This window comes from Cyprinodon tularosa, unplaced genomic scaffold, assembly GCF_016077235.1.
Source record: "Cyprinodon tularosa strain WSP-4 unplaced genomic scaffold, ASM1607723v1 ctg42, whole genome shotgun sequence".
In the NCBI taxonomy this organism is placed as follows: Eukaryota; Metazoa; Chordata; class Actinopteri; order Cyprinodontiformes; family Cyprinodontidae; genus Cyprinodon; species Cyprinodon tularosa.
In genome coordinates, this window is record NW_024039141.1 from 1,500,891 (window position 1) to 1,645,069 (window position 144,179).

General features: G+C 38.8%; 4 protein-coding genes and 1 long non-coding RNA gene across 6 annotated transcripts in view; 1 reads left to right on the forward strand and 4 right to left on the reverse strand.

Moving 5' to 3' along the window:
* Positions 1-9,432: 9,432 nt before the first annotated feature.
* Positions 9,433-17,967, forward strand: fgf16 (fibroblast growth factor 16). The gene is made up of 3 exons (XM_038299058.1): positions 9,433-10,544; positions 14,241-14,344; positions 16,661-17,967. The coding sequence occupies exons 1-3, from the start codon at positions 10,241-10,243 to the stop codon at positions 16,904-16,906; spliced, it is 654 nt and encodes a 217-aa protein (XP_038154986.1). The 5' UTR covers positions 9,433-10,240; the 3' UTR covers positions 16,907-17,967.
* Positions 17,968-20,526: 2,559 nt separating this feature from the next.
* atrx (ATRX chromatin remodeler) lies at positions 20,527-76,326 on the reverse strand. Of its 2 annotated transcripts, none has more exons than XM_038299152.1 (34): positions 76,131-76,326; positions 73,712-73,773; positions 73,582-73,631; positions 73,390-73,499; positions 73,228-73,308; positions 72,994-73,103; positions 72,830-72,897; positions 68,544-70,714; positions 67,420-67,486; positions 66,571-66,704; positions 66,319-66,489; positions 66,126-66,243; positions 65,930-66,032; positions 65,291-65,473; positions 63,643-63,784; positions 63,446-63,555; positions 62,376-62,522; positions 62,107-62,284; positions 58,706-58,843; positions 58,448-58,623; positions 58,248-58,365; positions 55,604-55,734; positions 55,369-55,463; positions 53,083-53,222; positions 52,479-52,635; positions 52,295-52,395; positions 51,616-51,724; positions 51,361-51,538; positions 49,104-49,295; positions 36,505-36,654; positions 31,223-31,339; positions 30,689-30,784; positions 30,080-30,208; positions 20,527-22,157 (listed from the first exon to the last, which is right to left on the reverse strand). In XM_038299152.1, exons 2-34 carry the CDS (start codon positions 73,730-73,732, stop codon positions 21,936-21,938), a joined length of 6,213 nt encoding a protein of 2,070 aa, XP_038155080.1. In that variant the 5' UTR covers positions 73,733-73,773; positions 76,131-76,326; the 3' UTR covers positions 20,527-21,935. The 2 variants fall into 2 exon arrangements, with proteins under 2 accessions (XP_038155080.1, XP_038155081.1); XM_038299153.1 differs by having other exon boundaries at positions 21,936-22,157; positions 66,126-66,240.
* Positions 76,327-96,180: 19,854 nt separating this feature from the next.
* Positions 96,181-99,103, reverse strand: LOC119792517. The gene is made up of 2 exons (XR_005281995.1): positions 97,935-99,103; positions 96,181-97,899 (listed from the first exon to the last, which is right to left on the reverse strand). It is a non-coding gene; the product is annotated as an uncharacterized LOC119792517 (long non-coding RNA).
* Positions 99,104-100,439: 1,336 nt separating this feature from the next.
* Positions 100,440-130,452, reverse strand: kif3a (kinesin family member 3A). Its single transcript, XM_038299155.1, has 17 exons — positions 130,296-130,452; positions 127,881-128,154; positions 127,556-127,700; positions 122,285-122,369; positions 122,007-122,112; positions 120,066-120,205; positions 119,766-119,963; positions 119,128-119,302; positions 118,934-119,032; positions 110,404-110,560; positions 110,127-110,307; positions 108,115-108,225; positions 106,842-106,967; positions 105,793-105,846; positions 105,628-105,696; positions 105,394-105,524; positions 100,440-100,771 (listed from the first exon to the last, which is right to left on the reverse strand). The coding sequence occupies exons 1-17, from the start codon at positions 130,299-130,301 to the stop codon at positions 100,723-100,725; spliced, it is 2,106 nt and encodes a 701-aa protein (XP_038155083.1). The 5' UTR covers positions 130,302-130,452; the 3' UTR covers positions 100,440-100,722.
* Positions 130,453-133,110: 2,658 nt separating this feature from the next.
* sh3rf2 (SH3 domain containing ring finger 2) overlaps positions 133,111-144,179 on the reverse strand; it is a 30,174-nt gene continuing 19,105 nt past the window's right edge. The window contains exons 6-11 of the mRNA XM_038299199.1: positions 137,145-137,266; positions 136,837-137,007; positions 134,616-134,890; positions 134,236-134,534; positions 133,849-134,144; positions 133,111-133,714 (exon numbers count right to left, since the gene is read on the reverse strand). Coding sequence (XP_038155127.1) covers positions 133,534-133,714; positions 133,849-134,144; positions 134,236-134,534; positions 134,616-134,890; positions 136,837-137,007; positions 137,145-137,266 — 1,344 coding nt within the window. The 3' untranslated portion in view covers positions 133,111-133,533. The remainder of the gene's footprint in view (positions 133,715-133,848; positions 134,145-134,235; positions 134,535-134,615; positions 134,891-136,836; positions 137,008-137,144; positions 137,267-144,179) is intronic.

The following is a 144,179-nucleotide window of genomic DNA, read 5'->3' on the forward strand; positions in this document are numbered from 1 at the left end:
CATGTCTCCATCTGTTAATAAACGTTTCCAATATGTCGAAAAGAATATTTTGGCCCTCTTACTCCTCGATCAGGATGTGATGAACGCCGTGCACCTGTCTCTGCCTCCAGCCTAGGTTCTGGCAATAAAGCCCCAATAACATCAAAGTCAGAGATGCTAAATTGGCTTGGATGACTTTCCCCTACTTTTGTTTTTATTTGAAGCATTAAAATGCAAATCCCAGCTATGGATCCATGGGTGCTTTTGGTTTCTTATGGGATTTTTTTGATGTCAGATCATTTTAAGAAATTTAACATGTTGCTTTTTCAGAACAACTGCTTAATGTCGAGACATTTTGGTTGCTTAGGTGCAGGCCTAAGCAACCAACGCTACAAAACATTTTAGACAATAAATTATATCACGGAACATATCAAAGAAGGTGTCACTTAAGTCAACAACCAATATGGGAAAAAGAATAAAGAAAAGCACAAACAAAAGACGTCAGATGCTGAGACGGCCTTGATTACAGGAACAGAGAAAAGAACTGCATCCTTGAAGCCAGGAGAGTCAGAGCTGGACCTGGATCTGCTTTTATATCGTGACTGAACGGAATGTGGAGAGGGGAGAGAAAAAAAATGACAACCTGCATCACCCCATTTTGAACTCCCCACTTTAATTAACTAATGTATCTCCATTTGTCATGGCGTGACATTGCATGATTCTGAGGCAATCTGAGATATTGGCTGAAGCTCTTTGAGGGGAAAACACATCAGCACCCTCTACTGACGAGTCAGCCAGCTTCAGGGCCCCAGTGGACAGTGAATTCATTTCCTTTCATTTGCATGAAGGTTGCTTGTCTAATTATCTTCCTATGATGCTGCCGCCATAAAGCTGCATCCTAATAAGGACCAGATATAAAGCAGGTTGAGAAGACTGTGTTCTGGATCATAAAACACCTTGGCTGTTTTTGTTGGGATTCTGAAAATAAAATGTTCAAACAAATACTTACGGTAATAGATGGCAGCTACACCTGGTTTTCTAACTATCTGTAGCAAGCAGAAGTTTGTTGTACAACATCTGGACAAAACAACAACAGTTCATAAAATCTTATTATTTAGAATGACTTTCTGCAAACAGATAAGTACTTTCTTTTGGGACGTACACACACAATATATATATATATATATATATATATATATATATATATATATATATATATATATATATATATATATATATATATATATATATATATATATATATATATATATATATATATATATATATATATATATATATATATATATATATATATATATATATATATATACCCTTTAAAAGGGCGGGGGGTTATGAGTAGACAGAACAGACACACGAAACCACTGATCTGGGAATACTTTCTATGTGAGAGAAAAGTCAAACGTTTATGGCAGTAGTAACTTCTTTATTCTCTCATATAGGAGAGAAACACAGTTGAGTAAATAGCGTCTGAGTCAGTTTTCAGGTCTAGAATATAAAAGAAAGTCACAGTCAAGTCTCAGCCAATGGCTATCAGAGAGACAGGAGCAAATTTATCATTTTCCGAAGTAGAACATGAAATCGTTGGCAGCAACATCCCAGCTGATGCCTCCCTCCAGGACATATTTTCCCAAATGAACAGAACTCTAGGCCAGATTTAGCTACCTTAAAAAAGAAAGCAATAGAAAGGGAACATTAGGTGACACGATTATTATTCGAAAAATTGGAGAGTGGTAGTAGAAAGGGTCAGAGTGGGAAAATGTTGCCATCAGGCCCTCCAGCAACCTAGCACTATAGTAGCATAAAGCTCTTGTAACCCAATCCACCCCTACAATACCCTGTATCAAAAATAATGGCTTTTATCCTAATTTTCAAAGTAAACACATTTCCTGTCTCTACAACTTGGACTTGGGTTCGTTCCACAGGAGAGGATCATAAAAGCTTAAACATCTCCCTCCTTATCTACTTTAAGAAATTCTAGGACCCAACAATTAACCTGTTGTCTGGGAGCAAAGTGATCTGTTAGGAAACATAAAGAAAACTTTTATCCCTGATGTATCAAGGAGTTGGATTATTCCGGTCTTTATATGGGAATGCACTAATGTGTAATTTAAACCATTTGCATGAAATCCAGTTGTTCTGCAAGAACCCGAAAGATTTGCCAGAGAACATTGGTGAACAAAGGGAAGACCAAAGAGCCGATAGGTCAGGAAGAAAGTGGTTGGAATTTCAATATACAAATAAGTTTTACTTTTCTAAATTCTGGTATGCGGAATAAAAGAGGAATAAAAGTCCATCCAACCTCCATCTCTGGGTACACAGAAACACACAGGACAAACAATCATGCACACACTCTCACACCTAAGGACAACTGAGGGTTACCTTTTATACTAACACCCTAATAAATAAACTTCATGCAGAAAGACATCAGGGTGGGATTATAACCATGGACCTTCTTACGGTTAAGCAATACTGCTACCTGAGCAGCTACTGAATTTAATTTAAATTGTCCATAGTCGATCATTACCACCAATCCCTTCTATTCAGAGAAATCTTTACGTCTTTCTGCCGATGTTAGTAAGCATGCAATTATAAACTCTTATTCCTGGAACCATGCTAATTAGAAATCTTTTTTCTTCACATCTGCTTGAACACTACATCTGACAATAAATCAAATTAGCAGGCCTAAAACATTTGGGAAATATTTGTCTCTTCTGAGAAAGAAAGCAGCTAAATATAAAAGCATGGGGTAAAAGTTTGCGTCACCCCTGAGACATTCTCAGATACGGGAAGCCTGGCCTTTTTCTTCTGTGAGTAACCAAACCTGAACCAGTATGTCACTGTCTACCAGGCTAAACAAATTACTGCCTTTGATTGATCAAAGTTTATATAAGAGCAGGTATTTGATTTCAAAAGGCAAGGTTTGGGGTGGGCTAAAGGCACAGGCAGAGCGAGCACAGAGGGGTGGAGGGAAGAGTAGAAAGACTGAGCAGCTGGATTGCCATGTAAATAGCTGTGCAGATAGGTAGACTTGGGCTCTATGCCAGAGCCTCTACAAAGGGCTCCTAACATCTGTTTGAGGGTAGATTCCTGCTCTGTGTTGTAGTAAGAAAAATAGTCCCGCTCAGTGGGACAGTTCCCTCATCAGAAAGGATCATGATCATGCATATACACTTGGCAACCTCAGACTGCAGCACTGCAGCTCTGAGAAAGCAGCAGTCGGCCGGCGGACAGGTGGAGCGTCGTTTGACTGCTCATTCAGTGAGATTCATATCCCAGCGTCACCGCCTGCACAGCCTTACAGATGTGCATTCGCCACTTGGAATGTGGCTTCCATAAAAGCAGAAGCCTTTGAAAAACCAAAAAATAAAAAAGATTCACCATGAGTGGGAAGTTCAAACTAGGAAATATGGCTTGTAGTGCTCCAGCTGAAGTCAGCTGTCTGATGAGAGGAGCAAAACCACAAGTTTAGTGTACGGATAATTAACTGCTAAACCAGAATCTGGGAGACAGAGTTCAAATATTCCTGCAAAATTTTTTTTTTGTTCCCTTTGAGTTAAAAAAAGAGAACATCTATGTTGGTGTCATGACAAGAACCCCCCTCCCCCCCAATTCCAGGGACACATGCAAGCAATTTGTACAACAAATGTTGGTTTTAGACGCTGTTCCTTGCTTACAAGTGGCTTCACTAAACCTGGAGGGCTCCATTTGCTGGTGCTTGAAAGCAAAGCAAACAAATTAATTAACACTATCTTCACATGGGACGGCCAAGTAAAGCAGGCGCTGAAATGTTACACCATTACCTAAATTCGCATGCATCTGTCTGGGTCTGCCCTCCCTTCCTCCCTCCCAGCCCCTGCCCCTACGCACACGGTGCCCTTGAACAAGGCCGGAGAACCACCTGTGTGAAAGTAGAGACCCTCTCTGTTATGTCTCTGCCTGGGAATGAAATAACATGGAATCCAGCTCTGCAAATAACTCACAGCGAAGATCATTTTCCACATGCTGCTTGACAAAAGGTAAAATAAGACCAGATGATATCTTCCCGTGCTCTCTCTGTGCTCTGCAGCTAACTGTCTTTATGCAAAGTGGCGCAGTTCTGCTAGCAGGCAGACACAGAGGGGGTTTCTGACCCCTGTAGTAGCCTTGTTAACCCGGTGGTACCCCGTGACACTGAGTCAGCCCTTTCTTTACCTCCAGTCTTGCTATGATTGAGATCAGGAAGGGTTTGGGTATGTGATCCCTGATTAGAACATAAGAGGAGAGGAATTAGGAAAATCAGAAGTTTTTCTTCTACACTGGACATTCATTACAGATGTATGGCAGACACCAATGTTCTGTTGCCATGACAGCAGATTGAAATATTTCACTTTTTCAGACCCAATCAGACAAAAAAGAAAGCACCAAAAAAGTAGAGATCTTTGCAGAAGTTGGGAAGAATAAAACTTTCTCACTTAGTGTCATTATTCTGGAATATAGATATAATGTATTTTGACATATAAAATAAATGTATCCCACATCCATTAACCTTTTATTGTTTACGTTTCCTGAAATTCTAAACAAACATAGACAGACTAACGTTTTTTATCATGATTTTATAGAATATATTAATACAAAGTGGTTACAAAGGAGATCCTAAATGTGCTGTCTGCAGTTTTTATTTACCCTTCTTTACCGTGATACACCTAAATGAAATCGACCGCAGCTGATTGTCCTCATAAATGGCCTAACGAGTAAATGGAGTCCTTTGTGTGATATCAACTTAATATAAATGCATCTGTTCTGTGAAAGCATTAGAGGTTTTTAGAAAAACAGTTTGTAAACAGAAAAAAAAAAAAAAATATTTTGGGAGGAAATAGATATATGGCACACATTTGCAATTGTAAAACATGGTAATAGAAGCATCATGCTGTGGGAATATTTCCCGAATCCGTAGATGGGGAAACTAATGACATTAAAGAGGTATTTTTCACGATATCACAGATCAACACCAACTTGTGCAAAAGTGTCAAAAGTAGAAGGAAAAAGATACACGGCATGTTTACCTTCTAAATCTATTCTAATTTTTTAAAGTGAAAATATGAAAAATGTATGGGTATTTCTTTTAACCTCCCCAGATTCAAAATTACCTCCAAACCTAATCACATTTTGTATGGAGAATGTCTGAGAACATCCACTTTCAACTTTGGCCAGATTCTGAGTTTGGAAGTGTTTTGCACCATCTAATAGGTTCTCTTCCAAAATTGCCATCTACTAGCTTCTACTTAGCTTCATCCTTTAGGAAAGTTTATTTTGCTAAAAGAAAAAATCAACACACCACAGCATAATGCTGCCCCTGCCGTGTCTCAAATGGGGTGGCGTGTTTGCGTTCCACTAAGGTAGAAATCAACAAAGGTGTTTGCTCTCTCCCATACAACGTAGATTTGGAGATTACATAATAAATATGTATCTCAAGTGAGTGTTTAGCCTATATCCTGCTTCTTCACCTTCAGAGGGAATCTCTGTATCAGCCTATAACCTAAAAGCTGGTTGCGATGTGATAAAATGTGAAACCGATGAAGAGGTGCGCACCCTTTTCAAGACCCCGGCTGGAAGGTATTTTCCCGACCTTTTGAGAGGTTTCTTTCCCCTCCATAACAAACTCCTCCTCCTCGCATCATAATTGAATCAACTCAGCCTGTCTTGGCTCAGGTTCTCTAGACAGACCTTGGCTCCACTCTCTGAGGAGGACACATGTGAAGCTTGTCTAATCCAAACAAACAGGTGAGGCTCCTATTAGTCCCCAGTTCCCAATGCAAGTGTAACTTCATTTTCAGTGTGAACTCACTCCCAGTGACTCATGGGAGAGCGACTTCAAAGCTGTGCTTTAAGGTTATTATCTCCGTCTCTGAATCCTCTGCAGGTTCTCAGCATATGGGAATGTTTTAACTCTCAGTTCCTTTTTATTTGCAGCTATATTTCTGCCATGTCATCTATTAAATATGACTGACCAGTAACAGATGTATCTATAACAGTTACCGTGATAAAGAAATCAAAATTCGGAGTGCCAGCATTACATGGGTTTAGAGTTTAGCCTGAAGCTGACGGACAGAGAGTAAAAATCAGTAGGAAGAAGAGCTTCCTTTCCCCCCTCATTTCTGTTTCACTTGCTCCTTCTTTCTCCTCTTCTCTGCTTTCTTTAAACCTCCCAACCTACTGCTGAGACGAATCCTCCTTTCATCCTCCTGGGCCACGAGGGCCCTGGTGTCTTTTCGCACAAAGCCTGACCATCGGTGACTCCTCGTCAACCCCTTGCCCAATTCATCAAGCGGAGGCCCACAGGGCATTCATCACCCCCACCACCTTTCATATAACGCACCAGCTGAAAGCCACCGTCACTCCTCTGACTTCAATGCAGCCGTGACACACCCTTAAGATTTATAGTGGCATAATTAGTAGCAGTGAAAAAGGCCTGCGTGCTTTGGAGGGTCCATCACTGTGTATTCCACTCTGAGCCAGTAACATCTGCTTGAGAATAGACTGCAGCACCTCCACAAAAGTTGATAAATTAGCCCGAAACAAGAAGTCAGAAAATTCATCTAAATCCTTACTCTGACATCAAAACAATCAAACACACTTAAGCTTGCTATTTGTCAGCCTTCTGTGGCGGCCAGGCACTGTCATAAATCCACGTTTCGCTGCAGGGAAGCTGCTGCAGCCTGCGACAGGCAGCTCCAAGGTGAGAACTCCCCCTCGGGGGGGCGGTGGGTTCTGTAAGCAGCTCGAAGGAGGTCTGAAATAACATGCTGATAGTTAAATGGTGTTGTGGATGTGATCACACACCCTCCTCCCATCAGGACCCGCTGTCACTGATATCTAAGGAGCGGCGAACTAATTAAAACACTCCTGGAGTTTGTTGTCGTTCGGATCATCACAGAAATAAAGGCCTCAACAAAACAGCTGTGTTTTTCTTTTCCTTTCCTTTTTTTTTTTCTCTACAACCTCAAGTCGGGACCTGTTGTTCCATTGTGCACAGAAGAGGTGCAAAAATCCCCAATCAGTCATAAATTATGATTATTATATCAGTTCTGTTTTGGGTATCTTGGTGCTTCCTTTCATGTGCCTGATGGCACAGATCAAACATTTTTAATCAGACATTAACCTGAGACCCTCACATCTTCTAAAAGCCTGCAAAAACACTGGAAACGTAGAAGCTTTAAGTGTTTTTTTCTAAGATGATCTAAAATATGTGCTCTAATGTCATTCATTTTGTCATGCGAGCAATATAACATATTTTGGGGGGATTTTATGTGACAGATGAAAGATGAACTTAGCGTCGTACATAATTGTGAAGTTGAAGGAATGTTTTTGCTTTTGAGCCAGCTTTCCTCTGATGCACCTAAATCAGTGCAGCCAAGTGGAACAGAGTCCACCTGTTTGTTATTTAATCTCAGCATGATTACAGCTGTTCTGTTAAGCCCTCAGAGGTTTGAACATTAGTGAACAACAGCATCCTGATGACCAAGGAACACAGCAGACAGGTCAGGGAGAGAGTTTTGGTGAAATTTAAATCACTTTTGAAATAAAACCTCAAGAGTTGAATAGCTCACAGAAAAAAATCTGAAATCGTCTGAAAATGGAAAAAGCACGGCTGAATATCAAATGTAGAGAACACGTTAGAGAAGCAGCTCAGGGGTCTGTATGTAAACCCTAGAAGAATTTCAGAGCTGCAAGAATCTGTTGAAAAGATAACTGTGCTTTTCATAAAACTGACTTCTACAGAAGGAAAAAGAGAAGAAATAGAAAAGTCCCAGTAGCATTTACCCACAGGCCAGGGTAGAGATGACCTGATCCCATATTGATATTGATCCAGTATCAGCCATTAGTAAATATTCAGTCTTTATCTAAAATATCTGATATAAGCACCCTTTACATAACCAAGTGGTTAAGAAGAGATGGATTGCTTGTTCTTATACTAATTGTTGACTATTTTTTTCTCTGTGTATCGTCACTTGATCAAGCCTTTTCTAATAACCCACACTACAAAATGAGTAAGAAAAGTATGAATGGTTTGTGTATATATATATTTTTGAGTCAATGTTGTTATGGTATTAGTTGAAAAACTTGTAACAGGACATCCCTAAGCCAGGTAAGAGTCATGCAAAGGTGGAAAACGGTGGTCTTAACTAATAACATCAAAGGTTGAACATTTGCTAGAGTTGTCACTCTTAGTAACTGAACTTTATTGATCTCACAATGGAGAAATTTACCTCTGCATTTAACCCATTCTCTTGGGGAGCAGTGGGCTTCCATTATAGGGTGCACAGGGCAGTGGCGGTCCAACCAAATGTACCAGGGGCCCAGTAGGGGGCCTTGGTGTTTTCAGACTGAAATAAAAAACAGGTCAAGGTATTAAAATATATTAAGATAGCTGCATTATATGACATTTCTATTCAATCAGGTTTAATTAAGATTCTATGTCTTATTGAGTCAATATGCATTCATAATTTAGGATTTTTACATATTTTTGACTTAATTTAAGTTAAAATTACCGTTTTTATAAAATCTGAATTAGAACTCAAGAAAAGCTGATAAATTCAGCTGTAAAAATACAAGTTTTTTTAGTTTTTTTACATTTAGCAGATGAAAACTGGGATCCTGTCTCAATACAACTGAAGCTATCACCTTATTGTTTTTAAATAATTAGTAGGGCAGAATTTGTAGAGAAAAAAACGAAATAGATCCAAAATACCTATTGGTAACCATGTCTGTTCCAGCGCATGTCATCAATTCCTTTGAATATTATGTATAGCAGGGGCCAGGATATGATCTAGAGGGGCACTAGCCCCCGTTTGGCCTCTGTCTAGAACTGCCCATGGCCCTAGGGAGCAGTGTGGGTTTAAGGCTTTTACTCAGAGACCCAGAGGGGCAGTTTGGGGGAGTGGGGCTCGAACTCAGAACCTCAAGATTCCAAGCTCTATGCCCTAACCACTAGGCCCTCACTCCCATGTTTGTTACACAGCTGTAGACATGGTGGTGGCAGTATGAGGCTGAGGGCATTCATCTTTATTAGAGAATGAACAGCTGGTCAATAGAGATGAAACGCTCTAGAAGGGCCTGAGAAAAACTGCAAAAACCTTTTTTTATTTTAGAGTTCGCATACACCTAAATCACATGGCTAAAATATACATGACCATTTCTGATTTCCAAATTAGAAAAAGCTCTAAGAATACTTTAACAGGGAGCTCTAAATTTGATAGTTCACAGCTTAAAAAACGATTAAAAGTCATGGGAGATATCTCTTCAAAGACTAAAAATACAGCTCTTCATCACAGTCTGGATTGCATCCCTCCCTCCTTGCAGATGTCAGCGGTTTAAGCTGTTGGTTTTCTGGAGTTTACTGCGAACTTTGTGCGGAGGGTAAGAAAGCACCTGCTTCCAGTGAAGAGGTGGGGAAAACAGTCCGAGGAAAAGCTCCAACTTATACTGCTTGGGTCCTCAAACGTGCATGCAGGAGGTTGGATTAGTATGAGCGCGTGCAGGGGGCTCTTTGAGAGCCCTTTAGTGTAAATGTTACTTTTGCATGTTTACTTTCTTTTTTTTTTTCAGGATTCTGACCCAAAAGCCCAAATAGAAAAAAAAATACCCTGAGTGGTTAAAGAGGGGCTACTGAAGTTAGTGCTTATATATAAAGCCAGTCGTTCTATGTGTGTTTTAACCATGATAGTCTTCACATCTGCGTCGCACTTTAATGGACCACAGCGTGTTACCACATTTTTCTGCCACTGGAAGGGCGTTTCGGTTTTAACAGACAGCGGAAAACCACAAAGAGGGAAGACAATACATTCTGGAGACCTTTCTGCACATGGATTAAATTAACTGGAACATGAAAAAAAAAAAAACTTTATACCTGAAAGATCTTTGATCTAATTTGCATCATCAATCGCAAATGTTGGCCTGAAAGTTAGGATTAAGTAAAGCAAACTGATGCGCGTAAGAAGGGATGCCAGCCAGGCGTGGCTTGAATCTCAGTGTCCAATGTGAGAATGCGTGGGGAGTATGTATATATTAGAGTCTTTCCATTTGATAAACACAGATATTAAACCCATGATTATAGCAAAGGACTATCAATAAACTGAGAGGACTTCCCTGAGTTTGGAGGAGCGCGGCGCGCAGGGGACGCTCTTTTTTTTTCCTGGGTGCATGGACCGGACTTGTGTGTAAAACTTTTCTCCCTCCGCATCTCGCTGCTCATACATCTCAAATGCCTTCGCTTAATGTGACAGCTGTGCAAACGATGGCAGAGGTCGGGAGTTTGCTGGGGACGCTCGACTTGGATTTACAGACCTTCCCTGCGCTGGTAAGCGCACCCGTGCCGGAGACTCCGGTGGGGCTGAGCGAGCGGCTGGGGCAGATTGAGGGCAGGCTGCAGCAGGGGTCGCCCACAGATTTTGGCCACCTTAAGGGGATCCTAAGGCGGCGGCAGCTCTACTGCAGGACAGGCTTTCAGCTGGAGATATTCCCCAACGGCACAGTGCATGGGACAAGGCAGGACCACAGCAGATTTGGTGAGTTTCTTCAGGTCTTAGAATGAATGTAAAGGGGATGCGACTTATTTGAGTCAGGAAGATTTATTTTTCCCTGTTAATATCCAATTTTAAAAAGTGTTGTTTTTTTTAATGCTAATTATCTACTCAGTCACTATAATTTCTGGCATCTTGTATATTTATTGATTTTCATACATATAAAGGGAAAAGAGGCTCAAAACCTTCTAAAGTTTTGGAAAATATGAGGATCTAATAGTTTTATTTCTTAAAGAAAAAAAAAGCATATCTTCAAATCAGAGAAAGGTTCTTTGCTGCGGCGCATCATCCCCGGTGAACTCGCTCGTGCGCACTGTCCCTTCCGCGCGCAGCTAAGAAAGAGCCGCGCGGCTTTGTCCAAGAAAAAGAAGGAAAACATTGTGCGCGCCTGGTGCAGGTGTTTCAAAACACTGCAAACACGCGAGCGCGTGCGCGTGCACCTCACCTCGGGCAACTAGCTCTAAGACGTGCGCGCGCCTGTCCCCTCCTTCTGATAAATTGAGCCTGTTAATAGGCAGACTATCTCCACATGTTTGGAGCCACAGCTGTTGTTTTCTCGCGAGGCCACAGCTCGGGGGTCACCTGTGAAATGAGGGGCGCTTAAAGGGGCTGGGGTCACAGGGAAGAGGCGCGCACATGTCCCGGCGCCGCATGTGTCACAGGTGCGGGCCGCGCGGCTCGCTCGCCGCGGGACAGAATAACTCCAAATTAAACCGTGACCACCGCGGAATTCAAGCTACGGTTTAATGTTCATGCTTGAGCCAAAAAACAAGTCGGTGTTTTACAGGGGATGGGTGGTCCGCGTGCTTGTCTCTGTCTGGCTTCACTTAAAGTTAAAGAAAAAAAAAGGGAATGAAAATGCAAGGTCGTCCTCAGAGCGCCAAGCTAGAGGAGGCTTTGATTAGAGGGATATGAAACACACTCTCTTAAAGAAAAAAAGAATAAAAAATAAAATAGAGGGATGATCTCTGTCATCTTTTGGCATCTGATGAGGTCGAGGACATGGAGGCCAGGTGGCTGGATGAGCCTGCATCTGCCAAGCATAGCAGCCAGCTGGATCCTCTCTGACTAACGCATCACAACAACCAGTGGCTTTTAATTTTACCACTTGTTTTCCTGCCTTTGAAGTAGACTTCACTCTACCCATCCTCAAGCTTCATTTAAGTGGAAATCCATCAGACTAAAGAAGATCTCATGTCATTACGATGCACCAAAAAGATGCAGTTAAAGGAGAGGTGGTGCAAAGGCATAGAAATCAGTCAGAATGTCCTAAGCTATATAATATGTACAATAATACTGACTTTAAATATGATACAGAACTCTTATTTATTTAATTATTCTGCTTCTGATCTAGCATCATTGAACTTTAAGTCCAGAAACTACTTCTTGCCCCCCTAAGAAATGGCCCCTTATAGTCTCCAAATGTTGAAAAGGAAAGAAAAGAAGCAATTGGTTTGTGATTAAATATTTAAATGTGAAATCTATTCTTATCTTATGTAACTTCCACATCTTAGCTGGTAATGTTCTTTAACAATGTCATCTCTTAGTTTTAAAAAGCAAACTTAATTGACTAGTTTTAGCATTAGTGTAAACCAGCTAAGGCACATTGGTGCCAAAATCGTAACATTTGTCATTTTTGTTTTTTTCCTAAATCTATTCCAACAACTTTGCAGCAACACATGCCCTCTGATAGTCACAGATAAAATGCATCATTCATTGTCAGTGACTGAGTTGGGGTTGAAAACACATCTTGCAAGTTTGGCTTTAAAGATATTGTGGAGAATTTTTAAAAAGACCTGCCCTCTCCACTTAAAACAAAAATGCACGTGCAAGAGCGTGCACAATCCCATTTCCTCTCGTGCATGCCCTGTTTAAAATGTGCTGTTCTCCTAGCTCATACAAGCTTACTTTTTCACGTACAACAGGGATTATATAGTGGACTGACAATTAGGAGGACCAATTATTTAGATGATCCACCCGGAAATAAAACATCGTCCTCTATACCTTTAAGAAATGGCCACTTAGTAAGTCTCCAATGTTAAAAAGGAAAGCAGTTGGTTTGTGATTAAATCATTAAATGTAAAATCTATTCTAATATCTTATATAACTTCCACACCTTAGCTGATAATGTTAATTAATATTGTCATCTCTTTGTTTTAAAAAAGCAATCTTAATAGGCTAGTTTCAGTTTAGAATTTGCACTATTATAAACCAGCTAAGGCACAATGTAACAAAGACAGTAACAATGTCTGTCTTTTTTTATGTATTCCAACAACATAGCAGCAAAACAGACTCTGATAATCACAGATAAAATTCATCATTCATCGTCAGTGACAGACTCAGGGTTGAAAACCCATCTTGCACAATTGACTTAAAGCATCAGCATTGTCGCTAAACCAGCTAATAGGAACACATTTACCCAAATAATGAGAGACTTTTTGGAAATTTTGGCTTATAAACCTTTATTTCTAACAATCAAAGCTAATATTTGTCATTCGCTAGTAACAGCTACGTTAAGATTAAGAGCTAACCTTGCTAGCAACTATGACTTTAGCATTGTCCCTTAACCAGCTAAAACATAAATAACCAACGTTGGGGTCGTGACCTTGATCAACAAGCATGGGGTGTTAAGAATCACCTCAGAAACTGAACTAAATGATTAACATGTAGTTGAAGTGCTAAAAGAACCTACAGCATCACTAAAATTAGACAAAACAACTATTTTGGTTGTTCATGCTGTTTGTAATAATCATTACATCCGTCGCTATTTGATTCTGTAGAAATGTTTGTTTACCAAACCAATGATTGGGATCATACTTTGGCTCTGATACCAATTTGAAGGCCAGAAGCTGAAAGGTTTGGTCATCTCTAAACCGGAGGTCTTCAACAGGGGGTCTGTGACCCCTAGGGAGTTACTGCATGGGGGCTGCGAAAGTTTTGGTTGATTAGACTTTTTTTTAGTATTCCCCCTGCAATTTTTTCCACTAATTGAAATGTCTTTAAATAAACATCAACATGAATTCACCACACTGCAGTAAACAGATTAATGGAGGCAGAAGATGTCTTTCAGTCATCAATGCACACATTCAGCGACACAGGAGCTCTTTTAAGCTGGGCACCGTTTCCTTCACAACACCTGTCCCATCAACCAGGAATCATAATCAGAATTACTTTAATAATCCCAGGGAGAAATTACTTTAATTACATTACTCTATCTGTAATAGAGTGACTATAGGAGCAGTTTGATATATCACAATTTCATACAATATATAATTAGGGGGTCCCCGTTCCATCTCGCCATGAGTTTGGGGTCCTTGGCCTGGAAAACATTGAAGACCCCTGATCTGAACAGAAACATAAAATGTTTCTTAACTTATACTAAGAAGGTTGACATATTAATTTAAAACACACAGTTCAAACATACCAGTAATACGGTTGTGGCGAACTTAACCAACACATTGAGCTGAATTCATACGAAAATGTTGCCATAGGATTAGTTCATATTTACAATAAACTATTAACCAAACTAATGAGCTCAATTAATATTTAAATAATTCCAATCAGACCATCAGCTTAGTGTGCAGAACAGAAACAACTTGTAGAAGTTTGGGCCGCCTCCTGAATTATTACAGTGAGTCTGTGGGCTTCTGTTGATTTATTGGTGTGTGTTTTTGACCGCAGGTATCCTGGAATTCATCAGCCTGGCAGTGGGGCTGGTCAGCATCAGAGGGGTGGATGCTGGACTCTACCTGGGCATGAATGAGAAAGGAGAGCTCTATGGATCGGTGAGTTCCTTTCACTCCTCCACTAACGGATAAAAAACAGGGGCTCAGTTTATACAAACCAAATCGCTGTCTGGTTTCCTCAACCTTTTCTATGTCCGAATTTTGTATTCCCATTTATTGGTATCTTAAGGGCAATTTTAAAGCATAAATACTTGATTTGAATAATATTAATTTGGTTTCTATGATTTTTTTGGTTTTAAATCAGAATCATCAAAAAATAAAAAACATAGTAAACTGGATTATTTAAGCTAGTATATTTTTCCATATTCATTTCGTTTTTCAACCTTATCCATTAGACTTTCAAGGCTGTCTATGAACCGCATGGTTTTATAATACACCATGTTCTTGTCGTTGCTTTAAAGACTAATAGTTTTTTTAATGGAAACATAGCTTTTTTTATTATTTCACTCCCATGCAGCTGATGGTAAAACCACAGCAAGACAAAACAAGCATGTGTTTCTCCTCATGCTTGTTCTTTATCTGCAGGGGTTCAAGGAAGAAACAGCTTTACGATACAGACCCAGTGTCTTCCTTTGGTGTTGTTTTTTTTTTATATGCCAAAGTTTCACATAGAGACAGAAAGGTCTGCACTCAGTCTAATTTTGTCCAAACTTCCACCTCCCTGTTCTGTGCACTTCCTCCTTCATCACACATACCTGTAGACAGAGAGATAGGGAAAGGGAGGAGATAAAAGCAATGGAAGGGGAAGTATGTCAGCGTTATCCTGTATCAGGTGTCCCGGGGCCATACCTGGGGGCCTGCTTTGGGGCTGCCCTGGCTCTCAGCTTTTTAAGAGGCTACTTTTAAGCAGGCCATTATGCTGGAAGTGCAGATATTGTTACTGCAGGTTATTGTAGTCTGGCATCCAGGGAGGTTGGGGAGGTGGGGGTTGACCCTGAGAGTAGTGGGTGGATGATGGTTTGGAGGAGTAATTGCACACCTGACTGAGTCACCTGACTGACAGAAGGGGAGATTTAGACATGTCTGTCTGAAAAACAGAGGCCAGGAAGTGGAGGTGGAATTTTTTTTTCTTTAGAGGGGGGGGTGAACAGGTAGAGGGATGCTTCCGCCCTCACATGCACCAGACCTTGGCGAGCTTTTTGATCCAATGAGATGTTTGTGTGTGTGTGTCAGGCTGGAGCTGGCCCAGTCATGTGCCCTTTAGGCTGTGTTTACAGACAACAGCCTTCCTGCAAAGAGCAGCCAAGCACAGCCTGAGAGCCAATCATCGAGACTGCTTCTAAAGTCCTGTAGAAGTGCGGAGTTGTAAAAAGCAAGAAGGGCAGCATAGAGAAACTGGCTGCCCTGATGTCTGTCATGTTCCTCAGCCTGCTCACCTGCTAAACCTGCAGCCATGCTCTTGTTGCTCTGTCGGTGAACACTAAAACAATCCGGAAAAATGATTCGCCATCCCCAGAGAGAGCTCTGCAGGCCTGAGGAGTGACGAGTAAAGTGAAAAGCTGCATGTAATGACTTCCTCTCTTTAGTCATAACGAGGTCAAACGAATACTTGTTAAAGGCATTACAACCAACTGCATGTAAATGGGATTTTCTGAGTTTCTGCTACAAAGAATGATGCATATTAAAAAGAAAAATCTGTAAAGCGCACCAAATTTTTTTTCTCCAACATTTTTTTTCTGAGCTTTGCTCTTTCCCCAAGTCTGGAAATTAAAGGAAGATGGCTCCACTTCCGATTGTTCCAAAAATAATGCAGATCAAAGAAAAGGCTCAGGGAGACTTTGGAGGAGGTGCACAGATCCACAGCGTTAGTGGGCATATCTGTCAACAGGACGGCGCTTAGCTAACATCTAGCTTTTATAGAAGAAGGAGTTAATTAGATTCAATGTGTGACATTTGGTATTCAGTACCATGGGATCACAATCTTTCTAGTAAAAGATGGTGGTGGCAGCATCATGCTGTGGGAAGGCTTTTTTTCAGCAGAGACAGGGATACTTGGTGAAGCTAATTAAAAGGGAAATGAGACGCAGAGAGGATATTTTGCTTTCCTACAGAACAATGTAACATTCAGGCAGGGCTAATATTTAACTAATTTAATGAAAGCAAATTCATGGTCCAGTTAAAACATAAACGCAATTTAAAAACTTTGGCATAACTTCAAAATTAATGTTCACAGATGTTCTCCTTATAACATTTTTGGAAAATGCCACTAAAAACCATAAATCTGTTTCATTTACTTATCAATTTCATATAAAATCTCAATAAAATACATCAAAGCAGGAAGAAGTAACTATTTTAACTATAGATGGTCATTTTTGTCCGTCCTAATGAGCTAACCTCTTGTTTCGTGTCCTGCAGAGCAAGCTTACAGCAGAATGCGTGTTCAGGGAGCAGTTTGAGGAGAACTGGTACAACACGTATGCTTCCACGCTCTACAAGCACACAGACACGGGACGCTTCTACTATGTGGCGTTAAACAAGGACGGCTCGCCCAGGGAGGGCGGCAGGACTAAGAAACACCAGAAACTCACCCACTTCTTGCCTCGGCCGGTGGAGATCGAGAAGATCCCTCAGGCGTACAGAGACGTGTTCCAGTACAGGTGACCAGCGCTCCCACTGGGAGAACTGGTTACAACTGGAGTCCCAGAGACAAACAAGGACGAAGAGGAGGAAGATTAGAGAAGGGGGGAAGGTGTCGTGGACATTCTGGATGGTGTGCAGAACTGTTTACCCCTGAGCTCACATCGAGGTCATGTGACCAGGACATAAACGATAAACTCGGTCCTGGGTGCCTCTCATCCGCCTCGGCTTTGGACTTCAGCTAAATGCTTCCTCTGTGGAGGACTGAGCAGTTTGGGGTCAACCAGAAAGGTCAAAAAAGATGCAAGGGGTTGATTTTTGTGTAGAGACTTAAATGACATTCTTCAGCACACAGAGAGGGGGGATCCTTGTGTGCATTTTAAAGCACAAACCTGAAAAACTAAACCTGGAGGCTAAGAGACCTCCAGGAAGTTCCATTCAGGAGTGCTGCAGATATTTCTGATATCATACAAGAAGGGTTAGGCTTGCTTAGTTTGGTATATTCAGGTACTTTAAAATCTGTACGCAGATAAAAAACTATTACTAGTCGAATGTCAAAGATGGAAAATGAGGGTAACATCTCTGCCATGACTGTAGGACTGATGAAGCACTTACCTAAACATCCAAAGCCCCAGCTGAGGGTCTGGTCTCAACCTAAACATCTCATTTAAATGAGTAAATTTGGGGCGTAAGCACTTCACCAACTGCGGTTTAAAGGAGCAACAGATACATTTGGTTCAGAGCTGGCGACTTGTAATGTTCAGAGTGCCTTGAACATTATTAAAGAAAAAGAAATGCAAGCATCTGAGGTGTACATATGGGTGTTCCTATTTATGAGAGGTACAATATATTTATTTTCTACATATAAAGTATAAATCTATATATTTATTTATTGCAGAGTTTATTTTGTAATGAACGTGAAGACAAATGGACTGCTACTGAAATGAGGCAAACGGAAACAAAAAGATTGGAGAACTGCAACATGACAATAAAATTGTCCTGCTTTGGAGAACTTATTGTGAGAGGCCGTTCTTGCTTGGATTAAAGTGTGATGTACCAATTAAAACCAGATGTATAATATATGACTTAGTGTTTGTTTCATATTTTCAGACAGTTATCTCAAGGTTCCTATGCATTTTATTTTGGGTCAAGAATATTATTTTAATGCATTAAATCTCATGTAGGCACTAGTTTACACATTTAAAATATGACACTAATTTAGAAACCAAACAAAGAACAATAATATATGCAAAATGCTCTTTTTTTATTAATATAATTTAATTTATTAAAGAGAAAAAAAGTTACCGTCTTCCTTAACCCTTTAAAGCCTGATCCAATAAAAAATAAAAAAAACAGAAAATCCCTTATTTTTGGTTTGAAGTCCTTATTTGGCCTTTTAACAAAATATGTAAAAAGAATATTATTAATTGATATTAATAATTTATTACTATGCGATAAGTCAAGATTATTTTTTGTGTAGTCTTCTACTGGCTGTTATCAGGTATATCTGATTGTGTACAATAGGATTTTGAGCAAAGTTTTTACCATTAAATTATGCAAAGGTGTCAGACGCAAAACATTTCAGAAACTGTATGTATCAAATATGATACATTTGGCATTACAGGGTCAAGAGATTGATGAGAAAACGTCATTGATCTCTCCTAAGGCATACAGGTGACAAAGACATGTGGACATCATCTAAAGAACGGGAGGCTTCTGCCATCTCAGTCAAGGTCAGTTTATTCAATAAAAAAAAAAAAGAGACTGGGCAGATTTATCAGATCTATTGCAGACTTCCATCTCGCCTTTATAAATAAATCAGAATTAGAAAGAAGCATTTTGTGCTTCCTTTAAGTGCCATTTTTTTCAAATGCAGCACGGAAGCGAAAGAAAAGAAATCTGTGAGGGGAAAATTAAATTTAACAAGTAAAAGATGAATGGTTTCCAGGATGGTAAGTCTGTATTTGTTAAAGATTTTCAGTTGGAGCTAAAGAACAGCTGACATTATGGTAGCCATGTCCAAAAGTAGGAGGAAACATCTGGGACAAAAGGTATTTTTGCCCCAAACTCTTTCCAGGACTCATATTTCTACTTGAAGAGAATGCTAAAGATTTTCCCATACTTACCCAGGCAATGGAAATACAGAAATCAAAGTTTGCACCTTTCGGGGGGGGGGGTTCAATACTGTGGTAGAAGCCTTGTTATCTGGTGCTATAAATGGCATCTGGTTGTGATGTTCCTTTGAGCTTTCTCTCACTGCAATGTAACAAGTCATACCAGATTAAAAACATGCCTATTCCTGCTAAAAGACATCAAACTAAATGTCAGTAAAGGAACATGCACTCGATTGTTTCCCAGGGGGGGAAAACTGTTTCAATTTCGTGCTAGTTTGCCCTCATAAACCCCTCAATAGTAAGACTCATATTATGAAGCGATACACACAGGCTTCCTGTCTCCTCAAGCTTTGGCAGAGATACATCCAGCGTACAAAATCAGATTGCAACTGGATCCCAGCTTCTAATTGGCTTTACACATCAGCATGGATTAGCCCCGGTGATTGGCTGTTCACAGCAGGGGCCTCTCAGATGCTGCAGATTTACTTTTTTTTTAAATTCCAAACGGACAGAAGCAGCTGCCCTCTGTGCCGCGGACCTGAGCTGGTGGTGGTGATCTCGGGCCGAGATAGGATGGGATCAACATTTCAACATCTGCAATAGTTGTAATGTTTCCCTTTACTGGCAGATATGAGTACACTGCAAGAGCAAGCTCTCCCAGGGGGGGGAGGGAATGGAAAAGTCAAAGACATTCAGGGGGAAAACCCTGGCAGACCGAGAAATGAAAACAATACCGGGCGAAAGGGAAAAATACATGAAAGATGGACAGGAGGAGAGAGCTGGACACATTAGAGGACAGTGCGTCAGGATGTAGGGCGTGTTTGATGCAAGAGCTTTCAAATTACACTCCTAACATTTATTTCTGCAGAACCATTTGTTTTTAAGCTTACTTTATCTCATTACTACAGGGTTTATACATGAATGAGTAACTCTTATTTAATGCTTTTCAATGCTCTGCAAAATCCTTCGTCATATCTTCACCGTGGACAGGCTGCAGCCATGTCCCGAGTTCTTTTTGCACCACTTTGGTTCAAATTTGCATTTTTCCCCCCATTCTCTAGCCTTTTCTCCACCTCAAGCTTCTGTTCTGAAGCTATTTTAATGCCACAATTATATTTAATGAATTTTAATGCCAATTAAGGCCTTAATTAAAATAATTTAATGACTTAATACAGGGTTTCCGAGGGTCATTAAAAATCATTGTACATTTCAGCTAAAAAGCTTCACAAAGATTCAAGCTTCTAATGCTGAACTAACGCTGGACTAGAGGAAGGAAACTGGCTTTTAAAAATAAATCTGTTATCAGTTTAATGTAAAATATTGTAACTGAAAGACAAAGAATTTAATTAAATATCTGGAGGAATAATTTCACTATTTCATTCACTTTTTATTTTTTACACCATTCCATGTTTATTTTCGATACTTATTTAAACCTGGAAAGTGATATGAGCAAGTTCCGGACTTTAAAAGGTTATGAAGGAAACCTAGAGATACAAGAATCAGTAATTAGTCAAAAACAGTTATCTGATAAATTTTCTCACTTTTCTTTTTTTAATTGTAAAGAAATGAAACACAGGAAGAACAGAAATGATGATGGAGGAACTGAAACTGCAACCCAGACAGTCCTCCAGGAGATATGCAGACAGCTGCCCCTGTATATAAGCAAGACTCCCACACATTTCTCCTTGTTTTGGTCACTTTATTAAATGTTATATTAAATACTTATGAAGATTATAGCAGTCAATGAATGGCAAATTATATTTGTATCTGCTAAAGTGAGAACATTCTTCAATAAGGGGCAAAGCAACTTCATTTATAAAAACGCAGCTTGTGCAAACATAGAAATCAACAGGGTTGGTGACAAAAGTCCACCATCAACTTTGCTGAACGGCGACACCGATTTGAGCTCATAGAAGAAAGAACGTGTCAAAGCAGAATACAAGTCGTCTTGGAACAGGGGCAGACTCACAAAGCACTGGACCAAAACCAGAAGAACTCCAGTCGATCGCTCCTCCTCCGTCTATACAGACATTGATATTTAAAAACGTCAAACACGGGTTTGGAGCGATGGACCGAGCTGGAAAGGTTGTGCTTCGTGAGACGCCGGGGGAAATCAACGCAGGTGAAAACAGGAAAAAAAAAACGACCCCCAACAATGAATGAGCAGGAACACGCAGTGCTATGCTAGGCAACACGTAACAATAAGAATGATGTTACAAAAAAAGTCATCGGAGCCGGCAGGCAGTTCTGGATGACAAGCTTTTCTTTTTTTCCTATTTTTATTTTTTTTTTCCAGCAACGACTAATGTAAACACATAAAAGCGGAATAGAAAATATTCACAACAAAATGTCAAATTTTTACAGAGATTCTTTTAGGAAACCATATAAGGCCATATTCTTCCTATTTTGTTGCCTTTTTAAGCATCTTCTACCTCCTGAAATAAGCAGGACTTTGCAGCTGTTCTAGTTTGTTAGGTAATTGGTGAGGAACAATTAACAATATCAGAGCTCGTTTTGTTTTGTAGTTCTGCAATCAATGGTTCTGGTCCCACTTGGATGTTGGTAGGCATTCAAAACTGTATAAAAACTGAGTTTAAATAACACGGAAACCCTTTTTGAAGGGGAAAACAATACAATGCTGAACAGCATTGAGGGGGTAAAACAGGTTTGTTAAATACATAAAAAAGTGATTCTACCGAACTTGAATAACATAAATGCGGTATTTACATCTCTCTTCCCCCCGCTCAAACTTTTAAACAAACCTTAAACACAGTCATGTATACATTATATTTACTGTCTCTCAGTGAATCACAACACTATTCGATCCGAGGCCCCCGGCAGACAGCTTTCAGTGGTCTCACAGTAAGTTTGTCACAGACAGTGGGGGTGGGCGGGGCCAGATAGCCGACTCGTGGGATCAGGGAGGGCCCTGATCTGACCTACATGCCCTGTGAGGGGCCCGGGTTCTTGCCGTCGCTCTGATTGCCGCCCATGCCGTGGAGGCGCTGGTAAAGCCCCAGCAGGTTCATCTGGTTCATCCCGCCTGCCATCATGCCGTTCTGCAGGGCCAGCTGGTTCAGGTAGGTGGCCTGGTTGGCCATGGCCAGTTGTTGCTCCTGCACCTTTCTGTTGGTGATCAGCTTCTGTACGTACATCATCAGCTGGGGAAACAGACAGAACACCCAGTTTCAATTTACAGATATAAGAAGATGAGAGAAGCCCAAATGCGGTTCATAGTATTCTGGTTGCAACATGCGACGAGTCACGGACTTTTAACTCTTGAGTCATATTTTTTTTTTTATGTTGGATTTTGTGTAGCATGTCTATACAAAATTTTTCATAATATAAATGTGAGAAGTTCAGCATACATTTCTATTCAGAATCAATTTGCTTAGTTAAGGACTCATTATGCTTGATGAATGTACAATCCACGTGGAAAATGAGCCGTTAACCACAATTACCCCATTTCCACTACCCTTGAAAAACCGGTCCAAGCTCAGTAACTGAGATAACTTATCGTGTTTAAATTTAAAGCAAACAGAACTGAACCGAGCTAGACACAACCGGACCGCACTAACTGCAGACCAGTTCCAGGGGTGGGCTCGGCTCGGTTCTCTGATAACAAGAGCACATGAGCAGAACGCGTCATCTCCGTCTGGCTGCACATCCTGATTCACACTCCATTCCAGTAGTTGGCGGTAATACCCCTCCAGAAACAGAAGAAGAAGAACGACTTCTTCTTCAACTATAAACAACAATCAAAATCTTCTCCACGCAACATTTTAAATAATGTCATTTAAACAATTACACCGAAGTACAGCAATAATAATCAAGCATAACTTTCTGAATGTGACGCGCGCCGCCATTTTGATTTGCTTGATTCCCTCCTTCTTGTGCTTTATTTCCTCCTTTAATACTGACAGTAATACCGCAGATCGTCACTAGGAGGCGAGGAGTCGAGGAACCGAGATAGCGTGATGTGTAAACGGTCATCAGAACCGAGCTCGGCCTGGTTAACTGATCAGAGCTCGGACCGGTCTCGGCATGGATCGGTTTTTCAAGGGTAGTGTAAATGGGGTAAATGTCTGCAGCATTTATGCTTTGTGCTCTTTGTGGAAAACTCCTGGAAACAAATGACTGTTACTGGACGACATAATTTGGTTGGTGATATTTATGAGCTAAATCACAGTATCTCTAGATGTTTACTTGTGCAAACCTCTCGCCAGCAGGTGCTGCTGCTCGCTTGCCAGGTTTTACGCAGATCTGTTGGCGTAGATACATTTTCCTAGGTGCGTAAATTCTGTCCATGTGGAGGAGCTTGGAAGCTCAAAATTATGCAACTTCATGACGCAGACCTCGCAGATGCGTCAAGCATAAATCAAGCCTCACTGCAAGTCTTCATCAGCTTGAGACCCCCAGAGAAAGATTCAGGATTCTGTCTTGCAGCAAGCTGAACCGCTTTTACACCTTTATTTTCTTATTCTTTGTTCAGATCAACTCACCAGCTTCCCAATGCCGATTCCCTATATCAAAGGATAATACTGCCACTACCATGTCTCATAGTAAAGATGGTGTTCAGAGTGATGTGCTGTTAGTTTTGCACCACAAAGACCAAAATGTTCAGCTTTTAGTGTCATCTGATTGAAGCCCCTTCTTACACCTGTCTGCTTTGAGCTGTCCAAGCCGTAAACTTGACATCTTGTGGCTTTTTTCTTGCCATTCTTAACTACAACTCTTGTTTTTGTTAAGCCAGCCAATAAGATTTGCCCTGCTGGACATTTTCTTCCACGTCATTGTTTAATGAATTTAAGTGTCCTTCAAACTCTTAACAACTCAGGGTGAAGACCAGGAAACAAAGTCTGACTAAAGAACGCTTACCCTTATTGAGATACGGTATTTGCATAAAGCCAAAATCAAAAATATCAGAAAATCTAGAGGATGAAAATCATCTCATAAAATGAACATGACTCCAGCAAACCACATTTGTTTACATTTTTTGCTTCATTTAACACAACAGCTTTCTCATCAAAGACTTTGTTTGTTAATAATTGATCTAATTTAAACAGCTTTACAGAAACCTGGCTGCAGCAAGAGGTCTATTAGCATAAATGAGTCAAATCCTTTTAGCGATTTCAATTTTCACATTGCCCAACATTCTGTAGCAGGAGTAGCTACAAACTTTCAGTCCAATTTGTCTATTCTTCTAAAGCCAATTAATAATTAAAATTCTTTGAAACATTTAACTCTTGTGCAAATTATTTTTTTAGATGAAGTCCCAACAAAATGATCTAAGGAAGTATTCCCTCTGATATCCAACCCAACTTTAGATAACATTAACATACCACTAGTACAGGGACATGAGTGGCATAATTTTAGGGTGTTATTAAACTTTTGCTTGACAAAACCTTCAAATTAACTAAAATTCTTTGGAAAAGAAGCTTAAGTGTTACCTGTGGAGGACCATAAGCATCAGTGCTTAGGCCGATTCTCTTCACTATATATATTCTATATATATATATTCTTTCAATTAGTAAACTTATCAGACAGCATGGGTTTCATTAACGCAATTTTGCTGATAAACATAACCCATTACATAGATTACAGACTTACCTGAAGGACAAAACCAAATTTGCTGTTCTTAAACTTCATCTAGATGCCTTTTGGTTAGCCTCCGTTAATAATGTAAAATATGTTTTATTTTTTAGCATGACCGGTCAGTTAAATTTCATGTTAAACAGTTTTCTAAAATGTGAAGTTACATTATAAAACTCATCCATAAATCGGATAGTTCAAGGCAGGATTTTTGTAATTCTTTACTATTAGGAAGTCCACAAACTACACGAAAAGCCTTCAGTTGCAGGTTAAATAAAAGTAAAAGATCATATTTCCCCCTTTTTTTTTAGCTTCTCTTCATTGGCTTCCGTTCAAATCTAGAATACAATTTAAAATTCTACCTCTCAAGTATATAGCTCTAAACTAGGATGCATCTTAAATAAGATACCTGCTTGTTTCTTATGTTCCCAACAAATCACTTCACTCTCAATCTGCAGGTTACTAGTGGTTCCAAGAATTTCTAAAAGTCCAATATGAGGCAGATCTTTTGGTTATCAGGCTCACCAGTTTTAATTGGTCTACTTTAAGGACCAGGTATTAAAACTATTTTTTTAATTAATTAATTTTTTAATAAAGCTTATCGTTAAGAGTGCCTCAGGGTACTCAGTTATTTCTACTTTATAATTATGCTACTATAGGCTTAGGCTGCTGGATGAAATAGGGAACACTTTTCCTCACTGTGCGTAATTCCACTTCTATTCACCAATTCTGAATTATTAGTTTGACTTATAACTTTGTTCTGTTTTTTCTCGTCATATATTAATTTAGCCTTGCGCTTGCTTTAGCTGTAACACCGTCTTCGAGGGAAGAATCAGCTGGGCCTCTGTTGTCAACAACTCCATTCACAGTAAATAGAGCTGGGCCTGTTTTTCAGTGTTACGTCCTGTGTCTCTCCTAAAGACGGCAAATTTGGTGAGCTTTGTGACTTACAGAATGTGCTCTCTTTCATTCCTATGACTTAAAACAGGGTCAGAGGTAATCTGTTTAACTGTTTCTAGACAGAGCAGTGCCTGAAATTCACTTGCAATTTGGGGGAAATACCCCTTCATATGCTTGAGTCAGAGGATTTATTAATTTTGGGGGGATTATTAGTTATTGACTACAGGCCTTTTTTGTGCTAATCTTACCTCAGATTAATATGCTGCTTTCATTTCCATCTTTTGTCTTTCTAGCTGTTGCATCAGCTGCTTTCTCTTGCCCTTTCCAATGTTTGATTGCTTTTTCTTATTTAACTGTTGGGGTAAAGAAAGAAAATATTTTTTAGGATGGAAAATGTTCCAAGGAAGAATCTTCTAAGGTTACCTACGCAGCTTAATATATTACCATAGATCAATGCATACATATGCATTTCGTTTTCTGCTACAAGGCAGAATTTCATGTTTATGCTGCACTTGCGCATCTTGGATAGCGATCCCTATTTGGAATATTTTAAGGTTAAAGACATTAAATATGATAACCACTGGTTTGCTAGCCCAAAATTAAAACGTATTAAATTAAAATGTATTGCGTTAGGGACGTAAAAAGCATCTGGTTTACATGCAAAGTCAGCAACTGATTGTTATTGATTCACTAAAACTTTTTTTGCGAACTATGGAAAAAAAAAGTTTATAAATACCTAGGGCTGGGCGATAAGTCAATAACGATATACACTATATTGCCAAAAGTATTTGCTCACCTGCCTTGACTCACATATGAGCTTAAGTGACATCCCGTTCCTAATCCATAGGGTTCAATATGACGTCGGTCCACCCTTTGCAGCTAGAACAGCTTCAACTCTTCTGGGAAGGCTGTCCACAAGGTTTAGGAGTGTGTTTATGGGAATTTTTGACCATTCTTCCAGAAGCGCATTTGTGAGGTTGCACACTGATGTTGGACGAGAAGGCCTGGCTCTCAGTCTCCGCTCTAATTCATCCCAAAGGTGTTCTATCGGGTTGAGGTCAGGACTCTGTGCAGGCCAGTCAAGTTCATCCACACCAGACTCTGTCATCCATGTCTTTATGGACCTTGCTTTGTGCACTGGTGCACAGTCATGTTGGAAGAGGAAGGGGCCAGCTCCAAACTGTTCCCACAAAGTTGGGAGCATGGAATTGTCCAAAATGTCTTGGGATGCTGAAGCATTCAGAGTTCCTTTCACTGGAACTAAGGGGCCAAGCCCAGCTCCTGAAAAACAACCCCACACCATAATCCCCCCTCCAACAAACTTTACACTTGGCACAATGCAGTCAGACAAGTACCGTTCTCCTGGCAACCGCCAAACCCAGACCCGTCCATCAGATTGCCAGATGGAGAAGCGCGATTCGTCACTCCAGAGAACGCGTCTCCACTGCTCTAGAGTCCAGTGGCGGCGTGCTTTACACCACCGCATCCGACGCTTTGCATTGCACTTGGTGATGTATGGCTTGGATGCAGCTGCTCGACCATGGAAACCCATTCCATGAAGCTCTCTGCGCACTGTTCTTGAGCTAATCTGAAGGCCACATGAAGTTTGGAGGTCTGTAGTGATTGACTCTGCAGAAAGTTGGCGACCTCTTCGCACTATGCGCGTCAGCATCCGCTGACCCCGCTCCGTCAGTTTACGTGGCCTACCACTTCGTGGCTGAGTTGCTGTCGTTCCCAAACACTTCCATTTTCTTATAATACAGCTGACAGTTGACTGTGGAATATTTAGGAGCGAGGAAATTTCACGACTGGATTTGTTGCACAGGTGGCATCCTATCACAGTTCCACGCTGGAATTCACTGAGCTCCTGAGAGCGACCCATTCTTTCACAAATGTTTGTAAAAACAGTCTGCATGCCTAGGTGCTTGAATTTATACACCTGTGGCCATGGAAGTGATTGGAACACCTGATTCCAATAATTTGGATGGGTGAGCAAATACTTTTGGCAATATAGTGTATATCGATCGATAGACGTGTGGCGCAATAGAAAAAAAGAGGGTCGATAAAAGTTCGATAAAAAAGAAACGCTGTTTTCCTTCCTTCTCATTGTAGCCTAGCATGTAGGTTTATGCTAGTCACTGCTTCCTCCCAACCAATCACAAGCGCGGACCCAGGCATGCCGTCACCAAGCACCGCCCTCTCAAACCACAACACAGAGCACATGAAGATGTCGCAGCAAGGAGAGTCGGAGGAAATTGTTTCAAAGAAGGGTTTTTGTAGTTCGGCAGTCTGGCAGTATTTCGGTCATGGCAAGTCGGATAAAAAACAAACCACAGTCATCTGTAAAATGTGTAGAGAACCAGTGAAAACGAAGTCTGATAACACAACCAACTTTTTTTTTTTTTTTTATCATGTCAGCCGCTCACACCCACAGAATTATGAGCTGTGCAGGCCCCGGCGCGGCTCTCCTCCGAGGAATCTTCGGGAATTTCGGGAAAATATATATATATTTTCAGTTCTGGGCAGTTTCCCACGTAGTTCTAACAATTGAGATAAAAATGCTGAGGGACCAGAAACTTCAAAGTAATAACTCAGGTTAAAGCAGGAAACGGGGGGAGGCGGCGGCGGTGGGGGGGCATTTATTTATTTGTTATATTTATTTTGGTCACTTTTCTGGTCACTTTAGTTTATGCTTTGTCAGTATTTAATAACATAACTCAGGTCTCTTAAGTTATTTTTCTTTAAAACAATTCTGTTATGGTTAAAAAAGTTGGTTAAATAAAGATTTAATTTGAAGTCTGTGTTTGTGTTTTTTTATTAAAATTAAATCTTTTAGCAATATTGTAAAAAGTCCAGGCAGAGCTGCACATAAAATATGGTTTCAAATCTTTTCAATAATTATCGATATCGATCAATATGCATTTTTTTTTTATCGATAAGCTTTTTTTCTATATCGCCCAGCCCTATAAATACCCAAATTAACTAGAAATGTTAAAACCTGCCGATGAAAAATATTCAATTGTATATTCTGGTACTTGCAGTTTTTACCACAAACCTTAAAAACTCTTAATATCACTTCCAGCTGCTATCAATGGCAGTGGGAAATCCCCCACAGGCTGGCTGCAGCAGGGAGCTTCCAGCGCTGCCTCCTGGAGGTATGATGGAGGTCTGGTGCATTGAACAAGAACTGCATATTTTAGTAGGATCATAATCCTGATAAACTGACTTCACAGAAGATGTTTAGAGGGGGACTTTCTCGCTTGATAATGTGTTAAAACAATTTTTCCTGCTCGTCAAGTAAATAAAGCCAAGCTGCTCTCTAGCTTGAAGCTACAGAACAGAGCGGATAAACAACCAGAGCGCCGGCCATACAGCGTATGCGCGTTTTTGATGCCCACAATGCCTTTGGTGTAAACGTAGCATAAGAGAAGAAGAAAAAAAAAGAAAAAAAGAGAAGAGCGTGCCCAAGTGAGTAGTGGAGATGTTCTTTGTTCAAATCTGAAAACGTCCATATTAGTAGCTGCACATCGCCATGATTTATTTTTAAAGAGGGAATTTACCACATTATAAAAACGGGGATGGATCAGATAATACGCTATTCCCGCTATCCTGCAGTGAATCTCAGGTCCTACAGATCCAACTATGGAGCTAGGCTTCCATGACCTTCTCTGACAAAGTATTTATGGCGTACTGCCTCTGTGTTCCATCTGTGTGTTTGATTCAGTTTTCTCTGACCCCCAAGTCTGTCATCAAAGATGGCCGCTTACACTGAGCCTGGTTATGCAGGAGTTTTACTCTCCACTGTGGCAGCCTGCTTTTTGAGAGAAACTGCTGATAAATTCAATGACATATTGCAAGCAAATGTCTGCTGGTGCTACGTGCTCATCTAGGAGGATCAAATTCTACAAAGTTAATAACTCAATGCAATCAGCATAGTTTCTTTAGATAGAAAACCTTTATTCACTCTGTGTGATATGGTCTAATTGTTTCTCTAAAGTGCGTTGAAATGATGGGTTATGAATTGCCGATAAATTAATAAACCGAACTGGATCTCCTCCAGTTACCATGAGCCTTTTGGCTGCTCAGTTTAAGAGCTCGGCCGGAATGGTTGGTTTTCCATCGAAAAAAAACGTTTCCGTTTTCAGATAACAGGTTTAACTGCACGCCCTAAGAGGTTAAAACTTACTTTACAACCCAACTCTGTTTTAAACATTTTCAAAGCTTTCTTCCCAATTTCCCTCCTGCGTTCCTTGGTCTTTACGATGCCATTTGTTCTCTAATGTTCTCTTAAACCAGCAGATGGATTTGTTCAAAGATTAAATCACAAAACCAAATAAAATACTCTAAAGTTTGTGCTTGTAACCTGACAAATGTGGATGTGTTCTTAGGATGTGAATCCTGGGCTACCCAATAATTATCAAACTTGACCTTAAAGACATGCATCTCCAACGTTCCTTTTTGCTTAAAAATCTACTTTTGACAGAACTTTGTTTTATGAACACTATAACCAGTGTTGCTATTCTAAAGCTCTCTCAACTGTGGGCCTTAGCTCCACCTGCTACAAAACAGTATCTATATCAGTGTTTCTTACCGTTTGCTGCCTGGTGAGGACGTCTCTATAAATGGCTTCCCTGCGCTTCAGCTCAATCTCCACATTAGCTTGGTGTCTCAGAGTTAAAGCCTGGACCTCGTTCTCTGTGAGAGTTGGATTTTCCTTCCACTGCAGAGAGAATGTTTACCCACAATGAGAAACTGTTTCTTTTAATTAATAATCATGTAATTCTTTGAGTAAAAGTTCAAAAAATATCCACTGGACTTGGTTTCCAAGATTTGAAGACGTTTCGCTTCCCCTCCAGGAAGCTTTCTCAATTCAAATGTCTGGATCCGCAGTGAGTTTGAGTCTTATACAGACAAAGCCTTGTATCGCTTGGAAACATGCAAATGCTAACCGATGAAGGGGTCGTTTGGTTCCATTGTTAGCCTGTAATTAAAGGGGGGGGATTGACAAAGCTTCCTGGAGAGGTGGCGAAACGTCTTCAAATCTTGGAAACCAAGTCCAGTTGATATTTTTTGAACTTTTACGGAATGACTATGACCTGGATGACTGAGAATCTTCATCAGCATTCCTGTAATTCGAGAATAAGCCTGACGGGGCGGTGACTGATTACTAAACTAGAACTGAGCAGCTTCTCAAACTTACTATTCTGGCAATGATGTCTTCCATTGTCTCACGAGCTAGGGCTTTTAAAGCATTTGTTGCTTCAATGACCTTCTGGCGCCCCTGGCTTATGAGATCCTGAACAAAACAAAGAAGAGAAATTAAACATTCAATTAGCAACAGGCAAGTTTATGCACATTTTCAGAATCAAAAATTGTACGCAGGTTTCATGCAGTGACAAATTAACAATAAATGTTCCCCACCAGTAGGAATCATTATTCACCACCTACAAACTTGTATTGGTTTTGTGGAAACCTTTCAAACAGCTTTAACCAAAAGAGCTTAGCATTATACTAATCAACTGGGAATAAACCCACCAAGCTGCCTCTTGCAGTGAGTATCCACCCACTCTCAGTGGATGTATATTAATAGCTGCCATCCCAGACGAGCATCGTTATGAACTGGTCGGCTGCTGCTAGACTGGTGTCACAATTAGGAGCGGGGAGGATGAGGAATGTGGGACGCCGTGTCGTTGGGGTGGGGGGTAGAGGGAGGCATATGGGCCTCATTACTTACCTCCAGCTGCTGGTTGGACATTGTGGCCAAAGCTGCCATATTGAAGGAGAAGTAGTTGGAGGTGCCCATATCTGGCTGAGCATAGGACATGGGGTAGTTGGTCCTGGTAGACAGACCCTGGGAGAAACGGAGAGAGGAGAAAAACAGACGGGGGGATGAATGAGGGAGGCAGGTGTTATAAATAATAGATCTGTAACAAGTATGGTGGTTCCTGTGGTTCTGACATTTTCATCTGTGCTGAATAAAGTTTTCTGATTTGCTAAGTTGATGTATTTACAAGTATTAATTTGTAGGCCAGACAAATATTACAAAGATCTGAAAACAAACCTGAGTGGACTAACAAAGGTATTTATTTTAGAAAAGAGAACATTTTACACTTCTTTCCCTCCCTGACAATAGTATCAGCCAGCTTTATACTGTATTAAGCCGGGGATACACTGTACGATTTTTTCGATCGTTGCACGTAGCTACAGTTCACACTGCGCAATGAAACTGCAGGGTTTTGATGGGTTGATGATGGGTTTTCTGTAACAATCCAGGAGATTTTTCATTTTTTACAAAGAGACTGTAATGGCTGCAGCAGCTTTGGTCTGTACGCGTCATGCCACCTGCCTGTGGTCATATATTTGCAGGGAGCTGCAGAGAGAGCAGCTGACATACAAGCAAATGTAGAACATTTGGGCAGAGTGCTTATCTGCACATGATAAAGTGGGACTAGAGAAATATATTACCCAAGCCCCCAAAACTACTTGTTGAAGACTTTAGCTGTATGCATAGAGTCTGATCAGGGTTTTAATAAAAGCAAGCTACGCATAGCAGCTTTTTTTTTTTTTTTAACAAAGCTAAATTGAGTTAGAGCAGCTTTTAATTAGCTGCAAACAAGAAAAACCCTCTGGTCAGTTCTTTTTATCCTAAATAGGACTTGTCACACACTGGCTTCAAAAGTATATACTGGCTAATAGCTTCTTCTGCTTTCCGCTGGGTTATTATACGTATGTTTTGCTTTTGCATAATTTGGTAATCAACTTAAGCATTTTGTGTTTTTACCATAAGGAGACCACATGACTGCAGGTACGATATGGAACTAATGAAGCTAAGCAGGTCAGCATTTTCCCCAGCAGAAGTTAAAGATCGATATGAAAAAGAGCAGAGAAATATCTGACGCAAAGCTTCATAAGACATGAGTACTTAACGTTGAGGCTTACTGAGGCAGGAGCTAAAGCTGCAAAGACAGTTGGGGTGTGATTAGGTACTTCCAGCAGATGGTGACGGCATATAACATATCTGCTGATCGCACTCTGTGCAAAAAAATCCTTCAGGCTGAAAAAGGACTAAGTAAACACCATGAGGATGTACGCATGGCTTGTATTGTTTTATTTAAACATTAATATATGTTTTTTGTGCTTATCGTCAATGACGAGACCAATTTAAAGATGACATATAATAATCCAAATGTGTCATTGATAAAATCCGATTTTGTGCTTTTCTTTTAAAACTTCTCTAAATTCCATCAGAAAAGAAACAAAGGTTATAGCGGAGAATTTTGAACACTCATTTTGTGAGAGGAACAACTTTCCCAGTATCAGTTGGCTTCTGCTGTATTAAATGTGTGTGTGCGGGTGTGTGTGTAATGACCTGAAGTAAACAGTCTTGTCTCAGTAAAGGCCAGCAGAATGCCGATGTTTGTATGTAATTGAGTCTCAGCTGCAGATGGTTTTCCCTTGCCCTGTAATCTGGCCATCCGGTATGTTGTAGGGTGCATGTGTGTGTTTGAGTGTCTCTGTGTGTGAGAGTGGGGCCAACAGGGGCCTCTGGACCTGGTCAAAGACAGGTGTGCAAATCTAAACAGTACAAACCCTCCAAACAACCACAATCTGCACATACGCATTCTTCACTTTTAGCAAAGAAGCCATTCTGGAGATTGGGCTGAATCCTCAGATATGCATCAACTTTCACTTTTATTCATTAAAGAATTTATCTGGATTAGACTTTGAAATTTAAGTTTAAATCATATTTGACCTAAACCATCCTAAATGTTGGATTTCTTGCAGGAACAAAGGGTTTGCAGCTTTAATTTCTATTTCAATGCAAGATCACATTTTTGGGTTTCCCCTCTTGTTCAGACTGTAAATCTGATATTATGCATGTGGCTTTTCCTCTACAGCACCAGCTGAACGCTACACTAAGACATTAACAGAGGTTGGGTTTCTTTACAGTTGTTGCTCTTCTAAAATGAAAACCATTAAAGAAACGGTCCTGTGGTGAACAGCCTGTTGTGGATCTATAGCGACAATTTCTCAATCCCTCCAACACATTTTTTTCATGATAGACATTTAATATAATTAACACCTGGCATAGTTTTATAATCTGTATACTTTACAGATTACTCTTTCAAGAGCTATTGTTCTTTTTTCCTTTTATGGCATCTGGATTAGCCCAGGTTGACTTCATTTTGAGAATTTTAGCCTAAATAGACGACAAATCTGGACTGAATAACCCTACACTAAAAGATTTGTTAAGTATTGATTGGGAGCATGCAGGTTTCTTTAAATTTCAGTAAGTAAAACTAAAAACATAAACTAAAACTTAAAAGCTGCAAATTAAATAGAACAAATATCTGAAATGTAACTTATAAATTAAATCTAGCAACAATCAATAACCTACACAAGGTAGAATACATTTATAAAAATACCCCAGAATGCTAGTCCAAGGGTTTTACTCCATTGTCACCCAAATTTATTAAATTAATTTTGGAAACGTTCTGATTTTATCTACCTAAAGAGGCATTCACAAAGTTTCTACAAAAAAAAGATAAGTTAAGAAAATTCTTAAGAGGCATAACTGAACAAACCAAGTATGAATAATATCAATACATACATTTCAGATTATTAAATATAATTGAAACCTGATGTGTGAAAACTAGATCTGTGATTTAATGAAATCCCAGGTAAGAGGTAATTCAAATAAAATGTATTTGTAACATACCGTAATTTTCGGACTATAAGCCGCGACTTTCCCCCCCATTTTTCGACCTTGCGGCTTATATAACAATGCGGCTTATCTATGGACTTTTACAGCTAACGGCCATAACTAAATCTATGGATTTTACCATCCACCATGTTGACTTCACATTTGCTTCAACACACAGTACGGTAGCCGCGCGAGCAGGAATGCGAAGGTCCTCCGGAAGCAGACTTCTACCACGAGCGGTACGAGACAGAACGACAGCGAGAAAGACTGACATTGCAAGCGCAAGACAGTTTGTGTTAAACATAAAAAACCTGCTGCTTATAGTCCGGTGCGGCTTGTATATGTACAAATCATGCAATTTGGCTTCTGCGACATATATTGAGGTGCGGCTAATAGTCCGAAAATTACAGTATTTTAAAAAGAAGAAATAGCTTAATATCTTAACCTTTTCCTCATGTAGTATTTTCTTATTTCCAGATTTTCCCAGAAAAGGAAAATAATTAAAGCAAAAGTCATATTTTTCCAGGTTCTGTAGGAACTCTGTGTTGATCTTCATATAAATTGTTGGTGTTTAATGAACTGAGTTTAACATTAGTATTTTTCCGACAGTCGACTAAAAAACAGAACTGTGGAGGGAAAAGACACTTAAAGGAATAGTACACCCAAAACATGATTAGCCTTCATTTTCTACTCACCTCCATGCTGAACAACACTCTGGAGTACTTTTTTGATATCTCAAATGCATCTGGAGATCTGGGAAGCTTCTTGCTATCTGCTGACATTCAAATAATGGAGGTCTATGGTGCCCGAGGCAGAAAGGTCCATAAAAGTCCACAAAAAACGTGTCAATATTCCTCCATACTGCTCGTCCAATGTATTCCAAGTGTCCTGAGTGGGTAGCATCCAGAATTTACTCGAAACGAAGTCATTTAGAATGTTTTTAGAGCATAAACAGTAGTGTATAGGATTTCCTGAAAGAGCGCGCCTGCGAGTTCACGACGCTACGGAAACCGCGGCAGACCAAACCAGCGCATTCAGCTTGGCAAAGAACTCATGCTCTCCCTCAACACTGAAGTCCTCAGACATTTTTCTTTAGTTTTTTTCTTTCTTTGCACAGGTAAACAGCACATTTCTTCTTCTACGCTTGCATTATCGGCAGAGCAGACGCTGAATGCGCACTTTCATCTGGTTTGGTCTGCCGGCTTCCGTAGCGTCGTGAACGCGCTGGCGCGCTCTTTCAGGAAATCCTATACACTACTGTTTATGCTCTAAAAACATTCTAAATGACTTCGTTTCGAGTAAATTCTGGATGCTACCCACTCAGGACACTTGGAATACATTGGACGAGCAGTATGGAGAAATATTGACACGTTTTTTGTGGACTTTTATGGACCTTTCTGTCTCGGGCACCATAGACCTCCATTATTTGAATGTCAGCAGACAGCAAGAAGCCTCCCAGATCTCCAGATGCATTTGAGATATCAAAAAAGTACTCCAGAGTGTTGTTCAGCATGGGGGTGAGTAGAAAATGAAGGCTAATCATGTTTTGGGTGTAGTATTCCTTTAAAGACATAAAGGAGAGAAGAGTGTTGGAAAAACGATCATTAGGGTAAATTAGATTCTAGGATTACAACAAGGAGAGGGAAGACACTTCCATATAAATGATATTAAATGCCCCACAAGAAACAGGAGGAGTAATGTGACAGGAGTATGTGAGAGAGAAGGCTCCAACTTTTTAAACCTTCATCCTAACTTTGACTAGAAATAAGGCTGCTGAGCTGAACTACTTACTGTAGGTGATGATGGGTCAAAGGTCCAACGTTCGCTAAAGAAAAGCCCGTAATCTGCTGTTTTTTTTACTTTAAAGTCATTTTTTTAAAAGTTAAGATGGGTCTAAGGTATGTGTGCTGCTTCAAAATGACAGCTTTATTTCCAGAATTCTGAATGTTTAAAATAAAATTATAAAGGTAAAATTGAAAAAGTCTCTTCTGAGGAAAGAGGGAGTAAAAGGTTGACTGATGAAAAGGAAAAAGGAAGATGGATAGATGGATGGAAGACGGGTAGATGGGTGAACACAGCAATGAAAAGGAAGAGCAGAATGAAGACAAACTGGATGGATCGATGGGACTAAAAAAAGTTTTTTTCCTCTGACAAAAGCAAAAAAAAAGACAAAAACATAATTCTACATATAATTTTCCTGTACTTATCTAGACCAGGAAACCATCTACACCAAATCTCATTCCCGACCGTCCCACTCAGAACCCAATAAATACATGTGCAGATGTTTCGGTAATCAATTCCTCCTTTCTCACCTTCTTCTCTGCTTCATACTCGGCCCACGCCGCCTTGCGATCCTCCTCACTCAGGGCTTCCTCCTCCTTGTGGTCCAGCAGAGAGTCATGCTCATGATAGCACACTATCTGATCCTTGTTGTTCTGTAGCATCTCGGCCAGGATGGGATCCTAGATAGGAAGACGAAGCAGGATGAGATACAGTCATGTCTGATGTGGGACAATCCATATGAGTTCAACATAAGGAAAACTGTTCAGTCTATTCCAGGCATAAATGAAGCTAAAGTATTCTGAAACTCTGGTTTCCATGCCTGCATTGTTTTTGAAAACAATAGCAGAGGGAAATTAAGTCAACATGGTTTTAATTAAGCTCTCTGCAGCAATTTCACTTTTCCTTCTCTCAACCGAGCTTCACTTTGAACTGGAACTTTTTGTCAATGTCAGGTTGGCCCATTCACCTCCTCACGGACCATTCAGAGGGCTTCAGCGCCCTGTCACAGCCCTCCTTTGTCTTACTTTAAACAGTGCGTGTGGGAATTTGGTATAAAGAAAAAAAAAAAGAAAACAGAATAACATGAATGCTATTGGCATCAAGTAAAACTAAAACATCAACCCATGAAATTAAGCAGTGATTGCAAACCTGTGGTGAATAAATTTAAAATAAACATCAGGCTAGACGCAGTGAAATCGGACCCACAAATGAGGAGGTGGGTGTGGGGGGTCGGCATGAAAACTTCACAAGAGCCATCTTTTAGGGGGTTCGTGCAGAGCTTCTCACCCACACACGCTGTAACTCCTCCTAGACTTAGATCTTGTACCCACTGGTGCTCCTCAGCGACATGTGTTTAGGTTTCTTGGCCATCACTCTCAATCAGGACAAAACCGGGCCACCCTTAAACAACCAAACATTTGGGAACAGCACACAGCGAGCTATTCCACTGCAGCTTTACCTTCTAATTAGGAGATAAAAGCACAGAGGGGTCTGATGGCCCGATTAGGATGAAAAGGCACCATTTGTTTTTAACCAAAGAAAGGGGAGCAAAAGGTCAAATTAAATGCAAAGTCAATGCCACCAGCAGTTCTAAAGTTGGAACATGGACAGATTCCTGAAAGGGCCTGAAAAGCCCTCTGGACCCCATTATACTCCAACCTACAACATGCAGCACAAAAGTATTCAAACCCCCTGAGCTGGTCCAAACTCTACCTTACTAAAACCAATTATTCTAATGCTTTTTATAGGGAATTTTGATCAAACCAATACAAAAGAGGAGCCAATAGAAAACAGGAGAAAATACTAACAGTAAACAAATAAAATAATCATTGAACTAAAATAAAAAGTGTGATATAAACATCTATGCAGACTCCTTTAGTCAATAGATGGAGAAACCAACATGGGTGTTATGGCAGCACCATGACTTTAGCGGCAGATCTTCACCAGCTTTGTTTATCTAGACTAGGGGTGGAACGGTTCACAAAATTCACGGTTCGGTTCGGTTCGCGGTTTCGTGGTCACGGTTTTCGGTTTGGTTCGGTATATGTTGATCGCTAGCCTGACATGTTGGTCATTTTGCTGTTAGCATAAACAAAACGTGTTGCACAATGCTTGCACACTGTTGCACTTTTATCCACAACTTTCTTTCCGCTGTCATCGTAGGTCACTCTAAATGCAAAGTGGTCCCATACAGCAGACCTATAAAGTGCTGCTGGCGCGTCTTCCAACTCCTGTTCTTTCCCACCCGCCATACCCACACAATTCTCCACAACAACTGATTTTTTTTCTGCTACACCCAGCTACGCTGCTTCGCTTCTTCTTCTTGTTTACTACTGGTGGTTGGCTTTGGTCTCAGTACCGCCACCTTCTGCTCTGGAGTGTAATCGCTTCGCCTATGAGAAAAAAGAGCTGCGCATGAACCGAACGCAACACACGCAAATCGAACCGAGTGGTTCGGACGGTTTTCAAAAACCGTTCCATCCCTAATCTAGACTGGAAGTTAATCCTTCAGAAAGTATTTAATCAGAATGGATGGAGAAGTTCTGGACATTAATGTCTGAGTTGTTTGATATTTGGGGTCTATTTAGACGTAATCGTGCTTCTGTCTGAGCCACTCCATTGTAGTTCAAACGCCCCGGTCTCCAGTCTTTTTGCATCCACCAATACATCTTATTCTAGCTTTTTTTGAATATTTAAATCTGTTAGAAAGAGTTTTTAAAAAAGCATACCAACTATATAATGATATAACCTTAATTTTTGTCTTTTGTAGATTTTTGGTTTTCTGCCAAGCAGACCGTTAGCATGTAAATGATCTAGTCTATGGACATCTGACTGTAGCCACGTCTTCCATATGTTTGCTATTCAATGCATGTCTTAAGTCAGATTTATGTGCAAACTATTGGTTGAACCAGGAATTCTAACTCAGGAATTCAAACTCTGCCAATACTTTCTAAATGTTACATCCTCCCCGAGACGTGCGTTAGATTTAATCGTAGGGGTAACCGAGTGAAGGGGTTGATTCACAAAACCTTTAAGACTGTTATTTGATGGAGAGACCTTCTGAAATGCAACATTTTGACCAAAAGGACACTGAAATCAGACAGGGATGATTAAGTAGATACGTAAAACAAACAACAGGCTATTTAATTTGCCAGCTCTGATCTTAACTCTGCAATATGTTCAGCAAGTAGAAAGCTTTTCATGCAAAAGGTTTAAAAGAGAAGATTTTCTGACAGTTAATGGGTCATTGAAGCTGCAGGTCGAATGACGGTACAGATGCTCCCAGCTGGTAAAAGGGGAGTGCATTCTGGGATGGCTAAGTAATCCCCACCAGCGATGGCTCTGGGGTGGTCCGGTCCATCTACTATCCTGAAGCGCGTCGTGAGCCAGCACTAAAGATGTAGGTAGCCGGACCTGCGCTATTGTCATCCTCATTACGAGCACAGTGAAGCCTATCACTTAGCTATAGGGGGAGGGGGGGACAGTGGATGGGCAGACACATTAAGAGAGAGGGTGCCAAAGCATCAAATTTAAGTCGAATTTGAATTTCTCCAGATTAAAGAGTTGTAATAAAAGATCGCCTCTGCTATCAGATAGAAACTGGCTCCGTTGGAGTTCATGGATTCAATTTTCTTCAATAATTTGATTACTTTTTTTTTGTAAATTTAAATTTAGCGTTTGTGACCAATACACAAAGTTGTACACTCACCGGCCACTTTATTAGGTACCCCATGCTAGTAACGGGTTGGACCCCCTTTTGCCTTCAGAACTGCCTCAATTATTCGTGGCATAGATTCAACAAGGTGCTGGAAGCATTCCTCAGGGAGTTTGGTCCATATTGACATGATGGCATCACACAGTTGCTGCAGATTTGTCGGCTGCATATCCATGATGCAAATCTCCCGTTCCACCACATCCCAAAGATACTCTATTGGATATAGATCTGGTGACTGTGGAGGCCATTTGAGTACAGTGAACTCATTGTCATGTTCAAGAAACCAGTCTGAGATGATTCCAGCTTTATGACATGGCGCATTATCCTGCTGAAAGTAGCCATCAGTAGTTGGGTACATTGTGGTCATAAAGGGATGGACATGGTCAGCAACAATACTCAGGTAGGCTGTGGCGTTGCAACGATGCTCAATTGGTACCAAGGGGCCCAAAGAGTGCCAAGAAAATATTCCCCACACCATGACACCACCACCACCAGCCTGAACCGTTGATACAAGGCAGGATGGATCCATGCTTTCATGTTGTAGACGCCAAATTCTGACCCTACCATCCGAATGTCACAGCAGAAATCGAGACTCATCAGACCAGGCAACGTTTTTCCAATCTTCTATTGTCCAATTTCGATGAGCTTGTGCAAATTGTAGCCTCAGTTTCCTGTTCTTAGCTGAAAGGAGTGGCACCCGGTGTGGTCTTCTGCTGCTGTAGCCCATCTGCCTCAAAGTTCGACGTACTGTGCGTTCAGAGATGCTCTTCTGCCCACCTTGGTTGTAACGGGTGGTTATTTGAGTCACTGTTGCCCTTCTATCAGCTCGAACCAGTCTGGCCATTCTCCTCTGACCTCTGGCATCAACAAGGCATTTCCGCCCACAGAACTGCCGCTCACTGGATGTTTTTTCTTTTTCGGACCATTCTCTGTAAACCCTAGAGATGGTTGTGCATGAAAATCCCAGTAGATCAGCAGTTTCTGAAATACTCAGACCAGCCCTTCTGGCACCAACAATCATGCCACGTTCAAATTCACTCAAATCACCTTTTTTCCCCACACTGATGCTCGGTTTGAACTGCAGGAGATTGTCTTGACCATGTCTACATGCCTAAATGCACTGAGTTGCCGCCATGTGATTGGCTGCTTAGAAGTTAAGTGTTAACGAGCAGTTGGACGGGTGTACCTAATAAAGTGGCCGGTGAGTGTAAATCACCAAGCCAAACAGCTGTGACTCACTAAAAGACTGTTTGTTTTCAGCTTAATAAACTGTACAGCTGATTGTAAGATTGTCATTTTCTAATAGACTGATTGACCTTATTGAATTATTACCTTTCACGTTATGGAGATTAACCCTTCTATAATTGCACTGTAGCTTTCTTAAAGCAAATACTGATGCCCACTCCTAGGAAGTTAAGAACAGGTTAGCAAAAACACTAAATGGGTGTGCAGGTGGCACAGGGGTTAGCGCTAGTGTTGTGCCGATGCCATTTTTTGGCCCCGATATTATACCTGGCTGCGCAGTTTCGGCTGATACCGATACCATCTGTTTGAAATTTATGTGTGTGTGTATATATGAAGAACTGCATACTACTTAGATGCAAAATATTTGCCATCATGGCTTTTTCAAGCTGCTGCCTACCTTTGTGAAGCAGGAAAAAGACTAATACAAAGGGACTCCAGTAGAACTTTTTATTGCCTACCTGGAATGGGTGACAATAGTTGAATAAAATTTTGGCTCTCAAAATTGCATCAGTGCCCTATTTGTTGGTACTAGCCAATACAGACACCACCATTTTAGTGCTTTATCGGGGCCCCGCCCGATACTGGTATCTGTATTGGTGCAACTCTTGTTAGCGCGCACGACCCATGTACGGAGGCCTTAGTCCTCGACACGTCCCACCCGGGTTCGAATCCAACCTGTGTCCTTTGCCACATGTCTCTCCCCCTCTCTCATACCCCCTTTCCTGTCAGTCTACTGTCGAAAAAACAAGCCACTAGTGCCATCAAAAAAAAAAAAGTTTTTCCCTAAGCCTCCAACTATAAAAAAACTTCTGTAAGTTGCTATTTTTCTAAGGTAACCTGTATGCCCACCCTCACAGATGTGAACTTGTTTTAAATAACTAGTTCACCAAGGAGTTCCTGCCTCACAAAGACAAAAACAGCTGATTTTTACCAAAGTGGGGCCTCATACAAGCTTTACAACTTGGCACAGGCATCTGAAGAGTACATTTACAGACTGTAGGTCCCGCTTTAATAGAGAATTTATGATGCAATTTATTACTTTAAAAAAAACTGCTCCTGCTAGTTGTTTGCATGTCAAACCATTCATAAACATATCAAGTAATACCAAATAACAACTAAATATGTAACAAATGACACAATCATGCTCTTGCAATTTTTTTTCCTCTCCGTGCAAATAAAATTCATCTAAGAGAGAATAAACATCAGAGATTTATATAATGAAAGAACAATCCAGGACTAAAGGGGCAACAATGGAGTTTCTAGCCTCAGAGGGACAACCTGATTATGAATTAGTATTTCACAATCCGCTTAAAAATGACCAAACACATACCGCTTTTACAATACAAGCAAGCCTAAACTGGCAGCTTTATGGGGTCTGTTTCTGTAAGAGCCACAACAGGACCAGCTGGGTGGAGGAGATGGTAGGTCATAGGGGGTTCAGAGGGATTTAACAAAACTAGGTGGCAAATTTAAACAAAAACTTTTTTTGTTGTTGTTCCAAGACAAAATTAATATTGCTGATTGAGTAGAGGAAAAAAGAGGGGGGAAAGTTTGCTGTGTGCAACTTGAAGAAATGATATGTAAAATCCAGAGATTTATGTCCACTCCAGGTGCTATAGCTGCTTGTGAAACTAAAATAGTGCCACACAAGAGGAGAAAAAGACAAAAATGAAAACTATATCACAAGAATAAAATACTCTTAAATACTCTTAATCTGCAAAAAAAATAAAGATGCAACGAAAGAAGCATGAATAGATTCATTTTCTAATACAATGGAGGCTCATGATATCATTAATTGCAAGTTAGCCTTTCAGTGCAAAGTAACATGACCTTTGAAAACAACAACATAACAGTAGCCCAGACTGCTGCGCTGGCTAGGGCTGTTTTCAGGCTTAATTTAGATATATGTGAGATTTTCATAAACACGCAGCAGCTCCTTTCCTACCCTGGATAAAGGTCTTACGTTTGAACCCTGTTAAAGGTGAAAGACAAGGAGCAACGAACAGGAGGTAGGAGCTACAATTTCATGATTTCAGGTGAAGCTGCAGTCCCTCCTGCTCCAACCATAGCTGTCTGTGTTTGGCTTAAACCAGGGCTTATTATTTAGAATCCAATATTTTTGTCCAATCAGTGAATGTAGCAAAGCTACAGTACGCACTCCCATGATTCATTGCAACACTTTGATGCACAAAATAAAGATGAACCAGGTTAGCTCATCAGTGATGCAAGAAGTCCCTTAAAAACGTCACAATTGTCTACAAAGTGTCCAGACGTGTCTCTGATTAAAAAAATCAGGGTATGGGAGAATAAGGTCAGGGGGTTGGACAAATCTATCGACCATAGATTATAGACTCAGCCCTTTATCTTTTTTTTTTAAAGCAACATTTTTGTGTCTTTTTTGGACCTACGGTTTAGGATGCAGACCATGGCATAAAAACAAAACAAATAAAAAATACCCATATCCCATTTTTAATGGTACACACAAACTACTTCAAGCAGCAGCTCAAGTACTTTAAGTATCTTTACTTGAGTACGTTTTTGGGGGGCTTCTTGTAACTTTCTACTCCACTTCATTTTGAGGAAGTGGCTGGTTACTTGTTACTTTTGTCTCCTTAGCTTTTTTATCTGCTTGTTTTTCTTTCTTGAAATGCAATTTCCACATGGAAGATAGCAGCATTTAGGACTAAACTTGGACTCCACCGTTTAAGAGATTTAATGATATTCCGTAGATGTGAGAATCTCGGGACTGTAAATAACCTGTTCATGAAATAACAGTCAACTAATTTAGTAATCATTTATTTGTAACTGGAGTATAGACAGGCCTCAATGTTAACCATCGCCCGGGGCAAGTAGTTTTAATTGTTGGAAGGATTGAAAAGCATGTTAAAACGGTAATGCAGGCTTGAGTTCATCATCTGACGCATGCAGATACACACCAGGAACCTGTTAACTTAAAAAATACTGAATTACAAAAAACATTTAAAAAACAAACATGTTTCATTGATATATATACAAAAAATTATATTAGGAACTATATTTATCAAACATTATACTGGGCAAGTAAAAATTGTTTCTGGGCAAATGAAATGTGAACGTCAACCCCTGATAGAGATGGTAAAATATCCCTTTAGCTGACAGATCGACCTGCTTAGAGCAAAAATTATATCAAAATTGTATAAAGAAATATATAAACATTTTGCATTTAAGATAAAACATGTTCTCGTCTGTCAATATGCCGCATCTAGACTTCTTCAAGTGGAAAAGTTTTAGTGTCACCTGGTTTAAATTTGTAAAAACTCTTCTGAAAGGAACCTTTGGCTATCCCATTATTAATCGAAAAAATTAACCGACGGATAAATCGAATTTGCAAAATAATAGTTAGTTGCTGCCCAAACCAGCACCCTACAAAAAGAGCACATACCAACTGTGAAACATGGAGGTGGAAGTTTCATGGTTTAGGGATGATATGCTGTTGACCCAAAACACAGCAGTAATCTGAAAAGACGCAGGTCGAGTCAAAGCCCAGATCTCAATCTGGTTGAGATACTAAGGTAACTTGATACCAAACACCTCTCTGCTCAGCGAGGGACAAACAAACAGCAGGTTTGATTTAAGCCAAGGAAATCAGATTAAACCTGGAACCCCACCAGTGTCTTCACAGACTCCTCAGGAGAGCTTAAAACTGCAAATGAGCCAACAACACCTCTTGGCTTTTCTCACCTGCAGCAGCTCTGGTTTTTGCCGCCGCTATCATTAGCGCTCTCTCCACACCTGCAACGCAACAAGCTCGGGCATGTTTTTTGAGGGTGTTAGGATTATTTTGTATAATTCATGCATGCGCTTGTTAAACCCTAATAATACCTGCCTGTTATGTGTTAAGGTTTATGTTTTCACAAGCAGTTTATCTAATTAGGACGGTTCTTCTGTTAGGATAAAAAGTCATCCTCATTAAGTACGCGTAGGTGGGAGCAATCTGGGATAAAATAAAAAGCTTTTCTTATTTAACAGAGTCTAAAAACTATATTTCTGTCATCACGAAATGACTGAGATGATTCTTCTTTAAGGCCACCTATAATGAACCAGGCATGGTGTGGATTATAGCTGCAGTCAGCTCTGCTGTTCGACTTAAGCATCTAAATGTTCCTGTCACAGCCCAACGGCTACAGCAGCTATTAACTGCTGAGACGAAGGACAGAGACTCGGCTATATATGTAGAGCCTGTGAGAACTGCATTAAAAACCTCCTGTCACTTCTCACTACACATGTAGCTGCAAGTCAGATGAGAAAAGACAAGTATGACGAATACGAGGAGGGGGGATACAATCTCAGAGACGGTGGGAAGGGATTGTCAAACTCACGTCTGGGATACAAGTACCTTCTTTGTCATTAAGGGGAAGTGTGCTCGCTTGCTTTGTCTCCAATTAGATTTTCTGAAGAGCACAAAGACATGTTTAAGAGGGGGGTTTAAAATAATGACCCTTCATCATGCAGGGAAGGCCAGAGGCAGAAGCAGATAATGTTCAAAGCAAGCACTGTAAAGTGCAAAGTCATAACAACAGATGCTGTTGAAGATGGCGGGAAAACGATGCCGTGGGCTTCTGGTGGAGCGAGAGGCAACATGAGTAAAGAGGAGGAGGGAAGCTGGATAACAGGTGCTGAAATGACAACGGCAGAAAAAGAACACGCACACAGAGGAATGATCAACTTTTAATGCGTTTTTTCCCCCCTTTTAACCTGAATAAAAGCAGCACACAAAAAAAAACACGTCTGGGAAAAGGTTTTAAAGAATTGCTTGTGAACAAAGTTTCTTAGAGCTGTTAAAGAAATCCATATTTGCCATGAATAAACTCCACTACCTCTCTGTGAAAAACCCGAGTCAAGAACTGCTGTGGGGAGCTTTGTGGGCCTCTGGTGATGAAGAGTGTCTGACTCATCCTACATCGTCCCAGACAGTACATTCTTTCCATTGTGCTGCAGTCCTGCTGCCACATTGCAGTTTCCCCACTGGCAACAGCAGGTCAGTCTGTTAAAAGACTCATCAACCTCTCTGTATCCAACAGAATGGCACATAAAGGTCAGACGGCTTATTACAGACTGCAGCAGTTGATGAACCATCATCATCATCAGCAGCCCTGATGAACACGCCTCCATCCCAGAATTATACACTTGTTGAAATTCAGTTCAGTCTCCTTAATGCATTTTAATACATTGGCTGATTTGCAGTAGATGGAAAAAGGCGTTTTTTTTTTCTTTTTTTCAAAACTAATAATTTCTGGTTTTATTAGGTAAAAAGAGTCGGACCAAATAAAGTTGTGTGAAAACTCTCCTTAGCAAAAGTGTAAAACTATTTTATAACAAACTATTATAAAAAAAAAGTAATAATAAATTAATAAAAAAAAAATAACACCTAAAAAAAGTACAGAAGCCTTCTTATCTAGCAAAGTACTTCAGCTGCTTCTGTTCAACCATGGTCGCCATGGGACACCTAGACGTCCCTTCTCCTTTAAACAGACCTTCCAGCCCAGATAAACCTCTAAAGAACCTTTTTTTTTCTTCCTTTTTGGAGCTTTGATTGTTTAAAAACTAGGAGTGATTGGTTATTGCTAAAAAACGGCAAAAAAAAAAAAAATTAATTTAAACAATTCTCCCAGAATGTGCCTTAGAAACCGCCTTAGCAACCGAATACTTTGCTGCAGCCATTAACCCAGTGTCATCACACTGGGTGAATGGCTCTCAGATTTGGGTCTTTTTCTATCCATTTGCACAATTCTTTACCTAATATAAACAGTAATTCTGTTAAGAAAATGTGTTTTATTTTTTTCATGTTAAACATGTTTTATGCCTTTTAATTATTTGCTATTTTTTTATCACCATGGTATCAGATATTGAATATTTACTGGGTACTGAAGTTTGAAATTCTAGCATCGTTAACTTCAAGAAGGACCTGCTGACTGTATTCTGTTTGTCATCCTTTGGAATATGCTCATTTGTAGGGCTGGGTAAAAAAAAAAAAATCAATGTAATCGATTTTGAATCGATTCCTTTACATTTTTGCAAAATTGATGTCTAGGGAATGAGATCGATTCATTTTATAGTGGCGTGCATGACGTTCACATTCAAATGAGCAGGAAAGATGCTCTCAAAATACTTTAAGCCAGACAGCTGCAAATATAGCCAATAGCTTGACTGAAGACATTAACAAATGGGGGCTGACCAGAAAACACCCTGTAGTTGTTACAGACAACGCTAAAAAATATGGTTTGTACAGTGGAGATAATGCAGCTCACGCACGTCTGCTTTGTCACGTCTTCTTGCTCGAGTGAGGCTTCACTTTTTCACTTTTCACAAACAAGTTTGCACTTTTGAGACAGTTTTGTTCACATCTCATGTTTAAACTGTCTGATTTACAAGTTTGCACTTTGTGTTTAATGTGACAGGAAAAAAAATAAATACATGAGTATTTTTGAAACAGAGCTGAACCACTTTCATTGTTGTAAAAACAAATCGAATCGAAATTAATCGATTTAGAACTGTATGAATCAAAATCGAATCGATTCAGGACTTTGGCGAAAATACCCAGCCCTACTCATTTGATAAAGTATTTTCATCGCCTTCGCTTTCCGTTTCAGTGTGTATAGCCGCCATTTTGGCTGTCCAATCTCGCAGATTTAAATCACCCTTCCAGGTTTTGTATGGATAAAACAGAACCGGCAGAAGAGCATTTTTCTTTAAAAAAAAACCCGCTTTGTTTTTGTCATTAGTATCTGAATATCACTCTTGTATTGATCGTAATTAACGACAGAAGAGCTTTTTCAATTAAAGGTTTCATCCCATCTAAAAGCTCCTCACCTCATCTACACAGACGAGTCCACCAACGTCTGATGCTCATTTCAGTCCTTCAGGATCTAGTTTGATTCAAAGCCACAGGGGAGTATCAGAACCAGTTCGAACCAGTTTAACTTTTTTCCACCGTAAGCTGCAGGAACATCTGTTACCATGGACGAGAGCAAAACAAATGCGTACCTAAAGTAACCCACTTTTTAAAAAAAAGTACCTTTAACAAATAAACAAACAGGCTAAACACGGCAGTGAAATCTTTGTTTGCGTTATAAGACCTGAAGGAGGCGGCTGATGTAAACCCGCCACTAAAACCTCCCTACCGCCATGGAGAAATGCACAACCGAGAAGCAAAGCTGTGGTGGACCAGAGGAGACCTTTATAAAGACGTCATCATGTGGAACTTCTACCTCAATATGAAATTAGCTTATTTAAGTGTTAAATTTATGATCTTCGCTTTTCTCCGCTGCAGCGATGACAGGTTCAAATATGGTCATGTGTCGTGAAGACAGTAGAAAACCAGGGTCTGTTTCCTTTAGAAGGCCACAGCAAAAATCCTTCCTTCTGAATGAAAAACTAATTTCCTGTAAAGACCGACAGGCTGTTTTACTGCACATTAAAAAAAGCCAGCGAGCTGGATTAAGTGTTTCTTCCATCTATTCTGTTTACAGATTTCAGAGGTAAAACCACTTCAGGAACAGACCTGAATAAACCAGAGACTGCAAACGTAATGGGGGATATAGATGGGAGCAACTCGAGGATCAACAGAAGGCGAAGACCTCAAGGAATTAATAAAAAAAAAAAAACTTTAAAAAAGAGCAAGAGGGCTCCAAGTTTATAGGAGGGAAGGAGCCGTGTTGCAATGAGAAGACTATTTAGTAAATAATGGTAAACAAACCAGATCTATGCAGCTGTGCTATGCTGAATGGCCCATGTAAGGTTTGTGTGTTCCTATTAAACCACAGAAGGTCTAAATAGTGACACAGCACCTGCATTAAGATGAGAGGAGACGAGCGCAAGGAATGAAAGGACACCCCAAGAAAAAACAAAAACCTATCTCCCAAAATGGTTGATTATAAAACAAGCTGGCAGAGTTTAAGCAGCAATTTATGACTTTACTTCTCCACATCAAAAGAAGGAACAAGCCATATTCTACAGGCCTGAACAAAGAACCAAGAATTAAGTCCAACAGGATCTAAAGGTTAAAAAAAAAAAAAAAAAAAAAAAAAAAAGACTTGATGATTTTATTTATGGACCGCTCAGAAGGAAAACATTAGAGCTGATTAAAGCGGAGCAGCTGAACTAGGAAGAGTAAAGTCAAAGCAAGCTAACCTTTGGCAGCATGGGGGTAGCCCTCTTGCTCTTCTTCTCAGAGGGATCATCCAGCATGTCCGGCTCAAACGTGTAGAGCTCAGCTAGCTCGTTCATGGTGAAGTGTCTCTCGATCTGCTGCTGATCCACAACTCGGTAGGACAGAGACTGCTTGGTAACCTGCCGCTCGTAAATCTTCTCCTCCATTGTACCCTGATGGCGAAGGATAAAACGGGGGAAATCAAACGCATTACTTTTGACGTTTTGAAAATATTCTTTTTTGCTAAACTGAGTCGTTCATAATCTAAATTTCCTACTTAAGAAAGCAACAACAAAAAACTGGACATAACAGCGAAAAAGATTTGATGAGGTCTTTATGTTCACTAGGGCTGGAACAATCCATCAGATTAATCGTTATAAACTGATTAGTGATATAATCAACTAATTTATCCATCAATCAATCAAATATTTACTGGAGTGAACATACTCTACATGTCATTGGCATAAATATCAATTCACTTTGAGGAGTAATTATACCAACATTGTGTAAACGTGTCAACATTTTGCATTCAAGATGACAAAAAAGTTAAGAATCACCATCTCTATCTGTATGCTGCCAGTTTATCTCCAAACTCTTGTTACTTACATAACGAGAAAGATTTTGTTTTATCCTGACACAAGAACTATGATAAACTTATCAAACCATTTGAGAAAAACAAACAAACATTAGTTAATTAGTTAGTTAATCTATATTTTTATAGAGTTGCACCATGGGTAAAAAAAAAAAAAAAAAAAAAAAATTTTAACATATACCATACTGAACAGGTTAGTAATGTTGGGGGATTAACAGGCGCATACATGATAACAAAGAATGATCCTAACATGTTAATATGCTCCATCCAGAAGTCCTCCTCATTCTGTACAAAATCTTCTGATGAAAACTTGTTATTCATTTTTTAAATCAAACAAATAATGAAAAGATTAATTGATTAGCAGAAATAATTGTTAGCTGCAGCCATAATATTAACCTGGATTATAATCCATCATCTAATACTTTGGTATAAAGTTATATAATGTTGCTTTAGAAAAACCTCTAGTTTCATAATCCATCATAAGGCAGTCAGACCCCCTTGTAATGATAGAAGGTAGCTTTATTGAAAAAATGTAACAATTTTCAAATTCTGAATGGATTCTCTTATCGGTTTCTAAAGATCAACGTATGTAACCGACAATTGATTTAAATTGTGTAAACTAAAATTTGTCAGCTGATATTTCCTGCTCCTGCATTCATATTTACTACAGTTACTTCATTACCATGCTGTTGAAATATATATAATACTAGTATAATTTTGTTACCCAACTACACGGTCATGCAATTCAGTCAATAGTTCAAAAAACAAAAACAAATTGAGATCAGTTTGAAGAGAAATAAAAATTTTTATGAAATTTGAGTTAATTTCCAGTCATAATCTTGATTAATAGCACCCTGACTTTCTCTGGGATCCTAATAGTTTTTTTTTTTTTTTTACTTTAGCTTCTTCTTTCCTTTTTCTTGTGAACTGCATTTTGCATAAAAACAGCATCCAAGTGTTGCATCATTACAAAGTGGAAACATTGGAGATGCATTCTCCTTTAGCAGACCATCTACTTAGTACACTTCTATACTAAGCCCCTTGTTGGAGCCTTATTAATCTTATGCTTGCATTGCACAAATAAACGTCAGAATGTGACTGTATACAGCACGCATATGGATAACTGAACTGCAAAGAGTATTTGTTGATGAATTAAGCTACATGTTTTAATTCTCTCAGGACTGTTGCATATTTGGTGGCACTTGTAGCTTATTTTTATCATAAAATCTTTCAAACAGGTAAAAAAAAAATCTGTTTAGTTTGACATATTTGTATTTTCAACAGCTACTTAGATTACTTATAACCAGCAGTTTATTTGTTTTTATTTGACTTGTTTTGCAATTATAATGAGTACTATTTCCATCACATTTACCAACATTAATCTCATGTTTGTGCATTTAAAACTTTGTAGATTTTTGCATCTTTTATTAAAAAAATTGAAACAAAATGAGTTGTATGTGGTTCATCCCTTGGATAAAGAGACTTTTTAAGCTTTTTAAGGCTTTTAAACATTTAAATGTTGTTCAGAAGGTTTTCACTTGTTAGCCTTATAAACACATTGTTAAAAATGACATAGAAGAGAAATGGATCAATTTGAAGATTGAATGAATAAAAAAAAAAAAAAAAAGTATATAAAAAAAGCTCACTTGTGCAAGAAACCTGTAGACGTAGACAGGTTTGACCTGTCCAAAGCGATAAACCCTGAAGATACTCTGGATGTCATACGACGGGTTCCAGGAGGCGTCAAAGATGATAACCCTGTTGGCCGCTACCAGGTTGATGCCGAGAGATCCAGCTCGCGTTGATATGAGAAACAAACGACCCCTGAGTGAAGCAGAGAGATTTCAGTAAGGTGTCGATCTGTATTTATGTGATTTTCAAAGATCCAGGAAGCACTGCACCTTGTGTTGCTGGTGTCATTAAAGTCCTCGGCCCACTTCTTCCTAGTGGGAGCGTTAGTGGAGCCGTCCAGACGGTAATAGTCGATGTTTCTATACCATTTTCCTTCACCTTAAACAAACAGTTCAATTTAGTTTGTTTTTTTTAGCTTTTTTCAAACAGATTCACAATAGCAGAGACACAGCCATGTTGGTTAGATGCAGTGTTTTGTCTCAAAGGCAGCCAACTTCCCCCTGAAAGCCTTAATAACCAACATTTTAGTATGTTTTCAATTAGGACACTCTGATCTTTTCATTACAAATTACAAACCCTTGAGCAAACATTTTTTTGCAGAATAAAAAGTGGAGCTCTAATCATTTTCAAAATGAAAGCAAAAACAGCTGGCGAGGTTTAATTAGAAACACGACCTCAGAACAACAGCGGCAACATGCATCTGTGGGGGTTCAGGGGTAAAAGGCATATCAATATGCAGCTGAGTACACGTTGCAATGCTTCAGCATCCTCTGAAGTTTGCTTTATTGTAAGTCTAACACTAAATATTAAACTCTAAAAAGCAGAAATGTGATTAAACCTGCAACGGCTCATTATTAGAAATGTTGTTATGGAATTACAGCAGCTTTAAAACCTCAACTATAAAAAGAGAAGCAACCAGCAGAAACACCAATAGTGCCGAAACCTCACCTTTGTATGGAGAGGGTTTCTCAGAATCCTCGCCTCTGCTGGAAAGTTCTAGAAAATCCTCTATCAGGTCAAGAGAGATGAGAGACTGACTGAACACCAACCTGAGGACAAAAAAGGGACTTTGGTCAAACCTTAAACATCTAGAACTGCGGCTCTGAATACAGATGTGCACAAACATCCTTACACTTTATCTTCTACTTCCTCAGCCATGCGCAGAATCTCAAAGAGTAGCATTATCTTTCCTGAGTGCTCCAGGATTTCGGCGTCGGCCTCAGTGACAAACTCTTTGTACCAGTCGGCAGAGCAGGGACTCCCAGGCGTAGAGCCGCCCACCCGGGTTGCTGGAGTAGAAACACAGATCAATACTTGGGTTACTTCTTAATGCATCAGATGTACAACAAGATCAGATCAGATGCACAACAAAAAAAATCTATTTAATAGCGACATTATATATATAGGAAAGGAAGCACATTCTTAAAAAAAAAATGCATGTTTCAGGTTCAAACGAAAGAAAATGTCTCTCTAATGGCTTAACTGTATCTTCACAATACCCATGAGTACAAAATGTCAGCCATAAACCAGCTGTAGTTCAAGAACTAGCCATTATAGTTTAATGCCGAGTCATCTGATCAGTTTGCTTTTTTCCCTCCTACAGCAGTTCTTAAAGTGTAGAGGCCAAAATGATTCAAATGGATGTTTGCATCAGAAAAAGGCATAAGATGTTAAAAGATGTTGTTACAATCCTACCCCGACAACAAGACTGAAATACAAACAAAAAGAAAACGTACGTTCTTCGACAGGTTCGGCTTGTCTTCGACCTTCTCCATTCCTGCCGCGAGAGCTGCTGTTCCATTCCTTGATGACCTCCACTTCGTCGCTGTCAGAGTCGTCTGAGCCTTTCTTCTTCCCTTTTCCCTGTTTCTTTTTTCTATCAGAAACGCAGGGCAGCGGAAGAGAAAACTAATCAGGCAGGGTTAATGATCCAAGATGTCAGTTCAGCTAAAAAGAGGTCAAAGAAGTTTGACGACTCTGAAGTGCTTAAAACCAAACCATAGGTCGCACAAACTGTTCAATGAAAAAAATATGAAGCAACGAAATAAACGAACCTCTCTGCTTCTACGGGATCTGTACCTCTTTGAATCACACCTCAAAACTCACCTGTTCAAACTTGACATTCACTCCATCTGCTACACTGCTGTATTTCGCTCTACTTTTAAATCTTTATATATTATTATTTTTTTTTTTTATCCATGTATTTTTATTGCATTCCAACCATTTGCGCTGTTCCCCTTAGTTTCATACTTTACATCTACAGAAGTCCTTAGGTTTCCTGAAATTGCGCTTTAAATAAAACATATTATTATTATCATCATCATTACTGTCTAAAGGGGAAAGTAGCTACACCTGGGGTGAAAACATCGAAGATGTGGACCTGAAAATCTTATGGCTTGTGGCATTTAAGTACAAATAAAGGTTTTAGAATATGTAATCGAATAGAGAGAGTCCCACAAACTCATAGACATAAACAACATTCATCAGAACCCTGCAGTACTGCTAAAGTAGAACATAGTCATGAAAAACTGTAAAAACAAAAAAAATAAAAACCATTGTAACAATACCAGCCTTCCTGTATGTTTTTAGGATTTACTAACAAGATACAAGTTTCTCATGTGGATAAATCATCAAAAATTTTTCCCCCCATAATGACAGAAGCTATGATCAATGGTCAGCTAACTGACCCCTGAGTAAACCCTTAAACTACTCTTATCTTAGTCCCAGAGTTTAAGTAAGACTTGTTTGAAAAAGTTTTAAGAAATAACAAAGCTTGTTCTCTCTAAAAAGTACGACTCCAGTTTAGAAAACTGCATCTATGAGTCAAAAGAGCTCTGGAACAGCAGCTATTACACTGATCAGACTGAAACAAGATTTCAGGTTTTTTAACTGGTTTAAATAAACTAACATAGTTAATCACTTTTTTTTCAATAAAGTCCCAACAGGGAACCTTGTATTCATTGTGTCTAGTACACCCGTAAATCTGACGCACAAGCTGCTTTACACAGCGTTGAACCTTGAAGTTCCAACCTAAAAACAAACTCTTCTGTTCAGTTTAGGAAGTTAACTTTAAATTCTTCTCATAGCAAATGTTAACATCTTAAAGGCAGTAATGTATGCCATGTTGATCTATTTCTTTACCAAATTCAAAGAAAAACTGTGCTATATTGAGTCTTTGCGCATTATTCACACTTCCTATTGAAGTAGTTGTATAAAATATCCGGGGTTTATAAAAGCTAAAGGACTGTAACTGTCAACCTGATGGTTAAATAATCCAAATATTGGGTTAAAAATAGATTTATTTGCATTGATGTGCTTACATGTTAAAGTTTATTTTGTCACTAAGATGATTTTAATTTAATTGCATTTAATTAAGTAGAACCTAATTTATTCTAATTATGTAAGGATAAAAGAAAGCTGTTATTAAAACTAAAATAAACAGCTTACAGTTGTTTAATGTGCTAATAGCGCAGCCTTGTGGCATTTCCTGTTCTCCTTTGCTCTCCTCTTCATTCATCAAGTTTTTTCTTTGACAGCTTTTTCACCTTTAGAAGTCAGCTTATCTAAAAAAAACTGGTTTGCTCGTTGCTATGGTGACATAGCGCTATTATAGTGATTTAAGACTTGCAGATTTAGGCTGTTGCTATTAGGTCAACATGAACTCTGTATTTCAGGTATTCTTTAGTTGAATGTGAGGTCATCTGCCCAACGGTTAAAAGCTGACCAGGATTTGATCATGCAAGAGAACAATGATCCCAAACACAGCAGCAAATCTACAACAGAAAGGCAGATAGGAGAAGCATAGAGGTGCTCCTTTGGCCCAAAGGCTGTGCTCTCAATCTGACTAATGGGTTGCAAAATACAGAGGCCACAGACATCGATGAGTTAAAGTGTAAAATAGGCGAACAACCACAGGAAAGACTGATAAAAGTCATACGCAAAACCTATACAATTCAAAGATGCATGTTTTTTTCTTTAACCCAAAAAATGCGATACAAAAGTAAAAGTAAGGCTGGCGTTACTTTTTGGTCTTCTCGTCCTCTGAGGTCATACTCATGGAGGATTCTTCCGTCTCCGAAGCGATAAATTCATCCATGCTGTCCTCGTCAAAGAAGCCCTGAACCAAAAAGAGACTTTAGAGGCGCTGAAAAACAGAAATTTTTTAATTGCTGCCCTACTGTGTGTGTGTGTGATTCACACCCATGCACTCCAAGCTTTTCATAGATATATTCATTGCTCTTCCTTTCCCAGCCATACCCTGTTTTCTTTGCTGATGTAGTCCAGCTGAAGGCACCAGGGATGGGTCCAGATTCTGCTGAGCATCTGGAAATCCTGGAAGAGCTTCGTTCCTGCTCGGCCCCGGCCTCCTTCCAGAGCGTTTCCCACACCTGTAACAAACGCAAGAAGGAAGATGGATGTGTGTTCATCTCACAAGCAGCACGCTCCAAATCTCTTCCCAAGCGAAGGAAAACCTTTAGCTTCCAGCCTCTCGCACCGCTCAATTTAAAGCCGCTCTGACTTCAAACCATGAAAACAATACTTTTATCCTAGTTTTGATCTTTCCCTTTCATCGATGTCACAGAAAGGCCGGCGGTGACCTCAAGTAGCAAGACATTACACTGAGGTGTTAGGGGGAAAAAAAAGATCATTTTACAGCTAGAATTGTCACAAGACCCCACTGAGAAGGTTCCACAGCCACAACATCAGCACTGTGGACACCTCAGCCTAATGAGGGAGGCCGCATACCACAGACCCCCCCCGTAAAAACACACCAAAGCTGTAATGTTCTTTGTTTTTGGTCTAGGTGCAAAACCTCTGGCCCCTTCTTCAGCTAGATTTCTCTCCCAGAGCTGCCTCTACACACGCACATGACCCAGGCCACTTTATGACAGGGAAGTCCACTAAGTAGCGTGATTCATGACAACAAAAAAATAAAAAATGGAGCTCAGAGGTACCGTATTTTCACGACTATAAGGCGCACTTAAACGTCTTTTTTTCCCCTCAAAATGTGCGGTGCGCCCTATGGTGCGGTGCGCCCTATGTGTGTTGTAACTGCGACTTTTGAGACCACCTCATTGAGGAGATGATGAAAGAGTGGCTGAATGTAAGGAGACCAGGTGTTTTTTTTCCACCCCTCACCATCGCTGTTAATATGTAACTCCATGCGTGCCCATCTCACAGCTGATGTGAAAAACATGGGGAAACAAATTAACGCTGTGCTCGCTGTTCAACCGCTGGACATCGGTGTGAACCGGACCCAGCAGGTGCAGCAGAAGCAGCGAGTTTACATGCAAAGTCAATGGTTGACGCGCGTATAGGTGCAGCAAAAGGTCCCGCAGCGCGTTTTGGTGCAGCACGTCGGGAGCGTTTAAGCATCTGACGCACCGCCAACGCGCTGCTGCTGCTCAGATGGAAAAATTGAAGTTTTGCTGCTGGACGCGCCGCATCAACCAATCAGAGAAGCTGATCTGGGAGCTGACAGCGAGACAGACACAGCGCTCTGATGATATTAACGCAAATTAAAAGGCTGGGTGGATGCGTGGCTGAGGCAGGTGTATGTGAGAAGACTAGGTGGTTTTTTCCACGCATCACCATCGCTGCGTGCCCATCTCACAGCCGATGTGAAAAAAAGATGAATCAAATGAACGCTGTGCTCGCCGTTATCCCGGGGGTCTGACAAAGGAACTTCCAACGCTCGACATCGGTGTGAAGCGGCCGTTCAAAGTAAGGCTGCGAGCGGCGTGGGAGCGATTGATGACAGACAGAGACCACAGTTTCATGATAAATGGAAGGCAGCGCCGGGCAAGTTACGCCACCGTTTGCGGATGGATTGTTTATGCTTGGACTAACGTGTCTGCTGGCTCTGTTGTTCAAGCTTTCGCAAAAGCCGGCATTATTTCTGAGGAGCTGCGCTGCACGGAAAGTGACTCTGACAGCGAAGAAGGGGAAACTGGCATGTCTGATTTAGCGCAGCTGTTTTATTCAGAGGAATGCTGAGGATAACAGAGGATGATGACTTTGATGGGTTTGATTAATACTTTGTAATAAATACATGAATAAAGCACAATCATACTCAGGTTTTTGCTCCCGCTCTATTTTTCTACCTGAAAACTTAATTCAACAGCAGCCTCTGGTTTCCTCCTCCTCTTCACCGCGGTGGCTGGCAGGTGTTTTTTCATCTAAATAATCTAAATCTTGCAGCTATATTTGCTGTGATCAGTGGGAATAAAGTAGTTTTAATATGTTTTTAAGTGAGAAAGGCCACCTGAAAACTTAATAATTGCAGTCAGTTCATCCAGATTATCTATTTCTGTCGGAGGCGCTCAGACCCCCACATACCAGCGGTGCGCCGACAGGAGAAATCCTTTCGTTCACCGCGGCTGCTGGCAGGTGTTTTTCATCTAAATAATTTTAGCTGCAGGCACCAGGATACCGGTAATAAAAGCGAACATATTCCGTCGGCAGGTTTCAGGATTTTAAGTTAATTTAGGAGTGACCACAGCGCTGTGTCATCTGCGATGTGTCTGTCTCACGGCCAGCTGCCAGGTTTGATTAATACTTTGTAATAAATACATGAATAAAGCACAGTCATACTCAGTTTTGCCCCCGCTGTATTTTTAAATACGCAGTAGAGGTATTTAAAGGTAGTAGAGGACATGCACCTGTATATAAAAAACGCGCCCTATAGTCCGGTGCGCCTTATGTGTGTGTTAAATACAGAAATGGGACACATAACTGAGAGTGCGCCTTTTAGTCCGGTGCGCCTTATGGTCGTGAAAATACGGTACTTGTCTTTGATCCCCTCTAAGTCATCAGGTAAAGGTGACGTATTAGAAACTGCTGTCGGACATTTGGATCAAACTGTACCAGAACATCCAGCAGCTTTAAGCACGGTTCTCACCTGTAAAGTGCTCCAGGTAATGTCGGTAGAGTTTACATTGGAGCGGCGTTATTCTGACCGACAGCACGTACTCGTGTTTAGGTGGAAGGAACTTTGTGAGCGCCGAGTAATCTTTTCTCTGAGACGGAGCAGATACAAAAATGTTATCAAAAGAGACAAAAATGGAAGAAGAAAATCCGAACAGAGAGTCGACTTTTCACCTGGACGCAGCCGGCCAGCATCTCATAAAGGATGTGTGCCCTCTTCTTCATAATCCGGACGTCATGCGGCGTAGAGTCGGCACACTGGCCATTCTGAATGGGGTTAATGAAGCGGTTTCTGAACTCTTTGACGGACCCAAGCAGGTTCTCCTTTATAAAGTTCACCATGCAGTGGTCTGTTAAGAGGACACATCATTAAAACATTAAATAAAAAAAAAAATTCTGAAGTTTTCTTCTAAAGAAACCAAAGAGGCTCACATTCAATAAGGTTATTCTGCAGAGGCGTTCCAGTCAGCACAATCCTCCTCCTCGTCTTGATGGAGTTCATGGCTTTGGAGACGGCGGACGCCTCGTTCTTCAGGATGTGGCCTTCGTCACAGATCACCAAGTCTGGACCTACCATGAAAACAAATATCAGCAGCTTTACACATGTAAGATCAACTAAACAAACAAACAAAACATCAGATTGCAGAGTGTCTTTTGTTTTATTTTGCTCCAGCAAAACAGCAAACTAATTGGACAAAATGGAAACTTTATTTTAATTAAAACCTGCAGATTAATCTCTAAATGTAGATTATTTTCTATACAAGGTTCCTACAGCATAAGGCAATTTAAATTCAAGACTTTTTAAAACTTTTTAATGCCACTTGAAATAAAAATTTAAGACCAATTTCACAAGAAACACAAGAAAAACCTGCTTGCGACAACATTACCCAAAGGTTTATTTTAACATAAACCACTGTACTAATGTTCCAAATTTTGAAAAGCTTCCCATACAGGAAGAAAGCAAAAAACACACAAATGACAGATATATTTGAACAATTATTTAACTGAATTCACAAACTTTGTTTTAGCAGGAAACAAAACAAATCAGTTTTAAAGCCACAACATAACCAGTGCTAAGTCTTTTTTGCAGCTATTTTTCTTTGTATCGTTTTCTTAGTATGTTTGATTTGGTGATAAGTGGAGGCGTTGCAGAGACAAGGGTGGAACTAAACTGAGAAATACCGGCTGTTTTTCGGTAACTCGATTTTGACGCTTTGTGTTTCGTGCTTCGCATGCGACTCCACTGCCTTAATTCCCATCGTTCCGAGCTTGAATGACTTCTTGCACAAAATACACTGAGCCTCATATACAGGTGCTGGTCATAAAATTAGAATATCATGAAAAAGTAGATTGATTTCAGTAATTCCATTTAAAAAGTGAAACTTGTATATTATATTCATACATTACATACAAACTCATATATTTCAGATGTTTATTTTGTTTAATTTTGATGATTACAAATGACAACAAATGAAAATCTCAAATTCATCATATCAGAAAATTAGAATATTGTGAAAAGGTTCAAAATTGATGGCCCCTGGTGCCACACTCTAATCAGCTAATTAACTCAAACCACCTGCAAAAGCCTTTAAATGGTCTTTCAGTCTAGTTCTATAGGCTACACAATCATGGGGAAGACTGCTGACTTGACAGTTGTCCAAAAGACGACCATCGACACCTTGCACAAGGAGGGCAAGACACAAAAGGTCATCGCTAAAGAGGCTGGCTGTTCACAGAGCTCAGTGTCCAAGCACATTAATAGAGAGGCGAAGGGAAGGAAAAGATGTGGTCGAAAAAAGTGTACAAGCAAGAGAGATAACCGCACCCTGGAGAGGATTGTGAAACAAAACCCATTCAAAAATGTGGGGGAGATTCACAAAGAGTGGACTGCAGCTGGAGTGAGTGCTTCAAGAACCACCACACACAGACGTATGAAAGACATGGGTTTCTGCTGTCGCATTCCTTGTGTCAAGCCACTCTTGAACCACAGACAGCGTCAGAAGCGTCTTGCCTGGGCTAAAGAGAAACAGGACTGGACTGCTGGTGAGTGGTCCAAAGTCATGTTCTCTGATGAAAGTAAATTTTGCATTTCCTTTGGAAATCAAGGTCCCAGAGTCTGGAGGAAAAGAAGAGAGGCACTTCATCCACGTTGCTTGAAGTCCAGTGTAAAGTTTCCACAGTCAGTGATGGTTTGGGGTGCCATGTCATCTGCTGGTGTTGGTCCATTGTGTTTTCTGAGGTCCAGGGTCAACGCAGCCACATACCAGGAAGTTTTAGAGCACTTCATGCTTCCTGCAGCTGACCAACTTTTTGGAGATGCAGATTTCATTTTCCAACAGGACTTGGCACCTGCACACAGTGCCAAAGCTACCAGTACCTGGTTGAAGGACCATGGTATCCCTGTTCTTAATTGGCCAGCAAACTCTCCTGACCTTAACCCCATAGAAAATCTATGGGGTATTGTGAAGAAGAAGATGCAATACACCAGACCCAACAATTCAGAAGAGCTAAAAGCCACTATTAGAGCAACCTGGGCTATCATAACACCTGAGCAGTGCCACAGACTGATCGACTCCATGCCACGCCGCATTGCTGCAGTAATACAGGCCAAAGGAGGCCCAACTAAATACTGAGTGCTGTACATGCTCATACTTTTCATGTTCATACTTTTCAGTTGGCCAACATTTCTATAAATCCTTTGTTTTTATTGGTCTTCATTAATATTCTAATTTTCTGATATGATGAATTTGAGATTTTCATTTGTTGTCATTTGTAATCATCAAAATTAAACAAAATAAACATCTGAAATATATGAGTTTGTATGTAATGTATGAATATAATATACAAGTTTCACTTTTTAAATGGAATTACTGAAATCAATCTACTTTTTCATGATATTCTAATTTTATGACCAGCACCTGTATGTCCCCTGGTTTTAGCCATGGAGAAAGCTCTTGGCTGGATAGATAATTTTCGTTACATTTACACTTGCTCATACTTTCCAGACAAAAAGTAAATGGTGCATCTCCCAAATGTCCCGGCCGCAACAACACTTTTATTGTTTCCGCTATCGGGACGGAACCAATAATGGCGAGCCGTTATTTTTTATTAAACTTTTTTTTTTAAATTGTCAATTTTAAAGTTTTATTTTAGATTACAGAAATTAATCGTAATAAAGATAATCCTATTATGATGTTTTAAAAATTAAGACCTACGAAAGACTGATTTAGGAGATTTTGATACCAATTAAGGCTTTCATTTTATTTTAAAGAATTCAATGCCTTTTAAGACTTTTTAAGCACCCGTGGGAACCCTGATATAAATGGTTGAAATTTCACACATGAAACAAATTAATTTGAATGTTTTCGTTAAAAGATGTGTTTATTTATTATTAGATCAGAACATTAGAGCTGACCTGAGGCTGGATACTAAAGGCAGGCAGCAGTTTGAACATTATAACCATTTTACTTTTGTTGTACTTTCAGTTTTTGTTGTCTATTTTGTAGAGGAAGGCTTTTTAATGAAAAATAGCTCAGTTAAATTTTTTTTTTAAGTTTCTCATAAAATTTACCTCTTCTATTAAAGCTGTAGTTCAGGTATTTTTTGGTAAAAATCAGTTTCTGCTGGTTAAGCGTACAGGTGGTTTTTAAAAGGGATTCCATCATTAGTGGTTTATTCAGACAGTGGAGCTGATAGTGAAATCTGATTTCAGCTGTATCCCAATCAGCGCTCTTCCTCCAATTAATACCAGTAAATCAGGCAGAGCAGACCTGAAGGAAGGACATATCAACACTATTCTGATTCTCTTTATATACTGTGTGCTAAAACTGTACCTGGATCTACGAGGGTTTTCTGAAACGTCTCTTTTAGCTTCTTGCTCTTGATGTTTCGGCCGTGCGTAAGATTTCTGTACATCTCATAACCCATGATCATAACGCCGCCCGACTCCTGCCACTGCTGGAGGGCGTACGCACGCTCCTGCGGCCTCTTGACCGTAGCAAGCTCCGTTACCTGGGGGAAAAGAAGAAAAAAAAAACATGTTTTTTTTTTTAACCACTGATGCCGAAAAGGGGGTGAAATAAAGAACAGGACTATTTCTTACCTCCAAGCTCTCCTCATCCTTCAGTCCCTCCTGCCATTTCTCAAACTCATTAAGCCAGTTAAGGACAGTGTTGAGAGGACAAACCACCAGAGCTGTGCTGAAGTCAAGCTTCTCACAGAGCAGCAGGGTGTGGAGGAATGTCACCACCTACAGGCCAACATGGGAAAAGTTAAAAAAGGGACACATTACAGCTTTGGAGATAACAATTCACCTATCAGAGGAATCTGTCATGCGTCTGAAATATGTGGCAACTTGATAAGAAAAACCAATCTCTAGAAATGACTTGGAAAGGTTTATGTGCAGCAGATGGCTGATTAGAAAAGCTGGACCGTAAATGACAGATACATTTACATCTTTTTTATTATTTATGCTCAGAATCGGGTTTATTCCAATTTGTACAAATAAATATTTTTTTGCGGCTTCTATTAAAACACCCCAAAAAAATCCTAGGCTTGGACACCTGCATATATTGGAAATGGGGGAACTTTTAGTAAAAAACCTGTGTGTGAGACACATCAACTGTGACAGTATCTAAACGACCGAGTACTTTAGCAGGATGATCAAGGCTATTTTATTTTCTCACATTATGCCATCCGCTAAACCAGACTAATATTCAACATTAAAATGTGTTAGTAACAGTTCTAGTACTGTTTTTTTTTTAGGAGTCTCTCCATCCTGAAAAGCACTTTATGCGGTGCTGTAATGTGTTTGTTGGAACAGATTTTTTTTTTTTTAGGTTTTTACGGCACTAGTGGCTCCTTTTTTGTACAGTGGGCTGACAGGAAAGGGGATACGAGAGAGTGTGGCAAAGGACCACATGTCTGATTCAATCCCAGGTTGGCCACATCGAGGACTAAGGCCTTTTTACATGAGTAGTGCGAGCTAACCCTTGCGCCATCGAAACACGCCCCTGGATTTTATTTTAAAACAATGTATTCTCTACAAGGAGGTCTCAATCAGCTTTTGGTGTTTGCAAAAACTCTTTCTACTCAGCTTCAATACAGTTTTAGTTATCTAAAATTTGAGCAAGAAGGCTGAATTACAGTGAAAACGGTGAAGCCATCTCTTACCTGCAGAGTTTTTCCTAGACCCATGCAGTGAGCCAGGATGCAGCCAGAACCTGCAGATTTCTGAATCTTTTTCACAGACTCGCAGCAGCAGTCCCACATAAACTGAACACCTGAAAGCAAACACAAAGACCCTCTGAGCAGGAATCGTTCTTGGTTGGTCTGAATCTCTTCCTTTGGTTCTGGATTAAGTCACTAACCGTCAACCTGATGAGGCTTGAGTTTTGTTACAAGGCTCCTGTGGACCTGAACGAGTGGCTCCTTGGTCTCTTCATCTTCATCCAATACCAGCTTGGTGGTGATGGGGCAGACCATCTGGGATGCTTCCTCTACAACCACAACCTGGAGACACATTGGATGAAGATTAGAATTACATTTTTTAAATAAAGGTATTTGTACCATGAAGGTAATCATAAAGGAGGTTACAGAGGCGATTAATGGAGAGGCTGTTCAGACTGTGTAGCCATCAGCAGACCAGGATACAGCTAGCAGTAATTTTACCCAGGCTAAATCAAGGACAGTAAATCAGCAACACACAAACTGATCTATGAAAGTGCAGATGTTTAATGTCTCTAACAGAGAGTTAAAAGCCACAGATATTAACTTTTTTTTTTTTTAGTTTGCAGCGTCTTAAACTGGACTAACAGTTAAATGTTGAGTCCTTCTGATGAGCCATTCGCTGCACTTAATGATTGATCCGCTTTTCTTTAAGGTTAAAACAGTTTTGAAATTTTCATTCGTTTTTTTAGGTTTGATTTCTGTTCTATTCTATTTTGAATTCATGTTAAATATCTGTTAGCTTGTTTAGTCTTTGAAAATAAAGATGAAGAAATAAAAAAAAAAAAAATCTATAATAATGAAAGACGGCTGCAGCAAAACAAATGACCGACTGCCGCACTGCCATCTGCTGGCGTGATGCGGAACAGCGCAAGAAAGGAAACCAAAAACTAGACCTCAAAATTTGGTTTGTTTTAATTCGTTTTAAAAACTCTTATTACAGCTTCAAATGTTTTTTTTTTTTTTTTTTTACCAAGGTCAAATTTTTTTTTGTTAAGTTTACAATTTTATTTTATTCTTTTATTCTAATGTCTAGCATTTCTTTAGGTTTTGTTTATATATTTATCAATAAACTCAAACTATTCCTTTAAACAACCAGAACAGTTAAAGCGCTAAAGTCTTAAAAAAAAATCATCAGAACAAGAACGAAATTCAAGCTTTAAATACAACAAGACAGCTTTTTACTAAGACTTTACCGTAACCAGACGTGTTCAATCTTTAATTTAGGTGCTTCTGAAAACCATTAAACCCAATTTAAAGGAACAGTTTGTAATAATTACAGGGACCTACTGACATAATGGTATATTTATATGTAAGTTATTTATTATGACTTATGATAATAGGTGATAATTATAGGATTCTTGTTAGCTTCCATACATTTTTTTTAAATCTGGTATCAGTACCAACAAGTATTTCAATACTTTAATATAAATTTTTAAAGAACAAAAGAAAACATATATAATTATTGGCTTTAAAAAAATAATTAAATAAAAAAAATCTAAGAACAGGTCAATCAGTAAATAAAAGGAAAAAAAAAACGAGTTTCTAATTAATACCAATTTAAAATAAAATATAAAATGACTTAAACCACTGGAACAGTGCTGTGAACCAGTATTCAGACCAGTAAATGCGGGCTCAGGTCTGTGGCTTGATCACTACGCCATACTCGTCTATCAGACCTGTTAATATAATGACAGAATTGTATGGCCCCCTAGCCGTTTTCTGTTTAGCTACAGTAAATGTATCGGTTCACATATTGCGTTTAAACATCTGTATGATTATAAAGTCTACCTCTCTCAGTTTCTGCCTGAGCGCCTCTCTCTCTGCGATGCGTTTCCTCCTCTCCTCCTCCTCCTTCAGAGCATCTCTGGTCTCGGTCCTCAACTTGTCGTCCTTCAGGATTTTGCGGAGCTTCTTCCGGCCTTTGGTTCCGTCTCCTTCTTGCCCTTCACTCTCACCTCCTTCCTCTCCACTCTGTGAAAATGCACATTAAGTTCAGCTCTTTGATCCTCAGCCCTCAGGTGAACAGAGATGCTCTCATGATTATCAAACCCCAAGTTTCGTTTACAGCTTCCAATAACTCCCCAAATATGCTGCAGGGGGAAGTTTAAATAGCTTTTAGAAGCTGTGCATGGTTTGACTAGTAAACTTCAGCCTCCATGATGATCACAAAGTTTCTGCTCGTTTCTGCTTCCTTCTGGATACTAAAAATCTCCAGGAACACTTAAACCAAAGCAGACGCCACAATGCTGTCTGAATAGTGCTGGTAAGAAGCAAGGAGGTAAGAAGTGGACGCAGGATCCTTCTTATTGAGAGCTTTGTTTTCCCACAATCCTTTGCATGACAGGATGTATAAGCACACAAATCCTCACAGTTTAAGAAAAATACATATAGTCCTCATGTTTTTGTGAAAAGCTGAATTAAACAAACCTTCTCATTGCTGGAAGAGTCGTCCTGAACTTTGATCCTGCGTCGCTTCTTTTTCTGTTGCTTATAACTTCTCTGATTCTTGTCTTCCTTCTTCTTCGCAGATCTACAGAAACAAAACGAGAAGCGCGTTTGTTTTTGTTCGAGTTTCATTAACTGAAAGCAAATGTCTGCTACCGACAGGATCCCGCCTTCTCACCTGGTCTTTCTGCGCTTGTTCTCCTTCCCTGAGTCGCTGACCTCTTCACTCATCCCCGATTCTGAACTAGACTCAGAGTCCTTGAAGTCAGTGTCTTCAGAGTCATCGCTGCCAACTGCTGCAGAGCAAAGCAACAGAGTCATGTGCTGGTTTTCTTAATGGGGAAATCATTTGAATAAAGTCCCAAATGTACCTTTACGTGCAGATTTTTTCTTGCTCCCCTTGGCCTTTTTCTCCTTGCCCGAGTCTTTCTCGTCCCCAGATTCCGCCTCACTCAGGGAGAGCTTGTGGCGGAGCAGTTTGTGACGTTTGCCAGGCTTCTTCACTTCAACATCGGACTCAGAGTCTTCTGTAACCATGTCATCTTTCAGGGGAGGAACATAAATCATTAAAAACCCAAAAAGGGAAGCAGACGTTGAATGTTACTTTAATATTTCAAACTTACCTTCCTCATCCTCCTCCTTTTTAGCTCTCTTAGAGGACTTGTCTTTCACATCTTCCTCTTCATTGTCAGAGGAGCTTTCTGCTCCTGAAGAGTAACTGGACTTTATTTGTGCGAGGAGCATTTTCTTTGCAATTCTTTAAGATATAAAGGAGAAAAAAAATTCAGAAAACTGAATAACAGATCACAAAGAAGTGAAATTAGAGGTTTAATTTAATGGCCAATACTGTTTCAAATTAAATATGTAATTTTTAAGGCAGTACCTGAACTTTATAGTAGTCACATGACTACCTAAAACTCTTATCATAAATTGACATTTAGATAAAACTTACATTTCAGGGAAAAATAGAAGGTGGTCGCAACATCACAGTTGTACACTAAGCTGATTTTATTACCATTAAATGAGAATTAAAGACAGAATTATCATATCGTTAACACAACCTCGCAAAACTCCAACTGAAAGCAGAGAGTTACAACTTCATTAAATTAGCATCTATATATAAGCTGGGCTTAGCTGCATGGTGTTAAATGACTTCGATCAGTGAAATATTGCAGAATGCTGCAACAGGGTAATTTTTAGCATCTAGGTCCAAGCAGGAAATTAAACCTAATGGACAAAGTCCAGAGTTTGCCATTAAACTCTAACCTCCAGAAGCAACAGATTTGTTTTTTAGGGGTGACTGAATAAAGCAGAAGCCTTTTCTCCTCGCTAGTCAGTGTCGTCCAGCAGTGATACTTCCAGATCCTCACAGTTACAACACCCCCATGCATTTTATTGATTTGCGATAAAGTGATGAATAATTATTGTCTCCAACATCTTCCGCAAATCCCTTTCCAGGGTTTGTGGCTCACCTGTTCTCAGGGTCGTCGTCATCGTCTTCAAACACCTGCAAGTCTTCTTTAGTATCTACCTCGTCTCCTGGAGGATAAAAGCACAAATAGCAGCATTTTCTTACATGTTGTAAACACCTCTTCAAGCAGAGCTTTGTTTATATATACTATTTAGCTTACAGAGACGAAGCAGCTTACAGAGGGAAGCAGACAATATGAATCTATTAATTGATTAACATCAATAAAAACCAGGGGTGGAAAGTAATGAATTACATTTACTCAACTTACTGTAATTGAGTACTTTTTATGAGTAATTTGTAATTTTCTGAGTAGTTTTTGAAATATCTAATTTTTACTTTTACTCAAGTAAATTTTAACCTAAGTAGTTTTACTTTGCTACATTTAAAACCCCCTCACGTTACTGGGTAAAAAACAAAAATACTGCTGATGAACCAATGAAATGTGGCCCTGCCTTACATTTACCCTTTTTATTGTCTCATAATCCAGTGCTGCGCTTCGGAAGATGGCAGTTGCTAATCGCAACTTAGGGTGTATGGATGAGGAAAGGCCTGAAGTGGAAACATATTCTGGAGACGAAAGCCAGAAAAACCCTTGGCCATATTTGGAAGGAAATGTGATAATGCAGTGCAACATGTGCCTGCCAAGCAAAACAGAGCTTTCGGCTTTCAAAACATCAACATCCAATCCAAAATGTGGCAGTAAGTTAGTTATCATGGTGTTGTCTGTTGGACAGTAGGATTGAAAATAGTTTGCACTTTATGGTACAGGTTGTGACTGTCCTTGTGCTGTGAGGAAGTATGTTCCTTAGTCCAGCTGATCTTTTGCAAGTGTGGATTTCCACTGAAATACGCCTTGAAATCGATTAAAACACCTTGTGCTCAATTCCATTCATGACTCATCCTTTTTTGCATTAAATAACTCAAAGTGACTGCGTAACTTTTACTCAAATTACATTTTAAATTAAGTAATTTTGTACTTTTACTTTAGTAAATTTTGAGATGGGTAATTTTACTTTTACCCTGAGAAGAATTTAGGCAAAGTAAAGATACTTTTACTCAATTTTTTAGTACTCTTTCCACCTCTGATAAAAACTGATGCCTCACAGCCTTGCTTAAGAAGTTTACCAGAGGACTGATGGAAGACTCCGCTGCCTCCGACCACGTTATCCTCCACGATGGGTTTGATCTTTTGCTGGTCACTATCCTCTCCGGATTCCCCGCCAGCATCCTCCTCCTCCTCCTCTTCTTCTTCTTCAGATGAAGACTGCAGCTTGGAGGCGACTTTCGGGCTATTTCCCTTCCGCTTCTTTTCATAGGAACGCTTCCGATCAGCAGCCTTCCTGTCCGGTGAGCTTTTCTCCTCCCCTTTTGCGTCTTCTTGCTTCTTTACACGGCTAGATCTCCTCTTGGCCACGGTTGCTTTTGTTTTGGTCTCCTTCTCCGCGTCTGAGTCTGACCCAGAGTTGTCCGAGCTGCAGTTTTTCTTCTTCTTAGTCGTCTTCTTGTTTTTATTCTCTCCGTCTGAATCAGAGCTTTCGGACTTCCTTTTGCGTTTCGTTAACTTCTCGTCCTTCGAGGACGTTTCTGATTTAAACAGACGCTTTTTGGCAGCTGTGCTTTCCTGCTCCTCATCTGTGCTTTTGTCGCCTCTTGTGGCTTTTTCCAGCAGAGCGGGAGGAACTTCGTCTGAATCGGAGTCTTCCAACACTTTCTCTGAACTGTTAGTCTTTTTTTTAGTGTTATTGGATTTCTTTGAAGGCTTGGCCTTGGCGTCTTCCTCAGACTCTGAATCAGAGGAGTCTTTCTTGCCTTTGTTTTCCCCTTGCTTCCGTAAAGGAGTGGTCTTAACTCTGCTGGAGCGGCGGGTTGGCGGTGGGCTGTCTGTCCCTTCTTCTGCTGCAGCAGAATCTTCCTTATCCTTGCTCTTGCTGGTCTGCTCTTCATCTCCTTTTTTAGACTTGGAGGACCTAGACCCGCCACTTTTAACAACCGGCACTGGAGTCAGTTTGACTATCAGGTTCTTTACTTTGGGTTTGGGACAAGGAGTTTCTGGAGGATTCTCCTTTGACTTTGTGTCTGTGTCTTTCTCTGAAGTGGTGTCGGTCCTTGAGAGCATGGAGGAATCAGCGAGACTCTCCACCATCTGGAAAAGCTCCTCTGGAACTGAAGGAGGCACAGACATTATGTCCTGATCTAATGACGCTTCAGCAGAGGACAGCGGTTGGCCGTCAACGACCTCAGTTTTTACCACTAGGGGCGGGCTTGTTTCGCTTTGCTGTTCCTCTGTCTGAGTGTCATCAGACACTTCATTGGCCTTACCGTCCTGCTGCTCCGTCACTACCTCCTCCATGGTTTCTGCTTCATCGACCTGTTCCGTTCTACTGGATGGTTCCTCGAACGCCTCTTTTGTTGAAAAGTCCTTCTCATTAGGCGGCTCTTCAACCATCTCCTCATTTTGTGTTCTACAATCTGAATCTGCGTCACCATCCACCTCCTTCTTCACCTCTGTCCTTTTGCCAGATTTACACACCAAATCCTTCTCCTCAGGCGGCTCCTTGGTCCCCTCCTTCATTTCTTCCACCTCCATCTTTACTTCATCATGCCGCTCGCCATCCACGCTAGGGACCGGATCTGGGGCACACTCCATCTCATTGTTCTCGGAGGTTTCCACAGCGGGGCCGGCCTTTCTCACGTGTTGCCCTTCGATCCCGTTCTGCGGCTCCATTTTTCTGAACTCTGGCTTTAAAGCTTCCTCCAAAGCGTTGTGGGCTTGCCTCAGATCGGTCAGCACCGCCTTAAAGGCTTTCAAATGTCGATACCTGATGCTTGCGTCTGCCTGGTCGTCGGCCGCCTGCTGGATGAACTGAATGAAGGTGTTATTCAAACCGGTTGTCGTTTCTACAAGCTTCTTTGCCTTTTTTAGTTGATCTTTGGGTATCTGCAGGTTTTTATAAGAGAAGGTCATGGTCCCCAAGCCTTCGTTGTGCTCTTTCCCATTTGCAACAGCTTTCTGCTCTTTAGGAGACTTCTTCTTCTCCTTCCTCGCTTCCCGCTCCTCTGCTTTCTCCGTTTTCCGCTGCTTCATCTCAGCTTCCTCCTTCCTCTGCATGATGTTCTGGCAGCTGGCGACCAGATCCTGCAGGGGGTCAGAGCGGCACACATAGCAGTGCCACTTTGAGTTCTCATCTGTGATATTTGACAGCTCCTTTCTGCCCAGGTTTCGCAGTATGCACTTTTTGCAGAAGGCGTTGTTACAGTAGTCACAGCAGATGAGCTTCCCGCCCTCAGCACACCATCTGATGACACAAATATAAAACACTTGTTGACATCTTGCTTTCTGGAACCTTTTGGTAAATTTCCGTTTGCAACAAATTAGCATCATTCATAACGCAAACCCTCTAAGAATATTTCCCCAAGAATTCATAGATAAAATCCTAATTTCAGAAAGTGAACCTCACAAAGCTTAATGTCACAAACATTTAACGCCCTTATTTATTTGTAATGTTTATAATTATATCATACAGATAGTGACAGTTTAGTTAGCATCAGGACTTCGAGTTGATCCTATCTGACACATATGATCTTTTTTCCCACAAGCCTTTGCATGACAGGATGTATAAGCATGCCATCTTTACATAGTTTAAGAAAAATATGTTATTTCCTCATGTTCTCTGTGGGACACATGTAAATGTACGTTAGATATTGACCTTTTCAGGATAATACCGATTATTTTGACATCAGTCTAAGCGATCCCTAATAGATTATGATAAGATTGTTGGAGCTGATATTGCTCAGTCTTCCTCCATTTACACGACAAAAATGACTAATCGATAACAAATCTTGATTTATACAAAACATCTATTAACAAATAAAATTAAAAAAGAATAAAAATGTATAAAAATGGAGGGGAAAGGCAATGCATGCACTCCATACCATCTTAATGTATGGCTGCTGAACTCACCTTTGAATCAGTGAAAGTACACGAGCAAAAAACAAACAAAAAAATTTTCTTTTGTTTTTAAATATCAGCATGCCAAAAATGTATCAATCGCTAATACCCATACCTTCATATGTTTTTGTTTTTATAACAGACAGCTTGAATCGATCGCTATACTTGAGTAACTTCAGCTTTTTGTAGCTGATAGGGGTGTAAATCACATCCATCATGGCGATTCGATTCAGTATCGATTTCCTGACCCAACGATTCGATTATTTATGATACGATTCGATTAATCGGTTAAATTTTTTTTTTTTTTACACCTTACAGGCTAAACAAAGTTTCAAGTTTGAAATAAAAGTTGCATCAAAAATACTGCACATAATCAGTGCAATGAGTGCAATGCAATACCTCGGCTCCAGACGTCACCGCCCCCTTGAGACACGCTCCGCTGCACCTCTCCCAAATTGTAGCTGACCTCAAACAGTGCCGCAGACAAGAGGCCGGCTTGTTTTGTTTTTATGACCAAAATGCGGAAAACACCTCGTGAAGTTTGACCCGCTAGAAGAGTACGGTGCGCGAGAACGCTGGGACCCTTTTTCCACCTGGATCTCCGCTCTTTTTGGCCCTCATGTCCCTCCGTCGTCTGACTAAACTCGCCCCCACTTCCTCGCCGCCTCGGCCGTATCTAGACCCACAGCGTGTAGCACAGACCACGCTTCAATATTGAGCATAATTTAAAAATGTCTGTGTCAAGCTTACTGTAACACACTGCTGTAAGAGTATAGCCAGGAAGCGAGGTAGGAGGGCAAAATAGATTTAGCGCCACTGTAGCACGGGAGGGAGAATTACACCCAGGAGCAAATGGATAAAAATAGACCGGAGAAAAAAAAAAAAAAAAAACATGAGTCGATTCTCTTGCGGACGTGTTGATGCATCGGATCGTCGGCTGTTGGATCGATGCATCGATACAAAACGATTATTATTTACACCCCTAGTAGCTGAAGTAGTCCCAACTTGACCAGTATTATAAACGTGTGCTTCTGTCGCAAAATGACGTCCATAAAGCTAAAGCCTCTGTCCAAATTCAGCGCAGGAACTCCTTTGCTACCCTTGATATTGTTCTTATTGGCAACCCCACAAAAGTAGAAGTGATAGGAGCTAGGAGCTACAATTGGGAGATATTCGGAAAGGAGCCTTAGCCTGAGTTCAGAAAGTTACACAAGTCGCTGAGCAAAGTCTGCTACTCATACCATCCACAAGAGCATTTAATGCAAGGATATTCATATAAAGTTGAGTGAGAAAATGTGTCTTAGGAAAAGTTACAATGGCCACAGGGCTTATAAGCTTGAGGGAATTTTTTAGCAAATATTCAATATTCATCCTGCGTCACCACATAATAGTGAAGTTTTTCTTTTTTCTCGTTACTTTTACTTCAGTATGCCACAAATCATTGTTTTGTTGGTGTCCGCACCTGCATTGCTCATCCATCCCATCTGAATCCCGGCCGATGTCATCGCTTGTGTAGTATTTGTAACATGACTGCAGAAAAAAGAAAAAGAAAAACAATGATCAGCAATACCTAAAATACTAGCTATATTATTGAGAAGAACATCTAATCTAATTAAATGTTGATACCTTGCAGATGAGAACCTTGAGCATTGGATGCTCGTACACAGAGTTGCGCTGAAATTGGTTTACTTGTTTCCCGCAGGCTGTGCAGTTAACCTTCTTCTCCAGGGTATCGTCTGCCACAAACAAAACAAACTGTCTCTCCAAACCAATTTTTTTCTCATTTACTTTACACTTGGTCTGCTTGAATCTCTAACATAATCAGACTATTGAAACCTTTGAATAAAATCAGAAGGTCACCTGGTTTTTTCTGTTTGAAATCCACTCTTAGCTTCATGGCACCTTTGTTTTCATTTCCGCTCGGTTTCATCACTAAGGTCCCTTAAAAAACAAGCAAAAACAAAATCAGTGGCGTAAAGATTTGCCTCGACTTTGAGCTAACTCGCACTGCCCAGCTCGTACCTTTAGAATCGCTGCCTGTATTACTGTCAGAATTGGCAGCTTCATTTTCGCTGCCAGTCGATGCATCTGAGTCTTTCTGTTCTTTGTGCTTAGGTACACTGGTGGGTTTCCTTAATTGTATTGACATGATACTTTAGTACAGCATCTGTGTAATTCACTGAAGACATTTGGAAATGAAAGTGAGCTCCTTACCTCTTGCTGTGAGAGGAAGATGGTTTCATGTTGTCTGATGAGCTCCCAGGCTGCAGACACACCATGATTTATTATACCAGTTTAAAAACAGTGTGTATAACATGTACCAACCTAGAAATAACATCCTCACCTCCTCTCCTTTCTCTCCCATTTGGTCTAGGTTTGATTCCGAAGAAGCCAGACTCAATTTACCTGGAAAGAGACATTTTTAAGCGAACATTGTGGTAATCCATAATCATTAAGCTTCATTAATGCAACAACAAATCGCTTAATTTTAGTTAGCATCGCTAAGCCCAAAGTGACCAACGATGTCTAAACATCCAGTCAGACCAGTTAGCCCAGGGGTCTGCAACCTTTCATATCCAAAGAGCCATTTAGCCCCGAATCCGACCAAGTAAAAGTTGTTTAGGGCCTCAAAATATAACCTGTTTGAAAAAAATATATATATATATACTTTTTTTTTTTTTATATATATCTCATATGGGAAATTAGTAGCCAAAACATTATGTATTTTTTAGCTTTTAAAATAGTATTGAACACATACATTTCAAGCTAATTCAAAGAAAAATGCTTCTAAAAACATACTTCTGGTTCTTTTAATGTCATTCTTTTCCATCTTGTGTTTATTTCCATCTTGTGTTTAAGAAAAAATTTAAGACTAGTACATTATTTAGCTCTTTATTTACATTTTAGCCACTATTAAGAGCCGCTGTAGGGGGTCCAAAGAGCTGTATGTGGCTCTGGAGCCACAGGTTGCAGACCCCTGAGTTAGCCTAATACTAGCATGAGCACCTTAGCTTATAATGGAATGACCTACTCAACAGACCACTGTTGGATATGCAATTTATGGATGAATTGATCTAATAAATGAATTCGTATTAACACAGACCTAAACGTAGACTGGATGAATTAAAACAAAGCGCAACTTTTCATGCTTTGATTTTTTCCCAGTCAAAAACAGATATTACAAATACTGTTACCTTGTATTATTCTATAGACATTTACAAGACGCTAAATGAAATTATTCCACAATACATTTAATAAAAATGTTAAGTAAGCATCATTTTGCATTAGGCAAAAAAATTAATTGATAAATTAACTTAAAAACTGTGGAGTAGACCCTTTATTATCACATCTAGAGCTGCTTTGATTTGTCTCACTTTCTACAAATAAACAATATAACCCAAGACATTAAAGGGAATTTAAACCAATTCTACTACACTTATCTGATTTACAAAACAGCCACAGATTTAATCCTGTAATGGTATTTTTTTTTTTTTTTTTTGCTTCTTTTATGAGTAGCAGATGAAACTATACACTTAATCCTCTAATCAGAGGCCTTGTATTTATTATGAGGACTGTGATTTCTCTGAAACCTTTATCTCATTTCATTTAGGACATATGGAGTTGTTTTTCATGCCTGGTACCTGTGAGGAAAGGTATCTGAAGGTTGTTTTGTTTTTACCTCACAACATCCGTTTGTAACCTGTAAAAAAATAATGATATAACTTTCTGCTCATTGCACATTAGTCTCAGATAAACTCGATCTTTTCCAAACATTGTCTTTTTTTATCCTTTGATATTTGCATTTCTATACCAAGCCTGTTTTGTGATCAACTATTTCTATTATGTAAACAACAGCAATGAACTTGGATGATGTTGGAACCAATTACTTTCTCTAACTTGGCAAAGAAATAAGTTTCAATTTATAATATTCAAAAATCTGTAAAAGCATAAACATTCACTTTATTAAGCCAAATTAAGGTACTTAAGAACCAGAACTATACAAACTTTAAGTCCCATGAATGTAGCTTATCAAGATGCTACATAGTTTGTTGCAATGTCTCCTGTGACAGGTTACCTTGTCAAGTTTAAGAAAGCAAAACAAAAAAATGTCATTTTTAAGAAAAAAATAAAATGTCGGTTAAGGCCTAGCTCCCTGTTCTCCAGTCGTTCGCAGTTTATTTATCCCAAACACAAATACTCTCAGTTTTGACAGCCCAGAAACTCCTGACCATCGTGACGTCAACTGAATGTGCGTGTTTATCACTCAGCTTGGTCCTGAAAGCTTCATTTTCTTTCACTAATGGGCTGGCACCATTTTTTTTACCATTGCATTGCATGTTGGCTCCGTTGCATGGGCATGCAGACATGCACGCAGGCCTTCGCATCCTTTATGTGGATATAACGTGGTAAAAGAAAAAAAAAAAATCCGCGCCCTGCACTGTCGTGTAGCATCCATACTTGATATGCTTTGCAGCATTAAGCTAGCGACAGCAACGTACAAATAAATGAAATTAATTAATTATTTATGTTAATATATTTTGTATTTTGTATTTCGGTGACATGTCGGGTGTTAGAATGTAAACATGCAAACCTCCATGTCTGCAGACATCGATATTGCCGGCTGCGCGGCTAGCGCTCGGCTAGCTTAGCGTGCTAACTAGCATGAAGGCTGCCATGGCCCCGGCTCGCTGCTAACGAAGCCGCCACAGTAATCAATGCAAAGATGGCTTGTCTAAAACAAACAGTACAAACAACGACTATACCTGCTTTTCAGCAATCGTCATTTCCTGACGGACAGTACCGAGTTTTGGTCTTACTCCAGGAAGCCTCGTCCAATTCAAATCACTTAATTTCGATGGTGTGGAAGCTACAATTTAGGGCAAAAAGCCAAAATAACTCCGGTGAGAAGAAACAAAGCAAGGGACCATCTTGCCGGATGAGTGTGGACGCAGTAAAATGGCGCATCCAGTATCAGCGGTGCGAGCGTTCCTATTGGCTGGCCGCTTCAGAGGATGGGAGGATGTGATTGGTTCAGCCAGAAGGAGGCAAACACTTCCTCTGAAAGTACAGCAAAGCTCGCCTCATTCCAAAAAATCTAACTAAATATTGCGTTTTAATTTTCTTCTCTCATTCATGTTTTTAATAAATGCAAACTTCCCTTTCATTTACACGTTCTCTCAACTTTCTTTACAATAATGCAGACTTATACCTTTCATGTAGGCTTCATTGTTGATGTCTGGCTGAGGCCATGTTTGGCTTGTAAACAGAACAAACAGCAACAGTGTCAACCCTCTGCAAATCTGATTGTATAAAAACACATCAACAATAAAACTTTTCCATCTTTTAACAACGTTTTTAAAAAGGTTTTTTTTTTTTTTTTTTTAACTATACATTCACATAAACATGTGAATGATTATGTGAATGTATGGTATTCCTACGCGACTAAAAATAGGTGTGCCTCACATCACACAGGTTGCAATCCTCTGGCCAAAATAAAACTATAGCTGCATGTAATTAGAAGTTACCTGGAAAGTATAACTAGTCTACGTGCGCGTTATTAAACCTGGGCCGCACTATGACAGCCTCAGACTTCTATTTGAGGACATCATTGAACACAGGAGAGCTACCTCCTCAGCGGTACATCTACACCTTATGGACATTCTTTTGAGGACCAGAATGTTCACATTTTGGACAAAGATGACATGTGGTTTAAAAGGGGTGTGAAGGAAGTCATTTATGTTAAGAGAAAAAAAAAAAACATCCTTAAACAGAGGGGGTGGACTCAGGTTTAAGCTCTCAAAAACCTACAACGCAGCGATAGAGTTGATTCCTTCCTGCTATCATAATCCTCGTCACCATGCAGCGGACTAGGACATCTCGCCTGGTCAGCCAGGCCAACAATGCCCCTAACGACTCCCCCCCTTTCAGAGGCATTGACCAGTATCGGGTATTGCAGGCTCACAAAGACCTTAATGACCCCCAATAACTAAGGGCCGCTCTTCCGGTTCAATTTGCATGTTTATTTGCATGTTTAATTTGCATAAGTAGCCAAAACAAGGCTATGCTATAAAGCTCGAAACTCGACACTAATTCTGACATTTTTAATTAAAAAAGCTTCCTGGATGGGAAGCGAAACATCTTCAAACTTTGAAACAAAGTCCAGTGTTTTTTTGTTTTTTTTACTTTTTTGTAATCTCTAAACAGTGTTATGAAGACCAATGAACAAGCCATGTAGATCAAGAAGGTTGTGGAGTATATAGCAGGGTAAGGTTATAAAATGGTATCCCAGACTTTAAAAACTCAGCGGGAGGCGGAGGTTAATAAAGAGCCACAATGGAGGAAAACCTTGAACAGGCTGCAAACATTTGAAACTGAGTTCAATATTTTTCCAATTTGAAATGGCCCAATTAAATTAAAATCTAGAGTTCTGAAACCCAACTGAATCGGATAAACCCCTAGGACCTACAGAAAGTTATTGGAAAAGTACCAGTCTTCTAAATTGTTTTCTTTTTTAGGGATGATCCTGTTTTGTGTAGAACCAGTTCCATGAGCATTAAACAATACTGATCATTAAAACTGCAGGCCTGATCAGTGAGTTAAAAGCTCAATGTTGCAGCTCAGCTAGTGCACTGCAAAAAAATTTAATCTAAATGAGTCATTTTTTCTTAAAATAAGTGCATTTTTTCTTGAATTAAGGATTTAAGTGAGACACATTGCCAATGGAACAAGACAATTTACACTTAAAATAAGAAAATACAATTGCATTGTCTTATTTCAAGTGAAAATGATCTAATTATCTTATTTTAAGACTAAAAATACTCATTCCATTGGCAAATTATCTTATTTACTTACTCAAATTAATGGTAAATACACTTAATTTAAGACATTTTTTTCTCATTTTTAGATGGTTTTTGCAGTGTGGGACTGATGCATGTGGGTCTGCTGTGATTGCCTCTCTCAGCTGTAAACCAGCTTAAATATATTAGTATAACATTATATGTAACTGATACGTCTCTAGATTTACAGTACAAAAACAGAATAACTTTGTAAAATGACACATTATTTATTATGAAATACGAAATCTTCCATTAAACATTCAATATTACCTAAGATGTGTGAGTCAGCACAAAGGTCACATCACTTTACTCACTTCACCAGTGTTTTTTATTTATTTTTATTTTTTTTACTGCTAATCAAATACACAAAAAATACTCTCTAGAGTGAACAAAACACCTTTATTTTATTCATGAAGAAGGACACTCTATATGTCTCTTTCTCACATATAAAACTCTAAATAACCATGTTCCATCTTGTATCCCAGATCTGATTCATATGTTCCTAACAGGGCAGTTCACTCTCAATCTGTAGATAAACTAGTGGTTCCTAGAATTTCTGAAAGTAGATTAGGTGGCAGATCTTTTATTTATCAGGCTCATCTCGTGTAGGAACAACCACCAGTTTTAATCTTTGATGCGGAACTGTCTATTTTTAAAACTAGGCTTAAAACTTTCCTTTTAGATAAAGCTTATATTTAGAGTGGCCCAGGTTAACCTGAGATATCACAATTGTTATGCTGCTTTGGGCTTAGGCTGCTGGAGGACATAGAGGAAACGTTTTATTATTATGCTTCATTCTCTCTATTCTCCAATTCCCTATTTTTTTGTTTACGGTACTCTGCTTTTCTCAACACTGTAGCTTCATCAGGTCTGGTCCTGTTTGGTTGTGACACCATCCTGGAGGAAAATCATAGATGGGATACAGCTATTAACAACTTCCATTACAGATGATATGGGCTCAGCTTTTACTTTGACTGTTATACCTTTAATCCCCTTTGATTTGAAAACTAGCTCAGACTTCAACTGTTCCTTTCCTACACAGAATCACATGTGGAGCTAGTTTAACTCTAAAATACAAAGTACCGGTATGTGTGGATCAGTGCTTCTATGTTCTATGTTGAACTCCCAGTCGAGCTCAGCAGATGGCCGCTCACACTGAGCCTGGTTCTGCTGGAGGTTTCTTCCTGTTAAAAGAGATTTCTTCCTCCCCACTGTTGCTGCATGCATGCAAGATTGCTGTAGAGTTGATGACACAATTCACACAAATATCTACTGTTGCCACATACGGACCCAGAAGGAGTGAATCCTCCAAAGTTAATGACTAGATTAAATTTAGCTGGCTTTCCTTAGATAAAAATTGTAACCAAGTTACCAGTATAATCTGATCAATTGTCTTGTAAAGTGCCTTGAAATGACATGTGTTGTGATTTGGAGCTATTTACGTAAACTGAATTGTAGTTAATCTTTACTGGTGGGATTCTGTTCTACTGTAATATCCCATACTGTAAAATCCTCTGTCAAAATGGTCGGTTTATGTTACAAAGTGGGATGATGAAGAATTGTGTCAAACCATTTTTAACTTATAATGTGATATTCCTCTTGTACAAGTCTTCTTGAAAACCAAGAAAACCTATATATACATACAAGCAAAAGATGCATTAATATAAGGTCTGTTTCCCAAAGCAGGTTTACTGAAAACTCTTAAGTTTTCTAAACCTGAATCATGGAACTCTGATTTTTTTTCCATTTCAGAAAAATAGGGTTTGCTCAATCTCTGTCTTTGTTACCGCAGTTCTCCCCAGAGCTAACCTGGTCGATTGCAGGTTTTGTTTGACAAACTCAAACCCAAAGCCAAACTTAAAGCCAATCACGTTTCATTTCCTGATTTAGTCAGGATATTTTTCTTACAGTCTTTTTTTGAACATTCTTTATTTAAGAACATGATAAATACAACATATATACCTATATATCTTTATATGTGCAACTACAAAAAATATCAAACCCAAGAAGAGAGAAAAAAACAAATTAATAACAATATACATATACAGACACACACACACACACATATATATATATATATATATATATATATATATATATATATATATATATATATATATATATATATATCAGCAGTTGACAGTTCTAAGAAGGATCTTCGTGGGCTCACATAGATGGGAGGTGTACCTGTCTAATGTTTACCATAAAAAGGGAGCGATACCTACAATGGGGGCTGACACGTTTTTTTTTTTTTTTAGCCTATGGCCTTCTTTATCCATGTGGCCATCCAAAGTAGGTGATAGCCAGGGCCCACACTCCTAAGAATATGTCCATTTTCAAATGCAGTTTTGCTGTTATCTTCTTTTTTTCATTTTTTCATTTATTGTTTATTTGAAAGAGGACAGTGTACATTGATCAACATTAAAGCAATGTAAATATACCCGAGTTAGCTAAGGAGTGCTAATTTTCATCGGTAGTCCCCCAGCCAGATAGGGCAACCTTAAAAATAAACACAAGTATAAAATCACAAGATAAAATTACAATACCAATTACATAAAAAAACATTATGGTTAAGAAATAAAATTCATGTAAAATGATTAAAAATTAATTATATATACATTCTTCAACCTTTCTTGCTATTTTTGAAGGGTTTGGGCTTAAGGCTTAAGCCAAGAAAGAGTTTTTCTTACAGTTTTGTGTGAAAAAGAAAATCATCCACTTGGTCCGTTAGACACATTTGTTGTTAAAAACCAAACAAAGCATCTCCTTTTGAAAATAATTTCATTAGACTCAGAGAAACAAAGCTAGGTTAGACTCAGCTAAACTCAGCTTGGCTAGAGTACCCAAAACTGGCAAACACTCTGGCGTTGAGGTAGTGACAGTCCACTGCTCAAATACTCCTCCAGATAATGATCCAACAAGTCGCAGGTGTGCAGGGAGGGACAGCGAAGACAGGGCACCTCCTGGTGGTGGAAAACGGAGACACACAAACAGACCGCACAACTGGATTCCTAAGAGATATGGGTTTTCTTGTTGCAACATATGGATATATATATATTTTTTTACAACAGCTACATGAAGAACTACTGTAATTATTTCCAATTATCCATAGATAGATTAATTACTCCACAAGAAAAAGGGAATTACCTTAGGGTAAGGGTTGGGATTCATTCAGCGATAACAACCTACTGAGCCTACTGATGGGTAGGAGGCGCTATCTGAAATCATTCTATGGGACTGATAACTGCGATAACAACCATTTATTGGAATGATAACATCCGAAGTGGCTGCAAACAACTACTTAGTACTTACAATGTAATGTAAGACCGAATCTAACTGAGGAGGAACCCCATGCAATGATGCACATGTCCTACCTTTTAAAACATTTTTACACTTCACCTGCTGCTAGGTGATTTTACCTAAATATATACATTGATCCACAACCATTGTGTGGGTTGTAATTTTACTTATTTTATTCAGTTTTATAATGTAATTTCTTTTGCTCTATTTTACTCACAATCGTATATTTTTCCTCTTCTGTAAATGGTTGCCCTGCAAGGGATCAACAAAGTAATTCTAATTCTGATTTAAGAACTAAACTACTTTTCCTTGTTATGTTATCATGGTTACCACAACTATGGCATGCCATATTGATATGTATAAGTTTGACTGAATTTGTTTTTCTGATATCTGAAATACATTTTTTCCTTGTCAAAATGAAAATTTCAAACTAAATTACATTGTTCATATCTAGATGAAAATTTTCTGGATGAAAATAAAAGATTTTCAGATCTCCATATGCTAATGGTCACTGCTAATATTTGTATTATTATGATGAGAAAGAATCATATTTCAGAAATCATAAATACATATTCAGTCAAGCTGATACATTTAAAAAAATGTAATTCTTACTAATACATTTTTGTGCTTTTTCTGGAACTCTGTTTCTGCTCTAAAAATGGTATTTAGAATATGTGTTATTAAAATTCTGACAAGGAAATTGGATTTTGATCAGGAAGATCAAGGGAGAATCAGGAAGAATACTGTTTTAGTGATCTAAAAATGGAACAAAAGAGATATGAGTGCTGTTATTAAATGTCAAAACAGCCTGCCATACTGGACTACATTTAAACTTATGCATGAACTCGAGCAGCAGTCTTCTGCAACGCCTTATTCCTCTCCTTTGCAGTTGTAGTGCAGTTCTGCATTTTAAACATATTCACCTTTTTTCTAATTCTTCATTAAAACCTCTAGTTCCAATCTGGTAAGATTTTTTATTGCTCAGAAATTCCACTATGATAGCATGTTGAAGGAAATGTAGAAATCAAAAGGCAAATCATGTCTTCTGGGACTGCCATATTATAAAAGATTGCTGGAAAGAGATAAATAATGCCTTACAAGATATTTTCATACAGAATATTCCTTTGGAAATCGAGTTTATGTATTTTGATATAATTCCCCAAGAAGCCTAAAAAAGAAATAAATATTTGATGAATATTTTATTAACAGCAAGTAAGAAAAACATGACAGGAAAATGGTTTTCACAGGACAAACCAACTTTAGATGACTGGATTGACAACATTTGACATGTATAAAATGGAAAAAATAACAGCCTCTCTCAATCACAAGACTGAGCAATTCTGTCAGTGGTGGCAGATTTGGGTAGACTATGCATTACTTAAAAGATCTGATTTCAATTTTAGAGACCATCTATCTATCTATCTATCTATCTATCTATCTATCTATCTATCTATCTATCTATCTATCTATCTATCTATCTATCTATCTGTCCCTCTGTCCGTCCGTCCGTCCATCCATCCATCCCTCTGTCCGTCCGTCTGTCCATCCATCCATCCATTTTCTTACACGCTTAATCAAACTTGATTAAATCTCCTCGACAATCGACTCTCCCAATATGTTAAATTGAATTGTTTTCATTGTGGTGTTTCCCTTTTTGTTTTTGTTCTTGTACTCTTTTTATTTCTTGTTTTATAACCTTTCTCTGGGAAGTGAAATCCCTGCTTTTTTGGACTGCTATAATGCAATGCTTTAGTTGTTCACCTTATTTCAAATGTTGGAGTTAATCCCGTGAAGTAGAGGCCTATGTCTATGTATAAGATACTTTCCTGAGAACCAATAAAGATAAAATAAAATAAAAAAATATGTAGTTTCAGTGGTGGGACATTGGCACTTCCTGATGCCCGTTGTCATGGTGACTCATGGAATCTGTGCTCCACTGATGATGCGTTTTCATACATGTTACGCATGTGTTCAACTCTAAGTTGACCTACTCAGAGTTGATTAAATTAACTGCAACCTTTATGAAGCTGAAATGTTTCCAACCTTAGGCTACATCAATTTGGAGTTGAGGATTTGAGTTTGTAAAACCTGCTTTGTAAAACGGTCCCCACTTGCATAATTGTGCACCTGTAGCCAATATGTTCTTGAAACAGATTTTGATGAACTTTTTTCTCTTATTTTTCTAGGGAGGAGTCAATAAGAATCCAATGTGATTTTACCCACTGTAAGATAATGAGAAAATTTCTTATCCATGGCTCCAGGTGACTCCGAATATTTTCTGTTTTTGATGTAGGCTTAAAGTTATAGAGACTCTAAAAAGAAATTTAGTTTTAATCTTCAGCTCTTGAGGCTGATACCTGAAGGTTTTCGCCAAAACGTATTTGAACCTGCTCAAAACTCTATCAACGTAAAAACAGTTGCAGCTCCAACTAAAGAGAAGTAATCTTAGATCATGACTCTGTCACCTGTGGCGTCCATGGTGATATTCGGTTTTGGTTGCAAACCGACTTTACTGGTTTCCCATAACCAAAGCTTTATTCTGTCTGAGCATGAAACATTCGACAACATGGTTTCAGAAAAGCGAGGTGGAAAAACCTGTCATGAAACACGGACAAATGGACCCAGTATTCAAGGAGAGACAGTCGGTAAGAAAGTTCAAAAAGTTTATTAAATAAAACAAAAACTAAAGTGGAGCTGTGGCTCGCGGACACTGCAGGATGGGGAGCAGGGCACCGCCCAATCACAGACACTCTGCAGGAGAAACACAGGTAAGTGACCACGATCATCTGACAGAAGATGATTATCTGAGTTGGCCACTTACCTGGTTTAACAGTCCAGTCCAAGAATGTCCCCAAGTGCTGCAGTCCCAGAGGTCATGCTGGAAGCCGATCCTGGTGAGGGATCCAGAACAGACAGGAACAAAACAGATGGCAGGATCCAGACTTCCAGGCATCCACAAGCTCCCAGGAGGGTTCAGAGTCTGACAGGGTCCGAAAGCGTGACTAGGTGGTCACGCACAGGAGCAGACAGAATCAGGTGCAGATGAGCAGGCTCAGTGGAAGAGGGTAGCCGAGACAGGACGTGGAACCAGAACTTGATGCAGGACTTGAAACTGGTCTCCTCCCTGGAGCCAGGCTTACTTTGATAAAAACTGAACCTCCCCACATATAGAGCCAAAAATCCAGAGGACTCTGCGGGGAGGAACAGTGGACGATCAGGAGATGAGACAAACACAAAACCCTCTTTCCACTGGCTGCTAGGATCCAGGACATGAACCAGAAATTAACAGACTGAACAGAACGAAAACAAATAATGATCTGGCCCTAAATGCTCAGGCTGAACTGAATATAAACAGAAGAAACAGGTGAGAGGAATAAATTATAATTGAGGCAGGGAGGGAAAACTGCAGGTGAAAGAAATTACCAATTAAGGGAGAGCAAACAGGCCAGATCATGACAAAACCTTTGGGAAAAAATCCTCTTTTTTTTACAATAAATTGTTTTTTTTTTATTGCCTGATGTATATATTTATTAGGAATTATGTTTATTATGATAAATGTTTATTAATATAGTTTATTAATTCAGTATTAGATGTGATTAATTTTCTTTGTACCGTTTTGTTTCTTTCCTGCAAATTAGCAAATAAATGCAAATGAGTAATTTTCAGAAAGGTCTTACTATGAATACCAAGCCTTAATTTCTTGTTAATCAGATTTACTATCTCTGATCTTAGATTTGAACTCAGGAAGACTAAACGCTGAAAAGGAATCTATAGCTGTTTCTGCAAAGTACCGGTTTACGGTGCACTAACTTAAGCAACTAGGTTATCGCGGCTTTTTATTTTTAACATCTCTTATCTTAACCAATTTTTTTTTTCAGATTGCCATGAACAGGATTAATGTCATACGTAAAGGTGGAAAAAGTTATGAAATAACTTAATCATGGTCTAAGCTTTATATATGACAAATGACTTGTGTTTTATTAGAAGTGTGGAGACTCATTTTATTCCTACTGCTGGGGTTTCCCATTTTCTTTTTTTAATCACATTTTGTTTTTGCCCTTCTGTCAACATTGCTGTGTCGTTGCTGACGCCTCTCACTGATATCACAGCAAAGTGAGAGTCAGAGGTACCATTGATAATGATTGGGAATGAGCAATTTGAAAGAAAAAAAAACATGATAAAGAAAAGCCTGCAGTCACCTGTATGAAAATATCTGCCAGAAACTGAGCCATCTTTTAGAAAACGTCTAAAAAGCAAAGAAATAAAAATGATCACACTTCCTCTTTTATTTTAAACCTTGTATGGAAGCAAGGTCAATCTTAATAATATGCCCACAAACCCACCAAAGTTATAACCTTAATAGAAAAAGGTTTCAGACCAGCAGTTTATAATTATTGTGGGAAGATACCACAACCACCTGAACTTGACTGGAAAGATGATCCTTAACCAATTATTTTATGCCAGATTTAACATGTTGTTCTTGTCTTGATAACAAGAACAAAAACAAGAAAAGTTAACTTAAGGGTTTCAATAGTTGCGTATTATCTGTACAAATGTAAGATGAGATTTATTGTTTTTATTATGTTCTTTGCAACCTGAATTAGAGGGAACTGTAAGAAGATGGTCAATGCAAGCTGAGGAAGCCCTGCAAGGTTGTTTTGAGGCTCTAGAGTGGGATGCACTGTGTTGTCAGTCACATGGACAGGACATCAGTGCAATGAGTGTGTGAATGACTGTTTAAACGTCTGTGAAGATAACACCATCCCGACCAGAACATTGAAATGTTTCCCCATTAACAAACCTTGGATCCCTAGAGGTGTGACGGAGTTTCTAACCTATAACAAAAAAAAAAAAAAGACTTAAAGAAAGGAGGAATTAAATTTTTAAGCAGAACAATATGAGGGATATGTGGTTAGGGATGAAGAAGATCACAGGCTTCAAGCAGAAGAAGAATCATATAGATGGAAGTCTGGAAAAAACCAATGAGTTGAATACATTCTTCAATAGGTTCAGTTTAGGAACAAGCTCAGCATCCAGCCCAAAGTCAAACACAAGGTCATTGAGACAAGGCAGGTAACACTGTGAGGATCATGTTCCTTTATTTCTTGGCGCACTTAATACAGTTTAGCTTGATTTGCTTTGTCAGAAACTTCAGAAGACTCAAGTGAAGGCTTTAACAGTCGGATGCTTTAAAGACTATGGCTGAATTTGAATAATGGGCTGCATCCCCCGAAGGCCAGATTTGTAGGCCGATTACTATGGAAGTAAATATGTGCCATCAGAATTTGAATAAAAAATACCTCTGAAATTTGAATGTTGTATATTAGTGCTTACTTTTTCAGTATTAAAATAAATTCAGAATATATTTTTAACCTAAAAAAAATTCAATGTCATTATTTGTATATTAAAAAAAAAATCAGTGTAATTTTTTTTACATGGTTGCAATTTTCAGTTATTAAAAAAATTCACATTCCTATTTCAAAGTGATAAAATTTTCAATATACATATTTTTCACAGTTTAAATTTTCAGTGTTAAAAAATTCAGCATATAAAAAATTCAACTTTTCAAAATTCAAATGCAATATTTTCATTGTCCTCCAATTCAACTTGCTCAAATTCACTGTCTCAAATTCAGCGTCTATAAATTCGCTGTAAAAATGGCCAAGGTTACTTCAGGTCACAGACATTAGCAATGGATGTCCGATTCCAACATCCTCCTAATAACGTGACACAACCGTCATATTGAAGAAGTACCAGTATCACCCAGGCTGGCAAGTTTGAAGTTTGATACATTATCTTAAAGCCTGATTTAAAACACTGGTTTGGGCCGTTGTTAATCTTACACCGTGTAGTGCCGGCATATTACTTCTCGCTACCTCCGAGCACCCCCCCCCCCCACCCAATTTCCCCTGTTTTATTTCAAAAAGAAATACCACTTTTCCAGGCAGTCTTAGTAAAGTCGTCATTTTTCAGGAGATGCTACCGCTAATGTAGTAAGCTAATATGGCTGCCTTGTGTGCTTCAAAGAGGGGCTGTGAACAGTTCCGACCCCTTCCTGATCAGCTACTGTATTGTTAGGTGACTTCATTTATGAATTAATTAAGAAATTTATTGTCATTACAACATCATTCAAAATACCAGTTACCTACCAAATTGTAGATTTATTTGTGCTTGATATAGTTTCTACAATTTTAATGGGAGAAGAGCACAGTAGGCATCGACTGCCTGTCTCAGTCTCACCTAAGACAACATACAAACAACCCAGAAAGTCACCACCCATCAGTTCTCTTTAAAGATTCTAGACTTGGCGCAAGTGGTATTTCTTTTTGAAATAAAACGGGGGAAATTGGGTGGGGGGGAGGGGGGGGGGGGTGCTCGGAGGTAGCGAGAAGTAATATGCCGGCACTACACGGTGTAAGATTAACAACGGCCCAAACCAGTGTTTTAAATCAGGCTTTAAGATAATGTATCAAACTTCATGCGCAAAATAAAATATACTACAGAAATATGAAAGCATTAAACTCACCGTTGGGTTTGAGTTCGCCTCCATGGTCGCCAGCCTGGGTGATACTGGTACTTCTTCAATATGACGGTTGTGTCACGTGATTAGGTGGATGTTGGAATCGGACATCCATTGCTAATGTCTGTGACCTGAAGTAACCTTGGCCATTTTTACAGCGAATTTATAGACGCTGAATTTGAGACAGTGAATTTGAGCAAGTTGAATTGGAGGACAATGAAAATATTGCATTTGAATTTTGAAAAGTTGAATTTTTTATATGCTGAATTTTTTAACACTGAAAATTTAAACTGTGAAAAATATGTATATTGAAAATTTTATCACTTTGAAATAGGAATGTGAATTTTTTTAATAACTGAAAATTGCAACCATGTAAAAAAAATTACACTGATTTTTTTTTAATGTACAAATAATGACATTGAATTTTTTTTAGGTTAAAAATATATTCTGAATTTATTTTAATACTGAAAAAGTAAGCACTAATATACAACATTCAAATTTCAGAGGTATTTTTTATTCAAATTCTGATGGCACATATTTACTTCCATAATTACGCCATAGCGCGGCGCCGAGGTCTAGTCGGATTCCAAGACTCATCGTTATGCAGCCGACAAATGCATCCTTCTTTTTTTTCTGTTTTGAAGAACAGGTCCGATGTATCCAACATAGCCTTGGATATCCCATGATTCATTGCAAGTCCAAGCAAGCTGGCTGCTCTGTGATCAGAGGAAAAGGGTACTTAGTGTCGACCAGTAGGGAATATTGGAAGTGCAGATTATTATAATACAAGAGTGTAAATAGTTCCATCTGAAATTAATGAAAATAGATATGTGGCGGGTAATGTTTGGTTTATCTAAAGGGTTTTATCTGTTTCTGTTTAAATGGGTTTGTCTGTAATTTAAGGACTGATTCCAATATATCTGCAGTGTGGGGACTATAAATCTGATATGACTTTTATTTTTTTATTTGCTATTTTGCACAATTTGCTTAGTATTTTTTGTTGTTGAATATAAAATATTTTGCCAATATATTTTTCATACATACATTGTTTAGATTTACTTATATTTTTCTCTCCCTTTTATATCATATAAATAAATCCCACCAAGGAACGCTGATGATGGAGGATGTGGGATTTCATGGTTAGAGAGCGCTGCTCTGATGGATGCCAGTGCCTGCTTGGTTCCTCATGACTCAATCAACTCCTCCCAACAGAAATGCGTCGACCATAGAAAGATTCCTTTATTGTGTTTCTATAATTTCATCAATGTAACAAAACCTAAACTGGGCGGTGAAGCAGCGCGCGGTGAGAGCGTTCACTGCTCCTCCCTCATCTCATAATGCTATGTGACATTTGCTCCAGGATTAACATTTAATTATGAATGCTTATTATATATTTAAGCCGACATAGTCCTTTTCTATGGTAGGATAATACACTTAGAGCCCATGTTGCCATACGAGGCATAGATTTTTTTTAATTTTTGCGGCTCCAGACAGATTTCTTTTTTGTTTTTTGGTCCAATATGGCTCTTTGAGCAGTTTTGGTTGCCAACCCCTGAGTTAGGGTATAGAACTTGGAATCCAGAGGTTCTGAGTTTGAGCCCCACTCCCGCATAATGCCACTCTGGGCCCCGAGCAAAGACCCATAACCTCACACTGCTCCCTGGGTGTTGCACAATGGCAGCGCACTGCTCCCCAAGGGGATGAGTTAAATGCAAAGAGTTCATTTTGTTGCTCTGTCCTTGTGACAGTGTATTGACAATAAAAGCTGGGGGGAAAAAATCATTACATTTGCTTTTATTTGTCACCTATATTCCACTCAGTATTCTCATGAGTGTAGTCTTTTTTTAACTTTACAATATAAATAAAAAAAGAAAATAAATTAAAAATAAATAGATTTGTGTGTCAACTCTCACAGTTGCTAGGCGACAGAGCGTACTGGCGGTGAAAGCAGCGGAAGACTAGACCTGTTTGAATTCACAGACCAAATTCTTCCAGCCTCCTTATTTTCACGGACCTAGAAGGATCCAGTCCAGGTAGACCACCTCCTTGGAAGAAACAGCCCATGAATTCGAATTCAGCCTACCTGACAAACAGACCAGTTTGTGAGACTGAAGGATCAACTCTCCAACCAGGTAGTCAGTAGTACAGGAGCACCACAGGGGATGGTACTCTCACCATTCCTTTTTGATCAGTACGCATTTGACTTTCAGTACAAAGAATCCTGTCATCTGCAGAAATACTCATATGACCCTGTAGTCGTTGCATGCATCAAAGATGGGCTAAAAGCTGAGTACCGGGAGCTGGAGGACTGCTTTGTGGCATGGTGTGGAAGCCATCTGATCCTGAAGTCAACAAAACAAGATTTCAGAAGAAACAGGAACAATTTGAATCGGGTTCACTTCATGGTAAAAGAAGTAGAGGTAGTGGAGGAGTATGAACTTTGGTGTTCACCTGGACAACAAATGCGACTGAAGAGAGGGCTGTGAAGCAAGAAGGGACAGAGCAGACTGGACTTCTTTAGGATGCAAGAACAAGATGGAACAAGATGCTGCAAAGCTTTCTCCAGTCTGTTGTGGAGAGTCTGATCTCTCCCTCCATCTTCTGCTGGGGTAACAGCATCAGAGAAAATGACTTAAAAACGCCCAACAAGAAGACTGGCTGTTTTAGGATATCCTCTAGAACAGGGGTTGCCAACCTTTTTTAAACTGAGAGCTACTTCATCGGTACCGTGTCACGTGAAGGGGCTACCAATACTGACCTTTGAACTACAAGGGTCGGCGCTTACCAATAAATATACTTGCAATGCTTTATTTAATTTAAATATTCTCATTTTTAAATCTGTAGAAATGTCAGTGTGATTACAAAAGTAGAGCAACAGACTAAAATAACCTTTTAGAGGCAGCTCACTGGAAGGTTGTGCTAGTTTTAGAACAGGCTTGAGGGCACCACATGTGGTCCTTGGGGGCTACCTGGTGCCTGTGGGCACCATGTTGGTGACCCCTGCTCTAGAACCTCTGGTGATGATTTCACAAAGACTTCTTAAAATAAAGAATATTGTGGACAACAGTGAGCATCCTCTTCAGAAGGTGGTTCAACAACAACCGAGTTTCTTCAGTCAGAGGCTTCTACAGATCCGGTGTAAGACAGACCGCTACAGAAGGTCCTTCCTTCCTACAGCTATTAACATCTAGTCCAACTCATTGCAGAAAAAAATTGCCTGAGTTACTGCAACATTTCATTTCCCTTTGAGATCAATAAAGCATTTTTAAATTGAACAGAATTACAGAGAATAACTGATGCTCTGAACAATAAGCTTCCAGATGTAAGGCTGCCTTTTTGCATTTGAAAATAAATGCAATAAGCATAATATACATTTAAGAACAAGAAATAAAACAAACAACAGACATTCAAAGAAACAGGTGTATAGAAGCTGCTTGAAAAGACAGAAATGAGGTTGACCAAGAGCTAACCGTGTCCTGATAGATGACTCAATGAGCCGCAGAGATAAAAATACTCATTGTGGACATAAATCTGTTTATTTGGGGCTTTTAAACATAATTTTTGAGGACTATACAACAGCAAAAATTTGAAATGAATTTCAAAACAACAAGATGTTAAATTGTTATTAATTGTAACTCATCTATAATGTAATCTTTGTCAAAATTAAAGCTTGCCTAGATTTAATATGTTGTTATTTACTTTAGTTTACAGGTCAGAGACTAATTTTATGGTCTTTAGCTTCCATTAAGACGTAGGAAGAAAGGATCCCTGTGAGGGACCGAGCCAAAAAAATCTGAGAAGCACAGGGCAGTCATTGATGGAAAAAATAGTAACAAATGTATTTAGCAAAAAATAAAGTTCAAACTTCTAACAAGACTGGGCCAATCAAGGAAAAGAAATAACAAAAATCAGCATAATACAAACCTGACACAGGAAAAGACCTACCTAACTGACCCACAAGGGAAACATATATACACTGGTTGACCAGACCATTTTCGAACAAGAGGGAAACATAAAACACATTTGCCTAAACGAAACTACAACAAAAGACCAAACTAATCAGCACCATACTAAATCAGCAACCTATGAGGAAGAGGACTTTAATATTAAACTTTCCAAATTAATTATAGAAAACAAAACCAAATAAAGAAACCTAAACCCTTCCTACACCCCTTCTAAAAGTAAATGGAAGAGTCCAATTAGGCCTCCATGTCAATGAGGAGATCCTTTGCGGCTGGGGTCTCCTTTCCTTTACTGGCCATGGCAACTCAAATGAAAAATATATTAATGTACAGAAAACCAAAAAAGCAAGAAATGACTAAATGAGTCAACTAAATGTGTTCATCCAAATAGTTAACCAATGTCAAATCAAAGTAAAAAAAAATGAAATATAAGATTTATTTAATGAAAGAATTACCAGACTATTTGTTGTGTGTTTGCACATGCAGCCATCACAATGTCCCAGTCCAAAATAAACTCTTCAAGCTGGACTGACTTTTTCAACTGCTTGCATAAATTCCACTAAAAAATTTCTTGTAAAGACGTGACAGAGAGTTGTTTATTCACGAAAACAGGAAACATGGTTGCCAAGGAGGGGCTTTGAAGCCCAAGAACCCTGTGCACGTTTTGAGCAGGGTGATGGTAGAATCATGCTCGGGGTCTTTTTCAGATTAGAACAGCTGGGTGACATAATCTATGTGAAAAATGAAGTCTATGGAAAACCTCCAAATCCATCTCAGATTAACCGCGAAGCATTTGAAAGCCAGATGGGATTGGATGCTACAACAGGACGATGATCCACAACACACAGTAAACTGGTTTTGAGTGGCAGAGGAAGGTTACTTTAGGATTCTTTAATATCTAAGACCCTTCCAAGTGAATCTTGTGCAAAAAAATTTGGATCAGAACATAATCCGTGTCCATAATCTATAATCCTTCCATACATAATTCCATTTAAGAAGCTGACTTTTGCAAGGCCACTCTATTTTTTTTAAATATTGTTAAAAGGTAGTTTTACTGATTTAATCTGAATATAAGTCGTGCTGCAAGACCAAGTCTGCTTTAGCTGAACATCACAAACTGACAGATTACTACTCTCATTCTGGATTTTTCACAAGAGGGGGAAATTCGTGGTTCCATCAATTGTAAAATGGCCAAGATCATCAAACTGCCAAAATTTTTGACTGTCTTGTCGATGTTCCTTTTGTGAAATGTTATTTTCTTCTCTTCTAGAGAACTCACACCTTCTAAAATGTCCGATTGTTTTGTTTGATCAGTCAGTGGTTTTTGCCTAAGATTTCTACTTAGGTGTGATTTTTTGCTTGCTCAGTTTCTTTCTTATTGCCAAATGATCATCACTGCTCCTTTCATTTGCAGAGAGTGGCTCTTCCTGTGGTTAACTTATAATCTTTGAACCTTATGTTGTGTAACCCCTTCCAGACTGATTGAGGTATATGTGTTACCTGGGGAAATTTTCTAGAGATTTTATTTGCTATTTCATGTTGTCAGACATATGGATTCTGCAGCTGTGGCATTAGTGGAACCAAAAACTGCTGCTTCAGCATTTATTTCAGCCTGTGTATTTCCAAAAACAATAATGCAATAGACTTGCAACCCCTTAGAAATATAAATAGTTGAAGTAATAAACTTTATATTACAAAAATAATAATATATATTTTTTGTTTAATGGGATACTTAATTAAATATTTTACAATTAAATAGTATATTTAATATTTGAGTGGTGTTATAGATAAATAATGCTACATTTATTCATTTCATGGCACATTCATGTATGTATTTCATGATATACTTTGGCCATCTATACACCCCAAAGAACCCACTAAAATGATTGGGAGAATCATCTCATGATGCCCTAACGGGGTTTAGACCCAAAATTTGCGAAGCCTTAAGAAACAGCCTTTTTTTAAGTGACCATCTCCTTCATTTTAAATAAACTGTAGCTGGTAATGATGACTCTGAATATTCCTGTTACCTGCAGGTGGAGCTCAAACTGGTGTCACTCAAAGATGCAAAAGTGCAAATATGTTTCATCATGAGCTGTAATGTGTGGTGAAGAGGATCTTAGATTTTTCAAAGATATAAGTCCAGGAACAGCTTTTGTGGTCACAAACTCTAAAAACAGAGCTACGAAGATGAAACAGAAAAGTTGCAGTTGCAGCTTCTAATATTTGCAGTTGTGTTTCATGGTTAGATAATTTATATAAACTAATATTTTGTGCACAGAACAAATATTAGTCCCGAGGTCCAGAGACGTGCATAAAGTCATGCTGGAAGGGATTTTTTATTTCAAATTTTCCCTTTTATAATGTGTGGGTTAAAGTCTAAAGCTTGCCATGTGCCCACACACACTGCAGTCATTTCACCATGTCACACAGGGAAAGTATGTTACTTTATTAATAAATTAACAACCAGAGACACTCATCACTTTAATAAGGCTATACGTAGGATATTTCTTAATGGTTGCATTATTTCATCCTATTTCTTCTAGCTTTGATAGATCACAATGTGGAAGTTATAAAAGGGCCTTCATGTCACTTCCCATACAAACTGAATTAAAAGGCAATAGAAAGTGACACATCTAAATAAAGGTGATGACCTGTGGTTCTTGGAGGAGTCGATTTCTCAGTAACTAACAAATATATAGTGGAACATCTGAAAGTTAAACTAGATAAGATAAGACTTCTACATCATCCTGTCCCAATTTGGTGTTTTCCTCTCAATGACGTGTCTGTGACCACAGTCAATGTGACGCCGATATAAGCGACAGTATTGAGGCTATGCAGGAGAATTGAACTCTTCTGCTGAACCTGAAACAGCTAACGCTAAAGTTCCTGCGAGACAGACATGTGGACCGTTCTGAACAAGTATACCGCTCTATTTACACTGACGATAGTGGCTCTGGTTCATGGAGGGTTAGTGCACAACTGTACAAAGAACCAAACCCATTGTGTCCATCTTCTGAAGGAAATACGGCAATCTATCAAGGATGCAATGAATCAATCAGTATTGGTAAGAAAAAGGAAAAAGACATACTTTCAGGTTTCTTTTTATTTCCTGGTCTGCTTAATAATTACCTTTTTTTCTTTATTGTAGTTGAAAAAAATATGTGTTACAACAATAAGAGAAGGAAACGGAGTCAAATGTGTGGTAAGTTGGAAACTATATTTCTTGGATGCCTGTCTTTAAATGTTTGGCAGTAATTATTTGAAACCTTTTAACTGAATCCATCAATCTTAAACTACATACAGATTCATGGTATTTAACCTATTTCAGTATTTACAAAAGGTTAAATTCCTTTAAACTTTGCAAAATTTATGATTAAATAATGACAAGCTGAAATGTATTCTTCACATTTGAGTTTAATGTTGGTTATTAGGTTCCCCCAGAGTTTTTGGTGGGTTTTAAATGAGTTAGATGTAAAGATTTGTAGTATACTTTATCTAAGGCTAAACTTCCAAATGTTGTTGGTAACAATTAATGATTTTTCTGTCTTATAGAAGCATGTCTTCTGTTTGGCTGAGAAGATTTTGGAGGAGGAATCTTGTAAGAACGAGACAGTGAAGCAAATACTGGGAAAGCTACCCGGGCTGTTAAAAAAATACAACGAATGGGTGAGAATCATTTGGATACTCTGAATCAAATCAATCAAAATATGTAGAATTTAAAGTGAATTTGAAACACATCTGCTGTCCATTTGAGGGGCTTTTATATAATAAAATAATTCAAAATTATTTTCTATTTTTCAGACCAATGAAGGACAATGCCAGCTGCAAAAGAGTCAACCCCAAGAAACACTAAGACAATTTCTTTGCGAACTGGACAAATGTGCATGCAAAGCCTTCAAGTGTCCCAATTTAAGAGACTTAAAAGGCTGTCCTTAAGTTATTAATTGTGATGTTTTATTTATTTAATGTATTCTTTATATTTATTACCTGTTTGTCTTTTCAGTAAAGTACCTTTTATGTTTTTATACATAAATAAATCAAAATGTGATGATGAAAATTTGATGCAAATCTGTTTCTATTATTACAACAAGCCAAACTGGGATCTTTACTTTAAGATGCGTCACTTATGTAAACTTGGTGTGTGTTTTCATAAAAAAGCTGTGTACTATTCCATCAAAAAGCAACACGAATCTGAGATCAGGCATGAATAATAATTTATTAAATAAAAAACAGATATTAGTAAACATGTGACATACACTACAATTATAATAATAATAAAAAAATCAATTTCACATTCACTAAAGAACACATTTAGCAAAACCTATGCAAGTAAGGCATAAAGAGCCATTCATCTATCTGTATGCATCACAATAAGGGTTGAAAATAAAAAGGTGACTCAAGTGTAGGAAATGGTGCAGACATAAGAGCTACACAGCATGCAAGCTCTTAATGCTTCTGACCTAAAAACAAAACTCTTTATGCACTTTGGCTGAATGTAAAGTGTTTGCTTGTTTGTACAGTAGAATAATTTGGTTTTAACTGGAATCCAGTGAAACCATTCAATCATCTCATGAACATAAATCTGTTCATCTAGGAGTAAAGAGTTCAATATGTGAGGACTAAATGTGTTAACAGGATACATCTGAGCAGATATGCATGTGGCTTGTAGGCCAGCTGGGTCCTTTCATTTCAAACTTTCTCACTACAGCACCTTACAAAATCATCTATTTAATTTCTCCTTTTTACAACAACCAAAATCTTAAATGTGCTTTATTTTTATGATAGACCAACTAAATTAGGGAATGATTGTAAAGTGGAATGAATGTGATGTGTGGTTTTAGGAGTGCAAAAACTAAATTTGAAAAGTGCAACATGCATTTTTCTGGACAGCCCTAATTTTAGATAAAATCAAATTCAAATCCTCTTCAGAGGTTTAGAGAGGTTCTTTAGAGCAGCGGTCCCCAACCACCGGGCCGCGGACCGGTACCGGTCCGTCGGTCATTTGGTACCGGGCCGCACAGAAAAAAATATATATTTATAATTTATCGACGATCAGAGTCTGAGTGATGTTTTATTTTGAAAAATATAAGACATTGGGGTATTATCTCCAAATTACATCAGTCGGTGCATCTGTGCCTCTTGACACAGGTTAATTCAGGTCAAGACGCATCCTATCTATAACATCCTATCTTTGTGAAGCGGGATTTTCTGCGGTTACAGCGACCAAAACAAAGCTGTGGAGCAGACTGGACATCAGGGGCACAATTCGCGTGTCATTGTCTCCGATTACGCCTAGATGGGACCGGTTTGTTTTGGAGAAATAAGCTCAGGGCTCCCACTAATTCAACATAATTGTGAGTTTTATTTTTATGCTGTTTGTATTTGATTTTATGCCAGTTGTATCATTTTATTTGATCGTATTTACCCCCACACTTTAAAGGCCGGTCCATGAAAATATTGTCAGACATAACCGGTCCGTGGCGCAAAAAAGGTTGGGGACCGCTGCTTTAGAGAACATTAATTAAAAAGTAACTTGATGAAGAAAGCAGGCAGGGTAGACTTGTGCAAAGACATGAAGCAGAGCTAATGAACAAAGAATGATCCCAAACCTAAAACAGCTTACAGAAAGTACACAAACTATAACCTCAAAACCTCAAAAGAGACTTTTCATGGTTTTCCACCCCAGCTGACAGGCCAGGCTACCAGGATCTTAACTTAAGAAGCAGCTAAGAGTCTTTGCAGGAGCTGCACAGATCCACGGCTCAGGTGGGAGAAACTGCTGACAGGACAACTGTTACCTGCTCACTTCATACATCTGGTGGTTTCTGGAAGCCCCTGCTGATTTATAGCCCTGTTCGCATATGAACAAGCCATGAAGGAAAGGTGGCAAAACATTAAGCTCTTTAGCCGCCTTACAGTGAGTGAAATTATTATTGACCACGCCACCATTTTTCTCTGTAAATATATAGAGTTGCTAATGACATGACATTTTAACCAGATGTTGGTAGCAATCCATGCAATCCACACATACAGAGAAATCAAACCATATGTCCAGTAATTAAATAATGTGTAATAGTGGAATGGCACAGGGAAAAAGTATTGAACACACACAGGGCCATCACTAACATTGAGGACTCCGAGGTCCTGTCCTTAGAATTTCATTCATTTATTTATTGCAAGTTGTGATAAAAAACTAAAATACATTACAGTGAAACTGGTTGTAAGACAATGATCTTGTACTCTCACTAACCTGTGAGTTGTTTTATATTTGAAGAGCGAAACTAGAGCAACTAACTAATAAAAAAGTAGCTGTTCAATCATCCTGAGTCAGCACGCATTGTCGCTACAGTAACTGCCACATACAAGCCACCGCCTCATGAGTCCATCAGTCACTTGAAGAGGAGCACATCGAGCTGCTAATGTAGGCGGAGAACAGCTTAATGAGTTGTGATAACGGTGCGATAAATGAAACTTTACTCAGCATTTAATTTCTCAGTGTTGGATGTTGCTCATTGCAGATGGCATTGACATGAATAAATTAGCATGTTCTTTTTTTAATATTTATACTTGTTAATAGCTAGTTTTACTATTTAATTCTTTGACACTGGGCTCCTCTGGAACGTGGGAAACTAATTCAGTATAATTTCATTTTCTAATAAAACTAATTCAAACATGATGTTGAAATGCATATCGTTTTCTTTTCTATCATTTTCAATACTTCACTGTGTTTCTATTTTTCACTAAAGGGAAAACAGGATAAGGAGGAAAAGGCTTAGTGTAACCAAACTTTGGGCCGAGCAGCAGGAGGAGCCGTGAGGAGAGAGATAGAGGGAGAGAAGGTGCTAGAAAAGAAAGATGCTGCACCTGAATGGCTTCAAAAATTGGATGTATAATGTGTGATAACTGAAGTATTGTGTAAGATTACAATAGAAATATGTTATATTAGGCACCATTACCAACATAATAGTGTATCAGGGTCTGGGTGCAGGGTTTATACAGGAATTAATAACTCTAATGCTTTTTAATGCTCTTAGAAATAATTTTAATGCCACCAACAGGTACCTGTCGACAGGCTGCAGCCATGCCCCGAATTCCTCGTTTTCCAACCACTTTTGTTGAAATTGGCATTCTTCCCCATTCTCTAGCTTTTTCTCCGACTCAAGCTTCTTTCCGAACATACGTCTTTGCGATCAACCGGAAGCAGTTTCACGCAAACACATCATGATATAATATGACTGACCAAAGTGTTCTTATACAAATTTTTTTTTTAAGAAAGCATTTTAAATGCCACAATAAACACATTTAATGAATTTTTTGCCAATTAAGGCCTTAATTTAAAAAAAATAACAATTTAAATGACTTTTAATGATTTTCAATGACCCGCAGAAACCCTTGGGTGTCTATTTTAAAAGCTCAAGTAATTATGAAGCAACTAATTTTAAATATACTGTAATGTCTTTTGCGACATTTCTAACCAAGCTTCAAAAGAAAGATGACATTAAATCAGGTTTATAATGTCTGAAATGTCTGTGTTGGAATAATTGTATATAAATGTATCTCTGTGGTGTTATCATGCATAAAGCTGTGTGCTATGTGCATGTGTTTATAGCCATCTTTTCTGAAGTATGTAGATTTGCTTTTGGGGAGGTTGTGGTTGATCTACGAGCAGCACTCGCCCTGCTGAACTTTGGTGGACAGGTTCAACAGCTATCTATAGGATATTTACTAAGACTGCAAGTCTGAATTCCTCATGTTGTCTCTAGTCACTAAAGTAGTCTCAGCTGTTGTAACCAAGGATCACTGATTCCAATAAATAGCAGAGTAGGTTGGAGATTTGTAAACTCCGCAGTCTCTTCCTACTCGCCTCACGAGTAAACTAAATTAATTGTCTCTGTGCCTTCTTTCTTTCCCTGCATGTATGTATGATGTTTTAGGTGCTTAGACCTGACACTCTGGCTGGTAGGGGAGACAGGAGAGGAGAAATTTATAGCTGAGCCTTTTAAAAAGTCACAATGACGTTTTTGCTCCTTAAGATTTTGAAAACTACCAGATTTAAATGACAGAATTAAAACCTCTCTGGGGGAGCATGCCACTGAACATGCCTAGAAGTTCTGGCTCTTGACCTTAGTATTTTTTTGGGCCCTGAACACTCGGTATTGTTGTGGCGTGTTCTATACTTTCACCCGCTGTATGTGAAAAACTAACACTGCAGATACCATGAACACACTGTTATACAAGGTAAAGGGTGTGTGTCTGTGCAGTATCACACTTAAATGAGGTTCTATGAAGCCTAGGCGTACTTAAAGGGATGCATAAAATGTACAACACAATTTCTGAGATCTATAATTAAAGGATATTTAAAATAATCAATTGTTTTCTTTACACTTCCCAACTATGCACTAGTTTCTGTTGGTCTACCACATCAAATCAAAACAAATACATGGAGACTTGTGACTGTGATGCTCTGCTTCAAGCAGCTGTCTTTTAATGTAAAGTTTTTGCAATCTGATTCTTCCCAGCTCTAAGGTACATAAAGTCCATACTATACTTTAGTGGTTGTTTTCCTAAAAAGAAAAAAAGGTGCTGCCTGATCCCATTTAAAACCTCACCATGAATACAGTGTGCGCTCAAAGTCTATTACTGTTCAACCATAAGCGGGACTAAATACTTCTTTTATGTTACATCAAAGCAGGAGTGTAGGGGAGAGCTGCAGTGGGGCCAATCCTGCACATCTTCACTGCAGAAGTGAATCGATCACCGTGTCTGGTTTTGCTGATCTTTTCCTGTGGGGAGATGGGTGCATGATTACAGCTATCAAAAAACAGTTTGGGTAACTTTAAATTTCCTGATTTCTGAGAATAGCATCGTATCGCCATATCAGCAATTTCCATCAGCAACATCTCAAGAAACACATTAAAATGGTAATGATACAGGCCTGCAAAAATATTAAACACAATCATACTGGAACATTTTTGTGAAGCTTAATTCAGAAGCAAGGAAAACAGAAAGCATTAAGAAACCGTAAGTGGAATAAATGGTAATACTATTAATATGGAGCAGAGCTATGTCATTACTTTCCAAAGCATAACATAGGAATGCACTTTTCTGAGGGTTAGAAAATGATGTAAAAGGTTAAAAAAAAAGTCAGTTCCAACTAGTGAACACAATAATAACTAAATTCTGGTAACTTCTGATGCAGCATTGACATACTGTTATCTCTGATCAGATTCGACCTCCTGCATCACTTTCAAGAAAAAACCAGTAAATGAACAACTCAGTTAATCAACCAATCAAGTGACTGCCGGATCATAACATAAACTAAAGGTTATCAGAATTTAACGTAATGGTACATTTAGTGCTGTAGATCTTTAAAGGAAAATTCCGGTTTTTAACACTTTTAGCCCCTTTTCTGTAGTGTCCAGGATGAAATCGAATGATCGACACCAAAATTTTGACGATTGGTCCTGTCTCTGCTATTTGGCTCATGCAGAATCCCCCCCTGGCTGCTTCAGAATGGCTTTCATAGTGCATGTCCGATAATGTCCTTAAAACAACCTTAAACGTTCTTTTTTTAAAATATGCTACTCACCGGGTCGTCAGCGCTGTTCAATGATGTTCCAAAAAAAGTTTCGTGTAGAAAAACCGTTCCTGTCTTGTTTTATTTTGCATTTTGTAAATCCCAGAACTATTTTTTCCGATACATCACAACCGCTTATAAACTTCCGCTTCCCGTTCGAATCTGAAGCGTTGCACACTCCAGACCACTAGTTGGCGACAATGTTTGTACCGTCAAACTCAAAGTCCAATATGTCCTCCTCAAGAATCCACCTTTCGTATTCCATTTTCAGAGTTTTTTAAAGTGTTTAACAGAGACGTTAGCACCTCGACGTCGGAGTACACAGAGTGAAGCAGAAACACTTGGGCCTTGCGAAAAGACTATAACTAAGCGTAAACAGGCCCCCTTTCCGTTTCCGGTGGCGGAGGGATATTGACTATTCCAACAGAACTCAATGGGATTTACAAAATGCTAAATAAAACACTACAGGAACGTTTTTTCTTCACGAAACTTGTTTTTGAACGTCATTGAACAGCGTTGACGACTCGGTGAGTAGCATATTTAAAAAAAAAGAATGTTTAAGGTTGTTTTAAGGACATTATCGGACATGCACTATGAAAGCCATTCTGAAGCAGCCAGGGGGGATTCTGCATGAGCCAAATAGCAGAGACAGGACCAATCGTCAAAATTTTGGTGTCGATCATTCGATTTCATCCTGGACACTACGGAAAAGGGGCTAAAAGTGTTAAAAACCGGAATTTTCCTTTAAGGTTTTCTGTGAAAGCTTTAAATCTGTGACAGCTAGAGGCTAATAAAGGCAATGAACTCAATGCAAAACTACACTAACCATTGTTAGTGAAGTCAGGCACACCTGGATTAATCAGTTCATCCAGTAGAATGGACAGGAAACAAAGGAGCTGCCTTAAACTTGGGAAGTGGTGGAGTTGTGCATGGAGTCCATTAAACTGATCAAGTCTCAGAGTTTGTTGAAAAGATCCCTAGCATATATATATATATATATATTAGGCTTGTCCCGATCCGATCCACGTATCGGATCGGGACGCCGATATTGGCAAAAAAATGCGTATCGGCAAAGCATGTAAAATGCCGATCCAGACTGCCGATCCAGTAAAAAAAAAAAATCCGGTCCGTATTTTCCAGTTTCTCCGATTGAAACGATACATTCCACTATTTTGCGCCAGTGTTTCCCTGTTTTGCATTTTTATTAAAACTTACAGTAATACTTGCACCTTTAACTGTTTACGGTTTTACTGTTCACTGTGCAATTTCAGATTGCTATTCATAATTTTGTCCAGTTTGTGTTTATCTCTTAATAAACAGGTAAGTTTGTTGTTACCAATCATTGTGTTTTATTCAATCTCACCTAATTCAGCTGGCTAGATGTTATCAAGAGTACTAAAACCCTTTTCAACATGAGTCTTACAACTAAGGCTAAATACTTTAACTTAAACTTAAATACATGCTCGGATAGGCTGGTATCGGCCAGTATCGGTATCGGATCGGAAGTCCAAAAACAATATCGGTATTGGATCGGAAGTGCAAAAACCTGGATCGGGACATCTCTAATATATATATATATACCGTATTTTCACGACCATAAGGCGCACCGGACTAAAAGGCGCAGTCTCAGTTATGTGTCCCATTTCTGTATTTAACACACACATAAGGCGCACCGGACTATAGGGCGCGTTTTTTATATACAGTTACATGTCCTTTCAGGTGGATTTTCCCACTTAAAAACATATTAAAACTACTTTATTCCCACTGATCACAGCAAATAAAGCTGCAAGGTGTATTTATTACAAAGTATTATTCAAACCTGGGAACCGGCATGCTGATGACACAGGGCTGTGATTACTCCTCTGATACAGTTTATTGAGGCATAAATTAACTTAAAACATAGGCAGGATAATAATCTGGATGAACTGACTGCAATGATTAAATTTTCAGGTGGACTTTCTCACTTAAAAAGATTTAGATTATTTAGATGAAAAAACACCTGCGGAGGTGAGCCCGTATGCCCCGCGGCCCATAGGCTGCTGTTGAATTAAGTTTTCAGGTAGAAAAATAGAGCGGGAGCAAAACTGAGTATGATTGTGCTTTATTAATGTATTTATTACAGAGTATTAATCAAACCCATCAAAGTCCTCATCCTCTGTTTCTGAATTAAACAGCTGCGCTAAATCCGACATGCCAGTTTCCCCTTCCGACATGCCAGTTTCCCCTTCTTCTTCGTTTATTGACGCATAAATTAACTTAAAACATAGGCAGGATAATAATCTGGATGAACTGACTGCAATGATTAAATTTTCAGGTGGGCTTTATCACTTAAAAAGATTGAGATTATTTAGATGAGAAAACACCTGCGGAGGTGAGCCCGTATGCCCCGCGGCCCATAGGCTGCTGTTGTATTAAGTTTTCAGGTAGAAAAATACAGCGGGAGCAAAACTGAGTATGATTGTGCTTTATTCAAGTATTTATTACAGAGTATTAATCAAACCCCTCAAAGTCCTCATCCTCTGTTTCTGAATTAAACAGCTGCGCTAAATCCGACATGCCAGTTTCCCCTTCTGCGCTGTCAGTCACTTTCCGTGCAGCGCAGCTCCTCAGAAATAATGCCGGCTTTTGCAAAAGCTTGAACAACAGAGCCAGCAGATACGTTAGTCCAAGCATCTACAATCCATCCGCAAACGGTGGCGTAACTTGCCCGGCGCTGCCTCCCACTTTTCCTGAAACTGTGGTCTCCGTCTGTCATCCATCGCTCCCACGCCGCTCGCAGCCTTACTTTGAACGGCCGCGTCACACCGATGTCGAGCGGTGGAAGCTCCTTTGTCAGACCCCCGGGATAACGGCGAGCACAGCGTTCATTTGATTCACCTTTTTTTTCACATCGGCTGTGAGATGGGCACGCAGCAATGGTGATGCGTGGAAAAAACCACCTAGTCTTCTCAGATACACCTGCCTCAGCCACGCATCCATACGGAGCCACCCAGCCTTATACGCGCGTCAACCATTGACTTTGCATGTAAACTCGCTGCTTCTGCTGCACCTGCTGGGTCCGGTTCACACCGATGTCGAGCGGTTGAACAGCGAGCACAGGGTTAATTTGTTTCCCCATGTTTTTCACATCAGCTGTGATATGGGCACGCATGGAGTTACATATTAACAGCGATTGTGAGGGGTGGAAAAAAAAAACACCTGGTCTCCTTACATTCAGCCACTCTTTCATCATCTCCTCAATGAGGTGGTCTCAAAAGTCGCAGTTACAACACACATAGGGCGCACCGCACCATAGGGCGCACCGCACATTTTGAGGGAAAAAAAAGACGTTTAAGTGCGCCTTATAGTCGTGAAAATACGGTATATATATATATATATATATATATATATATATATATATATATATATATATATATATATATATATATATATATATATATATATATATACGGTAACTTCTGCTTTTTAAGATGAAAAGACATACAAATGCTCCCACGCGATAAAGATGAGCCGGAACTCCCATCATGTCAGGAAATAGCTTTTTCTGATTTGATAAGCGGTATAAAAAAAAAAAAAAAAGGAAAAAAAAAAAGGGACAGGACTCATCCGGTATTCAGAAAAATAAACTTGAGTTGTTTTAACTTTTTTAACCATACAAAGTTACAGTTTGTTTCTATTTTTTAACAAAATCACAAAGTATAAATAAAATGCATTTTTAAACAAAGAGAGACAACAGTAATAAAAAAGAAGGCAGATGCAGAACTGTAGGCTAATAGGATGCTAACAGTAGCAGCACATGAAGTGTGGCATCTGCTGGGAGGAATTTACCTTCGGCCGGTCTTCGGTCTGCCACTCTTACTGCTCTTTGAGGTTTTGGGCCTCTCTAGTTTCATCAGTGACTGCCGCATGCTCTCCTCTGTATATGCTAAATACATATGGGACAGATCCACCTCAAAAGGCTAAACAAGGTGAAGGAAAAAAAGAAAATGGTCACTATTGGATGTTTTCCCTCCAATTAACATCCCAAAGATCAGCCACAGGAAGAAAACATTTGAAACTTACATCTTTTTCTTTCTTGTCTGGAGCAGGGGTTTGTTTTCTCATATTGTTTCCAGTGTAAGCTACACATTTCTAAAAAAGTACATTAATAAGCAAAACATTTGATTAAGTCTTTACCTCCATAATATTATTTGAGTCTGAAGGCACAATGATGGAAGCTAAACTCACCAGCTGCCATTCTCCAATGTCTTCATTCCAGTGGACGTAATTTTCTATCATTTCCTACAAAAAGAAAGCAGGAGCAAGGAACTTTAAAATACCAGAGTCTGCAAAGCATACTCCTGTACAGGCACATCCAAACTTTTAGCCCTGTGGGCCATGGCTAAGGGGAGGGGGTCAAAATATTTATCAAAAATGCATATCAGTTTGTGGAAAATAATCTGTGAATAATTTCACAGGTTTACCTGAAAAAAAAAAAAGATTTAATGCAAATTTTTCGGGTTAATAATAATCATCTAGGTTTGTGTGTTTCCATTAACAGGAAGAGCATATGTGTCACTCTGATTTTATTGATCAAAGTCTAGTTTAAAGAGAAAGGGACTGAATGCTTCTGGTGTAATGTATTAGACCAGAAGCAGAAAATTAGACCATAAGCAGAAAAGATGTGTCAGTAAAGATCTACATTTTCTGTACTCATATCTGTATCAAGTCATTTTGGAAACCCCTGCACTGGAAGATATTAGTTTCTAATATATTTTTTAACACACATACAAGCCACTTTGGCTTCGACCCAGTGTGCATGAGGAGGAGCCTCCTAGACGCAGCCTGCAGTGTTATTCCAATAGGCTCCTGCTTGCATTATATCAGTCTAATTTGACCCCAGTCATAAGCTGGGATCAAACAAACATGTTCTACATTGTATTTAAATGTGTACAGGATATTAATATCTAAAACATTATGAATTATACAGAAAAGACCTCTATATGATAAGATTAATAGGGTAAGACATCAGCAGGAAAAATAAAACATTTTCTTTCTTTTAGAGTTGTATTCATAACACATTATTCTTTGTCTTGTTTAATCTTGTTATATTTTACATTTAAAACAGCCTCCTCTTTAAATTCATAAACACAGATAAACAGTTAGATTACCCTTTTTTTTCTGTTTGGCTTTAGAAGTTAAAAAAAATTGTGGCAAACATTTGCAGGTTTGCAAGGACAAGATTAAAAGCACTTTAAAATATGTGAAACAAAATAACACCTCAAAAAGGCCCAGACCTGGTAATCCTGGGGAATAAAGTTATCTATGATGAGCATCTGGAGCCGTAGTTCTCGACTCAGCTGGCGGATGTTTTCCAGGAGGCCCTCAATCTCTCTGTTGTGCTCTTGTTGCAAATCTGCCATCTGATAAATAAAACAGGGAATCAGAATATAAGATCATGTCTCACAGGAAGAACTTCGTTTTATTTTCTAGACTGTTGATATTTGCAAAACCTGCTTTTTCAAGAAACATTGTTATAATTTAGTAAATAAAATAAACCTATTCTGAATAATGACAAGTACAAAAACAAGAAAATATTTCACTTTTGGATCTTCTGCAGTTCCCCTTTATCAGCTTCATGTACAGAAGAGCTAATGGTGCATAAAGCATAAATAGTAAAAACCTATTTTAAAGTGTATTATTGTCATGTTAAAAATAAGGTGCTTTACTAGTAAAACATTAGAAACTATATTTAAATGCACAGGAATGTTGAAATCAGTATTTTACTTCGTAGATGAGTTGAAAAAAAGATCAACTAAATAATTCTGTTTGCTGAATACTTTGATGTAGTGTGAGAAGGAAGGAATGGATTTCTATCGGGAAATTTCCATGTTAAAAGTCCCCATCAATGGTGCTGTAAAGAGGCAGTCAATAACTACATCCTGTTCAAAGCTCCAAAGTGACTAAATTAGAGAACAGTGGAGAACGTCACTGATTCTTTTTAATCTCGCACTATTTCATAGAAGTCAGCGGCCTGCTGCTGGATTTATAATGAGCCTTAAATCAGTTGTAGCTTTTAGAGCAAAGCCTTCCAAGCAGCAGGGCGTCTCAGATCTAAGGATGTCTGCAATCGTCTGCACGTCTCTACGTCAGTGGTAAACAGAGTCAGGGAGATCAGCAACCATGATAAAGGAGAATCACCTGAAGCTTCTCCCAGAACAGATCACTAAAGCTGCTGCTCCAACAAGCACATTTGTGTCTACAAGTACAAAGATGTTGTATAGAAATGTTTGAGTTATTCTAATCTGTTGTTAAAAAAACCTTGATCAATTTAAAGAAACAAAATAATAAAGAGAAGGTAAATCAAATTTAAAACTCCAATTTTAAAAACAGGCCATAGAAAAGCCCATACTGACTGACCTGTAGACAAAGTATAAAGTAGCGAGGGATGGGAGAGTGTGTGACCTAAAGCTCGCCATCCAAGGTGTGCAGCCATACTTTAAATGGATGGCAGAGAATTTCAAAGGCAACACACATTTACTCCAGATGTTTTTCATTTGTGAAACTTGCCTCTGATTTGGCAGCCATGAGCATAGTCCAGACTTTTTTGAGCTTTTTGGTCTTTCCTTGAGCCTCCTCCTGCAGACTTGTGTATTTCTCCTCAATATCTAAACGTTCTTGCTGTTTATGAAGGGAGAAGAGCATTAGTTATACAGAATCATATTGTATAATACAGTATATATCATAGTGTGTACGTATGGAATAAGATTCATTTGTATGAAGAAAATCAGATAAGGCCTATGTCACAATGAACTGACAGGTTACAACCATCACAGATTACAGAGTAAATTAAGGAGGTGAGAATCTGAGTCTGAGGAAACCTTATTTACAACCACAATGATGCAGCTTTTCAAGGTTGCAGGAAGCATTGTGGTATCATATCCTGCCAGGCTTTGTTAGTGGCAGACAGAAGGCTTCAGGTAAAGGCTGCATGGATTTGATCTTTTAGGTAAACTGCTCCCCACAATAAACAAAATCGGTTGGTTTTATTTTAAACCGTAGCTTCAAGAATTAACAGCAGGATGCCTCTTATACTCTATTTACACTAGCCTTGAAAAACCGACCCATGCAGAAACCGGTCCAAGCTTGGATCAGTTAACCAGGCCGAGCTTGGTTCTGACGACCGTTTACACATCACGCTATCTCGGTTCCTCGACTCCTCGCCTCCTAGTGACGATCACTGCCAGCATTGAAGGAGGAAATCAAGCAGTTGGTGGCGGTAATGCACCAAAAGTTGTTTGCCAACCGCCATAAAACACAAGAAGAAGAAGACGAAGAAGGAGGAAATCAAGCAAATCAAAATGGCGGCGCCCGGCATTACCGCCAACTACTAGAAAGGAGTGTGAATCGCGATGTGCAGCCAGACGGAGATGACATGTTCCGCTCATACGCTCTTGTTATCAGAGAACTGAGCCAGGGAAAAACCGAGCCGAGCCCACCTCTGGAACTGGTCTGCAGTTAGTGCGGTCCGGTTGTGTCTAGCTCGGTTCAGTTCAGTTTGCTTTCCATTTACACACGATAAGTTATCTCAGTTACTGAGCTCGGACCGGTCTCGGCACGGTTTTTCAAGGGTAGTGTAAATCGGGTATTAGTCTAAGGCTGTTTCTCAATTCACTAGAACGTGCATACGTACTCGTGTCCTCGCCAAGTATGTTATTGAGAAGAACCCAGGAAAATCTGGACTTGGAGAGAACGGGAGCAATGGGTCGATTGGAACAGAAGCGCACTCGTGACGCCACCATACGCTCAGTCTTTATATAATAATAAATTCTAACTTTTTTCATTTAGTGGGGGAATAATAATCAACAGTCAGACAAACACAAATCAAATGAACATTTTGCCAAATAAAAAAACGTAAACAAAAATATCGGCATCATAGCCAGCGGTCCTTCACACACAGCTATGCCAAGAGAGGGCTGCTACAGACGGGCTGTGGTTAGCCCTGTCCGCTGTTACCCTCTGAGCTACGCTGGTCACCGCTGTCGTCTCAACTTCAGGAAAGGTTTTTTTAAATTACGCATTAAATTGGTAAATTGGGCATGACATAATGTTCTCGCCTCAAATGATCTTAAAACGTACTTTTATTGAACAAAAGCAATAGAAAGAAAACTTTTAACTTAATACTTAATTAACTACCATTAAAAGCTGCTGCTACCGCAGTGCATGCTGGGACAGCTGTCAATCTCAAGAACACACAAGTCTGCTCTGATGCATACTCAGTAAATAGGGAGGGGCGAGAACAACATCCGGGGACTTTGTGCATTCTCGGTCTGCTGTTCTTGTGAATTGGAACAGCACTAGGGCTGAGGCTGATGACATTTCACGACTACACGAGCACGAGAACGCACATGTACACAGAATGAGAAACGGTCTATTGTCTCTGGCCAGACACTCATAGATTCACCAGGTTAGAGGCTGTGTGCCATCATAATTCTTCTGTCCGTTTTATCAGACAAAAACAATCATTGGTGTCGTAGTTATCTACCCATCGAGGATTATTAGTGATAATGTTCTTTTTATACCTCTTTCTCTTCCAGCTCCTTTCGCAGCTGCTCTGCTCTTTTGCGCCGTTCCTCCAGCTCATTGTTTGATTCCTCCAAGAGCTTCTCCTGCTCCTCAGCTTTGGCCAGAAGATCCACTCCCCCTACAATCACCTTCTTCTCTAATGCTGATAATTTCTCTAGCAGGAGGTGATGCTCCTGTCTAAAAAGGTTCAAAATATGTCACTTAGGATCTTGTCTACATTTGATTTCAACAACAATATATAGTATGATTTTTAACAGTATTTGCGGGACTCACTGGGCTTTGAGAAGGTCTTTCTCCCTCTTCTCCAGCTCTGCTCTTGCCTTGTTCCTCTCCTCCTCCTCCATGTCCAGCTTGGCTTCCAGAGCCTTTCGTTCTTCTTCAATCTTTGCATGCATCTCCACCATCTCGTCTGGAGAAACCTTCTTTTTACCTAATGAGAGAGGAGAAAATATGATCCAGTGATTTCTGTCAGTTTTTACAGAAATATCAACACAGACATTTCTTTCAGTCATTATTTTTAGGGGAATGACAAGAGCACAGCCAGAAGCTCTTGTTGAAGAGAAGTTCAACAGTGTTTTTTAAAGATGACTTCTTCTCTGAACTGTTTCATGTTTTGTCATTTTACACATTATATGGGATATCATATGACACAAAGATATAGATATACATACATATATATATATATATATATACAGAAGAGCTATATGTGTACATATTTTATCTCTTTTTATTCTTATTTTTTATCTTTATTATATTGTGTAGTTGGATGTATATATATATATATATATATATATATATATATATATATATATATATATATATATATATATATATATATATATATATATATATATATATATATAAAAAACTGTAACTGGAGCGTGTAACAAACGTAATTTCCCTCTGGGATTATTAAAGTATTTCTGATTCTGATTCTAAAAGTTTATAATTGTTTTGCCATGTTTTTAAGCGAGAAACTTCACCTCAAAAATCATCTTAAATTCATCAGGATTATGATGAAACTCTTAAATAGGTTATTGTTATTTCGAGCAGCAGTCGGGGATTACCTGCTGCCATTTAAAGCAGCTGAAAGTAAAAATAAAGTGTAGTTTGTAGTAAAAACTGAAAGTACCAGAAGATAAAAACAAATATTTCTCGCACTTTTTGACATTTGTACTTAATATGTTTAGTAATATAATATTTTAGTAAAGTAGTAATGATCAGGGGTATGATTAATAAAACCCAAAATGGGGACTGGTAACTTCCACAGAAATATTGTGATGAATAAAAACCAACTTTATGTGAAAATGTATGGCCCCTTACGCAATCTCTGACCTACCCATTCATACAAAGCTTTCATGTTATGTCAACTTAGCTGGCACTGCTGAGCTGACATGTCACACAAAATTAAAAAGATTCAAAAGTAGCTTAAGTTGAAAATAGAAGTCTGGATATATTTAGGTTTCCTCGCATAAGAATTTTCTGCATGACCACTAAAGTATTTATATAATACGGTGTGAGGTACAGTTAAAACCTCTGTGTGTAATTGTGAATGAAGGATGCTTTAACTATGCTTGATACTAAATGGGAAAACCAGGAGAGAACAGGTTGTAGCTGCAACAAACTTAAATCAAATAGATAGGTGCCTTTTTCTTTCTGAATTAGCAACAGCTGTCAACCACTCTGGGTTTCCAGAGAAATGGCTCTTACCAATGAAGATTCCCCCACAGGAGTTATAAAGTGTTTATGAACAATTAATCCACTGTGTTTCTTGGAAACAAATTAGTTCAATTAAGTTATCCATAAATTTGAGATATTGTTAAATGTGATTAAAATCCATCCATAACTTTTCAAGTTATCATATAGACCAGGGGTGTCAAACTGGTTCCAGAAAGTGCAGTGTGGCTGAAGGTTTTCTTTCCAACCAAGCAACAGCACACCAGACTCCAGTCATCTCATCAAGGGAGTCCAATTCTTAACATGATGACTTGATGAGATGAGTGGAGTCTGGTGTGCTGTTGCTTGGTTGGAAAGAAAACCTGCAGCCACAAGACCCTTTCTGGAACCAGTATGACACCCCTGTTATAGACAAACAGACAGCCAGGCATAATTAGCGGGGAGAGAGTACAGCTAGCGGAGGCTATCCTCTAACTGCAAAGTGGGAATTGGCTGCCTAGTGGTTAGGGCATAGGGTTTGGTCTCCTGAGATTGTGTGTTCGAAACCCACTCCCTAAGGCTGCTTCTCTGGCTCTCTGAGCAAGACAGTTAACCCCCCATTGCTCCCCTGGCGCTCCACCATGGCAGACCACTGCTCCCAAAGGGGATGGATCAGAGGAGCCAGCATGCAGACAGCGAGGTGGAGTGGGGACAGATGATGACTGCAGTGTCAGTGTCTACGCTGGAGGTATAGTGATGAAACAGTCCTTCTAGGGAGAAATTAAAATGTTTTTTTTTTTTTTAAAAGCCATCCACAAACCTCTCAAAAGTATTCCTGTGTCATCCTGTGTCAACATTAGTTTCTCCTTTACTAAAACAGTGGCAAATTCGTAAATTCATGATCATTTCCAATTTCCTATAAATTTTATACCAAGTACCAATATACACAAGAAAACAGTTGGAGAGTTTATGAATTTGATGCTGTGATCAGCAGATACTGACTTTTATTATGGCCACTTGGCTCCCAAAATCCTGACTGGTGCGTGTCTAATTAAAAATAATCAGAAAGGACAGTTTTGCTGTGGAGTCGAACGTATGAGGCGGAGGATCTCTGTCCATCATATTCACCACAGACAAAGAATATGGGGGAAAGAGAGGAAGGCTCTGTGGAGGAGGCCAGGTGAGGATTCAGTGGGTAAATCCTCGTCTTTAAGCTAATACAGTCAGTATGCTCAACCCTGTTTACAATGTCGATTATTGTTCCGTTTGTCCAATTCAAATAAATTAAAAAATACTTTATAAATTCCAAAGCGAAATTAAATAAAAATTCACTGTAGTTCTCTAACAAAACTGAGGCTTTCATAAAGTAACTGTAGTTATAAAAATGAAATTACCCAGAGGGGAACTTTTTACTGATGAAAGTATTTCTGATGGTGATTTGTTGCACTAAATTTATTTAAAGGTTATCAAAGATCATAAATACATATTGTTGGGACATAAACCATGATAATAATTTTGGAAATTGAGAACCGATGTCCATGTTTCATATTAACATGTTTCAGTGGAGAAGAGGATAAAGTTTTGCCTTTCTTTAGGTGAGTGAGTGGACAGAAGGAGTGGTTGTCATGAAGATGGAAATAAAAAAATATTCTTGGAAATCAGAAACAAAACAGCCCTCACATTTTCCACAGTAATTCTTAACTACTGTGGGAGGGCAACAACCTTAATTTCTACCATGACTGGACAGTTTTGCTGCATAACTTAGAATGCGTTTCCGTTTTAACCACCAACCTCTAGAAAGAGGTGTAAAGCAAGAAATCAAACAGGCATCATTTGCAAAACAATGACAGAAAGAGAGAGAGGGGGAAAAAAAAACAACACATTACAAAGTGATTCAGAAATTTGTTTCTACAGAACAGACACCAAATAAGGGTCAACTTCAAAACAAACTAGATGCCAGTCAATAGAGATGAGACAGAAAGAAGATGCATTTTCACAAAATGAAACATGACGTGGGCGAAGTGCGTCTTTTGTGGTTAGGGGGGAAACAACTCACACAAAAATGCATGCAGAACATGATGGCTGATAATCTGGTTAGAAAATGTTCATGCTGAGGCCTTGGTGACTTCAAGAGTCATTAATTAGCTACCATGTGAAACAAAGTCCTCAGCAATGCATTGAGTGAAGTATTCATTTACTATGACTGAGCAGACAACAGCAGGCAGAAATCTGCAAAGTGCATCCGACCAGGCACCCGGGAGACACTTAGTCTGGCCTCAAATGGAGGAAATATAAGGGAGATGTGCTGTGAGAATACGAGAGTGATAAGGACAGGAGGAAGAGACAAAGCCCTTTTTACACATGGTCATAAAAGAAAAAAAAATGTTCACTGACAAACAGGATCCTCAGAATTGCTAATATGTTCAAAACATGTTTTAGTTTCCCCCTCTTTTTTTATTTTTTTTGTGATTCACTTTTAGTAAAAGATAAATATTCTAGCATTTGCCTGCGTTTAAATTGTGTTCGGGGCGACTGACAACCATTTTTTTTCAGTATTTTTTTTTTTCAACCAACAGATCAACCCAAAATAATTTCAACAAAAAACAATACAACTAATGTAAGTGCTTTTGAATTCTTGTTAAAATTAATCATTCATAATTTATGTTGTTGTTTAGGTAAAAACTTTAAATGAGTAAATTCATGGACGTGTTATAAGATAAAATACGGGTTAATTTTATTATTTATTTTATAAGTTTGCTCTTTTCTGCACTGTTATGTTTAGCCAGGAACCAATGTTCATACTTGTGTACCACTACGTTAAATTTAATAGATGCTACACTATGAAGCTAGATTACAAAGCCTGATTCAAGCGTGTAAAGAACCTCTCTTCATGACATGCGGCTAATGAGGTACTATTTTTTGTTTTAATGATAAATCTGTTTATTCTTATGCAGCACAGCTGTTTGAGCTGATATATATATATATATATATATATATATATATATATATATATATATATATATATATATATTTGTGTCTGTACAGTTCTCATGGCATAAAAGTATGAACGTCATAAAGAACCTAAATTGAGCTTCATGTTGAACGACATGAGAGAAAAGATGAAATAAATGCCAGTTAAAGAGAAACCGATCCGTGTCTGTGGTGACGAGAGTTACAACTAAACTTTTTTAATATTTAGAAATGACAGCCAATGCTGTCAATTTTAGGATATTGCCTGAAACTAAAGTAAAAAGTGCAGACCCTGGCACTATGCCCCTTTTCCAACAGCTCCATCTGGCCTGGCTCTACTGCACCTCAAAACTGAAGAAGTTCAATGAAACTTACAACTGGCCTGTATTTTTTACCTGTTTATATTATCAATGAGTTTTAAACTAAAACATTTAGATTAAAACAGAATGAGCTTAAACCGATTTGCTTAAAAAAATTATCACATTGAGAAATCTAAGTTTGTTTTTTTATTACTGTTGACTTGCAATAGTTACATACTTTTTCCAAATAGAAGGAACAATTGCTCTAACAATCATGATCTCAATGTTGACCAAATTACTTCTTGTTAAACTGTCGATGCAAAAAAAGAAATAAAGGGAAAAAAGGAGAAAAAAGTAGGTTGCTAAAATAGTTTACAATGCAGTCCTGAGTTTCTATGGATCATATTCCCAGGCAGGATGGGCTTTCAACAGGGTTTTTTAATAGATATATATAAAGACAAATTCCTTTTAGGTAAGAATACCCTTATCTGAGTCTGCGCCAGAAGCTTATCGCATCTCCTGGTCTAAAACATATCTAGGAAAATTTCACTGTGACTAAATCCGACTAAAATTTACTCACTCATTCATTACTCAGTTTAAAATGTCTAAGTCAGGCATACATAAACGTTAATTCACCATTACTCATGCAGTTTAATTAGGGTGGCCATTTCTATAGCACCAAAAAGGAGGACATTGTGCGGCATATCAATAAATTACTAAGGTGTACATAAGAATCGGGTAAAGTCACATTTATAGCACAATTCTTAGTAGTTTAAAGAGGATGCTTGTGCAGCTGAATAGAACAAAATATTAAAGAAATGTAAAAAAGAATTGGTTCCCAGCATTTGTATTTATTTAATACATTGTGGTGTTTAAAAAGTGAAAAATTTTTAACACGATTAATTTGCGCAGAACTGCTGCAATTGATCATAAAGCAGTTGTTTGGAAAAGAAGCTCGAGAAAGAGCTAGAGAATAGGACGATGCAAACTGCAAAAAGTGGCTGGAAAAGAGGAATTCATGACATGGCTGCAGCCTGTTGAGAGTAAAGATGATTTCACCATGTTCTCTATCTATCCATATATATATATATATATATATATATATATATATATATATATATATATATAAACTTGAGTCATGGAACTGTGCTTACAGCTCCTTATTTCATGTAAACTAATAACTTCTGTACATGATACTTGTTGATGGCATTAAAATTATTTCTAACAGCATTAAAAGAGCATTAAATTAGAGTTCCTCATTCTTGTATAAAACCTGTGAACGCTTAATTTAATCTGACATATTAAAAAAATCCCCATCATCATCCAGCAGATGTTCAGTTTCTGCCCAAATATTTTCTTTCTGTTGTGGATTTTTGTAACAGGGATAACTAGGATCATACATAGTTTGTATGAACTCTGTTTATTCTCTGCTTCCAACCTCATCATCTCTTCATCCATTCCTGCAATAAGAATTTTCTTTTAAAGTTGTTAGATGCGCTCTAGAATCTCACAACTTCTTCCTGGTCTGTTGAAGCACCAATAGTCTGCATCAACTTATTTAATTAATTGCTCTTAGTTTTTGGGAATATATACGAACTATGCTCTAATTTCTAGTTACCGATCTGTTTTTACTATAATTTAATTTGACAAACCAGGTCTTCTCTACATTCTTTTTTCTGTTTGGTGTGATTGCAATAGCAGGTCTTGATCTGGACGGACCGGAGGGGAGCAAAAAATAGCTCAGCTCCGTATTTTGACGGTGAAGGACGGAGAAGACGTACGTGGGCGGTGACGAGCGGAGGATGTGGAACAGCTCTCATTGATTTACATGACAGACAAGTACTCTGCACGACGTACGTGAGCGGGGCGGAGCGCTGACGGAGTATGTGGAATCTGGGGGTAAAGGAGGACAAATACACGTCCGGCTGGGTGCAGCGCCGGACGCTGGACAGTGCAATGAAAATCCGGACCGTCCGCCCTAAAGCCGGACATCTGGCCACCCTAAGTTTAATACATTCTCTAATAATATCAATGCAAAAAGTTAGAAAACAAATATTGTCTCTGACTCAGCTTGCAGACACGAAGGCATCAGGAAACCCCCTAAAGAAAACCACCTACAGTACATGGACCTCGCCCAAAAGCATTTAGGTTATTCTATTCCTTTTTATAGCTTGTGTACAAACGAATTGCATACCAAATGCCATGGAACTGCAAAATAATCTTAGAAATCCCTTATGCCTGTGATGTATCTTATTTTATAGTTACTGTCTTCTAGTTTCTGGACATATGTGTACAAACTCTGTAAGTTTCACAGAACTTGGGCTATGTAACTTCAAACATGTCCAAAATTATCTTTTTTTTCTCTTGCATAAAAAAATGTAACATTTAAAGTTTTATAATTTGGATATGAGTCATAGTTGACTTCTCTCTCACTAGACTTGTTCATTTTGTGGAAAACCGCTGTGTAAAATGTCATATCTCTAGTCCTAAGCTTTGTGAAACTGCGAGTCATTTTGAACGGAAAAGGACCATTTTGGCACAACTGATCCAAATTAGAACCAAGAAGTGCCAAAGTGGGTTATTTGAATTTAAAAATAACCTACTTTGAATTTCAAATGCTCAGCTTTCAGGATTTTGATATTGCTTCTTCTGTGCGTTTCCAGTCCTTTTTCCTCTCACTCTTACGCACATAAATAAGCAATATCTTTTCAAGCCTCCCCTTCACTTTCAATACGTTATTGAAAAGTTTATCTTATAGGCTTACATAATATGTCAATCAAAATTTGATCGGTCGGTTAGTGGCGTTCCAGCGCCGCAAAGACAACAGTGACACAGGATGCTTAGATGGAGATTAGACCCCAAAAGATGTGTATGCAACTGTTATGAAAGACGCTACAACCAGCTGTCTGATCAATCTTTTGCCTCAGAACTTACATACGCTCTTTAAATATTAGCTACATTTTGTTTTTTTCTACCTGGGGATACAGCCTAATGAGTTATAAATGAAAAAAGACACAAAAAATTACCAAATCACTATATTTTGAACAAACTACGATGTGTAGCAGCACAAATGTCGCATTAGATTTAACACATCAAAAACTTAATTTGTGTGTATTCATGTGTGAAAAGGGCTATAACTCGTGGACAGGCTGGTTGGTGAGCATAGGGCCGCTCCAACTCACTATCCCCAGGATTGTCGTCAGTAGCTGGAGGCACTGAGGAAGTATGGGTAAATTCTGAACTATTACTTCTGCTGATATCACAACTGTCTTAAAAAGAGGCAGAAGGAAGCACCAAAGGTGGCAGACAGAACCGATAAATAGAAGTGAAACTTCAGTAAAAAAACGAGCTCCCAGGTTTAAGAAAATGAGAGAATGGAGAAGCTGTAGGTTGAGACATTAGAAACGCTGATGTGTTAGATCAAACGAGTACAGGCTGAGTTGGTTAATAAGTCACAGCAAGTGAATACTTAAAATTGTGATGAAATCTTACAGAGAAATAAAGACATTTCTGAGATGATGACAGAACACTTCTTTCTTATTTTTCACACCTTCCACTCACAGCTAAGAGTAAATGTTGAGAGCACCAGGGGAACTCCTAAATGCACACACTACAAGGATAATGCAGCTTTAAAGTCATACTATGCACCAAACCTCGAAGCAAATTAATGTGATTATAATCAGAGTAGCTCATCAATGACTCATTTTAATAATAAACAACCTTTAGTGGTCATGTTGCTGTAAGTAGATTCTGTAGATGGTTATCTATTCCTATCCAATGAACCCACATTAAACTACATAAACACAATTTTTTTTAGTCACACAGGACTGCTTTAAGCCTAACTTTACACACTCTGCATGTTGATGACTAAATCTTACCCCTTCGTCTCCGTCTGCCTTCTCCTGCCTCTCCTGCTTCATCATCACCTTCATCCATCTCCTCTGATCCACTGCCTTCTGAGCCAGAGATTTCTTCACCTGGTGTTGCACAAACCGTTTTATCAACACATTTATTCTCTGCTCAACAAAAAAACTTAAGCTTCAGGGTAAATTCTTTCATGTTGGTTTCTCACCCTCCTCCAGTTTCTTCTTGAGCTCCTCGATCTCTTTCTGAAACTGCCGTAGAAGGGCATCCTTGGGGTCCTCGTTGATTCTAGCTTTGTTTTTTATGTTTTTAGCCCTGTTAGCGTAGCGCAGGGTGCTGATGGTCTCGTCATAGTTGTAGTCTGCAGGGCCTATGTTTGCACACTGTTAGGAATATTCATAGAGAGTTAAAACCTTAAAGTTTAAAAAAACAACAGACTTAAAGCCAAGTGTGCAAATAAAAGTCTGCTGGATTGGATCGGGTTGTTGACACAAAAGCACACTGCACAGTAAGGTCTTATTTGTGTCTATTTTTCTATGTGCGTTTTATTTACATGAGCATCTAAATAAATCCTAATATTACTAAATAAATCTATATAAAAAGTCTGTGCATTTTAATAAATGTATTCACACAGTGAACTACACATACAGTATTTTAATATTACATCAGATACGTGAAAAGAAAAAATAACAATACAGAAAATTATATTTTAAGACCTCATCAGGGTATATACACCATTTTAAAGGGATATATACCTGTATAGCATGAGAAAGCTCTGAAGATAATGCGTGGGAGATATGAAAATGGGAAAAGGGGCCTATTATTCTGTTTCCACTCTACCCGTACCATCATGGTTTTGGAGTTTCCTCCCAGTGAATCCTGCAGCAAACGGGTCAGTTTGGAGTTTCTGTAGGGAACATGTGTGCTCTTTCCGTCCACCAGGGCAGAGATGACGTTCCCCAGAGTAGAGAGAGAGAGATTGATCTTTGTTGCTTCCTTCAGACGCTGACCCGTGGCCCCAGTTTTTCCCTGTCTTTCTGAACCCTGTGTTCAGACAGTCAAGATTAAATGGAGGATGTGTAGAGAGGCTTATATACAAGCTTTACTGATTTCTAAGGGAAGTAACTTTGTTTGACTTATACTTACTGCCAGATCTACAAGATGAAGCTTTCCCATGCGCACATGCTGGTTACCGTCGACCCCCTTCTCACTGCACTCGATGGTGATGGTGAAGATGGCATGAGAGCGGGAGCTGTGCTCGTTCATGTTTGTAGCGCCGACAGACCCTAAACAAGACATTCAATGAATTCAAAACCGAATTTTGGTTTGAATTTATGGTTTGTAATAATCAAAGGAATACGGTAAGGTGAAGTGTCTGAATGAATGTGGAAATAAAAACTTAACCTAATCTATTTTTTTCCTGTTAATTATCTGTTTAAATTTTAAAGTAGCTGGCATGAATGTGTGAATTTGTTTATTTTTCCCATACTGAGATAATGTACAAAATATGTTCTGCTATTGAAAAGTTATTTTCCCCCCATAAATTTTGAATATGGTTTAGGTCTCAATCACTGGTCTATTTCAACATCTTATTTTGTGTGTTTCTCCTGACTTCTGTTAAAGTTAAAGAAGCGTGTGGTAGTAATTATGTGCAACAAACTGTTAACAATAGTCAAGCATTGTGCTACCGCCACCATGCTTGACAACAGAGACAGTTTTCATGTATTTAAAAGCCTCGCCTGAATCTTTCAGCTCAGTCTCCTTCCTGTAGCACCAAACATTTTGTTTCATTTTTTGATTTGAATGTTTCCTTATCTAAAGCCCTCCAGAAGAACAGACTGTATAACTTTTTAGTAATTCAGTCTCATCCTAACAATTCTAACACAACAGGCCTGTGAAATCAATCACAAGCATTTCACCATGACATTATCAGCTTGTATTACTAACACTGCATATGACTGTTTGGAATTCAGTATTTGTTGGTTATTATGATCCAATAGTATGAATAAATTGTTTCGAATGCCAAAAATATGTTTGAATGAGTCTCCCTGCAGTGAGTGAGAAAGTACATTAACCACCTTATTGGGGCTCCACGCTTACTTCATTTTGGTCACATTTTCTCATCCGAATATAGATAAAAAGGATCTTAGTGTGACTGCTATAATGGTAAAATATAGGTAAAAGTGTTATATATGTGTACATGGTTAATACATTTGCTTTTAAATAAACCATTAGTCACAAAGGTTTGTGTCACATTTTGTATTATACCCTCAGTCTAACTTTGGAGATGGCATAATGCGCTTCTAACAGAATAAGGCTGCAGTGAATAGCTTTTATAAAGTGTCTTCTGAGTCAAACATACCAAGAGTAGGTAGGTCGTGTCATAATTACTCTGACCCCCTCATCAATCGTCATCAAAGATGAGGCATCTATTGGTTTTAAGGATTACCTTGGTAAAACTTCTTTTTGTAAGTCATGCTATTTTAAATAGAAATGAGTATTAAAACCTTAGTGAATGCCATATTAAAAAGTCCTAATCTTTTATCGCAGCCTCTCAGGTGCTCATTTAAACAGGGATATTTCAAACTGAAAAGGTGCACCAATTATCGAATTAATGCATGTGCAAAGAGGGCTTCGTAGATAGTTCTGTCTTCACTGCATCTAGTAGAAAACAACACTAATACTCAAGCGGTTGCAGCTCTGAGCTGCTAGTTAAATAGTTTAAGCTGCTTTTTTATTATATATGTATATATAAAATATATATAATATTCAGAATTATGGATGTTTCTAAAGAGCTAGTTTTGAACTTTTCTGAGTCCTTGAACCTAAACTCTAAACATGGGTCTGCTTATGCTTGGTGCAGATGCCAAAGCAGCATTTTATGCCGAGCAGCTCACTGGCCGTCTTTGTTATATCGTCGCAGCCGATGGAACTGTGTCAGTTATGAGAATAAAAGTATTCAGCCTGAGTGGAGCAGTCTTTTCTGTAGCTGTAGGGTTTTCATGGTCACCTGTGTGGGTTTTATTTCCAGAATAGATTGATAATGTTACTGTGATTATTTCATATCAGTTCAATAGTTCTGCTTACGGTTTTTGTGACCCAATGTCATAATCCGGTCCATATCATCCGCATTGTTTACCACATAACCAGTGAGGTCTTTGATGTAAACGCCAACATCTGGTCTCTCTTTGACCTAAACCCCCCCCCCCCCCCCCCCCCGCAAAAAACAGGAAGAAAAAATAAAAAGATCTTTATCATAAAAAGCTGCAAACCCAAATTTGCCATAAAAAAAGCCAAATATAACATTTAATAACAACTTAATGTTAATAATTATAATAAGTGGATCGATTTCTATATCCTGTTACCTCAAGTCTCTGCAGCTGGTCCTTTCCCAGCAAGTCCCGCACTTCCTCGTTGTAAATCTCGAGGTACGAAACACGAACTAAAAATCTATGAGAGGGAAACATAGAAATAGAGTAAAAAAAAGAAAGAAGCAGAATGATGCTTGAAAAAGCAATGGGGAAAATGTGTGTAATTATAGGTTTTTGTTTTGCTTATAAAATCTGAAAAAGAAAAAAGAGAGATATATGAATTCAACAGTAATCTATATGGGGGGGTATCAGCTTATCTACCAATGTCGATGAAAGTCTTTTTAAATTCTAGAGGTTGAATCATGTGTGTGGGGATCTTTACCTCTTCCAAGGACAAAAGAAAACAATGTTATATGCTTAAGTACAATGAATATCCTAGATAAATATTAGAGCATAAAATTACATGGAAATAAAAGCTAGACATGTTGCTTATATCTTTAAATGTGATTACAACAGAATAGATGCAATTCCATGGTAGTGGGACGTGCCAGTATTTAACTGTCATCTCTCAGAAACTATTACAGATGTCAAATATAGAAAAACATGCGGTTATAAGCTTCAAAATGAAGTGAGGGTGTTGAACCACAATAAGGATGTGAAATGCCTACATATGTCATAAAAAAAAATCCAAGTTCAGTAGGCCAGGGCATCCTGTGTAGTTGTGTGCGTAACAGTGTTTCCCTCGCAGCTTCTACCGTATTTTCACTACTATAAGGCTCACATAAACGTCTTTTTTTTCCCTCAAAATGTGCGGTGCGCCCTTTGGTGCGGTGCGCCCTATGTGTGTTGCAACTGCGACTTTTGAGACCACCTCATTGAGGAGATGATGAAAGAGTGGCTGAGGGAGGTGAATGTAAGGAGACCAGGTGGTTTTTTTTCCACTCCTCACCATCGCTGTTAATCTGACTCCATGCGTGCCCATCTCACAGCTGATGTGAAAAACATGGTGAAACAAATTAATGCTGTGCTCGCTGTGAACCGGACGCAGCAGGTGCAGCAGAAGCAGCGAGTTTACATGCAAAGTCAACGGTTGACGAGCGTATAGACGCAGCAAAAGGTCCCGCAGCGCGTTTTGAGCAGCAGGCGCAGCGCCGCGGGAGGGAGCCGCCAACGCGCTGCTGCTGCTCGAGATGGAAAAATTGAAGTTTTGCTGCTGGAAGCGCCGCATCAACGAATCAGAGAAGCTGATCTGGGAGCTGACAGCGAGACAGACACAGCGCTCTGATGACATATTAAAGCAAATGAAAGGGCTGGATGGATGAGGAGATGATGAAAGCGTGGCTGAGGCAGGTGTATGTGAGGAGACCAGGTGTTTTTTTCCACGCATCACCATCGCTTTTAATATGTGACTCCATGCGTGCCCATCTCACAGCTGATGTGAAAAACATGGTGAAAAAAAATAAACGCTGTGCTCGCCGTTATCTCGGGGGTCTGACAAAGGAACTTCCACCGCTCGACATCGGTGTGAAGCGGCCGTTCAAAGTAAGGCTGCGAGCGGCGTGGGAGCGATGGATGACCGACGGAGACCACAGTTTCACGATAAGTGGAAGGCAGCGCCGGGCAAGTTACGCCACCGTTTGCGGATGGATTGTAGATGCTTGGACTGTCTGCTGGCTCTGTTGTTCGAGCTTTCGCAAAAGCAGGCATTACTTCTGAGGAGCCGGCCGGCACAGAAAGTGACTCTGACAGCAAAGAAGGGGAAATTGGCATGTCTGCTTTAACGCGGCTGTTTAATTCAGAAACAGAGGATGATGACTTTGATGGGTTTGATTAATACTTTGTAATAAATACATGAATAAAGCACAATCATACTCAGTTTTGCTCCCGCTGTATTTTTCTACCTGAAAACTTAATTCAACAGCAGCCTCTGGGCAGGGTTCACTGCGGCGGCTGGCAGGTGTTTTTTCATCTAAATAATCTAAATCTTGCAGCTATATTTGCTGTGATCAGTGGGAATAAAGTAGTTTTAATATGCTTTTAAGTGAGAAAGTCCACCTGAAAACTTAATAATTGCAGTCAGTTCATCCAGATTATCTATTTCTGTCGGAGCCGCTCAGACCCCCACATACCAGCGGTGCACCGACAGCAGAAATCCCTTCATCAGCAGCCTCTAGGCCGGGTAGCCTCCGGGTTCATTGCGGTGGCTGGCAGGTGTTTTTCATCTAAATAATTTAAACTGCAGGCACCAGGATACCGGTAATAAAAGCGAACATATTCCGTCGGCAGGTTTCAGGATTTTAAGTTAATTTATGAGTGACCACAGCGCCCTGTCATCTCTCATGGCCAGCTCCCAGGTTTGATTAATACTTTGTAATAAATACATGAATAAAGCACAATCATACTCAGTTTTGGGCCCGCTGTATTTTTAAATATGCAGTAGAGGTATTTAAAGGTAGTAGAGGACATGTACCTGTATATAAAAAACGCGCCCTATAGTCCGGTGCGCCTTATGTGTGTGTTAAATACAGAAATGGCACACATAACTGAGAGTGCGCCTTTTAGTACGGTGCGCCTTATGGTCATGAAAATACGGTACGTTCAACTCTGCAAACACTATCTTTGTGATTTGTTCCTAATCTGATGATTGTCTATCATCCATACATCCATCCATCCATCCATCCATCCATCCATCCATCCATCCATCCATCCATCCATCCATCCATCCATCCATCCATCCATCCATCCATCCATCCATCCATCCATCCATCCTCCCTCTTCAACTGTATCTGGGGCCAGGTCGCCGAGGCAGCAGTCTAAGCAGAGATGCTCATACTTCCTGAGCCACCCACATCTCCTCCAGCTGCTCTGGGGGAACCCACCAGGCCAGCTAAGTATGTCTATCATACTTTGAGTAAATAGTAAATTTTTATTGAGTTTTGTTAAAAACCTAATTATTCTAAAGGAATGCTGAACACTGGTATTCCCAAGGAATACATATTTTTTTAAATAGTTTTCACTTTTCGCTAAGATAATTATTTCTCATATTGTCTAAAGTAGATTTTCTATAGTATCTTGCAAAAGCGTTAATACCCTTCAAAGTTTTTCATGGTTTGTAAAGTGAAACAGACTCCAACGGATTTTGAAGGAATTTTATCAAATAAAACCTGATTTTAAATAACCACTAAATAGGAAGAAATAAAACTTTTTGTAAAATGAATAAGTGCAAAAAATTTATTTAGGAACTTATTCATTCTATCCAAAAAAATCCAGACGATTGGATATGGCCCTCTTACTCACTGCAAGTGATCCCCCTCAGATATCAGCTGACTGGTAAATAACCGTCAATAAGTTCATAAACACCATCTTACAGTGCCTTGTTTAATCCATTATCAAACAATCTAAAGACTGTGGCACTGGTTCAAACTAACAAAGACGTAGCTGCTCATTTAAGCTAAAAGGTTTAGAACTGAAAGCACTAATTAGAAAGCGGTCAAGAGGTCAGTGGTACCTCTGGAGGAGCTGCAGAGATACCCACCAATAAAAACTATCTGTGGACTCGCCTTACTGAAGAGTGGTAAAAAGAAAGCCCTTACGAAAGAAGCCGTAAGAGGTTTTATTTGCAGTTTGCCGCAAACCACAATATTTTAGTTTCATAATGACAACAAAAATTCTTGATGCAACAGACCAACCAAATATGTGAGAAAAAGATGTCTGCTAAAACAAGACCAAAGGTGAAGGGTTCATCTACTTTCAAAATGTGATGTGAATTTTGTTTGTGTGGCTTTTATTCTTTTGCTTAGAATAAGGCCAAAACATAAATATTACTGTGATAAATCAATGTAATGCTTCACTACTGGTGTGAAACAGTTTGATTTGATGCACTGTAAGGAGGCAATATAAAACCTAACCGCTGACTTTTAAAAACACAGCTAACATTGGTAGAGAAACTGAATTTAAACATAGAAGGAAATATATAAAAGTCAAATAAATCAAACCTTTCATTTAAACTGTTTTATCCAAAATTGAAAAATGAAAGCAATGCACAAAAAAGAGAAGTCTATAATGAACTTGGAAACTTTCCCCAGAAAATATATTTAAAAACAAAAACTAATTAAGTAAAGCTGATGGCCATCTTTTCCTCTCCCTGTATATAGTCCAGGTCAGAGAGGCTGTTTATAAATAAGGATGTTTCAAATGTAGGCCTCCGATTATAATTATTTCAAATTAAATAATCTGTTTACTATGTTTTCCCTTGAACTAATCAATTTTTTGATGGAAAAAATTTTTATTTTACAGAATTTGAAGCAGGTGAAACTTAAATAATGCCACTTTAGGAGTTCAAGCATATTCAATCTACTTATTTAAGTGAAAGTTGTATATAACCATTGTAAAGATATGGCTTAATGCTGCTCAGAGTGAGAATTGTTATGTTTCAGAGTCTGTTTACTTAATTTGTTGTTTTTTTTTATCAATTATTCACAATTAATCTGATAGTTTCAACTCTATTGAATCTATGAAATAGTAAAAAAGAGACTAAATGCTGCTTTTTCACCTTTTGCTTTCTTCTAATTAAATCCTCCTGTCATGTAGCTACTTAGCATCTGTAACAGATAACCACCGCCAATCATACGATCTTCTCTGAGTGATAAATCCAATCACTCTACAGCATGGACAGTGTTATGTGAGAGAGTTTAGATATTTGCTTTTCAAAAAGGGAGAAAAAAAAAAGCACTCTCTCTGAAAACACCTTAACCACAGCGCACAGCTGCTGCCATTACAGCTACTGTTGGCAAATGTGGTTGTGGAAAGGAGTGTGATATATTGGTATGTATTGTATGCTAGTGAAGATTCTCAGTCATCCAGGTCATAGTAATTCCAAGAAAGTTAAAAAAACAATCCACTAGACTTGGTTTCCAAGTTTGAAGACACTTCGCTTCCCATCCAGGAAGCTTTTCAATTCAAAATGTCAGAATTCGAGGCTTTATAGAGTGGACCAAAACAACTTGAATTCAAACTCAACGCGGCTTCAAATAATATTTGAAGGGAGGATCATGACACAGATGATGTTTTCAGGTGGACTTTTTTACTTTTTACCCACTTGTCACAGCATATATAGCAAAACCAATCTATGCCATTGAACACAGGAGCACCAGCATCAGATGCATCTAGACACACTTTAATGGACAGCGTCAAGGATGCTCCTGAAATGCGTAGGCCTTTAATATGTACAAGCTTAAAAAAATAAAGCAGCAGGCGCTTATTTGCTGCAAAAGCACATGCGGTGTGAATGTAGCATTAAAGGTTGCCTTCAGCTTGATTACCTACCTGGAGTCGCCCTCTGCCTTGGCAATATGTCCAAAAATATGAGCAAACGAATTTGGGATAATCCCTCGGAGCTCTGGTACTGCCCTATAACCCTCCATGGTGAATGTTTTTCCTGTGCCAGTTTGTCCATATGCAAAAATTGTGCCTAGAATGGGGAATCAAAGAAAAAAACAAAAAAACATAATTCCAAGTTATAGAGATTATGAAAATAAAAACAGTTAAGTTTTAATTTTCGGATAAATGTATAGGCTCATTTTAAAACCACATTAAGATGCTTTGACAGAGCTGGTTTAAACAATAGCTAGTATCATGTCAACAACTTTACCATTATATCCCTCTAACACAGAGTCAACAATGGGGCGGGCTGTGAGATTGTAGACATCCAGCTGCTTGCTGTCCGGCCCAAACACTGTGTCAAAGGTGAAGGTCTTTGGAGGTTCGTGGGGGTTCTCCAGTTTGTTCACCGTTATGGTCCCACGGATCTCGTCGACCATGACAGACTGCTTGTAGGCCATCGTCTTCTCCTTTGGGTTGAGGGGACGACATCTCACCACAACTTTGACGTTATCGCTGACTTCTTTTTTCTCAGCCTTACTGCTCTAAAATCCAGAAAAGAAAAAAGAAAAAGCCTAAGGTGAATCCTGTGAGAACTTGAATGATACAAGTTTAATGGAAAGATTTGGCCTTGGAAATAATTGGACAAACAGATCAAAAGCCACTGTCGGCTTGAGCTGCGGAAGCGGAAATTAACAAGCTCTCTTGTGGTGCCGGGATACTTGCAATAGTTAAGGAGATTCCAACTTTGTTAGCTTTGTGTGTGGTGAAGACAGTAGGTGAAGTGCATCTTTAAATTAGCTGAGGTAGCCGACTGCTTCTGAAGGCTAGGGGACAGAGGTGGGTTTTCTGTGTAGTCTCTCTGTGGATATATCCATTGATAAATAAATGATGAAATTTAATCTCAAACTCCTGTTTAAATGTCATTTCATCTCTCTGTCTATCGATTAATCCTTGGGAGGTGAGGTCACGAAAAAATCCCATATTTCAATTCACATAAGCCAAAGATGTGTAAAAAGAAGGGGTGGTTTGTAACTACACTATACTCAGTTACATTAACTTGAATAAGGTTTTAGAATGTTTTTGTTTTTAGGAGTAGTACAGCAGTGAACGGGTACCTTCAGTAGTACAGTGTTGACTTTTAACTTCTACCTGAGTAAAAATATTGTACAGTATCACCACTCTTGAGAAACATTTCTGGGTACTCCATCCATTGTGAATAGCTTTGCTTAATAAAAAGAAACTTGCTTTTAAACAAATTTGCACCATTGACAGAGAAACTTAATTTAAGTACTCATGGCTTATTGGTAAATGTTATTTTCCACTTGCTGTCTCATTTGGAGGTTAGAGATAGAATGGAATAGAAAATCCCTTTATTGACCAACAATTGGGAAATTCTAGTGTGAAAGACAGCAAAAAGAATATATAAAAAAAGGTCACACAGATGTGGACCTTAGAAATAAAAATTACATAAAAGTGAAGAGTTAAAAAATAAACAAATAAAATAGTGTACTGTAAAGCGTTTTAACAATATAAATATTATGCACCTGGAGAATAAGTATCCGATATACAACTATGGACATTTTTACAGTAATGGATATTTGAAAAAAGCAGCAACATCAGAGATGACAATTTATTGAGGTTGTTGGGAACAGTGGTGGTTATAAAGTCTTACAGCTGCTGGGAGGAAGGCTCTATGATAACGCTCCCTGGTAGACTGAAAATACAGTAAACAGTATACTGTAATTCAACCTATTCTTACATTCTGTAACTGTTGATTTTATTCAAAGTTTTAGTATTTCAAGAGTGTTAATTCTGCCAATTTCTACAGTTGCAATGACAAATAAATATGACATAGTAATAACAGAATATAAGAATAATATAATCATTTAACCTAAGACATACCTGAATCAAATAGAAAAGATAAAATTCAGGAAGTGCAGAAAAGGATCTGGTAATTATCCCTTTTTATTTTCTTTAGAAATTGTCTTTTTTTGTCAGCTCCAGTTCTCATAAAAATTACCACATAACACTACCAGCTGTTATATACAAAGGATTGTATTAAAACTTAAATATTGACAACACATTTGGAAAGATTTATTTAGTTTAATTAGTTCTCTAATTGTATTTTTTCTGTATTCTTTCTATCATTCTACAATGTTCATTGGGAGTTTGTTATGCTAGGATAAAAATGTAATTTATTTGAATGCTAGGCTGCCATTATATTTACTCAAATCTATATGCTGACACATTTTTATCTTCATGTAGCTAAAATATGAACGTTCAAACGCCACAGCATAACACGACGTTTAAAGAAGACATATTTAATGGTACAAATCTACCAGGCCATCTTGGGTAGGAGCTAAAAGTTAATAGATAAAATATGTTGCTAGGTAACAACGGCTCTGCTTTAGCCAGATGGTTTGCTAACAGTAAGGTTCGTTGAAATTAGAAAAAAAAACTAACGCAAAGTGGTGGGGGTTTGTGGATAAAATACACCAAATAATACGCAAAGAATTGCAATTATTACATGTCTGTTAAGGCCCCCCAGCATATAGCAAAAGCCAGGGTAAATGGTGAGCTAGCAGTGCTAACCAGGGTTAGCTTAATCACATCAAAGGAGAAAGGGAGGAACCCGACTCAGAAAAAAGAAGAAAAAAAAACGTAAGCAGGCGTGGCGACTTACCGGCATGGTAAGGAGGCAGAGTGTGTGCTATATTGTGGTTTAGACGCTTTGGTGGCTCTGTTTGTTTCAGTTCGGTTACTATTCACTGCACTAGTGCATTAGCGATGTTGTCATTCTCATCAGCAGCCCAGAGCCGTTGGCTGTCTTCTGACTCGGTGTGCGCATGCGCAGGTTGGCTTTCATATATCAAAACATAAAACCACTGTAACTAAATGCAGGGCTGTCAACTCTCACCCATTAGGAGTGAGACTCACTCATCTCAGTGTCCTCACACACTCTCACTCTATATTCCCAAATCTTACACTAAAAAACGACATTCCGTTCCACTTATTTATTTATTGTATAGTACTTGAGTAAATATGAATAAAAACTATAGCAGCTTGCTTAAATTATTGATGTGGAGACTGAGTTTGGGATCACATCTTCTTTTTACCTGGTGCTTTTTTTAGTCTCAGTTTTAGTCCACAAATTAAATAATTATTGCTCAGTCCAGTTTAATAATCTCCCGTTGACATTTAGGAGTAATTAAACCAAACACAAATATTTTAATTCTTAAAGCTTCCAGGTTTGCCTCTCAAACCCATAGGATCTCCACGAAAAGAACAAGAAGCATTGCATTTTATTTTTCAAAAGATCAGCCACCCAAGAAAAGATCAACCACATTCGGAGAGGATGTGCAGAACAACTCATTTATCCAGGATTCATAGAGGAGAAACCACAGGGATGCTCTTCTTACATTATTACCTATCCTACTTATTTATCTTTATTTTGGTCCATTAAATATGTTAAAAAACTTAATTTCCATCACACCTTTCAACTGAAACATCCAGAGAAGTGTTGTCTCCTGTCATGGTGAGTTTTCATAAAATCTACAGCCTCCTAGAAGGTCTGAATTGTTTAGCCGTTGTTAGGTTTATTCTTTATACATCATGTGCATTGTTACTTTGTTAGCCAGATTAGAGAGAATAGAAGGCCTTCCTTCACATTGTGGATGTCACTGTGTGTAAGGAGGTCATCTAAATAGGACAGCCTTCTTGTCTTTTAAAGATACACAGGATATGGGCACATCTTGGAGGCTGACTGATAGAGGAGAGCTATCTGTAATCCTTGGGCATGGATGGCGTGTCAGTTTCTGATACGGACAGCAAAGCATCCACCTGATCCAACACATAGACTCATGAGGTATAAGAAGGTGAAGATGTCCTTGTTTGGGGCTCGCTGACGTTTTTTGAGCCCAGAGCTGTGCAAGCTCCAAGCATTTTCTCTGTCCTGTAACGACCTGATCTGGAATAAACTTTTTTACTCCTGTTTTTAAAGTCCTTTTTTATATGGTTTTACCCAGTTTGAGTAAAGAGTAGTAAGTAACTTGCTCCCAGGAAAAGAACCGGTGGGGAAGTCCCAAGGCGCAACTGCCTTCAAGGGGACATAACTTCCACATTTAACACCGTTTTGTCAATTGATTGTAACTAATAACATAATGAATGAAGCTTTTTAATCCTTAGCCTATTACCAAATATTCACACACAGTGTAGTTTGCATAGGTTTCAATTGCTCTGGTTCCTGTTTCAGTGTCACTAATCCAGTAATAGCTTATTAGTTCCCCATTGTATAATGCAGAGAATAATTAATGAACAAAGTTGTGAAATTCTTAGCTTAAAGTATATTTAAGATGCAAGTATTTTAGTAGGGCCTATTCTTTACTTCAATTCTCTGAAAAACACCAGAATGTAGAAAATATTGTATATTGTAAGAAAATTGTTAGACATAACTACAGACCACTTATTGTTACTCAGTAACCTTTTCTGTGCTATAAAAATTCCACATTTTGCCGCTTTGTTTATGTTAAATCCTCTGAAAACCTCCAACCTATAACTGCACCTATCCTCATCTAATCCTGACAGGGTTTCCTGTCCAAACTATTTCATAATCTCACCCCAAGTTTTGGTGAAAAGTTGGCAGCCCTGCAGAATGCCTTCACGGAATATAATTTCATATCATACATGTTTGCAATAATTGGATTTATAGTAATAACAAAAAATAATGACTGCACTATTACGGTGCAGAAAAATGTATTAGCGTCTTAAACACTTCTTCAAACCCATAAAATACGGACAAATTAGCTTGCTGCCCAGGTATGAGTTGCAAAAGGTTTATAATTAATTCATGTTCTCTTGCCTTATCCCACACCAAAAGACAGGGCTCAGTACCTTTAATTATGATAGATTTATTAAAGTGGAGGCAAAGCAATCCTTAGAGCTGTCATTTTAAACTAAATTATCAGAGATGCAATCATTGCATATATAACCTTTTTTGGCAATTGGGCCCTCACTATGTTTTCACCATGCTCCACAAATGGTAATAAGTTGATTTTTTTTATCTTGCAGTGTTTGAGACCTAAAGCAACTTTTGCCTTTACTGCATTAACCCCTAACCAGTCAAAATGGAGCATTTAAATCCAATAAAAAAATATAACTTAAAAATAACTTTTTTTTTAATGCATCATAGTTAAAATGTATGTTATGCAATAACCTAAACAGCAGTGAGGGGTGCAGTGTGGTGTGTTTGAAACCCTGCACCAAAATGAAACTTTGAAACATCTTTGCAGAATGTTAAAATAAATTATTAAAGCATCTGGTGGTTACTTCAAGATTTAATCGCAGAACTTTTCAGAAACCGAAAAATGACATGAGTAAAAAAAAAAGGGTTTACTCTCTGCAGCCTGCATGCCTAGAATGCAGGTTGCACATGCAAACTTGCACAATTTAATGGATAAAAAATTTGATTTGATTATCTAGAAATAGACCAACCCGTTAGCTGTTCTGGAAGTACACTTTATTAACACAGAAGCAGTACAGATAATTTACTTAATCTCTCTAAATATATATACAAATAAAATATATATAGATTTTTTTTCACGGTGGGTTTTGAAAAAGGCACTCACCACTGTGTGTAACAGATAAAGGAAGGAACCTGAAGTAGGTTTTAGTGCAAAAAATAATAGAATATAACTTGCCACAAAAATGTGCACACAATGCAGGACAGAAAATAAACCTCTGCAGACCTTACCCACACACTCTCACCCATTCAGAGCCAATATAAAAACCTGTTACTGCATTGTCATTTGGCAGGATTCGTTTGTTAGACATCATTGCTCTTTTTGTTCGGTTGGTCCATTAATTCATTTGGCAATTTAAATAGATATAATAGAAATATACATTAATTCAGCCTAAATATAAAGTCAGCTGAGCCTCTCAAGGACTTGCAGGATAGTGTTGTGGAAAATGCCCGTCTGCCCGCTGCTCTCCTGCGTAAGGAGGACCCGTCCGTCAGGCCGAGGTCTGTGGACAAAGACAACCTCTCCTTGAAGCAGACTAAGCTCTGAGTCTGTCTGGGCTAAATGTGTTGCAGTCACTCTGTGTCTGAAAAAAAAAAAAAAAAAAAAGAAAAAAAAAAAAAAAGAAAAAAAAAAAAAATCACCAGAAAGTTAGTTGAATAATTTTTACAGGTTTGTTTTTTGTCCGTGAGCAAAGATCCCAAAACCCAAAAGTCTTACCTGATGGGGCTGAAATGAGCAGACAGTGAAGGCTGTGAATGGAATGGTTTCTGCTGGTTAGAATTTTGATCTGAGGCAGCCGTTTCAAAGCCCTTCCTAAAAAGTGGACCCTTTCTGTCTTTCAGAAGGATCCCTGGTCCGTCTCTGCCCATGGTGAGTGACGGGGCCCAGACTTCTAAAGGGAGGGGACCAGGGCGGGAGTTTGGGTGAACCTGTGTCCCCAATGACCAGAGGGAGGTCCGTTGTCTTGGAGGAGGGGACTCTTCATCTGTCAGGAACCGAACTGATTTCTGAGGCTTTTGAAATGCAAACGTACATTTTATCACATAAAGAGACCAAAAGCTTGGAAAAAAATAATAAAAAAAGCAAAAATAAATCTGAAATTACCTTATCTGTGCTGTTTCTCTGTGCATCAGGTTTGACCAGAATCGACTGAGGTCCATTGGCAGCTGATTGCCTGTGATGTTGAAATACTGCTTCATGTAATGCAGCATATTCCCTGTCCTTCACGGTCGCAGCAGCAGAGGGCGCTGCCAGCTCATTCATCTGTGGTTTGACATTGGATGGGAGGCTGCTGTTTCTCTTTCTCTGCAGGGCAGGTGAATACCCTGATGCCTGAACTTGTGCAAAAGGTTGCGAGTTGGACGGGATGTTGTAGGAGGACGTATGCGAGGCTCGGTGGGAGGCTGAAATTAAAGAATAGAAGTCAATTTTGACCAAACCTCCTAATTAAACCGCTGTCGCATTGAAATGTATTTCTCACTGACCTCTGTGCGGGTTGAAAACACGCCTCACAGTGTCCCAACCTTGAGACGTCCCATAGAAGGACGGTTTAACAGCTCCGGTGGAGGATGCAGCATGCTGTGCTCCATTTGGCACAGATGAGACCTGTCCTGTTGAGGATTTGGCTCCATCACCGCCCACCCTGTCCAGAGCGAGGACCACAGCGGGATTCTTTGAAGGGGTGGGTTTCTTCCCAGATGCCGCGCTGGGATGCGAGGACACATTAGCTACTTTGGTCTCCAGAAGTCGGGCTGAGGTTCTGTATTTCAGTACATAAAACTTTAAAACATTTATTTTTTCACATAAATGTTAAATATCAGTATAAATCTGTTTATTCCATGAAGGCCTCAGTTGTTTTGGGGGACATTAGAGCACAAATAACATCATGGAGGTCAAGGAACACACCCGAACAACAGGCGGAGCTTCAACTGAGAGGCTCTGGATAACTCCTGAGGAGCTTCAGATATCTACAAGTAAAGCAGGTTTATGCAAAGCCCACAATTCAAACACAACGTAATCCTAAGCACCTTTACAGGACACAAAATGAAAGAAAAGAAAGAATATAACAAATACGTTAAGTAGACTTGATTATAAAGAGAGACTGCTAGATCATATGCTGGAAAAAAAAAAGTTATGACTCTAGATTTTAGAAACGCAATTCTAAATTTATTTTCCCTCCAAATCTAGCATTAAATATCACAAAGCTCATTAGTCAACAGGAGCCAACAGTTTCTGCATGTCAGGTTTTCAGGGAGTGTGAGAAACTGAATCATTCCTCCTCTTGATCGGTTCTGCTTCTAAGAATACTGAGTGAGCAGGTCTCTGAAGACCTGGGGGGGGGTATGATCTCTATTTCTGTTGGTATGTTAGATAGTCATAAGCTGCCTGAAAACAGGAAACACATTGTGCAATAATCTAATCTAATGAAAGGAAAAGCATCAGCTTTTACTTTGTCTTGTAGAAGAATCTTTTGACAGGTCAGCTATCAGTCTTAGACTAGAAAGCAACTGGTAAAAAAAAAAGCCAAATGTGTCATGGTTTTGGTTATGTTGTGCTTTACTTTGCTCCTTGTTTTCTAGTTTTATTGGTTTAATTCCTGTTTTGTTGTAATTTCTAGATTTATGTTAGTTCTCATGTTTTTCTGTTGTCCTCTGTTGCCCTCTTGTGTGTGTTCCTTTCTCCTTGGCTCCCTCGTTGTTTCCTCTCACACCTGCTCCTTGTCAGCTCGTTAGCCCTCCCTTTGTCTCTGTCAGCTATTTCTGCTCTCCCTCTGCTCTCACTCCTTGTTGTTGCTGGTCCTGTCGTCGCCGTTGTCCTCTCACCTCGTCTCTCCTGGGCTCCTTGTGCGTGTTTCCCTTGATGTCTCTGTGGTTCTGGTCTGAGTTACATTTTAGTTGGATTTTTGGATTTTGCCTCTGTTATTAGTGTTTTTTTTACTTAAAACTACAAGAATTCACCTCAGCCTCTCTGCCTCTGCATTTTGGGTCCTCCAAACCCTGACAAAATGTGTGTTTATATTTCGCTACAAGGCATGTAGGGGATGTTGCAAACAAATTGCACAGAAAGACCACAATGTGATTTTCATGAAAAGAGAATCTCTGTGTTCTGTAAAAATAAACGCAGCATAAAATGCTATAAAAAACACACCACCAAGGCAAAACATGGTAGTGGCAGCATTATGCTGTGGGGTATTCTTTACTTGGGTGGGTTGACGGACGAAACCAAAGAGAGCGGCTAGAAGACAAGACGATGACTCTAAACAAAATGTCAAAGCTTTGAATTTTTTTTATCTAGATGGTTGGAAGTTGAAAAGCGCTTTGCAGAGAGTCTCTCTGTCCGATCCGAATTACCAATGACACACACCCTGACAGACTTACAGCTGTCTTTAAAGCTTCGACTCAGGAGAAGAAATGCACACTAACTTTTTGACATTGGTAAAATATTTAGAAAATCATGATTACTTTTTCCTTCATTGTACAACTCAGCATTACTCCCTGTTAGAACATTACATAAAATCCCAAATCAAGTGTTTGGTTGCAGCATTAAAAAACAGAAGCAGTTGAAGATTTTAAAATGGATCTCTTGTGTTTTTTTAATATACTTGAGAGTTAAATTATTCAATAAACTGTTTACTTTTTTTTACATTTCTGAAATATATAAAGAAGACGTGAGGCTTCTTGTATGAATATTAATGCGATCTCTCACCTGAGTACAGGGGTGATGAAGTTGCTGGGAAGAATGCCCACTTTCCCCGTTCTGAGAGACAACCCACGCAGCCAGCCCTCTTTGAACTTTCCGTACACACCCACCATCTCTCCTTTGCTCAGTTCCAGTTCCTCCGGCCGGCGAGGTTTGTAGGAGTACAGGACGGCGCAACTGGTGGCAGACCCCAGAGTTTTAAACAGTTAACTCACTTTTAACATTGATAATCTTGTTCCTAATCATTTCCTTAATACTATTCATTCCTTCACACATGATAAGCTTAGTAATTGAATGTTTTAGAAATGACTCACACGCTGATGGAGAGCTGCTGCGTGGAGGAGTTTTTGTTGTCTGCAGAGGTGGAGGCCATTTGGGGGTTCATCAGAGCCATGGAGATTGTGGACGGGGTCTCACTGGTCATCTTCTTTTCAGTCTAAAAGTAAATTCAATTTGTGATTATAATTAGAAACTGGACGCATGATGCACAGCACATTATGAAAGCGGATATGTGTAAAAGAAGAGAGCGCAGTTGAAGTTCTGGAAAATGAATCTCTTATTTTTAATGTTGTGACTCAATAAGAGACCTGATTGTTTCTGCAAATGGCGTCATAAGCCCTCCTCTTGTGCACTGTGACCTATACTGGGTGGGATTTAATGGTGATTCATACAACAGTTTAGAAAGGATCAAAGTGAGAGGTTTCTTTGCAAAGACGTCACTAATGGTTTTATGTTTGATCTAACCTACTTAAATGTCTGATTAACACTTACTCCTAAACATATTTTCCATAGACTGTCCAATATGCTCTGTGACCTTATATATATATCACAGCTCTTTAAGGTAAACTTTTGCCATAGTAGGTATTTCTGTGACAAGCGGACTGTCTTATCTGGAAGGAAGTTCAAAAATGGTAAAAAAAACAAAACACTGTTTTGAATAAGGGACGTTTGAGTTTTACGAGAAAAGGGAATTTAAATTGAGAAGAAATATATAGTCTTTCAACAATTTGGTTTAAAATTGGAAGTACAAATAAAACTGATAGAAATCTAGCGTTCATGTCCAAATAACACACATTCAAAACCAATTATTTACCAAAAAAAAGAAATATATATATATAGTAAAATGGAAAATCTGCATGTGATGCTATATCATAACTGATTCGATTAGCTGAAAGGACGTGGCACATTGCTAAATAAATCCATCAAATCCTCAAATCACAACCAATGTCAGTCTGTCATGTTAAAAATAAATCTAAGAGCTCCATTTCCAAGTCTACAAGCATCACTTTGGTCATTTCTGGTTAACAAAAATAAAAATTTTTTACATTCTCATCTGTCTGTGTATGGAGGATGGTGAGTTCTGCAATACAAAGAATAAATAACATAAATTAATTTAAATTTTTTATTTTATGAATACTATAAGTAAATAGAGAATTTTATAGATAGATTATTAATAACACAGGTCTCAGTTAAATATGTAGATTTTATTTTAAGAAGTGAATAAAATAATTCTATGATTTAATAAATTATTTCATGTTCCTGCATTGAAGCACAAAAAATAATTCATACTGTCACACATCTATCAAAGTCAAACAGGTGAGAGAAGGCCTAGTTCTATAGAAATAAATAAATAAATAACCGTAAATAAATTCCAACACCCCTTTGAAGTTATATCTGCCTTTTTTAGTACATTGACTTTAGAGTAAAAGAAAACCAGTTTAATCTTGCTCAGTGAGAAGCAGCCAATCAGATGTCAGGGTTTCTTTGGAAGCGCCCCTAGTCCCACCTCCTTGACTTTGATGGACGAGTGCTTCAGTGCAGGAACATAGTATGATTTATCAAATCACAAAATAACTATCTTTACTTCTTAAAATTATATTTCACTGAGACCCATATCTTTAATTATATATTTATTAAATAAAATCTGTACTTATTTACAGTTTTGATAAATGAACTACAAATGTAAACAATTATTTTATAAGGTATTTATTCATTGTATTGTGGCACTCATACCCCTCCATATCTGCGTACCTGTTGTTGCTGATATAGCCATGATACACATGCTTAAAACCATGTGGAATACAGGAAAATATATATATGAAAACAAGCTTGTTTACTATAGTAATATCATAGATATTTTACAACAGAATTCTCTGTGTGATGAGACAGACCTGATCCCAGCAGACTATCCGTCGGCCATGATGTCCTTAGGGACTGACAGGAAGGTAAGCCAGGTGTCCATTAAAGAAACACTTTTTTTTAACTAATGGCCCTAATGAAGTTTTGATCGTACGCTTCTCAGCTGTTCTATCCGCCACCGGCTGCAAGCCCACATAGTTTTCATGCTGTCACTACAAAAAATGTTCCTGCTGCCCTTTGTCTTTTGTCATGGCAGCATTTCGCTGCTATTCATAGCATCCCTCACTCACCCTCTACTTGAAGCAGTACTGCTGGCCTCTGGGCATGTTGTTTCCTAAATACAGCTCACATCTGACACTCAATTCACACTAATACTAACAATCACAAACAAGGATTATGAGGATGCAGCCTAATCTGCCCAGATAGGACATGTAAACAAAATAAAGTAACCTCTTACACCCTCAGGGGGTATAAATAAATTTCTGCCTGACAAAAACACACAAAAGTAAATCACTTATAGCCTCACAGCTATTAGATTTAAGAAGAAACTTTTGGTACCTCTGTAAAGGTAAGATGTCATAGAATGGTTTTCTGGTGTCAGCACCATTGTAGCTTTGACCCTGCCTGAAATATTAGGGACAAAATACAAAATATTTTGCATTTTTTGAACCTCGCCAAAATTTTCTTTGAAATAAACATTGCAGAACACTACCAAAATATTATTTATAGCACAAAAAAGTAGTACAGACTTTTAAATCTAAAGGTTGTGTAAAAATATACCAAATTTGGACACAATCAGATGAATCATATTTATTTTAGAATGGTATTAGTGAGAAATTTCTTAGGCAGAGAGGCCATTTTGGCAAATTTATCCAAAAATGTCACCAAACTGTGCCAAATGTGTTTTTTACATCAATACTGGGGGTTTGTTAAAATTACGAGGTCACGTAGCAGCAGGACCCACCGGTGGCCCGTCGGGTTCAAGGGGGTGACATAAATAATGCATAAAAAAAAAGTGCAAAACTGTGAGAGAAATTAAGAAATGTGGAGTTGGTCCTGCTTCACCCATCATTATTAGATTGATATTGTTAGATTTCTTTATTTACCACTGTAAAAACATAGACACAATTACACCAAAAACAAATATCTAAATCAGCTTAGCATATTTCAGCATGTCTTACCTGGTATATCATTTTTAACACTGAATATTTATATAGTGGAGTTAGATATTCTGATCATCAGAGGATTAACCCAGAAAACATTTCATTATAATGAAGGTGATAAGGTAAACCAAACAAGTAAGAAGTTATCCCTGCATGCCACATATTAGTTATTACTTATTGCACATTAAAGTCCTGTTCATAGTTGATGGGAGGGTGAGAGATTGATAGAAGGATCAGTAAGGCTACTGTTATAACTGTTATAATGCAGATGCTGCACCGTTCTGTTTTGATAAAAAGGGAGCTCTGCAAAGAGCTCTGATCTTCTGCAGATGAACAGAAACCATTCAGGAATTTCAAGAACAACCAAGAAACCCGCAGCGATCAAACCCATCACAAACTGGAAGACGCAGAAAAACCCTGGAAGCAGATTTACCGTCACATTTACCAGACATCATCAAAACCAAATCCGCATGTTCAAGCTCAACTTAAGGTACAACTGCTTTTGGAGAAAACCTTAATGGCCACCCACACACTGTAGGTTAAAGTGTAAAGCATGGTGGTGGTGGCATCATATCTAGTAAAGAAAGGAAGGTTTTGTGGGGCAGTCTGAACAGAGAATGGGGACGGTTAGATTTTTAGATAACGTAGATAATGTAGATTACGTGTTAACTGTAGAAACTAGAGTTTGTTTCTAGGCTTGCTTCAAATCAATGCAGAGGCATGTGGGAGTCAGACCTACTTTTATACCCTGCAGCGACAAAGAAACTCATATCAGTTTTTCTGGGTGACTTTAACGTCAGATGCTGTTCTCTCCTTAAAACATGAGGACAGCATTTGTTGACATTATTACTTAGAATCTGACCAAAACTATATACGATCCTGGCTACTGTTTGTTTTAAAAACACTTCAATGAAACATTTGACCTGAATTAAACTTAACATTAAAATGGCAAAATTATTTTGCTTTTTATTCACCATAAAGGAGCTTGACATATAACATAAAGTTATAGTTCGTTGTTGGAAATGGTTAAAATAAAAATAAAATTCTTAAATAAATAAAAAAGATTTTTCATGGTTCAATTAATTCAGATTTTTTTTTCTTTCAGTAAAGTTTATATTGATTCAACAAGATTAAACAAGCGGTTTATCACTCATGATTCAGTGATGCGTTCACCAAACACAGAGAGAACTTAAAAAAAAATGGACATTTCCCAATTGGACGGACAGATTTTAACGAGTACAGTTCATTTGGCCAAATCAACAAATAATAAATCAGAGTCAGCAGGATCCGTTAAAAGAACACTTTGATCAGATCCAGGTACATTAACTTATCACTCTGACTCCAAAAATGGCATTTTAAAGAGAATTAAAGCCTCAATCAAGTTATCTATTTCACAAAACAAAAATCTGCTTCAGAAAGTTTATTTCTGTATCATGATTTCTAAAATAAAGTTTCGTCACACTGTGTTCCACTTTGGCTGGGGGAGAGTGCAGCTGTTTTGCAACAGCTATAAGCTCTGCTCCTAACTGCTGTAATAATAAATTTCAATGAGGGTGTGTCGCCAGGATGAACCAGAAGAGATGAGGGTTTGTTCAAGGAGCAGTTTGAGAGGAACAGAACAACCTGTCATTATGAATTACGCTGTTCAAATAATTGGTGATTAACGCTCGGTCATTACTTTGTTTTAAAACGTAATCGTTTATGTATGCCCAGGCTTTTAGCTTGGAATGTTTCATAGGGTGTACACCTTTGTGTATCACATCTTTAGGCTTTGCACGGCATAGGGGGGTCCAGGGGTATCCTCTAACAGAAAATTTCGAAATTTAAACTCTCTGAAATGCATTTTCCTGCGTTTTGACCACAGCTAACTATTTGTCTTTGTTACAACACTGCTTTTTTTGGGAATTACATGTGCTTGACTAGAGGTGGAAATTTCATAATGAAGACATGAGATCATTTTTAAATACAAATTTGTTTCATAGGTTAAATAAAACAATCAGAAAGTGTAATGCTATGTTCACACTACAAAAAAAAAGCACCCACTGCTTTATTTTTTATGCTTGTACACATTAAGGTTAGATGTTCCTCAGCAGTATCTTAAATGTTCCAGAATCACATCTAGTTCAGGGGCGGAGCTAGATGGGGGGCCACCCTTAGCCAATCATTGGCCACCCTGTGGCCACCCCTACCATTTTTTCCCCTCTAATACAGACGGGGCAGCAGTAATACTCTCAAGAGAAATATTCAAAACATTAAAATTGTTCATATATTACTTACTATTTTTTCATTTATTCATACTTACTTAACAACAAAAACACTGTGGTTAATTATGCACATCAATATACTAACATTAAAGATGATAGAATTTATGCTCTTTCCAGAAATAGATTTTGTGTTACATGGTGTGAAGAGAAAAGGATTTGTCTCTGCAAGTCATCTAGTAATAGTAATAGATAAATAACTATTTAAATAATATAATCACTTTATGTAGATATTAGTACTTGTAAATATTAATTTTATGCAGAATTATTATTTATAAAAGTAGGTAAGTAATGACAATGGAAAAGATTTTCGCCCTAGAACTCAAACCTGAAAGAATTATATCCACTATACCTTTATCTAGAAAGTAAGGATGTTTAAATATATGCATCTATTTGTTAGCAAAGACTGTATGAAATTGTAGTTTGTCTTATTTTTGGCTTGAGCCTGAGGTTCTGGTATCTATCCACTTTCGGCCACCCTTCAGTGTACATTGGTTATTGCCTGGCCACCCTTGTTCTGGCTACGCCTCTGACTGTGTTCAATGGCAGAGAGCGGATTTGCTATATTTGACGTGATAAGCTGATAAAAAGTAGTTTTACTTTTTTATGAGCAGTGATCCGGTTTTTCTATTTAAAAGGACTCACACCACGGGAGACTTTTGATGAAATTAAAGTAACTTATGTTAATGGTACCGGTTACATGACCTTGCAAAATGATTTACAAGGTTATATTATGGGACATTACCACTACAGTGTAAGTTACTTTAATTTGATCAAAAGTCTCCCATTGTGTGCGTCCTTTCAAATGCAAAAACACAGACTTGACTCAGTTTGAACATCTGTAAATCAGAAACCACAATTAGTTCAGAGCTGTTATTTGCTATTTAATCTATAAAGATTTAAATAATTTCACATGCAAAATTTCAGGTCGATGAAACATCTGGAAGTGGGTCAGGGGCATTACTTATTGAACACCCCTCATGGATGTTAGCGTTTTTCAGGTATGTGGTACAAACTGCAAGCGAACATAGTTTGCCAGCAGGTTTCGACATTTGAAGTTAATTTAGGCATTAATAAACTGTCTCAGTGTAATGATCACAGCGCTCTGCATCAGCAGCGCTGTGTCTGTCTCCCTGCCAGCTCCCAGGTTAACTTCTCTGATTGGTTGATGTGGTGCATCGAGCAGCATAAGTTTAATTTGATGCAAAACATCTGGAAATCTATGCTGGTAAAAATTCTCAGTCATCCAGGTCATAGTCATTCCAGTCGAGTTGACTGTTTTTTCAAAAACCTTTTTTTGCAACATCTGTACATCTGAGAGACCAACAACTTAAACAGTATAAGTACCATACAGGAATCAATAGAGGAGGCATAACCAGATATCTGCTCCCCACATATTATTGCTTCCATCTCCCTTTGTTTTTTCAGCTCATTTGTTAGATAGGATGCACTGACATATTAGATTAAAACTGTTTGCTTTTGGAAATGAGACAAAATCTCTCCATTAGATTTACCTCTATAAATAAATGAAAATAGAAGAGAATTACATACAGAAAAAAAAATCTCTTCATTTTAAAAAGAAAAGGAAAAAAAAGGTTAGTTGAGGCATGACTATAACAGAAATACCTAATGATGAATTGTTCAGCTACCATTCAGGACAAAATCAACTGTCCTTATTTTAAAAAAGTTGGTGAGGATTAATTACTAAGAGCTTTCATACCACAGAAACCATTTCCTAACATTTTCCATTTGGTCCCCTCAAAACAAACCATCAGCATACCCAAAA

Bases quoted from the DNA above. Each gene is read 5' to 3' on its own strand.
- fgf16 (XM_038299058.1), top strand. From the start codon at position 10,241: ATGCCTTCGCTTAATGTGACAGCTGTGCAAACGATGGCAGAGGTCGGG. The intron at 10,545-14,240 runs GTGAGTTTCTTC...TTTTGACCGCAG, and splicing joins GCAGGACCACAGCAGATTTG to GTATCCTGGAATTCATCAGC. The intron at 14,345-16,660 runs GTGAGTTCCTTT...CGTGTCCTGCAG, and splicing joins AAGGAGAGCTCTATGGATCG to AGCAAGCTTACAGCAGAATG.
- atrx (XM_038299152.1), bottom strand. From the start codon at position 73,732: ATGGGAGAGAAAGGAGAGGAG. The intron at 70,715-72,829 runs GTGCGGACACCA...TTGTGTCATCAG, and splicing joins GGGATGGATGAGCAATGCAG to ATGGTGTGCTGAGGGCGGGA. The intron at 66,033-66,125 runs GTGAGAAGGCGG...TTGTTTCTGTAG, and splicing joins AACAAGCGCAGAAAGACCAG to ATCTGCGAAGAAGAAGGAAG.
- kif3a (XM_038299155.1), bottom strand. The intron at 122,113-122,284 runs GTAACAGGATAT...GGGGGGGTTTAG, and splicing joins ACCAGCTGCAGAGACTTGAG to GTCAAAGAGAGACCAGATGT. The intron at 106,968-108,114 runs GCAAGTTTCACA...TTTATTTATCAG, and splicing joins TCATGGCTGCCAAATCAGAG to ATGGCAGATTTGCAACAAGA.